This window comes from Muscardinus avellanarius, assembly GCF_963383645.1.
Source record: "Muscardinus avellanarius genome assembly, chromosome: 19".
NCBI lineage: Eukaryota > Metazoa > Chordata > Mammalia > Rodentia > Gliridae > Muscardinus > Muscardinus avellanarius.
The window spans coordinates 34698311-34840168 of NC_137805.1; the positions used below are offsets into that span (position 1 = coordinate 34698311).

The following is a 141858-nucleotide window of genomic DNA, read 5'->3' on the forward strand; positions in this document are numbered from 1 at the left end:
ACACACAGAAGTGGAACGAGCAACCCAGCAAGATTAGGCTCGGAACTGGGGCCTCCAGCATCCTTTCAGCCCAGCCCTCACTGCTGTGTGGCGCTTCGGTTGGACCCAGGGGCTTCTACCTCCAAGCTATACCCCCAGCCCTATTTTTTACATTAATTTTTAATTTTTAATTTTTTTTGCAGTACTAAGAATTGAACTTCCAAGCTACAGCCCCCAGCCCTATTTTTTATTTTTTATTTTGAAACAGGGTCTCACTAAGTGGCAGAGGGCCTCATTCAGTACTTGAGGCTGGCTACAAACCTGTGATCCTCCTGTCTCAGCCTCCCAAGTACTGGGATGACAAGAGTGTGCCACCACGCCTGACTTTATTATTTTTTTTAAAATTTTGAAACAAGGTCTCACTAAGTTGCTGAGGCTGGCTAAAACCTGTGATCATCCTATCTCAGATCCCCAAGTACTGGAATTATAGGCATGTGCCACCACACCTGGTTCTCATCAGTTTTAAAAAAATATTTATTTATTTATTTATTTATTTATTTATTTATTTATTTATTTTTATTGGTACACTCGGCTCGCTGTCCGCCGCTCCTCTCTGGAGCCTGGTGGGCTGTTGAGTGCGTTGGTCTGGTGCCGTCTGGTGAATTCGCCGCTGCCGCTGGCAGTAAGGCGCTGCTGCCGCGTCCTCGGGCGTGAGGCCAGTGTACCTCCTGTGTGGCTCTGAGCTCCGTTCCGAGTCCCCCTCCTCTCTGGAGCCTGGTGCTGCAAGGGAAGATCTCATCAGTTTTTTAACATGTGGAGAAACTGAGGATGAGACAGAGGGAGAGGGAAAGAGGGAGAAAGAGACAGAGGGAGAGAAGGAGGAAAAGAAGGGAGAGGGGGAGGGAAAGAGAAAGGGGGGATGGATAGAAAGGGGGAAGGAAGGAAAGGGGGAGAGAGAAAAGAATGGCTTCCCCAGGATATCACAACACATGCTTGTGGGTTTGCCTAAGTGTGTGTGTGTGTGTGTGTGTGTGTGTGTGTGTGTGTGTGTGTGTAGTGCTGGAGATTGAGCCCAGAGGCATTCTACCTTCAAACTATACCTCTAGCCCTATTTTATTTTCTTAATTTGGAAATAGGGTCTCGTCTCGCTAAGTTGCTGAGACTGGGTTCAAATCCATGATCCTTCGGTCTCAGTCCCTTCCTTCCTTCAGCTTCTTGACCCCCCAGCTCTCTCTTTCTTCTGGTCAGGGCGCCCTTACAGGTCAGGCTCAGACTCCAGGGCTGCCTGTGGGGTGAGGTAGTAGGAAAAGGCTCTGGATCCTGGAAAGAAGAGCGGGCCTTCTCCACCGGCCTGGGCCTCCCTTGGTTCAGGAGGGAAGTGTCGGCTTGGGGAAGGGCAAGTGGCTATTTGGGGTAAACTAGCCTAGGAGACGGGGCAGCGAAATAAGTTCCTGCCTGGAAGATGGTCCCAAGGGGGGGCTGTTCCAGCTTGAACTTAATCCACAGATGAAGTCACAGGTACCAAGAAGTTAGTGTGTGACCTGGCCCAAGTTACCCATTTCCGCCCTAGTTATTCACTAATGGACTCAAAAAACGTCCATACAATTATTTTATTCAAAGGGTACATGTTCATGGCAAAAAAAAAAAAAAAAGTCATCACATCCTAGAGGAGGCCATGAAACCAAAGATAGTGTCCCACCCAAAAGTTTTCAGTTTTACTTCCCTGCAGAAATTACCATTAATAGCTTCCTATGGCCGGGCGTGGTGGCGCACGCTTGTAATCCCCGCGCTTGGGAGGCAGAGACAGGAGGATCACGCAGGTTCAAAGCCAGCCGCGCTGGCTTGAGACCCTGCTTCCAAATAAAAAAAATATACAAAAATGGGTCTGGGAGTGTAGCCCAGAGGTAGAAGGGTTTCCAGAAACCCCAGTACCACCAAAACAATAAAAAATAAAAAATAAAAAAATAATAGCTTCATATGTATCACTTCTAAAATTTGTGTGCCTATCCAAAGATATGTATGTAAATATGTACATATACATCTTTGGGGGGACACAGATGGGATCATATTATACATACTGCTCCAATTGGTTTTTATTTAATTGTATGTCTAGGCTCTCAACACAGTTGGACCTACTTTGATGTTCTGAGAGGCTATAGACTCCCCTGCACAGCTGTATCACAGATGATCTGATGAGTCCTTAGCCGGTTTCCAACCTCTTTCTATTACAGACGATGTGATAAAAACATCCGCGTGCATAACTATCTTGGTGCATGTGTGTAAGTATCTCTGTAGAATGTAGAATTCCTGGAAGTGGAATTTGTTGCCTGTAACTGGTGGAACTGCTGAGTTAAATGGTTGGTAGATTTAAATATTTTGAAAGATACTAACAAATTAATCTCCAAAGTTTCCATCAATCGATATATACTCCCACCAACAATGTGTGACTGCATCTTTCTTTCCCCACTCCCTTCCCCTATACAGTTTTATTTTCAAGCAGTTTCTTTTTAAACTGATGGGTAGAAGACAGCAACTCATTTTTTTTTTTCTGTAGTTAAGATTCCATTAATGGTGAGAAATGCTGAATGATGGCTTGCGTCTTATAAATCAATTATATTTTTCTTTACACTGAATTTATAATTAATGTCTTTCCTCCATTTTCTGTGGTAGCAAGGGCCTTTTAATATTGTTTTATAAGAGCTTTTTGAGTATTAAAGAAACTCATCTGTTTTTCTTTTTTTTGTGTGTGTGTGGTACGGGAAATTGAACTCAGGGGCATTTCTACCTCCAAGCGACACTCCTAGCCCTATTTTTTTTTTTAAATATTCTTTATTTTTGAAACAGAGTCTCACTAAGTTGAGGAGGCCCTCACTAAGTAGCTGAGACTGGCCATGAACCTGCAATCCTTCTGTCTCGGCCTCCCAAGTACTGGAATACAATCGTGTACCACCACACCCGGCTGTAAATCATCTTTTTTAAGCATTAAAAAAAAAAAAAAACAACTTACTGTTGAGCTGGGTGTGGTGGTGCGCCCTTGTAATCCCAGCATTCGGGAGGCTGAGATTGGAGGATCGCGATTCGTGGTCAGCCTCAGCTACTTAGTGAGGTCGTCTGCAACTCAGTGAGACCCGGTTTCAAAATAAAGAATAAAAAAAATAGGGCAGGGGGTGTAGCTCGGAGGTCGAATGCCCCTGGGTTCCATCCCTAGACCCGAAAAAAAAATTAACTTACTGTAGCTTTATAATATTTCACTATCTGATGGGGTCATTACCTCTCATTATTCCTTTTTTTCCCCAACCCCACGTATTCCTGGAATGTTTATTTCCCTTATGAACTATAGCATCGGCTTGTCTAGTACCAAAGGTTCTCTTCTCAAATTTTTTATTATTATTTAAAAGCTCTTAGCTGGGTTCAGTGGTTCATGCCTATAATCCCAGTACTTGGAAGGCTGAGAATGGAGGACTGCAGGCCTGAGGTCAGCCTCAGCAACTTAGTGAGACCCAATTTAAAAATTAAAAATAAAAAGCACTGGGGCTATAGCTCAGAGGTAGAATGCCCTTGGATTTGATCTCCAGTCTCCCTCCCCCAAATTAACAACAACAACAACAACAACAATGTCTTTTGTCTCAATTCTCTTGTTCAGCCTTGAAACAAGCTTATTGTCTCAATGAGGAAACCAAGACCCATGGCCGGACTCCACACCTGCTTGAGACCTGGGCCTTTCCCTCCACTTTGTGTGATGAGTGCATGTGTATCAGTGTGCACTCGTGTGTGTGTGTGCGTGTGTGTGTTGGCTGAAGATGGCTGAGCAGAGCGACGGTCCTTGCACAGAGCTGCTGCGGCTGGAGTCTTGCTTCGGGGCAATCTAAATCAGGTTTGCAGTAAGGCCAGGCTTCATTCCTCTGTCTTCCTGTCTTCAAAGTCTCCCTCCCTCTGTCATTCTGCCTCTGCTTGTCTCTTTGTATTACAGTATCTCCCATCTCTAATCTCTTTTTCTACCCATAGCCGCCTCCTTTCCCTAGGCCTCTTACCCAAAGTCCCTGTTAATCAGAGCAGAAATTTCCCCCCTTACCTAGTTTTTCCCCCTCTTTTTGTATTAATGATAAGCCCCTTGCCAAATAGTGAGATATGGCTGGTGAGGAAGTGAAGGAAAGCGTGTCCTTGCCCTTGGCTTCCCATTGGCTGCTTTCCCAGCGGGACTTGAGCCTGATAATGACCGGTAGGAGGCAGCAGGAGGCAGTCGGCCGAGTCCTCCAGTGTTAGTGTCTCTGGCTTGGTCCCACTTTGCCTGACCCTCCAAATGACCCCAGTCAGGCTCTTGCCAATCTGGGGCTTGAGTGTCCCCTGGCCTGCTACACAACTGTGTTGAGCTCTTTGCAATTTTCTGAAGCTCTGATGTATCCAGAATCTTCATAAAGAGGTAGGACCAGAGTGTTCTACCTGTTTGATGGGGCCTGAGAGAACATAGGCTTTATCCAAGGTCGTGCAAGAAGGTGGGGGCACAGGCGCTAATAACCTCACCAGCTTCTGGCTCAGGGGATGTGTCAATGAAGAGTTGACAACTTGTTTAAATATGCTGACCACAGCGTTAATCGCCACATGAGCAGTGTTATAAATGCATTATGTGGGATACGTGCCCACCCCACGCCCCCAGGACTATCAGGTGCTACCTTAACCATCCCCATTTTATAGATGATAAGATGGAGACACTGAGAAATTTAATATTTAGTCTAATATTTAGCCTAACAGAAATAACCACCCAGCAACTACATGTCGGTGCAACTGAGTTGGGTGAAATAATAAATTAATGGCTAATATATTTGTCAGCGTCTTCATCACGGTGAGCAGAATACCTGGGAAGAACAAGTTAGCGGAGCAAAGATTTATTGGTCTTGCTGTTTCAGAGGTTCAGTCCACGGTTAGCTGGTTCCAAGGCAGAACCATCATGACAGCAGGATGTGGCCAAGGAGGGCTGTCAGCTCATGTCAGCTGGGAAGCGGGAGAGAAAGAAAGGGACCAGGAACAGGGAGAGTTCCCAAGTTCATGACCCCCGTGACCTACCTCCTTCCAGCCAGACCCTCCCTTTCACCCAGTAAATCCATTCACATTATTATTCCCTCATTGTATTTATTTGCTGATGAGGTCAGAGTCCTAACTCAATAATTTAACCCTAAGTGCTTCCTCCTCCTCCTCCTCCTCCTCCTCCTCCCCCTCCTCCTCCTCCTCCTCCTCCTCCTCCTCCTCCTCCTCCTCCTCCTCCTCTTCTTCTTCTTCTTCTTCTTCTTCTTCTTCTTCTTCTTCTTCTTCTTCTTCTTCTTCTTCTTGTTGTTCTTGTTCTTGTTCTTCTTCTTGTTGTTCTTGTTCTTGTTCTTGTTCTTCTTCTTCTTCTTCTTGTTCTTCTTGTTCCCCTCCTCCTCCTCCTCCTCCTCCTCCTCCTCCTCCTCCTCCTCCTCCTCCTCCTCCTCCTCCTCCTCCTCCTCCTCCTCCTCCTCCTCCTCCTCCTCCTTCTTCTTCTTCTTCTTCTTCTTCTTCTTCTTCTTCTTCTTCTTCTTCTTCTTTGGTGGTAGTAGGGATGGAACCCTTTCTACCCTTTCTACCCTTTCTACCTCTGGGCTACATTCCCAGACCTATTTTATATTTTTTAAAATTTGGAAACAGGGTCTCTTAAGCCAGCGAGGCTGGCTTTGAACCTGTGCGATCCTCCTGTCTCTGCCTACCAACTGCGGGGATTACAAACTTGCGCCACCACGCCCGGCAACCCTAAGCGCTTCTGAATACCAACACGAGTTTTTCTGGAGTATATTCCATACCCAAATCAGAACACGTTCTTAGGTATTTAGGGGATTTGAGTTTATAAAAGATCTTAATATCTATATTCCCATTAGCTCTAAATTATGTATTAGCCACTTGAAGGCAGATTAATCCAAGAAAATACAAGAGTCCCCTCTCACACAACGGGGCTAACACAGACAGGATCACACACGGCGGCATTCACAGGAAATCAACGATTCACCCACTTTGACCAGAATGCAAAGAAGGGCGGGCGCGATGCGCAGATACAGACAGCACAACCCAGTCACACTCACGCAGACACCGACACACACTCAGAGACAAGGCAGACACAAAGAGCGACGTGCTCGCAGTAGAAGACACAGCACACACACACTGGACCCAACACAGGCCGCCCTCTTCGGCCTCTGTCATCTGTCTGTCTGTCTTTTTCACACACCCAGTACCCACAAAGATCAAGATGCATGTTGCATATAAAACCATGCTGGACACACTCAACACAGGAACGTGCCCCTTGCAAGGACAAGCTCAGAGACAAGGTCGTTGCCACGCAGGCAAGGACACAGATATGCAGAGAATGTGTGCATCCAGAGTCGTGCACACATAGGTAGATACATGAGTAGAGAGGTCACACACACACACGTGCACACACACACACACACATGTGCACACACATGCACACACACGCCAGCAGGCAGAACACAGACAAGATCAGTCTCACTTACTGTAGGTGAAAGCCGCTTGCTCTCAGGGGCTTTCTGATTATGCAAATGCTCAGGGCATTTCCAGCAGCGTGTTGGCTTAGATAGAGGAGAGCTACTGGAAGAGGTGGGCTCCATGCACCTGAGCCGTCTTCTCTGGATGCTCAGACACTCAGCAGTACCTTTGTCCCTTGTCCCAGCCAGTCCGCCACCTGATCCTGCTCCAGTGATCCCTGAGACTCTCTTAGGCCCCGTCCCTTCAGCCTGGGCCTTGTCTCCCGCCCAAGCGGGAGTGTAGCCTTTCCTCTGGCCTCGGTACCCCAGTCCCCAACCTCCTGGACGACCCTTTCCTCAGCAATTTAGCAAGACACTCGGCAACCTAGCAAGAACCTGTTTCAAAATAAAGAGTTTTAGCCTGGCGTGGTGGCGCACGCTTGTAATCCCCACGCTTGGGAGGTAGAGACAGGAGGATCGCGCAAGTTCTAAGCCAGCCGCACGCACTGGCTTAGGAGACCCTGTTTCCAAATAAAAATGTAAAAATAGGTCTGGGAGTGTAGCCCGGAGGTAGAAGGGCTTCCAGGAACCCCAGTACCACAAAAAATAAAATAAAATAAAATAAAATAAAGAGTTTTAAAAAAGGACTGGGGTTATAGCTCAGAGGTAGAATGCCTCTGGCTTCAATCCCTACTACCAATAATAAAAAAGATACATTGCATGTGTTTTATGGCATTTATCCAGTTGCAATTAAATTGTTATAATGCAGTTACTAGATAATATTGTCATTAAATAATTATTAGCATAATTACTTGTTTAATGTTGTCAAATTATAAAGTCTATCAAGGCAGAGGCCATTGGACTTCATACTCGGGAGGGCTGGGCCTGTGGAGGAGCCATCCTGGATACCCGAGACGTTTTATTCATTCCTGCATTCTCAGAGTCAGGTACCAGCTGGCACACAGTGGGCACCTGGAACTTTCATTCAATGAATGTATCTGGTAAGTGTCTACTAGATGCTGGGTACTCAACAGTCAATTCATCTTCACAATGGCATTGCAGAGGGAGTGCTTATTATCTTTATTTTTTTACGAGACCCCTCTCTTAGTGTGTGTGTGTATGTGTGTGTGTGTGTGTGTGTGTGTGTGTGTATGCATGTGTGTGTGTGTGTGTGTAGTACTAGGATTGAACATAGGGGCATTCTACCTCCAAGCTATGCCCTCATCCCTTTAAGTTTTTTTGTTTTGAAACAGGGTCTCACTACATTGCTGAAAGCTGGGCGTGGTGGGGCATTCCTGTAATCCCAGTACTGGGGAGGCTGAGACAGGAGGATCCCAGGTTTGAGGTCAGCCTTAGCAACTTAGTGAGATTCTCTCAAGCTAGTGAGACCCTGTTTCAAAAATAAAACATAAAAAGGGATTGGGATGTAGCTTGAAGGTAGAACACCCGTAGGTTCAATACCAAAAACAAAACAAAAAAACAAAGCTCAAACTGGAAGCATCTGTCTGTTTTTCTGTCTCGTCCTTCTCCTGTATTTACACTCACTACTTTCCCAATTCACAATCTCAAGCTTCCTTCTCTACTGCAAACTTGCATTTGTTTTTGTTTTTTTTTGTTTACTTATTTTCATGCTGGAGATTGAACCAGAGGCATTCTACCTCTGAGCTATGCCCCCCTCCTTTTTATTTTGCTGTAATGGGAATGGAACCAAGGGGCATTCTACCTCTGAGCTACACCTCCAGCCCTATTTTTTGGTCTTTATCTTGAAACATGGTCTCACTGAGTTGTTGAGGGCCTCACTCTGTAGCTGAGGCTGTCCAAAAACTGCGATCCTCCTGTCTCAGCCTCCCAAACGCTGGGATTACAAGTGTGCGCCACCAAGGGACCCCCTGCCACTGCTGCCAGGTGAACAGGTGACCCGGAGTACAGGAGGAAGAGCACAGGCCCAGGTCAGGAGGCCCCTGTCCTGGCAACGGCTCTGCCCCAATGGGTCACATGGTTTTAGGCAGTCCCTTGTACTTTGGGGGGCTGGCTTCCCTCTCTTCCAGATGATGGAGTGGTGGCACTCTCTGGTCCTTTAGGAGTCATGGTTCCCATTTGCCATGGGTTTGGGCTTTGTTTTAAGAGCTCGACATTTATGGACTCAGTTGATGGTGGCATCCACACTGGGAGGCATTGTCCCGATGTTCTGTTGAAGAAACTGAGGCCCAGAGGGGTTAATTCACTTGCTCAAGGTCACTGTTCCATTGTGGCATAAAATATCATCCTCAAACTTAGGAGTGTAGCAGGTCAGCCGCTTGTTCTGTGGTCAAGAGTTCAGGAAGGAGCCGGGCGTGGTGGCCATGCTTGTAATCCCAGCATTCGGGAGGCTGAGACGAGAGGATCACAGTTCGCAGACAGCCTCAGCTACTTAGTGAGGCCCTTTGCAACTCAGTGAGACCCGGTTTCAAAATAAAGAATAAAAAATAGGGCTGGGGTGTAGCTCGGGGGTAGAATGCTCCTGGAGTCCATCCCCAGCACTTTAAAAAAAAGAGTTTTGGGAAGGGCTCAGCTGAGCTGCGCTGCCTGGAGTCTAGTCTCTCGTGCAGCTGCCAGCAGGTGTCAGCAGGGGCTGCTGCGAGGTTCGCCCAGGCTGGCACGCCTCCCAGTGTGGACCCGGGTGAGCCAGGAGGGCGCTGCGGGATGATTCTGACCTCGCACCACGCCTTGTGCCTCTCACATCCTCTGCTTCTCCTGGACATCTGTCAGTCACTGAGCTCAGGCCGGATCCAAGGGGAGGGGCATAGACCCCACCTTCATTGGGAGGATAGTCAAGGAATGTCCACATGTGTTTTAAGACCACCACAGTGGCCCATTTGAGAAAAGGCACATCTGGAATCAGAGTCTCCAAAGGCTGGCACGGGGCCTGTGTGCTTGGCACCACACCCAGATGAGTTTCAGCATTCAGGCCTGGGTGCTGGGCGTCTCATGGCTAGCTTCTCAGACATGCCTCTTGGGTTCTCGGGACCCTCTCCCTGGCTCCGGGACAACCTTCCGTGACCTCCCGGTCGCCTCGTCCCTCCTCCCACACGCTCTCCCTCTTCCCTGGTCTTAGGAGGCCAAGCAGAGCAGTGGAAAGGGCACAAGCTTGGGAATTAGGCCACCCATGCTCCAATCCATTCCCCGTTCCCTGTGACCCCGTGCGCGCCCAGTCCTCTTGGTTCTTCGCCTGTAAAATGGGGAGAGTGGTGCTGAAGACACCTCCTTCACAAGCCCATAGGCTCCTTTCCTCACCCAATTAAAAGTTTCTGGGCACCAACTTTATTTTTATTTTTTATTTTTGCGGTACTGGGAATGGAAACCAGGGACATTCTACCTCCGAGCTACATCCCAGCCCTATTTTTTATTCTTTATTTTGAAACAGGGTCGCACTGAGTTGCAAAGGGCCTCACTAAGTAGCTGAGGCTGTCTGCGAACCGCGATCCTCCGGTCTCAGCCTCCCGAATGCTGGGATTACAAGCATGCACCACCACGCCCAGCTTCCTATTTTGATTTATAAATTTTGAAATGGGGTCTCACTAAGTTGCAGAGGACCTCACTAAATTGCTGAGGCTGGCCGTGAACCTGAAATTCTCCTGTCTCAACCTCCCAAGTGCTGAGATTATTGGTGGTGTCTCGGCTGGCGTCTTGTATGTGGGGGGGTGGCATAATCCTAAGAACAATCCAGTGATCCTTGCCATATTAAAATCCCCTTCTGTTTGAGTGCTGTGGTAACTATGACTAGGAGAAGATAATGCTCCTGAGATTATGTTACATGATACGGCAAAGGAGATTATCCAGCTAGACCTAACCTAACCACACAACACTTTACAGGCAAGGCAAAATTTCAGGCTAGTGAGCAGATGGGTGTTAGAGGGACTCAAAGAATGAAAAGGGTTTGATATCCCGACTTGTGGCCTTGAAGACGGATGGGGCAGTGTGTAAGGGCCAGATAATCACTTCTAGGAGCTGAGACTGTCTCGTGGCAGATAGCCAGCAAGGAAACAGGGACCTCAGTTCTATAACCACAGGGAAGTAAGTCCTGCCAACAGTTCTGAGTGATTTTGGAAAGCAGATTCTTCTCCAGGGCCTGCAGTTAAGAGCCCGGCCTGGCCACTATCTTGTGAGAATTCAGGCACAGAACGCCGCTGAAGCCGCTCAGACTTCTGACCAGCGGAGCTGTGCGCTAACAAAGAGCTGCTGTTTTTTTTTTTTTTTTTAAAGCCATTTAGTTGGTTGTTCAGCAATAGAAAATGCATGCCTGTGTTACCTTACATAATCCTTAAAGCCATCCAAAACGGAGGCACCTGTTCCCATTGTACAAATGAGGAAATAGAGAGTTTCACCCTGGATCAGCCAGAAGGATGGTGCCACTGTTGGGACTGAAACGCTGGGCTGTCTCTTTGGGAGCATCTCAGTAGGCTGCTTTATAAAGAGGGGTGGGTGGGGAGGGGGCCGCCTGGAGCCTGGCTGGGGGCGGGAGCCTTGGGTCCCGGGACAGGCCGGGGTGTGTAGCGGGGGTTTCCTACAGTGATTGCTTCTTCTGTCTGTCCTGGGGCTCTGGTGTCTGGGCCTGAGGGTGTGAGGCTGAGGACTGTAGTCACTGGGGGTGTCTTCATGGGAAAGTGTGTGAGTGTAAGCTTGCGGCAGTGCGTCTCAGCTTCCTGTGAATCTGAAGGTGTCTGCCCATCAGTGTATCTGTCATGGGTGTGACTGAGCCTGTCTGGATGTGTCTTGGTGTGAATGTGTGTGTGCACACTGACGTGTGTCTGAGGTGTGTGTGTGTGTGTGTGTGTGTGTGTGTGTGTGTGTGTGTGAACGGTGCTAAGGTGGTCAGAGGAGGAGGAGCTCTAGGTGTGTGTGAGTTTGGGGCTGTGTGTTCATCCAAGCCTACGTCTGTGTGTATGAATCCTAGGGTATCTATCTGAGAGGCCATGTGTGGTACCAGAGTCTGTGTGCCTGGCTGAACTCGGTGGGCTTAGTGGGATCTGGGTGGGGGGGCGCCCCTGTACTGGAGCCCGAGTTCCAAGAAGTCCAGCCTGTCGCTCACAGTGTGTCCGCCGGTCCCTCTGTGCCTAAGTGTCCATTGCTGCACCTGCCCTTGGGGGCTCTGAGTGCGTCCATCCGTGGCTCTGTCTGCCCAGACTTCCGAGCCTCCTGCAGCTCCAACGCGCCTCTGCGGGTGCGCCAGTGACCCGGGTCGGGCCGGGCCGGCGCGCACACCTGCGCGGGCTGCCCCGCGCCCCGCCCCCTCCCCGGCCGCGCCGATTGGCTGCGCCGCGCTCGAGCCCGCCCCGCGCGGCCGGCGGGGGGCGCCGTGGCCAGAGCGCGCTGCGCCGCCGCCAGCATCAGCACCAGCGCCGGCATCCTCATCAGCACCGGCATCAGCATCAGCACCGGCGTCGCCGCCGCCCGCCGGGAGCCAGCCCCGCGCCCCGCGCCCCGCGCCCCTCGCCCGCCGCCGGCCCCGCGCCCCGGGCCGCCGCCACCACGCCGCGCGCAGTACTCCGCGTCAAGAATGGGGCGGCCAAGCTGCCCAAGCCGCCCGCCGCCGCCGCCGCCGCCGCGGCCGAGGCTCCGGGCGCCGGCGCGGGCATGGAGCGCTCGCAGAGCCGCCTCAGCCTGTCCGCCTCCTTCGAGGCGCTCGCCATCTACTTCCCGTGCATGAACTCCTTCGACGACGAGGACGCGGGTAAGCGACGCCGGGGGTGTCCAGAGCCCGAGCCCCTCCCGGGTGGGCGCCCTGCTCGGTGGGGGGGGGCGCCGTCTCCCCTCCAGCCCGGCCCCGCTCGCTCGGGGACGCGGCCCCAGGGTCGCCTTCCCCGCCCTCGGGTCCCCAGGGGCGCTAGGCGGGGCTCTCGTCTACTGCTCCCCCCCCCCCCCCGTCAGCTGCATCCCGCAGGTGGGCCCCTGGGTCGCCAGGACCCCGCTCTCCCTACTCACCTGCGTCTGCTGGACTGGGTGCCCCCTGGCTGCTCCTGGATCCGAACTGCTGCCGTCCGCGAGTCCCCAGTGTGCGCTCACGCTAGACCCAGGCCGGAGCTTTGGCCGCCTCACCCCCGGGGCTCCGACGCGCCCCCCGCCATCGGAGGTGGCGCACAGACCTTACCTCTCCATCTTTGTCTTGGCTGCACCCAGAGACTCCCTGCCCGAGACCCCCCCGCCCGACGCCCGAGGCCTAGAGCGCCCCCATTTGTCCCTCCTCTCCCCCACCCCTCCAGGCTGGGCTCGGGACCCCTGGTTGGTAGCCGCCTGGGGCAGATGCGGGGAATGGGGCAGGTGATGGCCTTTCCTTCTTTCTTCTGGCTCTTCCCGGAGGGAGGCGGAAAGCCGCTCCAATTCTACATTTACGTGCCCGCCAGTGTGTGCCTCTGACCTCAGATGCTCTTGTCCCTGGAGTGGCCCCTTCTGGTGGGCTGAACCCGGCCACCATCCTGCGGCTGGGACCTGCTGCTCCCAGGCCTGCGCGGGCAACCTTAGCCAGAGCCCGAGGGGCGGGGAGGTGCGCTGGGAAACCTGCTCTTTGGGGCCCGGACCAGGTAGAGGGAACCAGACAGCGCCCCCCCCCCAATATGGTTCTGGGGTGAGGAAGGTAATCCAACAACAGGTGGGGCGGCTAGAGGGCTTGGGCGGAGTCCCCAGACTGCCAGATGGAGTCAGAACTAGGTTCTAGTCTTCCTTCCTTCCTTACGTGCTTTGACCTTGGGCAAGATATGCCACTCCTGAGCCTCAGTTTCCTTGCCTGTGAAATGGGGACAGGAGTGCCTCAGACACAAGGCTCTGTAGGCTGTGATGCTGGAAAGTGCTTCTGGGAGCTGACTATTTGAATTCAACAATCAGGGAACAAAAAGGAGGAGAGCCGTGTTTGTGATGGGGAGGAGCACATATGTTTTGTCCACACTTTCAAGAATCGGATGAAAACGTGGACCTTCTTTCTAAAAAAAAAAATGCATATATGTGTATCATCTGCAAAATTTAGCCTACAGTTCTAGGGAGTCCAAGGGCCCAAGTTTTGGCGTCCTGCCTGCTAGGATCCTTGTCTGGTCAACTCTGCTAACTATGGATGGACTGGAGAGCTCGCCTGTGGGAGGGGGGAGGGGAAAAGGAAAGTTCTCCAGAATCCACAGGCTGGTGAGGAAGACCCCTGGTAGACTCGTCCTGCTGCTGACCAGAGGCAGGAGTGGGGTAAAGATGCTAACTGCAGAACCATTTTATGGACTTGCCAATTTGTAGAATTACTGAGGCCCAGCGGGTTAACTGCCCCCCCCCTTGAAGTAGCTGAGGGAGGCAGTAATATTCTTTGGGACAAGACAGATGAGGAGGACTGGGGTCCCCTTCCTGCAGTGGCTTCCACTGGAGCTAAATAGGACAGAAGAAAGAAGGCTGGCATGGGGGTCTCGAGCGAGTGAGCGGCTGTCAAGAGGGAGCCAGGTAAGAAGCGGCCCATTGCGCTGTCTCCCAGCCCCCTCCTGATGGCCAGATGCTCTCCTGGAGCTCGGCAGCCGCCTGGGTCTCAGTGGCCAGGGTGGGCAGGAGCCCAGTTTGCAGGAGCATCCGCAAAATCCGGTTTGGCTTTTTCCTAAAGCCATGCTTCACGCCATGGGTCAGACACCTGGGTCATTACTGCAGGCCGTTTGCTCCAGGTTTCACTCAAGTCAGCATATAACTTCATGTAAGATGAGTGACGTTTTTAAAGGTCTGCGTGATTTTTTTTTAAAGTAGAGTTCTTTGAATTCCTAAATGTCTTTACTTGGAAGAGACCTGGAAATCCTCTTGTGCAATCTTTCCTGGACCTCAAATGGATGAGTGTGCACGTATTTGTGTACATGTGAGTGCGTGCGTGTGAACCACCGAAGCCCTGGTGTGTGGTGTGTGTACACGTGTGTGTTTTTATAACCCAAGGTCATGCACCAGAGCAGACACAGCACTTAAGATGAAGATCCCTTTCCAGAAAACCAGGAACCCTCTTTCCGGAAGAGGATGTTTTTAGAAGGCCAGATCTCACTGTGTAGAAAATGGTTCCTAAGTGAGGAGGCTCCAGGGGAAGCTGGGAGCTGACAGTCTGGTGGGGGCCTTTTGACCCATTGCTGCTCAGCTTGAGGGCTGCCTTGAGTTTGGCAGGGGCGAGGGAGAAAGCCAACTTTCATCTCCAGAAGCATAATAGTGTCTAGCGGAAGTCAGAGGTAGGAGATGTTGTCTTGCCGCTTAATTTCTCTTGTCCTTCTCAAAGTCACTAATTTCCTCCTCAGAGAAGTCTTTTGGGGCCAGGTGTAGTGGTGTACACCTACCTGTAATCTCAGTACTTGGGAGGCTGAGACAGGAGGATCACGGGTTCAAGGCCAGCCTCAGCAACTTGGCGAGGCTCTCAGCAACTTAGTGAGATTCTGTTTCCAAATAAAAATAAAATAGGTTTGGAAGTGTAGCTTGGAGGTAGAACAGCCCAGGGTTCAATCTCCAATATAACACACACACACACACACACACACACACACACACGTTTTGGATTTATTCCTTTAGGACGACAACACCGTGCTTACAAACTAATTTTTAAAAGCAGTTGGAATCATCTCTCTCTCTCAGCTACTGGACAGAGGCTGCTTTGTCGGGAGGCTGTCAGCAACGGGCTCCACCTGCCTCTCCTCCTCTGCTGGCTGCCCTCCCTGGTCCCTGGGGGCTGCCTCCCAGGTGTGTCCCTGACGGGCCTCTGGCGCATCAGGAATGGCCCTCTTGTTGCTGCTTCTAATTCTGGTTGAATGTGTCTTCTCCATCCACCAGACTGAGCCGGAGCCATCTCCAGGCCTCGAGTGTCGCTTTTAGCTAGTTTCCTGAAGAATGGTATGAAAAGGAGACATTTTTTTTAAAGCTGTAAATGGGGCAGAGCACATTCTCTTTGTGGACTTGGGAGGACTGGACACTGAGGTGGACAAAAGAAGCTGTCCTTTCTTCCCACCCCTCTTTAGCCACCCTCTTGCCCAGGAGGCTGGTCACTGCAGGGTCCTAGAATTCCCACCTAGGGACCTATTCTGAATGCATTTCCTACAGTGTTGCCTTTGCCCCCTTTTCAGAGGATGCTGGGGCTTTAGCGACGCAGGTACTGGGGTCATTTTTTGTACCTATGGCTTGTTGGCTTTATAATTGGGGGGGTTGGGGGTAGAGAATATTTAGACATGAGACCCCTGTATGAGGAAGAAATAATAACAGGGACCCCTAGGATCAATGTTTTAAAACCATTGGGACAGGTGTCTTTCTAGGCACTTTAAACGTTATCTTAATTTGTTCATCATGGTACCTTTATAAAATTGAATGTCCTATTAACATCTCCATTTTCTGAGGAGAAAACCGAGGTCCAGACATAGTAATTTGTTCAAGGTCACTCAGCTAGGAAATGGGGAGATAGGATTTGAACTTGGGCAGTCTGACTCAAGCGTCTATGCGTTTACTCATCCTGTGGCTTGCTGGGCAGAGGGCTTAGAACTGTACCCGGCATGAGGTAGGTCTCAGTACACATTAGCTCTGATCTCTCTTATTACCAAGTGCGAGTTATTTCTGAGCATGACCGTAAAGAAGAATCTGTGGGTTTGGGCAGGGAAAAGACTGAGTCTCACAATGTTAGCTTTTATAATTTTACTAGGCAAATTTTATTCATTGTTACCGTTGTTGATGTAGGACTGGACCCTCCTTCTTTGAAACAGTTTAAATGTGGAGATTTGGGGGGACTTACATGCCAGCTAGAGGGTGGAAAAGATTCTGGCTGACTGTTTTCCTGCTCTTCCTGACCAGCGTGTTTGCATCACATCTACAGGCCTGACCCTGCCACTCTGACTTGGGGAGTCTCTGGGGAGCAGGGTGGATCCCATTTTTAGCAGCTGCCGGAGGGGGTTCTTGCACTGGGGTCTGGACTTGAGGAATAGTGTCCCTGAGCCTGACCAAGTGGTTTCGGCATCCAGTTCTCCCCCACCCGCCCAGGAGAAGGGCGGAGAAGTTGGAGCAGCCAGCTCTGATTTGCCCATAGCATGGATGCTTAGATCCAGCGCAGGGAGGAAGTTGCCATGGCAACACCAGCCGGCTACCGGTCCCTCTCTCAGCAGCACGGGCCACATCTCTGGGCTGGAAAGCCCTTCATGGTACCACCCTCTTCCGCTCAGACCAAATCCGATGGAGGGGGGCATGGTGGATGAGACAGAAAAACGCATACCGTGGCCTCCCTCCACCCTTGTATTTGGACAGAGGGGAAATGAAGGTGGTTGAGTGAGTTCTGGGTTGTAGAACACAGGTTCCCATATCCTGCCAGGCAGCTTGTGGCGGGGGAATTAGAGTTCCAGTTCCTGACCCCACCCCTGGTACATGAAGTGACCACATGGAGCAACCCCCTCTCCCCCCACCCCGGAGTTACACTGTTTGGCAGAGTTTTCCTTCCCAGACCCAGCACTAATTTTTGTCCTTGAAAACTGACCTGAGCTTTTTCTGGGAAGCAGAATGTTCTGCTGTCCCACCCCTTCCTCTGGAGATGATGGGAACCGGGAGAGTGCTCTGGCCCTAGAAGGGGCTGGGCTGGGTGGATGAGGGGAGGTCTTGGCATAGTCTTCCAGATCAGGGCACCTGAGGGCATGCGGTTGCTGCTTTGAGGCGCACTTCTAGGGCCGGTCACTTCCCACCCCCTTCACCCCCCCAGGCTGTAATCTCCTCTACATCTTGGGAGCTAAAGCATGGTAGAGAATCAAGCCAATTATTTTAATGGTTCAACTTGAAGGGCAGGGTAAGAGTGTGTGGACCACAACCACTTTATTTTAATCAAGTTACCCTGAAAGAAGTATCTGGGGAAAGCCAGGGACATGAGAAGTTACCCCTCCCTATTACACCAGCCCTTGGCTTGCGGTCTGCTCTGCTCTGAGATGTTGGGGCGCTTTCCTAAAATTTCCCGCCCCTGGGCGTGTCCCCTTCCCCATCCCCAGGCTCCCAGACTCCTGGCTTCAGCTGCCGGGGTTTGCCGTTGCCAGGGCCCCACCTGGTTGTTTTTGGTGGGAAGGAGGGGGGAAGGGTCCATCCTCCTCATTTCCCTTTGGGGATGAGGCTCTGCCTTCCTCTCCACCCACCCCCAGGCCCAGAGGCAGAGCCAGTTCCAACTGCTGCTGAGTGGGGGGCGGGCGAAGTGCGGAGGAGAGCCGGAAGAGCCGGGAGCGCTGCCCTCGGCTGCCCTTTTCTCCCGTCTCCCGGCCTTTTTTCAGCGGTCACAGCCATTGCTCCAGCCATCTGTCTGTTACAGGCTTTGGTGAGGTACTCAGAAGGGCGCAGTAGGGTGGGTGCCCCTACTACGGCCCCGCCCTCTGGGGTCCACATCCACCCCACTGTCTTTCTGTGGTAGGAAGATAACTGGCCTTGAATTCGACTCCTTGCCCACCCTGTGGCCTCAGTACGTCCCTTGACCTTCCCGAGCCCCATCTGGAAACAAGAAAGGGTTGCTACCTCGGTCCTGAGCATCTCAGGGTGGTAGAAATAAATGGACCGAGGGGCCCGCTCAGCCAAGCATCTCAGTGAAGCTACCGCGACCTGCAGGGGCAGCTATGGTTGCGGACGTGCCCATTTTACAGATGAGGAAAGTCGGGCAGCTGGAGCAGTCGAAGGAGATTCCACCCGAGTTATGTTCAACCGGAGACCGCCTTCTGCCGCTGGGCAGGCAGCGAGCTCCCAGGCGGCAAAGGGCTCTGAGAACTTCAGGGGCTGTCCTTGTGATATCATGACAGCAAGTGACGAGGGCCAGGGTTCCGGAGCCTGTTCGGGTCCCCATGTACCTCCCAGGGCCGGGCACCCTGCTACAGTTCCTTCTGGCCTGATGAAGTGCCTTCCTGGCCATCGCTTCCCCGACAATCGATCCCTGTCAGTGGGCCAGCGGCTGCTGCGGCTGCCTGGCCTCCTTGAAGAATCCAGTTGTCTGTCCTGGCCCTGGGGGCCCAGCCATCACCTGCCTCTCCAGGCCGATGTAGGCCAGTGCTGGATTATATTTAACGCTGTGCTATTTCCACTCACAGCTCCAGCGCGCCGTCCCCCCTCCCCTTTCTCCTTCCTCCCCCTCCCCCTCCCCTTCTGATTCACTCGGAAACTGACGAGGCTGATGTCAGCGCCTTATTCTTAGCCCCCGTAATTGTAACTGCATTTAGCAGCGCGCACTTCATTAACAGTTTCTGGGTGGGGGAGTAAGATGACAGTGTGGCTGAGCGGGGCCTCGGGTGGAGGTGGGAAGAGGGCAGCTGTGGCCGGGTCAGCTGCCTGCTTCGGACGGACCAGCTGGGTGGGTTCCAGGTCTGGCTTTCCAAGACTGGCAGTCCTGGAAGGACCCTTGGAGAGCAGCTGGCCCTTTCTCTCCGTCAGGCAAGGAGAGAGATGGATGCTCAGAAGCAGAGTGGCTCGCCAAGGTCACCTGGGAAGGACCCAGAGTTCCAGCCTCTTTTTTTCTTCTCTGGCATTTACTAATTCAACCAATATTTAATTAGCTGCTCAGTGCTTAACGACGTGCTAGGTGCTGGAGGTAGATCAGGGAACAGGTCGCACATGGTTTCTGCTCGTATGGAGTTATGTTCTGGGCTGAGGGACGCACGATAACCAGGAAATCAATTACAAAAATAATTCTGGAGCCAGGCATGGTGGCGTATGCCTGTCATCTCAGGACTTGGGAGGCTGAGATAGTAGGACCACAGGTTTAAAGGCAGCCTCAGCAAGTTAGCAAGGCCCTCAGCAACTTATCATAAAAAATAAAATGGGATGGGGGTGTAATGTGGAGATAGAATGCCCCTGGGATCAATCCCCAGCACCAAAAAAAAAAAAATTTTTTTTTTTTTGCTTTTGTGGTTATGTTAAGTAAAATTAAAATAAAATGGTGCCGGCGTTGGATAACACTAAAAAGTTAGCGAAGGCTTATTGAGTGATGTTTGAGTTGAAGCCTAAAGGGGAATTTGAGGGGCCAGAGTGTTCCAGGCAGAGAAACTGGCTATGCAAAGGCTCTGTGGTCAGTGGATTTGGGTTTTTAGGGAAAAGAAGGCAGGCCCCATGGTCAGAGGGGGTGGGTGAGGGGAAATGAGGTCAGAGTAGCACATGGGGGAGAGATTATTACAGCCTAGAATGTGCTGTGGAGTTGGGGCACATTTCTCCACCTATCTGCCCCCTCCTCTCCTCTCTCCTGACCCCTCTTGGCAGCTTCTTGGGCTGATGTAGCTGAGTACATCCCTAGGGGCTTCCATGGGGGACAGAAAGAACGTGGCTTTGGAGTCCTACACACCTGAACGGACATCCTGCCTCTGCCACCTCTGCTGTGTGACTGTGGGAAGTCGCTGCACCTCTCTGGGCTCCAATTTCTTCCTCTGTGAACTGAACGATAATAAAATAAATGTTTCAAGTCGGGTGTGGTGGCGTGCACTTGTAATCCCAGCATTTGGGAGGCAGAGACCGGAGGACAGCCTCGGCTACTTAGGGAGGCCCTTCACAACTCAGTGAGACCCTATTTCTAAAATTAAAAAAAAAAAAAGACTACAAAACAGGGCTGGGATATAGCTCAGAGGTACAATGCCCCTGGGTGCCATCTCCAGTACCGCAAAAATAAATAAATAAATAAATAAATAAATAAATAAATAAATAAATAAATAATTGTGGTTGTGATATAATGTATAATGTACAAATGCCCCTAGCCCCGAGCTGGACCTGCAGGATTAGGTGTCCTCCAGGGTGAGGACTAGGGGATAGGGGTTTAATGCCAGGCGTACAGTGGGGAGTGTCAGCCAGCTCTGGTTGCTGCAGGTGTCATAGTTGTGGGTCAGTTTGCATGCGGTGGAGCAGAGGTGGCCAGTCTTGAGGGAGCCCCAGAATCACCTAGAGGGTTTGTACACTGACAGCTGGACCCCACCCTAAGTGTTTCTCATTCAGTCTGGAATAGGCCTTAAGAACCTCATTTCTAACAATTCGTCAGGTTACGCTACACTGAGGGCTGCTGGTCCAGGGCCCCCACGTGGAGAACCACTGGGTTGGAGAGAAAGGCTGGAGAGAAATGGAGCATCTTTTTGTTTGTTTGTTTTTTGTTTTCGGGACTGGGGATGGAATCCAGGGGGCATTCAACCTCTGAGCGAAACCCTCAGCCCTGTTTTGTTTTGTTTGTGGTACTGGGGCTCCTGGAAACCCTTCTACCTCCAGGTAACACTCCCAGACCTATTTATATATATATATTTTTTATTTGGAAACAGAGTCTCTTAAGCCAGCGTGGCTGGCTCCAAACCTGCGCGATCCTCCTGTCTCCGCCTCCCAAGCGCGGGGATTACAAGCGTGCGCCACCACGCCCGGCTCAGCCCTGTTTTTTATTCCTTATTTTGAAACAAGGTCTCACTGATTTGCGAAGAGCTTCACTAAGTAGCTGAAGCTGGCTTTGAACCTGCGCAGCCCTCCTGTCTCAGCCTTCCAAATGCTGGGATTACAAGCGTGCGCCACCACGCCCAGCTTTGTAGCATCTTTTCAATGTACCTCATTGTGTCTTAGACCCTGGGTACCAAATTCGGACCTGATGTAGTCTTCAGGCCCTCCCGATTCTGTCATGGTCTCTGGTCCAGATGAGCCTCTGCTGCTGCCTGCCGCACACAGGGCTCACCGTGAGGACCCCGGGAGCCCTTTGGGAAGCCAACCGAACACTCGTAAATGAGTCGGCTCTGATCGGGTAGTGGGGCTGTTGGACTCCAGCAGCCTGCGGGCTCCTGAAGCAGGCTTTGGTCTTACGCCTCTTAACAAGACAGAACAGGGCGTGGACCCTTTCCTGCTTCAGGAAAGGTAGGCATGGCTGTGTATTTAAGCCCAGAGGTTCATTAGAGGACAAATCTCTACTAGGAAGACAGAACTGTGGATGTGAAAGGGGCATAGCACTGGAAAGTGCTAACGGGGTCCCCGGTCATTACCTAGGGCAGGCTGGGATTTGGAAGGGAATCGGACCTTGTGACCTGATGAATTTCTCACCCAGCCCAGTACCACTCAGGATCAGAAGGCGGAGGCACAGACATAGTTTCCAGGGGAGGTGTGACCTAAACTCCTAGGGAGTGCTTTCTGGGGGAGGGGGCCTGGGGTAAGAAGCATGAGCTTCAGGGGCCCGGGGGCCCAAAATTGTGTCTCTGCCACGTGCTGGCTCCCTGTTCTTACTACGTATGTAACTGATCTGGGCCTTAGCCGTGTCCTTTGCAAAATGCAGCGAGAGTTGTGAGATGCCATGGGGATCTGAGGCAGTGTGTGTGTGTGCAGCACACGGAAAGCAGCCCAGCCACGGAATCTGCTGCCATTCCTGTGGATGCAGACTTCCCGCAAAAGAGGCGGCGCGCCCTGGCCGGAGGAGGGGCAGGAGCATGGGGCACGCGCTGCCAGGGGCCGCGGCCCGGCCCTGGTCTGGATACGCGTGTTTCCTGTGCCCCAGGGGCGGCATTAGGGCCCGAGAGAGGAGGGTTCCTATCAGCCGCCGAGTCCCCGCGTCTCCTGTGACCACTTCTTGGCTTCTTGGGCCTCAGGATCCCTACACGCAGAGCAGGAGTCTAGTGGGCTTGGTTTAGGTCCAGCCAGTCTCCCAGGGGAGCAGCACCCTTGTCCAAGCCTCCTCGAGTCTCCTGCTTTGAATTTCTCCACTCCCTTCCCTTCGTCCAGTTTTTCATCCCTGAGAGTCCCTTCCTGCCAGAGTTTCTCTCTAGAGGATCGTGGGGGCGGGGCCGGGATCAGGGATGGAACCCAGGGGCATTCTACCTCTGAGCTACATCCCCCGCCCTTTTTAATTTTTTTGTTTGGAAACAGGGTCTCACTAGGTTGCTGCAAGTCTCACTGTGTTGCTGGCCTCCAACCTGAAATTCTCCTGTCTCAGCTTCCCAAATCCTGGGATTACAGGCAGCACCCCCCCAGTTTCTCTAGATAATCCGTGTTAGACTGGTCTTTGAATAAAATTAAAAACAAGTGTTTGGGGGATATGCAGAAACAACAACATTTTATTTTATTTTTATTTTTGCAGTACTGGGGATGGAACCCAGGGGCATTCCACCTCTGAGCTCTACCCCCAGCCCTATTTTTTATTCTTTATTTTGAAACAGGGTCTCATTGAGTTGCAAAGGGCCTCACTAAATAGCTGAGGCAGTCCACGAACCCGGATCCTCCCGTCTCAGCCTCCCAAATGCTGGGGTTAGAAGCGTGCGCCACCACGCCCAGCAGACAACGTTTTAAACGAATGAAAAATATCCAGTGAGAAGCATCCTGGGCGCCCCATCTTTGGATTCTCTTGTCCCTTTCCCAGTACAAGCGCTGACACCTACTCTGATGACCCCGATGCCACTGTTACTGACCGTAACATGTGTGTGGAAAGCCAGATGACCCAAAGGACAGCCCAGGAGCCTCCGCTCCACAGTCCCATCCCCACACGCCGCCTTCACGCTCCCCAAAGCTGCCAGTTCTTTCTTCTTGGTTTCCTCTTATCGGGTCTTACTAAGCACGTATGGTGGTCAACCCAGCCCTGTGCCAGGCACAGTGAGGGCTCCAGAGAAGTAGCCTGTCCCAGGCATGTGGCCTGGTGGAGGAGCAGTTCAAACGCTGCAGTCAGGAGCCTGGCTCTGAGTCCTGGCTCTGACAGTCATTTCCTGCGTGATGACGAACAAGTTTCTTAACCTCTCTGCGCCTGCTTCCTCGTGTGTAAAATGGGCTTATAACAGCCCCCTCCTGCCTCAAAGATGTCATGAAGCTTAAATAAATAAATATTTGCCAAGTGCTCTGTAGAGAACCTGGAGCGTACTAAAAGGATGTCGGAAGAGTTAACGCTTGTTATTTTCGAGCCTTTGGGCTGGAAGTCTTCTGGAGGTCATCTACTCTGACTGTCTTGGTAGGGGACCAGAGAGAGTGATGCAGATTTGCCCAAAGACTCACAGCGGGTCTGGCCTGGCCGGACTAGAAACAGCGCTGTCATCAACTCCTGATGAGAGCCTCACCTCTGGTACCTCAAGTGGCCACGACGGACTTCCCGAGGCTTCAGGCCCACACCCTGCGTCTCCAGCACTCGGTGTCCCTGGCAAATACCACCTGGAGTCACCCTAGAGTGGGTGGGGGGATGCGTCACTAATCAGAGCCTGTGATGGAAATTAATTAATTCTTCAGCTCAGGCCTTGAGAAGCGTCTTTCATCTGCCTGGACCAGGTGCCTCTCGGGTCTACACAGGTCTAAACCAAGCTGCCCCTGAGCCATCTGGCCTCAGGAAGCTGCCACTTCTCCCCAGCTTTTATTGGGAATGCCGCTGTGTTGTGGTGGAGGGACCGGTGAACTGGGCAGCCTGGCCCAGAGGGGGAATCAGGTATGTGCCTCTGGCAAGGAGGAGTTGAACACATAGATTGTTCTCTGGACTCTTGGCAGTCATTTCAAATGGATGAGAGAGAGCTCTTCCCTCCCTTTTCTTGTTGCCTTAACCTGAGCCATGAGTTTTGTGCAGTGATAGGCCGTGGAAGCTGGGCACGTTGGCACACACCTGTAATCCCAGCTACCCAGGAGGCGGAGGCAGGAAGATTACCTGTTCGAGGCCAGCCTGGGCCACTTAGCAAGACTCTGTCTCAAAATATAATAAAAAGGGCTGGGATGTGGTAGAGCACCCCTAGGTTCAATCCCACCATAACATATAGATAAAAAGAGGTTGGCTGTGGGAGTGCTCTCAGCTGAGGCTTGTGAGTGACAGGGACGTGGGATGGGACGAGGACAGCAGAAGCCACGCGCTTAGAGACATCCAGCCGCAGTCCAGCCGCAGCCCGCTCCCCGTGGTGCCCTAACAGCAGTGGCACCGCAGCAGTGGCTGGTGTCTGTGCCTGTGCGTCAGGGCGTCCACCGGGATGGGGGTGGGCGTAACTTGGGGCCAGGCAGCCCCCATCAGCTGAGGTTCAAAGACAAAGCAGCCCTGAGCTGACTCGCGGCAGCTGTGGCCTGCTCGGTGAGGGAGGGGATCTGGTTGGGCCCCAATTGGGTCCAGCCACCCCCTATCTGAGTCTCTGGCCGCAGAGTGGTGAGAGCAGGTGTGCCCAGCTCTGCTGAGCCATGGCCAGCCCTCACTGTGGGTGCCTTCTCCACTGTCCCACGAGATGGGCGCGATCATCGTAGGAGGCAGGATGGTGAGATCCAGTCTCCGGCTGGACACCTGTCTTGGCCAAGGTCATGTGGCTCGTGGGGCCGAGCTCCAGGTCCAGGCCCGAGTCCAGCGCTGGTCCTCCCAGCATTCCATGCTGCGTTCCGTGCTCTCTACGAGCACAGATGTGTACGGGGTGCTTTTTAGTGGACTTCTTTCCGATACCCCTTTGAAGGGTGTCTGTCCCGGCTTTTGCTTTGCTCCTGGCAGACATAAAGCTCTTTGTCTGACACAACATTTTCATCCGTTTGAACTTACTGATTCTCATGGAACATTATCCCTGTATCTGGAGAGGAGGGAGGAGCCCCGACAGGCTGCCTGCGGAGATGGCGCAGCTTACCGGGTAGCAGATGTGTCATGCAGTGAGCCCTGGATTTGTCATAATAAACTTGGATCTGAGGTCCCATTTCTGCCAGTCGGCCAGTCAGATGACTCAGGCCAAGTCACTCTCGTCCCTGGACCTTGATTTCCTCTTTGGACGAGCAAGCGCGTGGCTGTAGAGCGGCGGGCAGCCCGCGGGTGTCTTAACGGCACAGAGTGCATGAGAAACCTGGCCAGGCTCAGGTCAGGGACTGGCTGGGGGGAGTCCAGAGCCAGAGCTGGCCTCTGCCTTCAAGGAGGAGGCAGTCCATGTGCAGGGAACAGACCCAAATTAGGGCACGGTGACGCCTGCCCTGCTGTCCTTATTTGGGCTTCTACAGAGCTGACCCTGAAACAAGAATTCAGATGTTAGGTCTGACCACACAAAACTGTCGTTATACGCCACAGCACTTGAATAGCGATTTTACATTGCATTGAGTCCACAGAGGTGACTGACGAGCCCCCGGGAGCGGAGCGAGAGAGGGGATGGCGGGGAAGAGCTGGGGATCTGCGTGTTAACCAGGCTGGTGACCTCTTCGTGAGGACAGCTCAAGTGTAGGCTTGCTGGGGACTTCGGGAGGCTGTGGGGAGCAGATCGGCAAGCTCTGTGAAGGGCCAGACAGCGGATATTTCAGTCTCTGCAGCCATAAGGTCTCTGTTGCAACTGCTCCACCTCGCAGTCGTAGTGAGAAAGCAGATGATATGGAAATGCAAGGGCGAGGCTGTGTCTTAATAAAACTTTATTTTCAACCACCCGCAGCAAGAGGGATTTGGTGCCGGGGCTGTGGTTTGCAGACCCTGGGCAGGGCGGACACCTCGGCTGTCTCGCTGAGGATCGAGGCGGGGAGCTGGACTACTTATAGCACAGCTTTCCTCGGGCCTTGGTCGAGCGCTGCTGGGGTGGGATTGGAGGGTGGTTGTTACCGTCATTTACACCTTGCATGGGTAGCCTGCAAGCCAAGAAATGCAGGTGCTGGAAAGAGGAACCTGGGCCAGGATGGGGAAAGGGGGCAGGGAATGACAGCATTGCTCACTCCAGCTCAGGTGCATGGCTCCTTTGACCCCGGGAAGCGTGTGTGGATGAAGAGGGGGAAACGGGTTTTGGACACGGCTAGATTACTTAACCTCCTGTTTCCAGCCCCAGGCAAGCATTTGCTGCTTCCAGACAAGCACTGGATTTGCCATCCTTTTTTTTTTTTAATTTTAAATGGTATTAGGGGTTGAACCCAGGGTCATTCTACCTGTGAGCTATACCTTTATCCCTATTTTATTTTTTTATTTTTAAAATGGTCTCACTAAGTCGCCAAGCCTGGCTTTGAACCTGCCATCCTCCTGCTTCAGCCTCCCAAGTACTGAGATTAGAGGTGAGCACCGCCATGCCCAGCTGCTTCCCCGTACTTGATGGTCCTGTTTGAGTTTTCTACCTCCGTGCCTCTGCTTGGGCTTCTCCCTCCGCTGGGGTGCCCCACCCCTCTTCCGGGGTGCCAGGTCACCTCCTCCAGGAAGCACACCATCCTTCTCCTGGGTGGGGCTGGGCATTCCCATGATGCCTTGTGGTTCCAGCACTTGCTCTTTGGGGTTTCTGTCGCTTTTCTCTTTCTCTCGTCACACGCTGAGCTGCCCAGGGGAGGGGCTTCCTCCAGTGGCTGCTGACGGCCAGGCCCTGTTCTGGTGACCTGAGACAAGGGGGTTTGCAGCTCGGTGACGAAGGTTAGACATTAGACAACCCAAAGTAACAACTGTGATAAGTGCCATGCAGGACTGGGTGGGCTTAGGAGAGCCATGGTGGGAGAGCTGGCCTCTGGGGGTGCGGGCAACAAAGCTGGGACCCCAGGGAGAAGATGAGTGGGCCCGTGAAGGAGGAGAGGCGGGGCGGGGCAGGGCAGGCCGCATGATGCTGGGAGCGCAGCTTGGGAGTCCTTCCCAAAGTGGAGGTTGAATCAGAATTCTTTTTAAATTTTTTTTTATTTTTATTTTTAGTGCAGAGTATTGAACCCAGGCAGGGCTGTTCTACCTCTGAGCTACACCCCAGACCCCTCTTTTTGTGGTACTGGAGATTGAACCCAGGGACAGTCTTCCTCTAAATTATACCCCTAGCCCTATTTTATGTTTATTTATTTATCTTTTTTATGTGGTACTGGGGATGGAACCCAGGGGCCTTCTATCTCCAAGATACACCCCCAGCCCTATTTTTAATTCTTTATTTGAAACAGGGTCTCACTGAGTTACAGAGGGCCTCACTAAGTAGCTGAGGCAGGCCGCGAACCACGATCCTACTGTCTCAGCCTCCCAAATGCTGGGATTATAAGCTTGCACCACCACGCTTTGCTTTATTTTTTTATTTTAAAACAGTATCTTGCTAAGTTGCCTAGGGTCTCACTATAAGTTGTTGAGGCTGGCCGGGAACCTGCCATTCTCCTGTCTCAGTCTCCTGAGCACTGGGATTACAGGTGTGTGAACCACCACGTCTGGCTCCCTTTTTTTTAATTTTTAATTTTGAAACAGGGGTCACTATACGTTGCTGAAAATCTCACTACTTTCTGAGGCTGGCCTTGAACCTGTGGTCTCCTATGTCAGTCTTCCAAGTACTGGGATTATAGGTGTGTACCACTGTGTCGGACTTGACTCTAGGATTCTTGAAGTCCTTGCAGCTGTTTTCTCTCTCTCTCTCTCTCTCTCTCTCTCTCTCTCTCTCTCTCTCTCTCTCACACACACACACACACACACACACACACACACGGAAATACTAACTATAACTATAACTGCCTCTTTGTGATGGAATTCTGAGTTGCTTTTGGCTTCCTGGTTTGTGCTTTCCGTGTTTCTGCAGAGGACCTGTCATGGTAGAGATCCAGGGCCTCAGGATTAGACCACACTTCCCTGGAGGCTGTGTGCCCGTGACCGTGTGCGCCGGCACTCAGAGGTTTCTCTAGGTAAAAGAGACATCAAGGTAACTAACACCCTCTCCCGTTCCATCACACGCTGAGGCTTCACCGCGTCCACTCACTCCAGCCCCGCACTGCCCCGCAGTAGGCACGACCACAGGAGACCAAGACACAGAAGTGGAGGAGTTGCCCACAGCCACCCAGGCAAGGCTCCAATCTAGAGGTTGGCTCTGGAGTCTGAGCTCAGCCACTGGCCTCCGCTGCCATCCTCAGAGGGTAGGAGTGAGAGGACACTTTGGAGCCCTTAACCCAGTGCCGGGCATGTAGTCAGTGCTCAGTAAACAGCTCTTGTTAGCATCTGTGCAAAGGCTCTGAGGTAGGAAAGTGACACGGCCTTTTTTTTTTTTTTTCTTTTTCTTTTTTGGTACCAGGGATGGAACCCAGGGGCATTCTACCTCCAAGCTATACCCCAGCCCCCACCCCCCTTTTTTAATGCTTTACTTTGAAACAGGGTCTCACTGAGTTGCAAAGGGCCTCACTAAGTAGTAGCTGAGGCTGTCAATGAACCACGATCCTCCTGTCTCAGCCTCCCAAGTGCTGGGATTACAAGTGTGCGCCACCATGCCTGACCCGGCCTTTTGAAAGGAGAGCGTGATTGGTGAAGTACCGGGGCTGGATTTCTAGACCTTTAACGTGGGGTATCTTTCACTTGCACACAGGGACAGGTGGAGAACCCTATGGGGCTTTTAGCAGGGGAGCGGCAGGCTCAGATATGGGTTTGCAAATCCTTATAGAGTCCTCTCCGGCTGCAGGGGAAGAAGGTAGCTGAGACCCCCAGGGCAGCTCCCTTTGGGTATGTTGGCTCTTCCCGGACAGAGCTGACCATTCCCACCTGAGTCGGCCCCCAGCGTCCGCGCTGGATGCGTGGACCAGAGCACCAGACAGACACAGAAGTCAGGAGTGTGTCGCTGGTCTGGTCTGGCGAGCCTGGGAGGCTGGGAAGTGCCGGCTGGAAGGCAGGAACAAATTACTCTCCCGGAGATGAGGCCGGGCCAGTTCCTGCCGCGTTACATTATTAAATTTGTAATCTTCATTCTAATACTTTCCAGCAGTGAATAAGAACCAAATTTAAAATGCCGGCTTTACAATTCTGGAATGGAGCTCTTTGTCAAGAACTCGTGAAACCTATAATTTCTCTCCAGAGGTGAATGTCTAAGTCTCAAAAAAAAAATTAAAATAAAAAAATAAAGGGAAACTATTCTTTAGTTAAAGGTCGGGTTGAAGGGTTTGACCCCGACGGATGGTGCTAGCCCTAGACTGGGCTCAGGATGGCGCAGGCCTGCTGATGCCCAGGGCTGCCTCAGACATTCAAACTTCTAAGTTTGAACTAAGTTGCTAGTAAAGAAAGTAGAAACCTGAGGCCTGCCTCACCCTCAAACAGTGGCCAAATCTCTAGAAACTGGGCCACAGTTTCCGAAAGAATCAACTGTGCCAGGCTCTCGTCACCTGTTAGGTGAGCGGCAGAGCCGGCTGCAGGCAGGCTGCTGTGCCGCCTGGTACTCCCTCTCCACCTGGGCTCCCTCCCTGATGTGGGTCCCCAGCATCCCGGAGCTCCCCTCGGGCCCTCCTCTGGACAGCCTGCTCCCCCGGTGGATGAGGGTATGCCCACCTGGGCTCTTCCTGCTAGAGCGCGATCCAGAGATGGCGCCCCAGGCCTTCCTCACTCACATTGCCCTGAGCTGGCTTCTGGAGTCTACTCAGACCCCTTCCTTGGGTCCGTCCTCCTGCATGGTTTCCATCCGTCGCTGGTGTCCGGGCAGGGACCCTGAGGGTGCTGTTGGTGGAAGTGAGACCAGTCCATGTACGGAGTGGCCCACTTGGTCTGGGCGGGCGCTGCCCAAGAGCCGGCTCTGCCCTCACGCCACATTCAGCCCCGGGACTCTGAGGATTCTAAATTTGAACTTGTCCTGGCCTTCAAGGTCATTAGGAAGACATACTTCTCAGGATAGAAGGATAGACATATTTTATTTAAGAGCCCTGATTTATAACTTTTAAATATTTAGAGTAAGTTCAAGAGACTCATTTATACTTTTGCCTGGGGCCCACGCGTATTAAGGAAGGGCCTTTGCGTCATCCTTTGAACTGAGATCTGGACAGCCCAGGGATGGCCTTTCTTTCCCCTGCTGGCTTCCTGTCTTGGGTCCAGGTGTAGTGCATGGCTTAGATGTCACTTTTGGTACTGGGGATTGAACCCAGAGGCGTTCTACACCCTCAGCCCCAGCCCTTTTTATTTTGTTCTTTTGAGACTGGGTCTCACCAAGTTGCCGAGGGTCTTGCTACATGACTGAAGCTGTCTTCAAACCCGAGAGCCTCCTGTCTCAGCCTCCCAAGTACTAGGATCACAGGTGTGTTCCGCCATGCCCAGCCTTCGAAGTCACCTTTGTGTATGTGAGGGGAAGGCACTTCGCCCCCACCCTGAGCGGCTAAATTCAAGCACGTCACAGTCTCTAGGTGTGTTATCCTCTATACCAGCAGGACGCGCCCAGGCGGGGCCAGGGAAAGGTTGCACCCCAGACTCGGCACCTCTGTTCGGGGTACAGCTCGTCTGAGAGTTCACAGCCCCCCGACGGACCTGAGCTGGAGAGGAGCCATGGGCAGACAGGAAGGGAAAGCGCTGATGCCCTGAGGTCTCCAGCCGACTTCTAAGCGCCACGTGGACCAGTCGTCCTCGCTCTGTGGCGTTCCGCCCGTGCGCAGCGCCCCACGCACTGTGCCTGGATTATAAACCCTGAGCGGCCTGTGTATGAGGGGGAGACCGTTGTGCAGAGGAAGAAGCGGACTCAGAGAGGACAGGCTCAGGGACAGACAGGAGTAACTTCAAACCCAAACCTGCCTGGCACTTGCACCTGGAAGCCCACCCACTGCCCGCTGCCACTTTTGGGGGGAATTAAACTTTTTTGGGGGGGATTAAACCCATGGGCAGTCTACCTCGCAGCTATACCCCAAGCCCTGTTTTATTTTTTATTTTGAAGCAGGGTTTTGCTAGGTTGCTGAGGCTGACCTCAAACGTGGATTCTTTTCTCTCAGCCTCTCAGGTATTGGGATTACAAGCATGTGCCAACGAGTCTGGCTGCCATCCATCTTTTTTATATTTATTTATTTAGTTATTTTTGCGGGTCTGGGGATGGAACCCAGGGGCATTTGACCTCCAAGCTACACCCTCTGCTCTATTTTTTTATTCTTTCTTTTTTTTTTTTTTTTTGGTGGTACTGGGGTTCCTGGAAGCCCTTCTACCTCCAGGCTCCACTCCCAGACCTATTTTTACATTTTTATTTGGAAACAGGGTCTCCTAAGCCAGCGCACGCTGGCTTCGAACCTATACGATCCTCCTGTCTCTGCCTCCCAAGCGCGGGGATCACAAGCGTGCGCCACCACGCCCGGCCTTTTTTATTCTTTATTTTGAAACAGGGTCTCACTGAGTTGCAGAGGGCCTCACTAAGTAGCTGAGGCTGGCCATGATGCGATCCTCCGGTCTCAGCCTCCCGAATGCTGGGATTACAAGCGTGCGCCACCACGCCCATTATTCCCTATCATTTTTTTTTTTTTTTTTTTGGTGGTACTGGGGTTCCTGGAAGCCCTTCTACTTCCGGGATACACTCCCAGACCTATTTTTACATTTTTTTATTTGGAAAGAGGGTCTCCTAAGCCAGCGCTCACGGCTGGCTTCGAACCTGCGCGATCCTCCTGTCTCTGCCTCCCAAGCGCGGGGATTACAAGCGTGCGCCACCACGCCCGGTTTATTCCCTATCATAAGATAGGGATTATATAAAGAATTATCATAAAGATAATTCTTTATAGCCGGGCGTGGTGGCGCACGCTTGTAATCCCCGAGCTTGGGAGGCGGAGACAGGATGATCGCGCAGGTTCGAAGCCAGCCATGCTGGCTTAAGAGACCCTGTTTCTAAATAAAAAAAATATAAAAATAGGTCTGAAAGTGTAACCCAGAAGTAGAAGGGTTTCCAGGAACCCCAGTGCCACCACCAAAAAAAAAAAAAAAAAAAAAAGACTATTCTTTATGCAGTCAACAGTATTTCCCGGGCCCCACCCCAGTGTGCTGGGTCCCGAAGGTGTGGTGCTGTACAGGACCAGGACCTCCCTCGGCCTAGGAGCAAAGACAAGCAGGGCAGGGCACTGGGCGGCTCCACTGAGCTGGGATGTCAGGGACCACTAGGCCCATGAAAATCGGTTTAGCGGGCTGAAAGGTGCCCCAGACCACTGGAGGTTCTGTGGGGTCAAGAAGGAGCCTCCTGGGGGTCAAGGAGCTACCTGAGGAAGTGGGCACAGGAGGAAGTAGGGCAGGAAGGGTGGGTGGATTGGGAAAGGCCCCAGTGCCACTCAGGACCAGCCCCACTTTTTTGTGGTACTAGGTATTGAACCAAGGAACATTCTACCTCTGAGCTATGCCCTCAGCCTAGTGTGTGTGTGTGTGTGTGTGTGTGTGTGTGTGTGTGTGTAGGTGGAACCTAGGGGCTTTTCTACCTCTGGGCTATATTCCCAGACTTATTTTATACTTTATTTGGAAACAGGGTCTCACTAAGTAGCTGAGGCTGGCTTCGAACCTGTGCCAGCCTCCTCCCAAACGCAGAGATTACAAGCATGTGCCACCATGCCTGGCTTTTTTAAATTTTGAAACAGGGTCTCACTAAGTTGTGGAGGGCCTTGCTAAGTTGCTGAGGCTGGCCACGAACCTGCAGTCCTCCTGTACTGCAGGACTTGGACTCCCAAGTACTGGGATTACGGTGGTGCACCACCATACCTGGCTAACCAGCACCCCCCCCCTTTTTGCGGTATTGGGAGTGGGACCCAGAAGCATTCTACCTCCAAGTGACACCCCCAGTCCTATTTTTTAATCTTTATTTTGAAACAGAGTCTCACTGAGTTGCAAAGGGCCTCACTAAGCTGAGGCTGTTCGCCAACCCACATCCTCCTGTCTCAGCCTCCCAAATGATGGGATTACAAGCGTGCGCCACCACGCCCGGCTCAGCCCCTTCTTGAAGACCAGAGTTGTTCATCCCTTTTAGGCCTTTTGGGGCTTTGCCAGAGGGGCAGACTTACTGTCAGCCCCCACTGTGCTTTTCCAAGTCAGATAACTGATAGCTAGGGGAAGAGTAAGATGTTCACACCTGCCAGGGCAGGCTGCTGGGCTCAGCCCCTGAGCTGCGCCCACAACCAGCACAGGCGTCTTTATACCCTGGAGCAGCAGAGCTGCCCTTTAACTCAGTGATACTTTATCTCGTTTTTACCCCCTTTGGTACCTTTTTTTCAGGGGCAGTATGCTTCTGAACTACACCTCCACCCCTATTTTTTAAATTCTGAAACAGAGTCTCGTTAAGTTGCCAAGGCTGGCCTTGAACCTGCAATCCTTCCGTCTCTGCCTCCCAAGGACTGCGATCACAGGGCCATGCTGCCGCGCCCAGCTTCATTTTGACGTTTTAAAACAGCAAATGCTTTCACCATTTACAGACACCAGTGCCATTCCACCAGCTGGCCTGGCCGACGCCATGCTAGGATTTCACACGTGTTACCTTGCAGGGTCCTCAGGACAGACCTCTCAGAGAGGTCCTTGGGCTCCTGTCCCCAAGGCCACCCACCCAGCAAATGGCAGTGCTGGTTTCCTTGGGTCTCACAGTCTCGGCCTGTGCTTCCACCCCTGGTGGAAATTTGGGGGAAAATGCGGAGAAAGCACACCAAATAAAAACAACTCCAATTTTATCACCCACAAGTAGAATGTGTAACCACTGGGGCTGTTTCTCTCTAGGAGTGTGCGTGGTGTGGGGTGTGTGCGTGTGCACGCGCGTGGGAACACGTGTTTGAACCAAAGCGGGGTCACGGTGCGATGCTCTTTGGTAAACTGAAGCCACCATTTGAAAATCACCTTAAAAGGACCTTCACTGGCTGCTCTCCACAGGGACTCTGTGATTTCTAGGATCGCCCCACGTGACTTGTCTGTAGCGCACAGACTTGGCCAGGCAGGCCCAGGGACCGCGCCAGGCAGCTCAGCCTAGTCGCCGCCCTTCGCCCCGGCCCTGCCTCTCCACCCCTGCGCTTGTAAAACAAATAATAAATAAATAAAATTTAAAACCGACAGACCTCCCCAGGATTTTATTCGGTGCCTGGCCCCGCATTTCAATGCAGGAAGCAGAAGGCTTGTGAGCTATAAATAGCCCAAGCCTCTTCTGCACCGTGGCGGGGAGCGTTTGTAGGTTCTATCTCCTCCCAACCTGGTGACCTGGATTGCTTCCTTCCTGCAGTGGCTGCTTCCCTTGCTGCCTCCCAGGTCCATCCTTCATGGAGCAGAGCAGCTCCCTCTCCGCAAGAAATTACTGAGTACCTCCCCTGGGCCAGGCCCGGCGGGCTGGGATTCAGGTTGAATGAGAGGCACTGCCACACACACAGCCTGCCGCGGATGTGGACATAGCTGTCCACAGGCGGGAGTCTTCTCTGGTGTGGGAGTTCAAAGAGGGTCATCAGGGAAGGCTTCCTGGAAGAGGAAGCGAGCATAAAAGAGTCCAGGGAAGAGTCTAGTCTATGCTGTCGGGCTCAGCAGAGTGCCTGGCCACCGTCAGTAAACCTTCACCGTTCTTTGTGGTTACTGGGGATGGAACCCAGAGGCATTCGACCTCCAAGCTACATCCCTATACCTATTTTTTATTCTTTACTTTGAAACAAGGTCTCACCGAGTTGTAAAAGGCCTCACCAAGTAGCTGAGGCTGTCCGCGAACCACGATCCTCCTGTCTCAGCCTCTCAAATGCTGGGATTTACAAGCGTGCGCCACCACGCCCGCTCGCTGCCTGCGCTCTTCTTAAGCAGCCAGCCTGTTACTTGAGAGCGCGTCCTGGTTCCTTTAGTGGCTCCGAGGCCTCTGGAAACCAGCGGTCTCGGTGAGGAGGGCGCTCAGCCTTTTCCTAGTCCGTGACTCTCCACCCTCCCTGCACACGCTTTTCCGTCTGGACCCAGGATCCTGAGCGCAACCCAGACCACTTAATTAAGTCTCTGGTGACGCCCGGAAACCCATTTCTCCGCACGCTCCCCAGGTGACGGTGGTGTTCTGGGATTCAGTGCACTGACCCAGTCTCCTCGCCGAGGACCGTATTTCGGTCCGCTTCGGTCTCGCTGCTGGATGGGGCTGTTTTTCTTGGATATCTCTAGCGCCAGGGAAGGGGCCTCGCGGCCTCTTGGGGTGTCCCTCCCATCGACAGGCAGCTGGGCTGCAGAGTCCCTCCTGTGTGTCCATCAGCTTCTCTCTTAGCCCTCACAGAGATAATACTGACAGCATCATTTGCAGACACCCCAGTTGCCCACAGAAGTCCTTTATTAACTTGAGAGGCCCAAAATACCTAGATTTTAAATTCAGACAGACCTGGGTGCAAACATCTCCTCTTTCTTTTTTTCAGTTATACCCTATTAGCTGTGTCCTTAAGCCCGTGACTTAACCTCTATGTGACTCTGTGTTGCCGCGTGTTAAACAGGGATGGATGGCAATGGTACTTACCTCGTGGGTTGGGGCAGGACTAAGTGCATTCCCTGTGTCGAGCCTGGCGCAGTAGTGTGGCCACTTCACCCTAACTCAGGCTTGTTAAGATTATATAAGGGAGGCTGAGACAGGAGGATCGTGGTTCACAGCCAGCCTCAGCTAGTTAATGAGGCCCTTTGCAACTCAGTGAAACCCTGTTTCCAAATACAGAATAAAAAATAGGGCTGGGGGTGTAGCTCGGAGGTAGAAAGCCCCTGGGTTCCATCCCTAGTATGGGAAAAAATATATATGTATGTATTTATGTATTATATAAGACGTTTGCATGGTGAATTCAACACCCAAGTCACGTTTTGTTCTGTTTTGTTTTCTCACAGGGCCGCACTAGGTTGCTGAGAGCCTTGTCACAAACCTGCAATCCTCCTGTCTCAGCCTCCCAAGTACTGGGGTTACAGGCATGCGCCGCCAAGCTGGGCCTCAAGACATTTTTTCTAGAGCGCTTAATGTATGCCCAGTGCCACTCCAGATAACAAGTACATTCTGATAAAGTTCTAAGTGACCATTGTTATCAGTATTCTTAGTACTCTATACTCTTTACAGTGCCCGTGGGGTAGATAGTAAGCTTTTACTGAAAACAAGCCTGTAATCCTAATTTGGGAGGCAGGAAGGTTGCGGGTTCGAAGCCAGCCCCAGCATTTTAGGGAGGCTCTCAGAAACCTAGTGAGACCCTGTTTCCCAATTAAAAAAAATAGGGCTAGGGGTGCAGCTTGAAGGTAGAACGCTCCTGGGTTCAAGTCCTAGCACCACAAAAATAGAAACGAAGAAAGAAGGAAGGAAGGGAGGGAGGGAGATAAAGGTCTGAAGACCTAGATTTCTAAAGCCCACTAAGCTGACAAGACAGGAGGGGAATTTAGTCCGTGACTCCCACCGTTCACTCTTCTTTTCTCCCACATTCAGCCGACTTTTGGGACGGTCCGGATATGAAGGGAGGAGGGCAGGCAGGTGGAAGGGGCAGACAATTTCGCAGCATATACTGGCTCCCCCTTAGCCGCCATGGTTCCCTGAGTGCCCGGCAGCTTAGGGACAGCCATGTGGACCTTCCCCTCTCCGTCTCCCTCTCCGGTGTCACCAGAGCTATCTGGGCATGGTGCCTGTGGGCACAAAGGAGTCCTGAGGGGGGGCACGCCCGACCCAGTTGTTCAGCCAGCCCTCCTGGGGTCTGCACTTCAAGCCAAGTGGGCCTCGGGTCTGCCGTGGCAGCGGTAGAGGCAGCTGACACCTGGCTCACTGTCCGCAGCCCCATCCCACCCCAGGCAATGCCCGCGCCCGAGTCTAGGCCCCCCTGGAACTGCTGAGTCCGAGGATGTCTCCGGCCAGCTACTCAATGTCCCCCGCTCCCGGTCTCCTTCCCATCCAGGAAAAATGCGCAGAGGAGTTTTGGCCACTGTGCTCTCTCTCCCAGGGGCCCTGGCAGTACAGCCTTCTCTCTCCCCACTGGATTACAGGTCTCGTCCCTCAGACATCAGCAAGAAAATGAGAAACACGGAACAGCTAAAGAGGGGCGTGGTAGTCAGCCGTTCATGCGTGTGTGTCGGTGGAGAGGGGGAGTCTTAAGCCAGTGGCTCCCTTGTCTTTAATCCAGAACAAGATGCTGGTTTAAGCTGCCTTCCTAGGGAACGCTCCTCTGAGCTGGCTCTCGGGCATGACCTCGGCTTCCCAGTTCCTATCTTCTCTGTTTATCAGGGCCACTTCATTTATCAGGGGAATCTAATTTCTAGGAGCCCTGACAGTGGAAAAACCCAAGGTTGTGAGTCATGAGACCATGTTCCAGACCAGCGCTGTCCAGCAGAAACATCTGCAGTGATGGGGATGTTCTGTATCTTTATGGTCCCAAACTGTAGCCACCAGCACACACAGCAGTTTAGCCCTCGAAATGTGGTTAATGGGACTGAGGACCGAATTCTCTTCTTTTGTGTGTGGGGTGCTGGGGATTGAACCCAGAGGCATTCTACCTGTGAGCTATACACTCTTAGCCCTCTTTTTATTTTTTATATGGAAACAGGGTCTGGCTAAGTGGCTGAGGGCCTCACTGTCACAGCCACCCAAGTACTGGGATTACAGGTATGTGCCATCACGCCTGGCCTGGGGACCAAATTCTTTCTTTCTTTCTTTCTTTCTTTCTTTCTTTCTTTCTTTCTTTCTTTCTTTCTTTCTTTCATTCTTTCTTTCGGTGGTACTGGGGTTCCTGAAGCCCTTCTACCTCCGGGCTACACTCCCAGACCTATTTTACATTTTTTAAATTTGAAAACAGGGTCTCTTAAGCCAGCAAGGCTGGCTCCGAACCAGCTCGATCCTCCTGTCTCTGCCTCCCAAGCCCGGGGATTACAAGCCTGCACCACCACGCCCCGCCAAATTCTTAACTTTAAATGTCTAATGTAAGTAGTCACATGTGGCTAGTGGCCACTCCCTTGGGTAGCACAGCCGTAGACCCAGCTCTTCATGTGTTGATCTGTGTGAGAAAGCAAGTTTCTTCCCTCCCCAGGAAGTAAGGTGGCGTTAGGGAAAACAGAAGAGAGACCACCCAGAATAGAGACTGGGCTTGGGCTCAGCGAGATCTGCGGGAGATTTGAGCTCTGCCAAATTCTAGCTCCGTGACCTTGGACAAGCCACTCAATCTCTCTGTGTTGCTCATTTATAAAGGAGACACAGTAACAATCGCCTTTTAATCACAACAGGATTAAAAGGAGGTTTATTTTAGAAGCATTTTACCTCTGAGCCCCACCCCCAGCCCTATTTGTATTCTTTAGTTTGAAACAGGGTCTCACTAAGTTGCAGAGGGCCTCACTAAGCAGCTGAGGCTGGCTTAAGAACCTGCGATCCTTCTGTCTCAGCCTCCCAAGTACTGGGAGTACAAACATGTGCCTGGCTAAAAGAAGGTTTAAATGAGACAATTCTATGAGTGTCTCATCCCAACAGGTTGGTGTGTGTGAGTATGTGTGTGAGTGTGTGTATGTGTGTGTGAGTGTGAGTGTGTGTGTGTGTGAGTGTGTGTGTGTTTGGTACTGGGCATTGAACCCAGAGGCATTCTACCTCTGAGCTACACTCCCAGCCTTATTTTATTTTTTACTTTGAAACAGTTTTCTCACTAAGTTATGAAAGGGCCTCATAAGGTTGTGTGGCTGGCCACAAACTTGTGATCCTCCTACCTCAGCCTTCCAAGTACTGGGATTATAGGCGTATACCACCATGCCCAGCTCTAGTAGGTTCTTGACTAATCATGGAAGTAATTTCAGTTGCTACTATAGATGTCCGTGTTCCTAGCTGGGCATGGTGGTACATGCCTGTAATCTCAGTACTTTGGAGACTGAGTCAATAGGATTACAGGTTTGAAGTTTAAGCCGGGCGTGGTGGCGCATGCTTGTAATCCCCGCGCTTGGGAGGCAGAGACAGGAGGATCGCGCAGGTTCGAAGCCAGCCGCACGCGCCGACTTAGGAGACCCTGTTTCCAAATAAAATTGTAAAAGAAAGTAGGTCTGGGAGTGTAGCCCGGAGGTAGAAGTACCACCACCACCACCAAAAAAAAAAAAAAAAAAAAAAAAAAAAAAAAAAAAAAGGTTTGAAGGTTAGTAAGATTCTGTTTAAAAAAAATAGGGCTGAGGGTATAGCTCAGTGGTAAAACACCCCTAGGTTCAATCCCTAGCAAACACACACACACACACACACACACACACACACACACACACACACTCATGTTCCTCTCTTGCCTCTTTGGGAAACTCTGATGATTCTTGTTTTTGTTACAAACCTTCATAAGATGCCTGTCTTCGGGGCTGGAGCTCATAACCTTGAACTTCATGGAATTCTGTATGTGGTCTACCATTGAGCGCTCGTATTTTTTTCCCTGGGGAAAACCAGCTCTCGACAAACTTTCAGGGGAGTCCAAAAGCTTAAGGTCTCACGGAGCATGTAGAACACACTGGGTCTGATCAGGAAGGCAGTGGACTCCGGCCCCAGGCTGCCACTGTCCCTGTCCCAGCCCTGCTGACCTCCAGTCTCTCCCTCTGTGAGATGGGGACAATGTAGGGCCCATTTCTGGAGTCGTGGTGGGGACCAAATAGACGAGCCATGTTATTGTGTGGCCCGGCACCTGGCACAGGTGGATGCTGGCTGCCTGTATCATCATCATCGACGTCAACATCACTGCCACTTCATCCCCTGTGGACCTGGCCGGGCGCCGGGCTGTCTACCTCCCCTCCCCTCCCCCACCCGCATCTGGAACTTTGGCTCCAGCCACTTCCCAGCCTGCTTTGCTCCACGCCCTCTGGTCTCCTGTTGCTCATCAGACATACCAGGGCCTTTCTGTCCCCTCCCCCTGTGCTGGCCACACTCCCCCCAGATATCCCGAGGGTCCTTCCTTCACCTCCTCCGTGTATCGGAGAAACCGCGTACCGGCCGCCTCCCCGCCTCCCACGGCCTGGGTATTTGTCTCCTTTGATATTTGCTTACCTTTCCTGGGTTGGAGCTTCAAGACGGTCTGGTTGTCTTCATTTTCTTTCCCGTTCGCGTCCCAGAGCCTAGAACAGCGCTTGACATTATAGCAGGTGCTCAGAAATCATACTTGGTGAGCGAATGAGTCGCATTCGTCTGAGATAGGCTCCTGGGGCCCTCGGCCTCTGCAGGTGTCTGCTATGTAATATTTCCAACATGCAAATATCCCCCAGCCCCTCCTCTGTACTGCGATGGGCCTGAGGTTCTAGGGATAGAGAGGCGAATGCAGATGGCCCTGTCTGGAAGGCACGGGCGGGCCTGGGGTGAGCCCCGCATCGCTCTCCTTCAAGCACCCTGCGCTTGGAGCTGCGGGATTGTGCGGCCGTCCTGTCTGCCCTCCGTCTCCCACCCTAGACCGGCTCCGTGGACGAGGGCCCTTCTGCTCTGCTCAGTGCAAGTCCTCAGCACTGGGACAAGGGCCAGCACGTGTGTGTGGACCAGATGCACGAAGGAACTAATACAGGCCGTGGTGGGTAGGGACCGGTGGGGGGGCCTGCGATGTACCCACGGGAGGGCGTGTCCTGCGAGGGAGTCCGGCTGTAGGCGAGGGCCCCTCTCTCCCTCCGTAGCTTGCTTTTCCTCTAGGTTGGCCAGCCCTGAAGCGACTTGGGCGTGCTGGCAGGGTGGTGGCTTCCCACCCCTCGGGAGGCTGGGTGGCCCTTCTTTCTATATTTCAGCTTCTGTCCTTGAAGTTAAAAATAGCCTAGGATAGGAGTGCAAGGACGCGCTGTCCTTCTCTGCCACCTCTTCTCAAAGGGGGCTGCAGATTTGAGAACGCCGCAGCTTAAAGAATTAGCCCTTCCTGCCCCCTTGAGGACAAGCACAAACCTCTCTTTCCCCAGTCTGGCATGACTCTAAAAGAACTTAGGATGTCACTGCCGGCAGGCTCTCTGGGGTAGCCAGACTCTGCCTGGAAGCTCCAGGCCTGGGACCTTGGCAGACATCACCAATCAATCAAAGCATCCTTTCCTGGGACCATGGCAGGCACCACCAATCAATCATGACACCCTTTTCTGCCAAGTCCAGACACAGTCTAAGAATTCTTAACACGGGGTATTTCAGGCAACAGCTACCAGAGTTGGCAAGAAAGAGAGAGAAAGAGAAAGGGAGAGAGAGGGAGAAAGAGACCTACTTTATCACCCCAGTCAAGTCTATTCCTCTCATAGTGAGGACACTGAAACTCAGGGAGAGACAGAATCTTACCTGATGTCACACAGGAAGTCAGCAGTGGATCTGGGACCAGACCCGGGTTCCGAGTCCCTGCCGAGGCTATCCCCTCCCTGCCCTTCAGCGCCTCTTTCCCACCAGAACTAAGGCTCGCATGTGCGGAAGAGTGGCTGTGACCCGTGGGCTGCGCGCTCCTACATTTCCTGCAATGTGTTTTGCGTATGCACCTTATGCAGGTTGTTTCCTAAGGAGAGAGTGAATCGCTTTCATCAGCCCTCATGGGGCTCCTTGCATGACCAAGAAATCAGCGAAGAGAGGGGACCTCAGGCCAGCAGCCGTGGCCTCACCTAGGAGTTGTTGGAAGGGCAGTCTCTGCCCCGGAGTCAGAATCCGCATTTTAACAGGACCCCCGGGTGACCCCTTTGCACACTGATGTCTGAGAGGAACCGGCTGGAATTCACTCAGCCCTGGTTGTGCAGGGAGCACCTGCTGGCCGGCAGCCAGGCATCCTCCCCAGTCTATCTGTAGGCGTGGCCCGGCTGCTCTGGGCTCTGCCAAGGCCAGTCAAGGGGGGCCCTTGTGTACGCTGAAGATGAAAGGCAGGGCTTCCTCTCCCGGGAGGGGGAGACCCCAGCAGGCATCCAGCAGTATGAGGAGTCCGAGTGGCCACCAGTGAGCCGTGTCTGCGGAGCGGTTTGGAGAGGGGCTGGTCTTGGGGCGTGGATGAGCCCGGTGGGGTCAACAGGAACTGCTCTGCTCAGAGCCAGCGCTGCAGCACCAGAGGTGGGGGCGTGCGGCCATTGCTGCTGTTGATGGCTCTGGCTGGCTCTACTTGCTCTTAACTGGTCAAAAACTACTTACCCAGGGTCCGGCAGGCGCTGAGGGAAGCTGGCCAGGTATCAGTTGAGGAGGGGCCTGGCCTGGTGGGGTTGGAAGATATAACTTCCACCACCCCCAGCCCACCCTGTGCCCCACAACCCCGTTCCCATGTGCCCACATGTTTTCATCTATGGGTCTTTGTGGGGCGACGGGCTCAGGTGTGTTCTGAAGATGACGTGACCAGGGGCCAAGCTGCCGGGCTGGGGGCTGGTCCAGCCTGCCCAGTGGGCTTCTCTCAGGCCTCAGGCTCAGTGGGGCCCTCCCCTCTGTGCCCGCCCCCTCCCTCGCAGGAGGCTTTCCTGACCCCCTCTACAGGCTCCTTGACCCTTGGGGATCTGGGTAGAATAGGAACTAAAAGCCAGGCCTGGGACATGCCATGAGATGGGAATATGTAAATGTATGTATTATATGACATGTTATATAGACATACATACACACATATGCATCCATGTATTATATATTATATGGTATATGTAAGGTATGTTTGTAGAAACTTTATGGAGACATAATTCATATATCATGCACCTGTTTAAATTTTACAGTTCAGTGAGTTTTAATGTATTCTATTCTGAGCTGGGCAGCTATCATCACTATCAAGTAGAACATTTTTTTTTTTACCCAAAAAAACCATGAGCGGTCAGCTCCTATTCCCCTTCCTTCTCCCTCTGGCAACCACCAGTCTGCTTTCTATCTGTGTAGATTTGTCTGTGCTAGAGATTTTCTATAAAGAGAGATATAAAGTGCTTTTTAAAAATGAGTAGCTTCACTGGGCGTGGTGGCACACGCTTGTAATCCCCGCGCTTGGGAGGCGGAGACAGGAGGATCACGTGGTTCGAAGCCAGCCTCAGCTGGCTTACGAGACCCTGTTTCCAAATAAAATATAAAATAGGTCTGAGAGTATAGCCCAGAGGTAGAAGGCCCCTGGGTCCCATCTCCAGTACCACAGAGAGAGAGAGAGAGAGAGAGAGAGAGAGAGAGAGAGAGAGAGAGATTGAGAGAAAAGCTTTTTTCAGTTAGCATAATGTGGCCAAAGCTGGTCATATATGTACTACCGTGTATCATGATAGCATGATAGCATTCCTTTTTATGGCTGAATAATATTCCATTGTATGTGTATACCACAAGTTGTTTATTCCTTCACCCACGAACATCTGGGCGATTCCCACTTTTTTACTATTATGATTTTTAAATTTTGTGGTGCTAAGGATTTGTCCCAGGGACTTTCTACCTCTGAGCTACCCCCCAACCCTTTTTTATTTCCCATTTTGAAACAAGGTCTTGCAAGGTTGCTGAGTGTCCCACTAAGGCTGGTCTTGAACCTGCGGCCCTCCTGCCTCAGCCTCCCAAGCCCTTCCATGATCACTAATGCTGCTGCGCAGGTTTGTGTTCAGCTCTGATTTGTTCTGTGTCCTGCCTCATCACTTACTTGCTGTGGGATTTTTGGAAACTGCTTCAGTTCTGAGAGTTTCTGGGAACTGGAGGCACTACCCTCTCTTTCAAGTGTTGCTGATAATGGTGGCTGTACTTTATTGGCACCCTTCTCTTCTTGTGACAATCAATATACGTATGTCATGCCGTTGAATTCAGCCCTACAGGGGGCGTGAGGGAATTTATTTTACAGTTAGTGTGCTGTGTGCTATAGTGGGCTAGCCTTTCCCCATAACGTTGGGCCTTTTCACTTTAGGGATCTTATTTCTTTTTAAACATTTAAACGTAAACACTTTAAAGAAATATACATAAAGAAAAATGCAACAGCCAGAAGAGCTCTGTGTTCCCACCCTCCCTTTTACCCTCTGCCCTGAGACTAGCATGTCCAAAATGGTTCTCGGTCCTTCACCCTGGACCCCGAAGAATTCATGGAGCAGAGCCATGGCTAAGTCATAAAGGATGTTTAATATGAGCAACCCAGCGGGCGTGGTGGTGCCCGGCTGTAATCCCAGACTTGGGAGGCTGAGACAAGAGGATCGCATGTTTAAAGCCAGCCTCGGGAACTTAGTGAGGCCCTCAGCAACTTAGTAAGACCCTGTTTCCAAATAAAAATTAAATAGGGCTGGAGGTATAGCTCAGAGGTAGAATGCCCCCTGGGTTCAAGTCCCAGAACCACACAGACACCTATCCCCCAATATATGTGTATGTACACATGTATATATGTTTGTGTACATGTGTGTGCACGTGTGTAAGAGAGAGAAAGAGAGAGAGAGAGAGAGGGAGAGAGAGAGAGAGAGAGAGAGAGAGAGAGAGAGAGAGAGAGAGAGACTGCAAGGACTAAACCTTTGTTCTGGAAGCCAGTGAAATTTGGGGTCATTTGTTATTGCGGCATAACCTAGTAAGAGCTGACTAATACACTTAATCCTTGCAAAAGTAAATAATGGGTTCTGATATTATCATTCTGGTATTTCTAATTTACAAGGACACTAGACTCATAAAGGTTCAATAACTTTATTTAGTTTGCTCAGAAAGTGGCAGAGGGATGCTTTGAGTCCCCAACCCTGAAGCCCGTGCTCTTGAGAAGACGGAAGTACGTGGGCTGCATTTGGAGGACGATGAGTAATGCGGTGTAGATGGAGCACCTGGTTTGTGCATGATGTCAGGCTCGTAGTAGAGGTTTGGGACAGATCCTGGAAGTCTTGTGGCTGTGCATACTGTGAAGCTTCCGAGTGCCAGATGGGGACATACACTGTACCTTTTGCCCACACCCCAGCATCTTCCAGGGCCCGTTCAGCTCGTTCCAGTTGATAGTGGGAATGGCTTCCTGGGGGAGACAGCCATTTGTGGGGACCTCCATCCAATGGGGTTAGTTGTCCTCCTTTCAGTAATGGCTGAAGGCTTCTTGTCTGGAAAGTCTTCCCACTTTGGCGGGCTCAGAGTGAGCGACGTTCCCCTGGCCAGCTCTCCTAAGTGTAGCTTCCCCTCCACCCTAATGCATCTGGCCACATCTGGAGCTCTCTGGCCTTCAACTTGCTTTTTTGTTCTGTCTTTTGCCTGCACGCTACACATTCTGTTTGTCAACATAGCCTTCAGTTGTACCAGAAGGTAGAAATGGTATGTAACAATATGTCGAATTTAGCACTGAGACAATCTTACAACTCAGACCCTGCCTCTGCCTCTCCCTGCAGTGTGTATTAATCATCCTCCTCGTTCTCATAATATCCTGGGTGTATCTCCGCCCTCACACTACACCGCTTTGTAATTATAACACCGTGTCTTATCATTGCCCCTCCACTTGTCTGCCTCTTCCAAGTAGACTGAGAGTTCCAGCAAAGTTTGGGTTTGAACCACCTGGGTTAGAAGCCCCAGCGCAGGCTCCGGCACTGAATAGGCGACAGGAAAGAGTCTGCGGGGTGAATGACGATCACTTATCTCTTTGATCTCCCCTTCCCCTCTGCTGTCTGTAAGCTTCTTAAGGAGGAAAGACTGTTTTACTCAAGTCCCCCACACCAAGAAAAGCATGGCATGACAAATGAGCTCTGTACGTGTGTGTTTTGTTGGATAAGAGAAAGTAACATTTCCTTCCAGGGACACAGCCCTTCAGAGTTGCAGAGCACACTCATATGCATTACCTGGTTGATCGTCTCAAAATATCTCTCTCTCTCTCTCTCTCTCTCTCTCTCTCTCTCTCTCTCTCTCTGTAGTGCTCTTGAATCCCCCTCCTGCTCCCTCCACCGTTTCCCCTCATCCCCTTCCCGTGTTGCTATGATCTCAGCCTCTTCCCCCCTTGGACTCTCTTGAGAGCCTGGCAAGGTGGTGCACGCCTGTGTTCCCAGTGCTTGGGAGCCTGAGATGGGAGGGTCACAGGTTCAAGGACAGCCTCGGCAACTTAATAAGACCCTGTATCAAAATAAAAAAAAAATAGGGCTGGGGTTGGCTCAGAGGTAGAATGGCCCTGGATTCAGTCCCCAATGCTCCCTCCCCAATAAAAGTCCTCTTGGGAAAAGATAGGAGGCCTCTGCCCCTCACTACCCCCATCCAGAAATTACAGTCGGGTAGGCATTGAGTGAACATTGTGTTCCCGCGAGGCAGCTTTGCCACCTCAACAGACTTGTTAACCCTTCCTTGTCAGCATTCTCTTCTGAAAATGGAGACCATGCTTGTTTTCAGTAGAGGTTGCAAGAGCTGAATGCAGGGGCGCTTGTAATTACCTCTCATAAGCTCTGGTTCACATCAGAAGTCGAAGTTCCTGACTCTGTACAGAAGGGTGGTTCTTTGGGGGTGGAAATTCAGGCAAGAAGGAAACGTGGTTTAAAAACACGCAGAGAGGGATGCCTCTTTGTTCTGAAATCTCCCTCCCATGAACCTCACCTCCGCCCCAGCCAGGCCCAGGCGGGTGCACTGGGTCAGCACCGCGGACAGTTCCCATGGTGCCTGGTTGTTAGGCTACTACTGTACTTAATTTTTTCCCTTGTGTGATCACAGATGTGGAACATTTATAAAAACTTAAATATTGCTGCCAGGTGTGGTGGTGTATGCCTGTAATCCTAGTACTTGTGAGGCTGAGACAGGAGGATCGCAGGTTCTTGCCAGCCTCAGCAATTTAGGGAGGCCTCTGCAACTCAGCAAGACCCGATTTCAAAGTAAAAAATCAAATAGGGCTGGGGGTGCAGCTCAGAGGTTGAATGCCCCTGGGTTTGATCCTGTGTAACACACACACACACGCACGCACGCACGCACGCACGCACATGCACACGCACACACACACACCACAAAACTTAAATTGTGGAGGCAAGCCTTGAACTTTTGATCCTCTTGTCTTAATCTTCCAAGTACTGGTATTACAGGTATGCACCACCATGCCCAGCTATAAAATTTAAGTTGAACAACAAATATATCGCTCATGGTAACTTTGAAATAATTATATATTTTAGAGATGTAATGTTTTAAGAAAAATAAGATGTAAATTATTAGTGTTTAAAACATATGTGTGTGTGTGTGTGTGTGTGTGTGTGTGTGTGTATTTTTGTGGTACTGGGGTTCCTGGAAACCCTTCTACCTCCAGGCTACACTCCCAGACACCTATTTTTTATATTTTTATTTGGAAACAGGGTCTCTTAAGCCAGCCGAGGCTGACTTCAAACCTGCACGATCCTCCTGTCTTCGCCTCCCAAGCGCGGGGATGACAAGTGCGCACCACCATGCCCAGCTAAAACATATATATTTTATACATACTATGAAAATACTTATAAAGTACATATAAATTTTAGATGATGATTTCCAATCTTAACTTCTTTTAAAAAGGGTTCTTTTTTTGTTGTTGTTGTCATTTTGGAACCTGGGAATCGAACCCAGAGTGCCACACCTGCAAAGCAGGCACTTTGCCGCTGAGCTACATCCTGGCCCCTTTTTTATTTAGTGCACTTTTGTCCGTTTCATTGAACTATTCACAGAATTGATAATTTACTCGAGACTTAACGGGTTCGTGGCTTCCAAGAGGCCCTCTGTAGTAGGGCTCAGCTTTATTTTATGTCCCACCAAGAGAACTTAACCCTGACATACCCTCGATCATTATTCACACCTGAATTTTGACGAACATTTGAGAATGTTTGTCCTAGAATTGATGAGATGATAACTGTATTAGCGGCGATACTGTGAGCAGTCAGCCATTGATCCTTAAAGAGGTTAGTAGTGACGGCCAGCGTTTGTTGACTGCCCTCTGTGCTGCGGGTCTTTTTCTCTCCTTCCTCTTCTGTCCTGGGTGCTGCCTGCACTCTGCACATCCACTTAACAAGTGCTAGATTTGGAGAATGCAAATGGGATCTGGACAGACAATAAATCAACAGGTTTTTTTCTCTCTCCTTCTCTCCAAAGTAGTTTCAGTCCCGAGCCTTATTTTCTTATAACACTGCTTCCTGGTGAAAGGTAATGTGCTCTGTTACCCTTCCCAGTCCACAGCTTCGTGCTGTAGCTCTTCATTTTATCTTATACTGGGGATTGAGCCCAGGGGCATTCTAACTTTGAACTAAATCCCCACCCCAGTCCTTTTAATTAATTACTTAATTAACTTTTTAAATAGGATCTCAATAAGTTGCTGGTGCTAGCCTTGAACTTGTGATCCTTTTGTCTCAGCCTCCCAAGAACCTGGATTACAGGTGTATGCCACCATACCCTGCTGCCTTACAACCCTTTATTTATTAACTTATTTTTATGTGTGTACAACTCTTTTTATCATAATTTTATTTTTACTAACACGTGTTAATTTACATATCAATGCAGTTCAGTGTAATTGTTCCACACAAGCATTTGGCATGCTCTGATCAAATCCAGTCTCCTTTTATCTGCCTGCCTCCCTTCTTAACCTCTAATAATAACTATTTTACATGAAAAAGTATGGAATGCTTCATGAATTTGCATCGTTCTAATTTTAGTGTATGTGGTGCCAAAGTGAGCACTACCCCCCTTTATTTTTTTATTTTTTATTTTTTGGTGCTACTGGGGTTCCTGGAAGCCCTTCTACCACTGGGCTGCACTCCCAGACCTATTTTTACATTTTTATTTGGAAACAGGGTCTCCGAAGCCAGCGCGTGCGGCTGGCTTCGAACCTGCGTGATCCTCCTGTCTCCGCCTCCCAAGCGCGGGGATTACAAGCGTGCGCCACCACGCCCGGCGGCACTATCCCCCTTTAAAAAGCCCTCAAATACCTGTCCTGCGACCCAGCATTTTCACTCCTAGGTTTGTGCCCAGTAGAGCTGTGCACCAATGGTAATCAAGAGATATGTGCAAGAATTTTTTTTGTAAGAGCTCCATATGGAGACCCCTCAAATGCTCATCAACAATAGGATGGGTGAAGATTATTTTTTGATGTATTCACACGATGTACTCCCACAAAGCTGTGATAATGAATGAGCTGCAGAGAAGCGGTGGATGAACGTCACAGACACACGTGGAGTGAAAGCCCAGCACTCAGGAACATATACTGGATGATGGGCAACAAGACAGGCAACGTTATCCTTACAGGATAATGCTATTCTTGGAGAGGAAGATGCTCGAAGTGGGCAACAGGGCTCCTGGGCCATTGGTGAGGTTCTGATTCTTTATCTGGGGCTGATTTCATAGATGAGTGTACCGTGTCATATTCACCAAGCGGTGCACGTACAACCGTACGCGTATCATTGTACACTTTTCTCTGTGTGTGTGTATCATAATTCATCAAACGGTAGCTTTCAAAATATCTCTCTTCAGAAGAGAAATGCTGAGACTTTTGTGTGCAGGATGAAGGGTAAGAAAATTTTTTTTTGGGGGGGTAGCAGGTCACGTGTAATATTTGGAACTAGTCAATGTAAATAGAATGGAGAGCAGACTGGAGGAAGGGGAGGAGAGGAGAAACCCCAGGAGGCTGGGCCTGTAAATCAGACCAGGTCAGAAAGGCAGTGTGCTGGAGCCTTCGGAATTTATTCAACAAGCAATGGGACACCATTGGAGGTCTCTAATCAAAGAGATGATGTATTCAGGATAGGAAGCTCGTGAAGCCACAGGGGAGAGCTGGTAGAAAAGAACACTTTGGTGGTGGGGACACCAGTTAGTTTAGAAGAGGAAACAGAGAGAGAGAGAGAGAGAGAGAGAGAGAGAGAGAGAGAGAGAGAGAGAGAGGGAGAGAGAAAGAAGAAGGAGGAGGAGGAGGAGGAGGAGGAGGAGGAGGAGGAGGAGGAGAAGAGAGTGCGCGCTGAGGTAACTTGCCCAAGACTGCACAGCTCCAAAAGTGACTGGGGCCAGGTGTACAGCACAGGAAGTCGGGCTCCATGGTCCATGGCTTGGACCATTAGGCTCTTCTGCGTCTTGAAGATGCTCCAGAAATATAAGTAGATGGCTGTTGACTGAAAAAGAAGAGGGAGATTGGCATCCAGGAGAGCTCCATTCTTACACCAGGATAGTCACTGACACATCCTCTCTTGGGGTCTCATTTGCCCTCTACATAGTAAAGGTGTTGGTTTGGAGGATTCTTAAATTCCCCCCACATGGTATCTTCTCTTATTTTAAGGGGTGGCAGATTCTGATAGCTCTAGGGATAAGGAGGGGGGAGAAGAGGGCTCTCAAAAAAGTATCAGTGTCTATACTTTTCCCCCCCTAGCTTTGGAGGTATAGCCAGAGACCACCTCAGGACTCTGGAGGCCCAAGTGCCCGCAGATGTTTTCAGCCCTCAAATTTCTGTGGCATAGAATGCTGATGTCATTGGGAATAACTCAGCCAGTGAGGGGTTGACCATGGAGGAAGAAGAGGCAGCAGCCTTCGGGGTATTTATCTCAGAGGGACAAGAAAAGCAGTCATGATGGGAAGAGAAAGCAGTGTGCCAGGGGCTTTGGTGTTTCTCTCATCCTGAATTAAAATAAATGTGGAGGAACTTCACAGGCTGCTGTCTGGACCTGCAGTTGGCACTCACAGAGGCGGGATTAGACCTTAGGGCCAGGGTGAGATTCAGAGCCAGGGACCTGGAGCAAGTCATGTGACCTCTCAGCTTTGGGCTTGTTTCTCGGTCAGCACTTTCACCACTGTAGTCCAGAATAACTCCACAGCTTAGAGGAGAAAAGATTTATTTGCTCACAGTTCTGGAGATTTCAGAGTTTCAGTCGGGCGGGGTCTGTGGAGCCCAGGAGATGGTGGCAGGAACAGAAAGGAGAGAGCAAAACTCAGCTCTCATACCGTGGAGGCCAGGTGCAAGAGAGCAAGAGCATATTCCCTAAGGCCACACCTCCAGGGAGCCACCTCCTGTAGTCACCTAGGTTACCACCTAGGAAATCCATTATAACGGATGTATCTACCGACAAAATTACAACCCTTATGATTTGCTCACATCAACTCTGAACACAGTAATACATGACCTGTTCAGAGGACATTTTATGGCTAACCATAATAGGACTCCCGCTCTGGAAAACAAAGCTAGCAGAACTCGCCTTCAATAGAATGTCGAAGTGGGGAACGGCTGCGCTTTTCTCTCCTTCCTTCTCCTACACCACCAAATTGCTGGGACTACGAATGGGAAGAGAGCAGGGTCTGTCTGCACTCAGATCCGAATGTCAGACCTAGCACCGTCTTGTCTGGTACAACCCTGGACACATTGCTCAGCTGCTCTGAGCCTGCTTCTTTGTTGCAAAATTAAGACAACAGCACATGCCTCTCAGAGTTATGTCGAGGTTAAATTACGTATCTAATAGTGCTTGGTACAGGGAAAATGCTAAAGATAATGGTATCTGCACTCGTAACACATCATCATTGTGATTTTATTATCCTGTTCCCTGTGAACACTGGCTTTTGGGAGAAGGTACATTAAACACATTCATATTCTGGTATAAATAATGGAGTAAGATTTACTTGTTTGCTTTATGGGAGAATTTTGTGGTTTTCCTTGTCATGAAGCCAATTCGTTTCTAGCAGGGATGAGCAATGTGGCGCTGTCCTGGGTGCTGAATGGAGGTAGATGAGGGATGAGCTCACATGTGAGCACAGCTGGGCTACAGGACTGTGTCCCCACGCAGTGGACTAGCTACCCCAACAGAGGTGAAGTGGGTGCCCCTGGCACCCAAGGGGTCAGGGAGGTCATCATGGAAGAGATGGCATTTGAACTCCAGTAGAGTTCAATGGGATAGTTTAGTGGTTCATCAAAAAATGTGGCTTTGATGTCAGATAGACCAGAGTAATACGGCCCAGCTCTGCCATGAGTAGCTGTGTGTCCTTGGAAAAGTTAATTAACCTTTTTCCCCATGTGTGTACAGTACTGGGGATTGAACCCAGGAGTGCTCTGCTTCTGAGCTGCACCCTCTAGCCCTTTCTATTTTGAAACAGAGTCTTGCTAAGTTGCTAAGGCTGGCCTGGAGCCTGTAATCCTCCTGCCTCGGTCTCCCAAGTACTTGGGTTACAGCCATGCCCAGTGTACTCAGCCTTCTTGATTCTCCTTTTCTTCCTCTGTCGGGTGGGGGTAGGAGTAGTAACCGCCACATGGTTAATTGTGAGAATTAGCTAAGACGTCGCCGACACAAAACTCTTGGCATAGTCGGGGCTCATGAGAACATTATTATAATACCTGCTAACGTTGGCGCTCCCTGCAGACCTAAGAATATGGTGCTCTTGCCTCTGCTACATGAATAGGAAACTGATGGGATAGAGTGCCTGGTGAATCATAGGTGTGAGTTAAAGCTAAACCCCGGAGAATGGCTAGAATTTTGATAGTGAAGATGAGGAAGGAAGGAAGGGAAGGGAGAGAGAACCAGGAGGAGGGTATTTTTGAGGATGGATGTGGAGCACAAGGGACTAGCCAGGCCGGAGTATGGAGACCGTGAGCGGGGCGACCAGGGACAGGTGGCGAGGGAATCAGATAATGGAGAGTCTTGATGCCAGAGTGCATGATTGAACCTAATGAGTGGAGAGAAGCCAACCTCAGGTCTGTTTGTTTTTTGTTTTTGTTTTTGTGGTACTGGGATTGAACTCAGGGGTATTCTACCTCCAAGCTATGCCCCAGCCCTATATGATATTTTATTTGGACATGAGGTCTTGGTAAGTTGTTGAGAGTCTCACTAAGTTGCTGAGGCTATCCTCGAACCTGTGATCCTCCTGTCTCAGCCTCCCAAGTGCTGGGATTAGAGGTGTGTGCCACCATGCTCAGCTCATTCTAAGGTTTTGAATAAGATCATGGCATGACTGAAACTATGAATTACTTATGAATTTGTTTGAATGTACTTTCATTTATATTATAGATTTAATGCATTTAATTTATATTTGTATTATAGAATTAATACATTTAACTCTAAAAAAATCAAGTGACATAGAAGCATGCAAAAACATAAAACCTCCTTCCTAATGTGCCACTTGGTGTAGTTCACATTGGTTTAACTATTTGGTAGAATTGGCTCGAGCCGAACACAAGCTATCTCACTCTCTACTCTCGGGGAGATTTCTGAGAGACATGGGTGCGGATGTCCACCAAAAGATGCATGCTAAAACAAATATAGCAGAATTATTCCTCATAGTCCTACACTGGAGGGAAAAAATCAAAAGCCCATCCCTGGCAAAATGGATAAGTGAATTGTGGTGTAGCCAGACAATGGAATACAGTGTAGCAATAGGAAATACAACTACAAACTGCATTATGCAGGAATCTCAGACACTATGATGTCAAGCAGGAGAAACCAGGCCAAAGCCAAAAAAGGCCACACTCTTTATGTAACACTCAAAACCGGGCAAAGCAAATACCTGGCATGAGACATCGGTGTAGTGGCTGCCCACAGAGAAACAAGATGGGGACGGAAGATAGGGGGCAAGGGGCCCTGGAATCCTAGTGGTACCATTTCTGCACCTGGGTGCTGGTTACCCGCGAGCACACATGACTTGTAAAAATTCATCAAGCAGCCAGCACATGCCTATAATCCCAGTACTTGGGAGCCTGAGATAGGAGGATCACGGGTTCGAGGACAGCCTCAGCAATGCAGTGAGACTCTCAACAACCTAGTGAGACCCTGTTTCAAAAAACAAAAGCTAAATGGCTGGGGGTGTAGCTTGAAGATAGAATGCCCCTGAGTTCAATCCCCAGCGCACCACACACACACACACACACACACACACACACACACACATCAACCTGCACACTTGAGGTTTATGCACCCTTCTACTTAGAGCTTATACTTAAGTCAGAAAGTTACAGAAAATGTGGCCTGCACTTCCTCTATTAGCCTTTCTCCCCAGTTATCTTCCTTAGCAGTTCTGTTCAATTCCTCCCAGATTTTTCTGTGCATGTGCATAAATATAAAGATAAAGCTCTCTCTCTTGCTCTCTCCCTTTCTCTCTCTCTCTCTACACACACACACATGCGCGCGCGCACACACACACACACACGCACACGCACACGCACACGCACACACTCCGTGCTATCTATAGCTTTACCAAAATGGCATCAAGTTTTATATACTGCCCTGCAACCTGCTTTTTAACTTCCCAGTATGCCGAGGGAGTCATCGCAGTCTGGATGCAGACGAGCCTTTTCAGCAGCTACGCAGAATCTCATGGCGGTGCCGTGTGAGCTAGTGAACCAGCCCCGCATGGGTGGGCAGTTGATCCCGGCATTGCAGGGGTGTAAGCAGCGCTGCAGGGAACACCTCTGTGCACTTTCGTGACGTTTTCATGGGATGAGTTAACAAGAGTGGTCTGGAGTGGTCATTTAATCTCCTAGCCGCTGGTGTGTGGGTGGGTGAACTGGAAGCAGAGGGGCACAGTTATAGGAGGCTGTCAACATAGTTTAAGCTTGAGATAGTAGGGGTGCGGGGCTGCGCCAATGGGCAAGAGGGGAGAGGCGTAGGCTATGAGAGATGTTAATGGCAAAGACTTTGTAGGACCTGGCCTCTGGTGAGAGAGGAAACCTCCGCCGAGCTCCTGGACAGCTGAGTCTGGGTGGCTGGAAAGATGTACGATAAATCAGAGCGAGCCGGCTAGAGTCAGCAGGGCCTTGATGGGGCTGGTTGGGGCCCGTTGCTCATCCGGGCAGTGATGTCCAGAATGCAGGTGGAAGCGATGTTCTGGTCAGAGTTGAGGGTTGTGGGCTGGGCGCAGGGTCTGTTCACAGTGTGCTCCCAAGGCTGCGGATGAGGACGGAGTGAAACAACAAGGTGGGGGCTCTAAAGAGACAAGACTCAAGGATGGCATGGCGAGGGCCTAATGGTGAGGATGGGGAGAGGCGGGGGAACATGGGCAGCAGTCAGAGGCAGGAGGACACGCAGGAGAATGTGCTCTCAAGGATGTCCAAGAAGGGGGACTCAGAAGCGACCCTGGTTCAAAGGTTGAATGAAGCAAGCAGCAGCCCAGAGGTTCGTCCCCTCCCCGCTGGGCCCAGTGGCTGCAGTCCTTACATCTTGTACTTACTCTCCCAAGTTCTTAAACACACTTGTGACTGACCATGTGGTTATCTGTTTACGTCGGCCTCCCCAATGAACTGGAGGTCCACGGGGGCCAGAGCAGCCCCACTCTAGCTCCAGATTGTTTGGGTCCTGGGGATTGAACCCGGGGGCATTCTACCTCTTAGCTATACCCCAGCCCTTTTTATTTAAATTTTTTGTTTTGTTTTGAAACAGGGTTTCACTAGGTTTCTGAGAGTCTCATTCCTTGCTGAGGCTATCCTTGAACCTGCGACCCTTCTGTCTCAGCCTCTCAAGTACTAGGATTATAAGCATGTGACACTGGGCCTGGCTCTTGCTTAATCTTTTAGCCCAGCATCAGGCAAAATGTTCCAACTGGGTTAGTACCCTCAAGTTATTGCTATTTCCTGGCGGGACTTCAGCAATCCACATCCCTCCCTCCGCCTCCCTGCCTACTCAGAACAGGTTGGGAGAGGAGGGACTTCGGATCCTGCAGGAGAAAATGCAAGCTGTATGGCTTTGACTTTTGTGTGCAACAAATGAGTGGCTAACTCCCCAAAATGGCCATCCAAATTCATTTTTATACCAGGGTGGCCAGCCTCAAGGGCGGTCCCACTGTTGGTCCCAGTGTTTATGGAACTCAAACTCTAAGCTCTAACAATGGCATCTTGTGATTATGGTGCATGAGGTAACCTCTCTATACCCCCCTCACTGGAAAGCATACCCTCTTCTACGCTGCACTTTTTTCTTTTTGGAGGGAGGTACTGGGGTTTGAGCCCAGTGGTATTCTACCTCTGAGCTACACCATAGCCATTTTTTATTTTTGTTTTGAAACATGATCTCAATAGGTGGGTGCAAGTTTCGCTAAGTTCCTGAGGCTGGTCTTGAACCTGCGATCCTCCTGTCTCAGCTTGCCAGTGCTGGGATTACAGGTGTGAACCGGGTCCCTCACTGCATTTGACCTCTGCCTTCCACAGGGGATGGGGATTGGTTCCCTGGAGATGCTGGTACCCACCTGTGCAAAGAGTCCTGAGTTGTTTTTTTTTTTTTTTTTTTTTTTTTTTGGTGGTACTGGGGTTCCTGGAAGCCCTTCTACCTCCGGGCTACACTCCCAGACCTATTTTTACATTTTTATTTGGAAACAGGGTCTCCTAAGCCAGCGCGCATGGCTGGCTTCGAACCTGCGCGATCCTCCTGTCTCTGCCTCCCAAGCGCGAGGATCACAAGCGTGCGCCACCACGCCCGGCGAGTCCTGAGTTTTGACTCCTTGGGGTGCCACTCAGAGCAGACTGTGATGAGATGCGTGCAGGGGTGGGGTATGAAGGAGGCGTCCACAGAGGTCGGGGGAGCAGGACAGGAAAGGAGAGGAGGAGGCCTGGGTGCCAGGCAGGGCTCTGTCACTTTGCTGCCTGTTTAGTCTCACTGTTGCCCTGACCCAAGATGAAGTTCATTCTCCTCCTCCAGTTACTGTGTGTGTGTGTGTGTGTGTGTGTGTGTGTGTGTGTGTTGCTGGGGATTGAGCCCAGGGGCATTCTACCTCTCAGCTACAACCACAGCCCTATTTTAATTTTTGTTTGGGGACAGGGTTGGTCTCAGTAAGTTGCAGAGGGCCTCACTAAGTTGGCTGAGGCTGTCTATAAACCTGCCATCCTCCTGCCTCAGCCTCCCCAGTACTGGGATTATAGGTGTGTGCCATCATGCCCAGCCCATCAGCGTTTGTGTGTGTGTGTGTGTGTGTGTGTGTGTGTGTGTGTGTGTGTGTTTTACCATCGACGTAAGAGCTGGAGCTTGCTGAGCCGGTGGCGGGTCCCTGCAGCAGCCCATGGTGGAAGGTGGTGGTGGAAAGTTAACCTTGAGAAGGTGGAGACAGAGTGAAGGCAAGGGAGGAGGTCATGGTGAGGTGGGAGGAGGTGAGGAGGTCGAGGGTCAAGGGGCAGGTCGAAGGTCTCAGGCTCTGATCTTGGACTTGAGGAAGACCAGGACACACAGAAGGTGTCCTTTGGCCAGGCATCTGTTGGGGTGGGTAGGTTATGGGGTGCAGAGTTGTAAGCTTTGGGACAGTCACTTTGGGACCTGGGACCGAGTTAGCAAAAGATGACCACGGTGAGATGGCTAGCGGTTGGTGTGACTGGGTCCAGCCGGGGTCCCCAGGGCGGAAGGTGGCATATCTGGAAAGGCCTCAGCAAGACCCAGCAGTGAGGGCTTGTTTGGGGTCAGGTCTTTCTCTGCAGCAGCAGTGGCTACTGCTGTTTAGCACCTACTGTGTGCCCACACTGTGCAGAAGCCAGCCTCTACCCTGCTCTGCAGCTCAGGGGTGGCTGCTGTCTGGCCCTCATGGCCCCTGTCCTGGCCATTGGTGGGGGGGGTGGCAAAGCCAGGCTCCACTGTGCTGAGCCAGGCTGAATGAGGCTCGGACACTGGTTTAGGTGCCACAGGGACCAGAGGGAGCAGGGGCGCGAAGCCGCCTCAGCCTCTCCTTCAGCACCAGGGACAGCTCTTGCCACGCTGGCTCCTCCCTCTTCCAGGAGAGTGGAGTCAGCCCCTGTGGCTGGAGAGACAGCTGAGCTCTGCAGCCTGCCTGGGTGCCGGCTCTCAGGCAGGGCCCCGCCGGGGCACATGACGTCTCTCTGTGTGTGTGTCTGTGTGTGTGCGTGTGCTGGGGAGGGGGACGTCTCTGCTCCTACGGCTCTGCTCCTGAGTGTGCCTGTGTGTGATTCTGTGTACGTCTCTGTACCCGCTACACAGGGGAGCACGGAGCAGTCATGGGGTGGGGGGCAGCTGCAGATGCAAGTTGGGTAGAGGACCAAGGGGCCTGAGTGGACACAGGAGCTCACCCCTCCCCACGTGTCCAGGTGACAGCTGCGGAGTGGAGTCCGTGCGCTCTCTGGTGGGTGGCTGAGGCGTCTTAAGCATGTGCGTTAGTATGTGTGTTGGGCACGCACATGGACCCGTGTGGACCCATTCAGCCTATCTACCCATTCTATCCAGGTAGATAGAGACTCGCCGACACACAGATCTGGACACCCGGGCACGTGTTAGTTAGCACACGATGTCTGCGTGTCTCTTCCAGTGTGTGCGTGCATGTGCTGCGTGTTCTCCTGAGTGTGTGGGCATCTGTATAGCATGGACATGTGGGTAGGCGCTCTGGGAAATGCACAGCTTTGGTGTAGTTCTATGTGCGCACGTGTGCATGTGACTGTCACAGTTGGGGAGGACAGGATGCCATCACGACGCTGGGGGGGCAGGAGGAGGCCAGCGGGGGCATCCTGCCCTCCTGGTGGGAGGGGCTGGTGGGGCTCCAGTGGCTGCTTCCCCAGTGAGCCAGCTGGCCAGCACCCATGAGGCCCCGAGGGTGTGTGCCACCACGCCTGGCTCTGTTTTATTTTTGGTCTCACTAAGTTGCCAAGGCCGTCCTTAGGTCTGTAAGCCTCCTGTTTCAGCCTCCCGAGTGCTGGGGTCCCAGGGTGTGCCACCATGCCCGGCTGAGATGATGTTTGGTCACTGGATGGAGGGGAAGGCGTGCTTCTGATGGGGAAAGGCAGCAATAGGGGCCAGGTGCACAGACCCCCCCTCACGGTCCTCCCACTTTATAGTGTAGGAAATAGAGGTACAGAGAGGCCGAGTGATCTGCCCAAAGTCCAACAGAGGGGGAGAAGGGCACTCAGAATTTTAACCCAGGCTGTTTTGTTTCAGAGCCAGTGGTCTCAATGACTGGTCCTCAATTCAGAATAATTTTTGTAGCCGGGCGTGGTGGCGCACGCTTGTAATCCCCGCGCTTGGGAGGCAGAAACAGGAGGATCGCGCAGGTTCGAAGCCAGCCACGAGCGCTGGTTTAGGAGACCCTGTTTCCAAAATGAAAATGCAAAAAATAGGTCTGGGAGTGTAGCCCGGAGGTAGAAGGGCTTCCAGGAACCCCAGTACCACCAAAAAAAAAAAAAAAAAAAGAATGATTTTTGCCCCCTAAGGGCTATTTGGCAATGTGTGGGGACACTTCTGGTTGTCACATCTGAACTGGAATGTTACTAGCAGTCAGCAGGGAGAGGCTAGGGATACTGCTGGAAACCCCAAAGGGCACCGGACAGTGCCCGCGACAAGCCAGAGCTCTGTCCACGACGCCGGCCATGCTGCCCTTGAGCACGCCCGGCCTGAATCCACCCACAGTACTGGTAAAGAGAACCACTGAGCCGGGCGAGGTGGCGCTCACTTGTAATCCCAGCATTCGGGAGGCTGAAACTGGAGGATCGCGGTTCGCGGACAGCCTCAGCTACTACTTAGTGAGGCCCTTTGCAACTCAGTGAGACCCTGTTTCAAAATAAAGAATAAAAATTAGGGTTAGGGGTGTAGCTCAGAGGTAGAATGCACCTGGTTTCCCTCCTTATACCCCCCCCCAAAAAAAAGAGTATCATTGTAGTGGGTGCTCCATAAATAATAGCCAAGGAGGACACAATTTGGAGAAGGTTTTGGGGGAGAAGGCACATGTAAATGAACCCCAGTCAACACTCACGTGGTTCTGTGTGCTGGGTGGGTAGGAGGGGCAGGCTGCCCTGGGGAGCTGCGGGGGAGGCGGTGGTACAACAAGGGGAACGGGCTGGGTTTGGGGGCCGCTCAACACTAACCAGACGACTGCTCTCTCTGTCCCCCACCCCCATGTCTCTCCCCATCACGCTTGGCCTCTTTGCCCAGCAGCAGACAGCCGGAGGCTGAAGGGCGCCATCCAGAGGAGCACGGAGACGGGCCTGGCTGTGGAGATGCCCAGCCGGACCCTGCGCCAGGCCAGCCACGAGTCCATCGAGGACAGCATGAACAGCTACGGCTCGGAGGGCAAGTGAGTGTGGGCCTGGAGCTGTGGCTCGGTTCCCCAGCTCCACCGTGCTCCAGCCACGTGACCTTGGGGAGGTCACATCCCTGAGCCACAATCATCCGTAAAATGGGCGTGACCACACTAATCACGGAGGTGGGGGTGTTATGAGTACTAAACATTTATGATGCATGTAGTCCTGGGTTAGTATTTATAAAGGGCACTGTGTTTGGCTCATACATGCTATATATAAGGGTTGCTCAATAAAGAAGAGAGAAGCCAGGAGTGGTGGTACACACCCGTAATCCCAATGCTTGGGAGGCTGAGACAGGAGGATTGCAGATTCCAGGTCAACCTTGGCAACTTAGCAAGACCCTGTTTCAAAAATAAAAATAAGCTGGGTGTGGTGGCGCATGCTGGTAATCCCAGCATTAGGGAGGCTGAGACCAGAGGATCGTGGTTCTCGGACAGCCTCAGCTACTTAGTGAGGCCCTTTGCAACTTAGTGAGACCCTGTTTCAAAATAAAGAATAAAAAATAGGGCTGGGGGTGTAGGTCGGAGGTCGAATGCCCCTGGGTTCCATCCCCAGACCTGCAAAAATAAATAAATAAATAAATATAAATAAATAATAAAATAGGGCTGAGGATGTAGCTCAGAGGTAGAATTCTCCCGGGTTCAATCATCAGTACCACAGAGGAAAGAGGGAGAGAGAGAGTAGAGAAGGGTTTTATTATGATCATTATTGTTTCCTCTTCTTTAGTTTCTTAAACCCCAGTTGGATTTTAAAAATTTAAACTACAGTTTGATTGAGGGATCTCACGTATGTCAGATCATAAGACACCATGCTGCTGACACCTGGCCAGTGCTCCCCTTCCCGGGCTGTGCAGTCCCATCGCTGGAGACGTGTTGGAAATACAGATGAGAAGCCGGGCGTGGTGGCACACGCTTGTAACTCCAGCACTTGGGAGGCTGAGACAGGAGGATCCGGGTTCGCAACCAGCCTCAGTTACTTAGTGAGGCCCTCCAGAACTTAGTGAGACCCTGTTTCAAAATAAAGAATAAAAAATAGGGCTGAGGGTATGGCTTGGAGATAGAATGCCCCTGGGTTCCATCCCCAGTACCACACACACACACACACACACACACACACACACACACACACACACAAAGATTAAGGAAAAAAAAAAAGAAATGCAGATAAGAGAGCCCTGCTCCTGGGCCACTGTGAAGGGAGCCCAGGAACTCCAGTTTTTAAAAGATCCCTGGGAGAAGAGTCCCTCTAACCCAGGAGTTTATCTTTTTGGACCCTTAGTGGATTTGGAGAAAGCTTTAGGCCTGCTTTTCTCCTATAAACACAACACACTTGGAGCCGGGCGTGGTGGCGCACGCTTGTCATCCCCGCACTTGGGAGGCAGAGACAGGAGGATCACGCAGGTTCGAAGCCAGCCCCGCACACTGGCTTAGGAGACCCTGTTTCCAAATAAAAATGTAAAAATAGGTCTGGGAGTGTAGCCCGGAGGTAGAAGGGCTTCCAGGAACCCCAGTACCAAAAAAAAAAAAAAAAAAAAAACCATACACACTCATTTTCACACACACAATTGTACAAACATTCCAGATTCAGTAGAGGGTTTCCAGATTCCCCTAAAGCCCACCAATGGGTCCCTGGCAACGAAACTTAGAGCCAAAGTGACTTCCATATTGCACAGATGATCCAGGCACTCAGAGAGGCTCTGGGGCTGGCCCTGGGTCATACACTGCTAACCTAGGCCTGGAACCAGGAATCCTGAGTCCCAGCTGGGGCTCATTCCACAACAGTGCCTTGTTCCCTAGCTCTCTGCTGAGGCCGGCGGGGGCCTGGGTGTCGTGACCTCTCTGTGCACATGACAGGACTGAGGCTTGGGAAGGTTAAGGTCTGTGCTGTCCTGTACAGCTGTCACTAGATACACACGGCTATTTAAATGAGATCGATTATCCCGCTCCCCTGTCGCACCAGCCATATTTCACACCCTCAATCGCAGCATGTGGCTTGTGCCGACCTGGAATGTGGCCACCGCCAAGTGAGTTCTTCTGGGCAGCGTTTTCTGGGTGGCTCGTCCACGAGCAGACACCAGCCAGGGCCCGTGCAGCTCGTCCGCCACCTGCTGCTGTGCTTCCTCTCTGGCCCGCCTCTTGGCTGGGGGCTCTTGGGTGCTGAAGCCTCGCTCTCTCCTAAATGGGGCGTCTCGGCTGCCTGAATGGCCTTGTCTTGGCAGACATTGCCGTTCCGCCCACCTCTGAGAGAGGCTTTCCGGTGGGCAGGAAGAGGAAGATAGGCAAGAGGGAGAGGAGGAGGAGGGGGCAGGCAGCGTTTTCTTTAACCTGCGAAGCCTGGCAGGGCAGCTGTCTTGGAGGAAGGGGTCCTAGGCATCCGGGTCCTGCTGACCCACGGGAGGCTCAGGACCCAGTGGCGCCTCTGCCAGCCCCTCTTGGTGGCCTTGGGCATGTCTGTGAGTCCCTCTGTACCACCCTGTTGACCTCCCAGGTATTGGAGGACCGGGCCATGGGGAGGGCAGTGTGGTGCAGTGGGCAGGGCAGGTGGGTCCAAGCTGCTTTCCCATTTCACAAGACAGGAAGGATCGGGATCCACGTGACACCCTCGGGCAGCAGCATGGGAGGGTGTCCTAAGGAGGTGACCTCTGCTGCATGGCCTTGGGAGGGGGCTCCTGGAAACCTTCGCTTCAGTGTGCTGGAAGGAACCAAGGAGTCTAATTACAGTAGAAGCAAAGTCAGCAACCAGCCCACCCCGGCTTCTTGGCGGTATGCGGCTGCGGGAGGTATATTACCTCTCTGAGCCCAGTTTCTCCATCCCAAGAAAGGGGACAGACTGTTGTGAGGATCGTATGAGTTAATATAGGAAACCACTCAGACCAGTAACTGTCACGCGGCAAGCCCTGAAATTATCCAGTTGTTGTTGTTGCTATTGTTGTTTGGTACTGGGGATTAAACCTGGAGACTTTTACCTCTAAGCCACACCCACAGCCCTATTTTATTTTTTTATTTTGGAACAGGGCCTCACTAAGTTGCTGAGGTTGACCTTGAACCTGCAATCCTCCTGTCTCATCCCCACCAAGTACTGGGATTGAAAATGTCCACCACCATGCCCGGCTCTTCACGGTTATTATTTGTTATTAATGAAGACACTATTAGCTGGGTATGTTTCTGCTCAAGGTTAGTTGCACCCTAACAGGGACCCTGAGCCGCCCCAAATACAGGTGTACAGTGCCCGGCATGGAGTAAGTGGTGGGTAAATGTTGGCTGTTGAGATTATTAAAAGGTAGCCAGGCGTGGTGGCACACACTTGTAATCCCAGAATTTGGGAGACTGGGGCAGGAGGGTCATGGCTTGCAGACGGCCTCAGCTACTACTTAGTGAGGCCCTTTGCAACACAGTGAGACCCTGTTTCAAAATAAAAAATAAAAAATTGGGCTGGGGGCGTAGCTCAGAGGTTGAATGCCCCTGAGTTCCATCCCCACTACCACGCACACAAAAAAGATTATTAAAAGGTGTGGGGGAACCAGGTATGGTGGCACACACCTGCAACCCCAGGATTTGGGAGGCTGAGACAGGAAGGCACAGGTTTCAGACCAGCTTCAGCAACGTAGTGAGACTCTCAGTGACCCACAAGACCTGTTTTGAAACAAAAAATAAAACGAGGGCAGGGGGTTTAGCTTGGAGGTAGAATGCCCGTGAGTCCAATCCTCAGTAACACACACACACACACACACACACACACACACACACACACACACACACGGTTGGGAGTTGCCTTGAGCCCTACTCAGGAAGGATCCGGGGGCTGAGGATGGTGGGTCCCCAGTGGGGACAGTCTTGCCCTCCTGGGAGGGACTGAATTTTGGTGGAGGCCAGCCAGGCGCTCCTACCTCCCCATCACCTGCTCAAGGAAGGGACACAGGAGGGACAGGGTGACGCTGACCTGCAGCCCGCCTCCTCCTTGTTCTGCAGGTATTTAGGGCACTGATCGGACCCAGATGTCAGGCTTTGAAAGAGGATGGGGCGTGTGTGACTGTCCTCCCCTCTCCCCACCTCCTGGGCCTCTGCCAGCCCAGCGAGGCACACAGGGGCAGCTCCTTGAGCTGCCCACCAGGTGCTGCCAGGGCTGCCTGAGCTGGCCCAGTTCATGGGCACCTGTACCCTGCACATAGGTGCTTCCACATGGACTTCACTTCCGCAAATGTGACTGAGCACCCACAGTGTGCCAGGGGCTGGGCTGGCACTGCAGAGCCCCTGCCCTCCAGGAACTTCCTCTGCAGGGCACTGGCTAGCAGCTACAGTGTGGTCAGAAGTGCTGAGACCGGGTACAGAAAACTCAGGGGACGCGGTATTCCTAACCTGGTCTCAGGGACAGAGAAGGAATACAGGTGGGTTGGGCCGCTCTGTCGTGCGAATGCCTTGGGCGCCAGGCTACATAACAGCAGCGGACGCGGGCTTCTGCACTTGCAGTTCAAGGCGTGGTCCATGGTCCAGCAGCACCGGAGCCCCCGGGAGCCCCTTTAGAAACGTAGCGTCTCAGACAGGCATGGTGGCGCGCGCTTGTAATCCCAGTTTTAGGGAGGCTGAGACAAGAGGATTGAAGATTCACAGCCAGGCTCACAGCAGTTTAGTGAGACCCTGTTTCAAGATTTAAAAGATAATAAGCCGGGCGTGGTGGCGCACGCTTGTAATCCCCGCGCTTGGGAGGCAGAGACAGGAGGATCGCGCAGGTTCGAAGCCAGCCGCCCTGGCTTAGGAGACCCTGTTTCCAAAAATAAAATAGGTCTGGGAGTGTAGCCTGGAGATAGAAGGGCTTCCAGGAACCCCAGTACCACCAATAAATAAAAAATAAATAAATAAATAAATAATAAAATAGAGGTAGGGTGTAGCTCAGAGGTAGAATGCCCCTGGGTTCAATCCCCAGTACCATGCACATGCGCGCGCGCGCGCGCGCGCGCGCGCGCACACACACACACACACACAGAAGGAGGTGGAGGAAGAGGGAGTAGGAAGAAGGAGGAAGGAGGAGGAAGAAGGAAGGAGGAGGAAAAGAAAGAGGAGGAGGAGCCGGGCGTGGTGGCGCACGCTTGTAATCCCCGCGCTTGGGAGGCAGAGACAGGAGGATCGCGCAGGTTCGAAGACAGCCGCGCGCGCTGGCTTAGGAGACCCTGTTTCCAAATAAAAATGTAAAAATAGGTCTGGGAGTGTAGCCCGGAGGTAGAAGGGCTTCCAGGAACCCCAGTACCACCAAAAAAGAAAAAAAAAAGAAAGAGGAGGAGGAAGAGGAGGGGAAATGCAGACTCATGCTCCAGCCCAGACCCACTGAACCATAGTCGACACCTCACGAGATCCCAAGGTCGATGGCGTCAGTGCCGTTGGGAACAGGTGTGGGGAACTGGCACTGCGCCAAGTGCTTTGCACACATCGACCCCTTTGACCTCCCAGCAGCCTGATGGAGCAGGGATGCTCACAGCCCCATTTTACAGATGCGGACGTGGAGGAGGGAGCCTTGCCCAGGGTCACACAGCAAGCAAGGTGCAGAGCTGGGGTTCAGATCCAGGCATCTGCCCTTAACAGTTATCCTCAGCTCTTTCTCTCATTTAATGATTGTCTCTACGAGGTTTCTGGAGGCAGCTGCAGCCGGAAGGTGGGGGGTTGATGACATCATCAGGTGCCCAGACTCCTTCTACCTCTCCCCTCTGCGGGTCTGGGCTTGTGAGGCCAGTTGTGGCTTATCCCCTGGGACTGGGGAAGGGCTTTCTCTTCCAAATCCTTTCTTCCTTATCAAAAGTTGGGGTTCTGAGCTGGGCATAGTGGTGCCCGCCTGGAATCCCAGTACTTGGGTGGCAGAGATAGGAAGACTGCAGTTTATTTTATTTTATTTTATTTTATTTTATTTTATTTTATTTTGGTGCTACTGGGAATGGAACCCTTCTCTGGGCTACACTCCCAGACCTATTTTATATTTTTATTTGGAAACAGGGTCTCTTAAGCCAGCAAGGCTGGCTTCGAACCTGCGTGATCCTCCTGTCTCTGCCTCCCAAGTGCGGGGATTACAAGCGTGTGCCACCACGCCTGGCATTGGAGGACTGCAGTTTAAAGTCAGCCTCGGCAACTTAGCAGCTTCTTATCAACCTACCAAATAAAATAGGGTTAGGGGTGGTACTTAGAGGTAGAATGCCCCTGAGTTCAATCCCCAGTACCACCAAAAAAAAAAAAAAAAAAAGTTAGCTTCTTCCAGGCACAGTGGCACCTGCCTATAATCCCAGCTTACCCAGGAGGCTGAGGCAGGAGAATTGCAACTTCAAGGACAGGCTGGACAACTTAAACCCTGTCTCAGAACAAAAACTAAACTCCACTCTCTGAGTGCACAGAACCCCCACCTCCCAGCCGCCCAAACGGGACACTCAGGGCTTCTCCTGACGGCTCTCCTCTGTCTTGTGCTCTGTGTCACTCCACAGTTGACTCACCCATTTTATTCTTAATTATTTCTTGAGTCCATGTTTCTCCCCATTTCCCCTCATGAGTGGCCCCAGCTGAGGCCACCCATCACTCTTGCAGGTCTTCTTTTGTCTGATTCCATAGTCTATAGCCCAGCGCTTGCTTTCTCTGACTTCCCCAAGCCTCTCCCAGTCCCAACCCACCACCCTGAACCTTCTACATCTCCTTGTCTCACCTCAGGCTTTTGCATCAATGGCTCCCTCTCTCTGGCTTGCCCTTTTCTGCCCCTGCTCCCTCTTCACCCTCTGACTCAGTCCTCCTCCAGATCTCAGCTAAGAACTGGCTCAGAAACATCAGCCTCCATGCCAAGTCCAGCTAATTGATTGTGGGTCCCTGGAGTGTGGTGTTGAGAAGGATTCTGGACTCAAATCCAGGTCTGGCAGGTGCTGAATTTGATTAGCAGTGTCTGCCCTGGGCGTGTGCTGAAGTTGATTAGCAATGTCTGCCCTGGGCATGGGCAGGAGAAGTGGGATGGCACAGGTCTACCATTTCTCTGGCTGCATCAGCAGCTTCCACGGCCCCCTGGGCCTCCCTCACCACGGTCCCTCCCACCCTGTACCGTAATTGTCACCTGTGTGTGTGTCTGTCCTACTAGACACAGAGTTCAGTGCCTGCCCACCTGGCCCACGGCTGATGCTCTACAGATTTGGACAATTGGATATGTACAAGCAGAAGCACATACGTTCTGCTCCTTCCCACCCTCCCCCGGTGGCTGTCATCACACAGAATCCAGGCCTTAGCGTCCTTCTGCCAACTCGGAAGCTCTAGGCGCTCTGCCCACTGCTGTCCTGAGGTGTCTGGGTCAGCAGCAGCCAGGGCTCTGGGTGTCTGGGTCACTGTGCCCGCAGCCTAAGAAAGCCGTATGTGACCCAGTGGCAGGGCCCCAGCACCCGGGCCCTGGGCGGCAGGCCCGCCAAGGCTGTTTCCCTGATCACCAGAGGCAGTGGGCGGTCAGAGCTCCTCCCCTCCCCTGCTCCTACTGTTTAGCAGAGTCATTGCGCCTCAAGGACAGAGGAGGACTGACGTGGTCGAGGGCCAGGAGGTGGGGGTGTTTGCTGAGCACTTGACGGTGTCAGACTCTGCCCTTAGCGGCTGATCTCCCTCGCCACTGACAGCAGCACCGAGGATTAGCCTATGAATTGTTCCTGTTTTACTGAAAAGGAAACGGAGGTCCAGAAAGCGTGTGTCCCCATGCCTCGCGAGTGCTGGGGACGGGATGCACATCCGGGCCTGCCTGGGCCCAGACCTGCAACTGCGGGTCTCTGTGCAACAAGGCCAGAGCCCTCCGGATCCCGGAGACACTAAAGTCAGCCTTACAAGTCTGAGGGTTCCGAGGCACCCACGTTCCTAGATTCAACCAGCCGCTCGTGGAAAATACTTGGGGGAGAAACGTGTCTGCGCCGAACACGTATACACTATTTTTGTCTTGTTATTGTTGCCTAAATAGTATAGTTAAACAACTATTTGCATAGAATTACATTGATCAGGTATGATAAGTAATCCAGAGCTCATTTAAAGTACGCAGGAGGATGTGCGTGGGTTGTATGCAAATTTTATACAATTTTTATAAGGGACTTAGGCCTCCGGTGGGTTTGGTATCTGTGGGAAATCCTGGATCCAATATCCTAGGGATACCAAGGGTCAGCCGTGGTGTATTGTAGTGGTTAAGGAGGTGAACTCTGTGCTGGGCGTGGTAGCGCACGCCCTGTAATTCCAGTACTTGGGAGGCTGAGACAGGAGGAGCACAGATTCAAGGTCAATCTCAACAATTTAGTGAGGCCCTTTGCAGCTTAATGATAACCTGTTTCAGAATAGAAAATAAAAAAGGTCAGCCGGGCCTGGTGGCGCACGCTGGTAATCCCCGCGCTTGGGAGGCTGAGACAGGAGGATCGCGCAGGTTCGAAGCCAGCCTCAGCTACTTAGTGAGGCTCTCAGCAACTCAGTGAGACCCTGTATCCAAATAAAATATAAAATAGGGCTGGGAGTATAGCCTGGAGGTAGAAAGCCACTGGGTTCTACCCCCAATAACTACCACCAAAAAAAAGTTAAAAAAAAAAAAAAGGAAAGAGAAAAGGTCTGGAGGTGTAGCTTGGAGGTAAAAAGCCCAAGTTCAATCCCCAGTGCAGAGGGAGGAAGGAAGGGAGGAAGGCAGGCAGGCAGGCAGGCAGGCAGACCCTGGAGCTAGACCCCTGGGGTTCAAATCCCAGGTCTACTACCAAGTATGAGTACCTAGCTGTTGTAGAATTGTTGAGAGGATTATAGGAGTTAACATGAATGGCTTAATACTATCATTGCTTGACTCCTGACAAGTTTTTGATAAATAAAAAATAAGTCCCTAGCTTCCTGCCCAGGAGCCCCACTGTCCTCGGGGTGGGGGGGCAGGTCTGGAAGTGTCTCAATGCTTGGAAAGGCAGCGTCAGGACTGTGCGACGCGGCGTATCCTGGCCTACGGTCACTTCTGCTGACAGTGCTTGTGGTGAAAAGCAGAATTTTGTCCCAGCACGATTGAAGTATTTCTCATTTGCTCAGTCAGGTGCCGTTTCATCCAGGAAAAACATTAGGTAAAAACAGAAAACTGCCCCGGCCCCGGCAGGCACCAGACCCCTCCGCTCAGCGCCCTCCGCTGGGCTGTGCTGGGCCGCCCTGGCGGTGCGTTTCCGGCGGGTGCTGACAGCCTAGCTCGCTGCTTCACAATAACGCACAGTCTGCAACTTCTGGCCTCTGAGATAAAGCTGTGTATGGCACGGCTCTGCCATTTCTGTGGCTGGATCAGTAGCTTCAGGTAGAGCGCTGTATTCACTCGTTTTTTTTTACATTTCCTAACCGTTTAATATGTATAAAGCCGCTGCCACGTTTGCAAGGCTCCTGTCTTTTCTTTTATGATTTAACGTGACACTGACCCCATTTCCTCTGTAAGCCGTGCTCTGCAGGATTTTGTCGTACACAGTGAATTTTAGGACCGTGTCTTTTACGTTACAGCAGTGCATGCTGGGTACGGCGCGGCTGTGTGGAGGTGGTTGGCTGGATGGACTTGGGGAGGCAGGTGGTGAGTAAGTGGGCGGGAAGCATGTGAATCCCCAGAACCTTCAGAACCCCTAGCCTGTGATCACCACGGACTGCGTGGCCTCTGCATTCCCGACGCCGCTGCTGAGACAGGGGATTGACCTGGGACAGAGAACCGGGTCAAAAGCCGGAAAAACCAGTTGCTTCTTTATATTTACTCATTTATTTATTTTTGTGGTACTGGGGATGGAACCCAGGGGCATTTTACCTCCGAGCTACACCCCCAGCCCTATTTTTTATTTTTTTATTTTCAAACAGGGTCTCACTGAATTGCAAAGGGCCTAAGTAGCTGAGGCTGTCCGTGAACCACGATCCTCCCATCTCAGCCTCCTGAATGCTGGGATGACAAGCGTGCGCCACCACGCCCAGCCAGTTGCTTCTTTAACCAGTGAGGTCACAGAAAATCCTGGGGCCCAGCCAAGCTCACGGGTTAATAAGGAAAGACAAATGGGCTTTAGCTCCACAAACAAAACTAACAGGATTTGAAATGCAGGAAATCTCATTTCATCATTAAACACAAAGTACAAGGCCGGGGTGACGTGGGGATAATCCTGTTTAAGAGCTCTCCCTCTGCCCGCCTGGCACCGTCCCCAGAAGGAACCAAGGTCACACAACACCCACACCCCAGCGCCCCCAGGTGGCCCGGACTTGGACCCGGGCATAGGGCTGCCACATACCTAACAGGTCTATAGACAGAAATGGCATGAAGAGGGAGAGGTGTCCCGAGCCGGCCAGCTGAGACCAGCAGGCAGGCCATCCCCTGCCTCGGCCCATTCAGCAGGTTCACGGTGTCTGACTCTGCCCAGCAGTTCACCATGGAAGCTACTCTTTGTTCTGCTTTATGCCTGAGGACGCTGTAGCCCCGAGAGGTTAGAAACTGCCCCAGATTGCACAGCCCTGGGACCCAGGATGTGTGTGATGGCCAAGTCCAGTCTTCATCACGATCCTTCATTCTTCCAGTTTGAGACCAGCTGTGGGCTTTGGCCGTGAGCATCTATTGAGCTCCTGTTGCATACAAGGACTGTATGGTCTAAAGCGTAGGTGGCCTTTCATAACTCAGCAAGCTCTTCCGCACACCTTGGCTAAACGGGTCTCATTAGCAGAGAGTTGGGAAACACTGACAGCTGGCACAGCTCGGGCACCAGCCACCTGAGTGACTGCGCACTGCCCGTGATCACAGCCACAACACCGACTTGGGTGCAGCGGCACGGCAAGAACCAGGTCTGATGTTGTAGCCTTTGCCTTTTCCCCTAGTCCTGGGGACACCCCAGGGTGGAGGGGGCCTCAGGCCAGCGGGGACCCGCTATACTGCATTCCTTCCTGCAGCCCATGGAGGATGGGCACGCTCAGTCAGGGTTTCCAGGGCATCAGCCTGGCTCCTTGGCAGCCGGCGAGGCACCCTGGGATGGGAAATCAGGCAGCCGCCCAGATATTAGAAACAATTACGGCTAATTACCAGGCCTGCCAGTTCCCCATTGTCTGCTCGCACCCCACCAGGAACCGAGGAGCAGCGATGAGGTTGGAGGAAACTTTTAATTTCGGGCTGCGAAAGGCCTGGGGGCTGGGCTCCTGGGTGCCTTGGAACACGCCAGGCCCCGCCATCGCCCCAGCTTTGGGAGTCTATACCCTCCTTAGGAAATGAAGCCTGGGCCCCCTCAGGGCTGGGCCCCCTAAGGGAGGGGTGGAGGGATCCAGGAGCTTGGGGGAAAGGCCAGTCCCAGCTGTGACAGTGTAGTGTTGGCCTTGGTGCTATTAATTCAGGATCTTTGCTTTTGCAAGAATAATGAAGCCGGGAGTGGTGGCGCACGCTTGTAATCCCAGCATTTGGGAGGCTGAGACCTGGAGGATCGCGGTTCGCGGACAGCCTCAGCTACTTAGTGAGGCCCTCTGCAACTCAATGAGACCCGGTTTCAAAATAAAGAATAAAAAAAACAGGGCAGGGGGTGTAGCTCAGAGGTCGAATGCCCTGGGTTCCATCCCCAGACCTGCAAAAAAAAAAAAAAAAAAAAAAAAGAATAATGAATACACATTTCAATCCCCAGACATTTAAGAGACTTTATTTTTTCCCATCCTTTTTTTTTTCTCTTTTTGTGGTTCTGGGGATTGAACCCAGAGGTATTCTACCTCCAAACTACATCTCTAGTTCTTTTTTGTTCTGAAACAAGGTCTTACTAGATTGCTGTGAGTCTAAGTTGCTGAGGCTGGTCTCAGCCTGCAATCTTCCTGTCTCAGGCTCCCATGTACTGGGATTATAGGCATGTGTCACCACACCTGGTTCCATATTTCTTTATTTAAAAAAATCCTGTTGTTGCCAGGCGTGGTGGTGCACGCTTGTAATCCCCGTGTTTGGGAGGCGGAGACAGGAGGATTGTGCAGGTTCGAAGCCAGCCACGCTGGTTTAAGAGATCCTGTTTCCAAATAAAAAAGTATAAAAATAGGCCTGGAAGTGTAGCCTGGAAGTAGAAGGGTTTCCAGGAACCCCAGTACCACCAAAAAAAAAAAAAAAAAAAAAAAGTCCTGCTGTAAAATTGTTAAGGTATTAGCTGCAGAAGCCCAGCTGCCTGGATTCCAAAACTGCTTTGCTCCTGCCTCAGTTTGACTTCTTCCAGAAGCCAACCCAGACTCAAAGTGTCAAGAGGAGGCCTGGTGCAGTGACATGCACTTACAATCCTAGCTACTTGGGAGGCTGAGGCAGGAGGATGGCAAGTATGAGGCCAACCTGGGCATCTTAGTGAGGCCCCGTCTCAAAATTTAAAAAAAAATGTTTTTAAAGGGCTGGGGATGTAGCTCATTTGAAGAGCGCCCCTGGGTTGCATCCCGAGTACTGCACACACACACACACACGCACACGCACACACACGCGCACACACACACACGCACGCGCGCACACGCACGCGCACGCGCATCCACACACGCATGCGCACACACACACACAATTTAATAGAAGTCGGTTATTTGGGAGGTGATTCCTGGAATCAGCAGTGTGTGGGAGCAGAGAGGAAGGATCCAGGAAGGGAGGGGGCTGGTCCAGGATGGTTAGCAGGCCTGTGAGCACTAGGGCAGCCGGCGTGCAGGGAGACCCTGGCTAGGGAGCCATGCTGGACACGGGACCCGAGCTGCAGAGCTCCGCAGCTGGTCGCTGGCTGGGGGCCGCTTCTGGAGTTAGGCCTCAGGCTCTTGCGGCCTGCCCGGCGCTCTCAGGACTGGCTGATTGTGCCAGAGCCAGCAGCCGCAGCGCAGAGCCTCAGAGCGAGCGACGGAGGGCAGGCCGCACATCTCTCCAGCCAGTCTGTGAAATGGGCCCAAGAATAATAACAGGGTCGGGGCTGTAAGGCTGAGATGGAGCATGTGTAGGCCCTGGGGTTGTTGGGAGGCGCAGAAAGCAGTGTGAGTTTGCTGCTGTGAATCTCGGTAGCAGTTTTCCTGGTGTTTGCTGGAAACTTGGTCTCACTTGACTTAAGGTTTTCCTGGGGGTCATATTTATGTCCTGAGAAACTTTATGTAGAATCTATGTAAGTTGCTAAAATACAAAAGACCACCAGGCCTTGGTGTCCGTGAGTTCATCTGTAGACTCAACCAACCGCAGATCAGAAACGTTTGAAAAGAAAACTCCAGAAAGTTCTGAAAAGCAGAGCGCGAACTTGCCGTCTGCCAAGCCGAAGTCACATGGACGGAGTGCTGCGTCGGCGTGCCCTGCTCCCAACTCATCACAGACCTCCAAAACGCGCAAAATGATCGTAACAATAACTGCTGCTGTTGCTGTTACCAACCTAAAGAGAATGGAGTGACCTGCTTCAGGCAGGGCCTGATCCGGGAGCTCACACACCACCACCAATATAATGACTTCCGATTTGGGCGCCAGAGGATCAGAGTAGCTGCCCAAGCCAGGTGTGGTGGTGCACTCGCCTATGATCCCAGTATTTGGGAGGCTGAGACAGGAGGATTGCAGGTTCGAGGCCAGCTCTAGCAACCTAGCGATTCTCAGCAACCTAGTAAATTCTGTTTTGAAATAAAAACAAATAGTGGGAGTGTAGCTTGAAGGTAGACCCCCTTGGATTCAGTCCCCAGCAACACACACACACACACACACACACACACAGAAAGATAGCTGCCAGAGAGAGCTTCCCAGGCTCTACAGTTCATACAAAGCTTCCAGGCCAGATTCTTGTTGGCTGGATTGGGCCCAGGCCTGCCTCTGAGCCAATCACTGTCCACGGAGAAGGAACACCCTGCCTGATTGGCCAGGCTCAGCCGCAGCACCAGCCACTGGGGCAGGAGCTGCTCCTCCCGCTGCAGTGACTGGCCTTGGAGAGGGCACTGCCCAAAGGAAATGCCAGGTCTTGTAGGAGGGAAGGGGAAGTGGGCAGACACGCAGCTGTAGGGACAGCACATCCTAGGGTCCAAAGCCGCTGTCCGGGTCATCTCAGGCTCTCCTATGCAAAGCGGTCATCTGGAGCTCGTGTTTAACTGCACATTCTGGCTCAGTAGCAGGGGGCAGGATTGGCACTGGGTGTGATGTGGTTAATTCGCTCTGGGCGAGGCTGATGCTGCTGGCCCCTGGATCACGCTGGGAGCATCAAGGCCTTGAAGAACATGAGCCAGGCCCTGGGCGAACCATCTCCCACGAGTTTTACAGCCATCCCAGCAGCATAAGCGTAAGGCTCAGCAGGGGAAGTCGGGCAGTAGGCGTGGAGGAAGGTCGCCAAGGAGTGAGGAACCTTCTGGAGCTGCCTGCCCGAGCCTTCAGAGTTCTGTCGGCCCCGGGGAATGTTTGGATCAGCTTATCTTTTCTTCTTGCAGCCTTAACTACGGGGGAGTTTGTCTGGCATCGGACGCCCAGTTCAGTGATTTCCTGGGCAGCATGGGGCCAGCGCAGTTCGTGGGCCGCCAGACCCTGGCCACCACGCCCATGGGTAAGTGCCCCGTGACCTGCTCCAGGCGGGTGGTCAGGAGGACCTCCAGAAGCTCTATGTCTCTCTTTCCTCTCTGGTCCCGTGACTGTGTGCCCTGAGCCCCTAGCCTGGAGCCGGGTCCACACCGCAGAGGTCAGCAGAACCTGAGCCTGGCTGTGGGATTTGGCTCTGGTCTTACTCGGGCTGGAGCGAGCAGGGGAAAGAGCTTCCATCCCTGTGCAGAAGAGCAGCCGGGTCCTTGCTTGGCCTTGAAAGCCATTTCCCAGTCTCACCTTGTGGGGCCTCTTGCAGGGGACGTGGAGATCGGCCTGCAAGAGCGGAATGGCCAGCTGGAAGTGGACATCATCCAGGCGCGGGGACTGACCGCCAAGCCAGGCTCTAAGACCCTGCCAGGTGCGAGGGCTGCCCTTCCGCCGGCAAGGCAGGGGTACAGGCTGGGAGGACATTCTGAAGGGAACTGGAGTCCAGGAGAGAAAGAATCAGCTCAACTCTGGGGGACCCTCCAGCCCAACTCCAGTGGCTGACTTGGGACCGGTGGTTACAGTGTCTGGGGACCCAGCTGAGATTGTCTGTTGACCTGGTCACACTGACTGAGCTCCTGGAAGGCAGGGACAGCTTTCCTGTTTATCTCTATACCCCAGTGACTAGCAGGGCACTTGGATACAGTCGGCGCTCAGCAAGCGTTTGTTGAGTGATCAGATGAGGCCCTGCCCGAGTGGCCACACTGGCCACTCACCCCACCCCTCCTACCCCCGGGTGTCCTCCTGAGGCCCCATGGGGGACTTGCTCCTCTCCTGCGCTCTTTGCCCCTATTGGGGGGGCCTGCCTAGAACCCTGCCCACTGGCCTTTGTCCCCACAGCGGCCTACATCAAGGCCTACCTGCTGGAGAATGGCGTCTGCATCGCCAAGAAGAAGACCAAAGTCGCCCGCAAGTCGCTGGACCCGCTGTACAACCAGGTGCTGCTGTTTCCTGAGAGTCCCCAGGGCAAAGTCCTGCAGGTGAGGGCCCCGGGGTGCGTGTGAGCACATGCATGTGTGCATGCATGTGAGTTACCATCGTGGGCGTGGCGTGTTCCTGGAGGTCTCTCCTGGAGGAAAGCAAGGGCTGTGTCTGATCTGCACTCCGTGCCTACCTGCCACCGTGAGCAAACTCCCTCTGCGCCACGCCCTTTCACCTCTAAAGCGGGTACAGGGCAGCACCGACTGCTAACAGGGCGGCAGCAGCGAGCTGGGCACCTGTGCCAGAGGCGTGCCCACGAGTTTGGCTGGAGAAATGCTCTGTATCTAGATGCCACTATAATCACAAAGAAGCCGTGGAGCTAGGGGCTGGGCCTGGGCGCGGTGGTACGGCCTGAGGTCCGCAGAGGCCCCTGGTGGCCTCCTTGATCTGGAACTGAAGAGCTGCCCATCTCAGCCACAGGGCCCCGTGCCCGCTCACTCGGTGCCGCCCGGGCACCCTGCCTGCGCCTCAGTTCTTGCATCCAGCCCGGGCAGGCAGAGCAACCCAGGGCAGGGCCAGGGCGTTCCATGTTGCCAAGACAGTAGGATTTGGGCCAAACTGGAAAGCCCAGGTCCTGTCAGGGGCAGTTCTTCAACCTGCTGAAAGTGGATTCAACCTGTGAGTTGGAAAGTCAGTTTTAGTAGGCTGCAACAAACGCTTTTAAAAAAATGGAACGGGGTAGGAAAGAAAGCCTTAACAAGAAGTTCTTGTTAAGATGGATGGTATTCAGTGGGCATTTGCTTCAACTGTGTAGCCCACGTGCACGCTGTGGGTGGGGGCCAATGCTTCCCTGTTGTATATCGCTATCAAAAATGTCTAGAAACTGCCGGGCATGATGGTGCACGCTTGTAATCCCAGCACCTGGGAGGCTGGGAGATGAGAATCACACAGGTTCGAAGCCAGCCTCAGCTACTTAGTGAGGCTCTCAGGAACTTAGTGAGGTCTTGTTTCCAATAAAGTATAAAATAGGTCTGGGAGTATAGCCTGGAGGTAGAAGGCCTCTGGATTTCATCTCCAGTATCACACACACACACACACACACACACACACACACACGTCTAGAAACCAGGCATGGGGGTGCATACCTGTGATCCCAGTACGTGGGAGGCTGAGACAGGAAGATTGCAAGTGTGAGGTCAGCCTCAGTAACTTAGCAAGGTCCTCAACAACTTAGACCTATTTCAAAATGAAAAAAATAAAATAAATCTAAGAGTGTAGTTCAGAGGTAGAACGCCCCTGGGTTCAATCCCCAATACCTCCCCGAGACACACACAAGTCTGAGAACCCATGCTGGCCTGGAGGTATTCAGATACCATTTAAGCAGCCTGAAACACCATCTTGGGACCACACCAGGCCCACGAAGCAAAGGTGTGTGCACTCTGTCCCCAGCCCGTGTCCTATCTGGGATGTGGCGAGGACGGGGAACTTGAGATGGGGTGCTTCTGCTCGCTTAGATGCCCCAACAGGACAGACTTGGCATGAGTGACATCTCTGGTGTTTCTGTGTCCAAATTCCCTCCTCTCACAAGGACACCAGCCATTAACTCAATCATCTTTTAATATCCATCTATCCAAGGACAGTCACATTGTGAGGAACTGGAGTGTAAATCCCAACATATAAACATGGGATTTTAACATATAACATATAACATATAACATATAACATGGGATATAAACATATAAACTATGGGGGACATGGTTCAGCCCACACCAGTGAAAACGAATCTGACTGAGGGCTGTGTCAGGCCACCAGCCGCCTTCGTGGAGGGGAACAGGGCTAGAAGCAGAGGCACGGGTCAGCTACAGAGACCGTCCATCTGGCCGTTCCAGGAGGACACTGGCCAAGACATGGGTTTGCACTGCAGAAGAAGATGAGTTAGAAGGAGAAAGGCAGCCAGGCTGTCCGCTGGACCGCCGCTTTGTGAGACGGTTTCACTGAGAAGTTTCTGAGGATCTGGAGGCGGCAGAACCGTGGGGAAGCCCGCAGAGGACCTAGGATGTAGGGTCGGCCTCCAAGGCCTGGGTCCGAAGCCGAGGCATGTGTGGGTGGAGTAGAGAGGGGCAGGACCTGAGGCAAGAAGCCAGTGGATTCTGCCAGCAATAAGCTTAAAGACCCAAGAGCCAGGAAAATACGGTCAGGCTTGAGCAAGTGTGTGTGTGTGTGTGTATGTGTGGGGAGTATTCTGGGGTATTAAACCCAGGGTATTCTACCTCTGAGCTATTTAGTGTTATTTTATTTTTCATTTTGAAACAGGGTCTCACTAAGTTGCTAAGGGCCTCACTAAGTTGCTGAGGCTGGCCATGAACCTGTGATCCTCCCGTCTCGGCCTCCCAAGTACTGAGATTACAGGTGTGCGCCACCACCACGCCCAGCTAGACTGGAGCAATTTTCAGGAGGCAGAACCCTTGGAACTTGGGTGAACTGGCCTAGGAGACCCCAGGTTCTGCGTCTGGGCCTGCCAGTGGTATCCGCAGCCTTGAGACCCCACATCTCTTGCCCCACAGGTGATCGTGTGGGGGAACTACGGGCGGATGGAGCGGAAGCAGTTCATGGGCGTGGCCCGCGTGCTGCTGGAGGAGCTGGACTTGACTACCCTGGCCGTGGGCTGGTACAAGCTCTTCCCCACCTCTTCCATGGTGGACCCAGCCACAGGTCCCCTGCTCCGGCAGGCCTCCCAGTTGTCCCTGGAGAGCACCGTGGGGCCCTGCGGCGAGCGGTCTTAGTGCCAGGGATGGGGAGGGGCTCCCCGAGACGGCCTGGAAATCGCTCGGCCCTGACCTGGGACCCCAGGCCCAGGGGCACATTGAACAGAGGAGGACGGGGTTCTCCCCCACAGCGGGGAAGCAGAATGGGGAGACCTGCCCCCCTCGGGCCCCTCCTCACCCCTCCTTTGCCTCCCACCCCCGAGACCTCCCCTCTCCCAGTGGGTTGGCTGCACTCTTGACCCGGCCGGCCTTGACCTGGTGGCCGCGGCCACGGAGAAGGACTGAGGCAGCAGAGCGAACCATTCACCAACCCAGACGCTGTCCCGCCCGGCCCCCTTTGCCTCCTCGGAAGCTCGCTGCCCAGAATCGAGTCTAGAGCCGGCCATCTCCATGGTGCCAATACCAGCAAGTGTCTTTCCTGCGGCACCGGGTTCAGGCAGCTACACACCTGCCCCAGAGCCGCCGGGGCAGCGTTGCAAGGATCCGGAGCCAGCTCCCGGGGGCCCGCAGCCCCTGCTTGAAGAGGAGCTCGGGCCTCCCTCTGCCTGCCCGTGGAAGGAGCTTTGCCGCAGCCTGTCTGAGTCCATCTGTTCATCCTGCCTGCCCCTCTAGGAATTGGGGGACGGCAGGGACCGAGGGGAAGAGGGCGCCTGGGGTGAACCCCAGGGTGCTTTGCTCTGCAGGAGTGTAGCAAGCTAGCCCGGGAACTGTTGGTAAACTGGGAAGAACATTGTCACCGGCATTTTTGTGGAAGGGCCGTGGGACCCTGAGTTTCCAGAACCCCGCGCCCAGGGAGTGCACTGTCTCTGCCTTTGGGGGGTACAGGATTGGAGGGGGCTGGAGAAAACGGAGATTGGGATGGGTGGTGCCAAGGTAAGGGTTTCCCAAATAGGAGAACCCCTCTTTGTGGGTTGAGATCAGAGGTCATTTTGTCGACTCCTCTGCCTCCAGGCGAGAGGTCTGGGGAGGCATTAGAGCCCCCCCTATTTTAGTCTTTTTAAGTAAATCATTCTGTACTAACCCCCTGCCCCGGCCTCAGTCACCTTGGCCCAAGGGAAGATGTGGATAGGGAGGAGCGAGCCCCGGAGGCTGAGGCTCACGGAGGCCAGGAATCGCCTTCCCTGCCAACCTCTCTGGGGCCTGCAGGGCCCTTTTGCATGCGAGAGAGGATGCAGGCTGGCCCCTTTTTCTAGAAGCACATTTTTGCCCCTCCCCAGGAGGCACCCAGCAGCCTGCCCCTCCTCCTCACCTAGTCCCTGCTGTGTAGGGTTTAGTCCAGGTTAGCTGGGTAGAGTTAGTGTGCACGCCTGGGGCCTGTTCTTAGCTCAAACACGCGTAGTCTTTTCAGAGTCCCAGGCCGGGGTGGAGAGGAGACCCCAGGACATCCCTCGTTGGCCTGGGCTAGGAGGCCGGCCCCTCCGCCTCCTCCCCTTCCTTCCTCTCTGCTGTAGGGTCGTAGCAGGAACTGCCCACTATACTCAACGTTCTGACTTAGTATCCTTGGTACCGATCTCCTTTCTGAGACACTCCTGAGCGTTGCTGGCCCAACAGAGAGGGCCCGGCCTCGGTTAGACGGTGTCATTTCCCACTGAGGACCACCAGGCTCTTGGTCCTACCCCACCCTCCCCTCACCTGGCTAAGCCCTGGGTGTCCTTGACAGTCTGGTCGGGTGCTGCACCGGGAGGGATGCAGGGATGCTCCTCTTATCTCGGAGGCCCTCAGAACTTGTCGGGGTCCCAGTGCTGGGGCAGGAGGGAGCAGGGCTCCGACGGGCTCCTGTCTGAGGCCCACAACCAACCCCTTCCCCATCACTTTTTAACCAGTGTGATTTCTCTGCTGTTTGTTTATTATTCGCCATTTGAAATATTTTGAGCCAGGAGAAGGGGGCGCCCTCTCTCTCCAACAGACACTGCTCTATTTGTGTAGGGGGCCACTCTTTAAAGATGGGAAAGAGCCTGGCTGTCCCGACCAGAGCGAGAGGGGGCTCAGGGCTGATTTGCCCAGCCTTTAGAGAGCTTTTAGAGAGAGAAAGAGAGAGGGAGAGTCAGAGAAGGCGCTCCGAAGCAATAACAACCCTCTGGGGGTGGCCGGCGAGGCCCCCTCATGACTTTCTTGTTTGTTCTGTGAAAACTTGCTCTCCTCCTGGAGGGAGATGGGGGCTGGCGCCCTGTTTCTTATCACCCTTCTGAGCACCTGTCCCCCTTTGAGGGGGCTGTGACCATTGGGTGTGGGATCCACTGTCCGAATTCATCGGGGGCGGGGTCCGGGGAGGGGAGTGACCATCCCCATCATTATCTCTGGGGAGCTTTCAAGGCCAGCCTGTTCTCCCGCCCTCTGGTCCTTTGCCATCCAACTCCACCATTTTGGAGAAGAGCAGAGAGGGAGGAGCTGGCCTTTCTGGGACTGGGGTCTCTGGGGAGGGACAGTTTTTGTTTTTCAGCCCCTGGGCAGAAGTCCCAGGCAAGGTGGCCATGGAGAGGTGCCATCTCCACCTTCCTTCTCCGGGATGCCTTTCCATACTAAGAGAAAGGGCTTGGGGATCTTTAGTCCATTTCCATAGGAAGGTCCGCCCTGAGGTCACCTGGGCTCCGGTGGCACCCCCAGCCTGGGCAGAGCAAGGGGGCTGCCACTGGCCATGGTCCCTCTCCCCTCTCTAAAGTCCCCGAGTAGTCCCCCCAAATATGGGCAGGACAGCTGTAGCCCCTCTGACAGTTGGGAGCAGGCCCAGAAGCAGGAGGCGGCTTGCGCTAGCTCCCTGGGCAGTGAGCAGTGGGACAGGAGGAGGGCTCCATTGCGCTTCTTTCCTGCATGGGGAGGCCACTGCTCAGGGCAGGTCTACCAGGCACAGTGTTTCTGCCCCCCAAGCCCTGCACTACACAGCCTAGGTTGGCTCCATCTGCGGGGCCAGTATCTTTTCTGGGCTGGAGTTGGGGACTCAGACCTCCCGGGGTCTGTCCAGCTGGCCGAAGGCCTGCAGGATTTGGGTGGGCCTAGGTGCGGGTGCGATGGGGGTGAGGGCTGTCCAGGAGTGGGACCTCTCCAGAACCAGCTAGAGGGAGAGTTAGAGGCTCCAGCTCCTGGCTGGGGCGCATGGCTGTCATCTAGGGGAAAACTCATTAGCCCTGAAGAGGCTATGAGACGCACCTTCCTGCAGCCTTCTGCACACTTAGATTTCCTGTGCTCCCCCCAGCCCAGGGTTACCCTTCTGCCCTCACAGAGCCCCGGGCAGCAGGCAGAGGGAGGCCCACATTGTCACCCCATTTTCAAGAAGAGGAAGCAGAGGTCCGGGGAGAGGAAGATGCTCGCCGAGCACTCGGCTTTCCAGCGGGTCTGAGCTTGCTCTTCTGCACCTGGAGTGCAGCGGGTAGTTTTGGGGGTGGTTTTGCCCTTATCAAGCAGATTCGCCACCTGACTGCTTAAGCCAGGAGCTCTGGGTGCGCTGCAGTGCTCAGAAACCACGCTGAGCCCGCCCCGCCAGAGGCACACCTGCTGCATCAGGCAAGGTCACCTGTGTTTATTTATTGAGCAGCAGTGATGTGCCAGGCCCAAGGGACCAGCCCCTTCCCATCCACCTGTAACGCCTCCCTGGCCCTCCGGGAGGGCCGTGTCTTTAGAGCAGCACGTTAGTGAACGGGAAGTATTGGCCTCCACGTGCTCACCTGGCAAGCCCCCAGGGCTGGGCTGATGCTGCCCATTTCACCCAGAGCAGCTGCAGGGCAGAGAGGAGGCCAGATGCGGGGCACTGATGTCACCCCCAAGCTCCTTTCCTCTACATTGCCCCCTGCAGGGGGTGGTGGGTCGGCAGGACCCTGGTCCTCGGGCTGGGGCTTCTCCATCCACCCACCTTGCCCTCCTGCCCTCTCTGGGAGCAGGGGCCCCGGGGGAGGGAGGGTTTCCGGCCCGGATTGGAGTGGGTCACGTTGTATTGTGTTCATAACCATGTAGCTCATGTTAAAATTAAAGTTTTTGGCTTTTCTAGTTGGGCTTGCGTTTGCTGTGTGTTGAGACTGCTCTATCTGGGAAGATAAAGGCTGTTGGTGTTTGAAGGGGCTGAGTGCTGTGGGATGCCAGCAAGCCCCACCAGGGACTTCTCAATACCTTTCTGGAGCAGGGGCCTGCCCCAGAAAACCCTGCCAGAGGTGCACAGGAGGGAGCTGGTTCCGCCCGAACCCAGTCATCTTACTGATGGAAATGGCCCCGGGAAAGGAGATTCCCAAGGTGCCTCTGGTGGTGACCGGCAGGACCCAGAATAACGTTCATCCCGCAGCACCGGGCTGCCCCTAGGGATAGGGAGGCAGTCAGCATGGCCTCCCTCATCCAGCAGTGGGGCTGGCCAGGGACAAAGTGTCTACAAGTCCACTCTCCGTGCTAGGCAAGAGAGTGGGAGGTCTTTGCAGACACTGGCCCTTCAGTCCGGGCCCTGCTGATAGGATTCCAGCATGGAAGCTTGTACGTTTCCCCTGCAGCGCACAAAACTACCTTTTCACAGCAGAAACATAACCACCTGTCTCCGCTCTGAGGGGCCTGCTGGTGGCCAAAGCTGGGAGCCGGCCGCCTCTCCTGGGGGCCGATGCAGCCACGCCTTCCCGCAGCAATTTGGACTAGGGGCTAGGGGGTGACTGAGGAGTCTGGCTTGTGTTTCTGTGGCCACATTAACTACGCGGGGTGGGAGGGAAGCCACAGAAGGTTAGGTGCCACTAAGCCTCGAGGGCCTGCCTCTCTCCAAGGCTTGGGGCTGGAGCCCCTCTTGGCGAAGCCAGCCGCTCCCATCCCATTTTTCGGGCCTGGCCGGGCCAGGAGGTCAGATGGACTTCCGCCGAGCCCGAGGACGGTCCTCCCTGGCCCCGCGCACGGCCTCGGGGCTCCAGGGGGGCGAGAAGCCCGGGTTGTCGCGGGCGCCCATCTCCAGCTGTTGGAGGCGGCGGGAGGAGACGCAGGTGGAGCCGCGGCTCTCGGGCGCCCCCCGGCGGATGAGGCCGGCGCCGGCGGCCAGGAAGCGCAGGACCACCAGGTTGAGGAAGGCGCCGATGACCGTGAGCCCCAGCAGGATGTAGAGGAAGCTGAAGGCCACGTAGGGCGGCTTCTTCTGCAGCGCCTCGTCGCTCTGCAGCGCCACGAAGTCGCCGAAGCCGATGGTGGTGAGGGTGATGAAGCAGTAGTAGTAGGCGTGGAAGAAGGTCCAGCCCTCGCAGTGCGCGAAGGCGGCGGCCCCCAGCGCCAGGGTGGCGGCGCACGCCAGCAGCCCGGCGGCCACCATGTTCTCGGTGGACACGCGCGGCCGCCGCAGGCCCAGGCAGCGCTTGGCCGCCAGCAGGAGGCGCCGCACCAGCGCGTTCAGCCGCTCGCCCAGGCTCTGGAAGGTGACCAGGGTCAGCGGGATGCCCAGCAGCGCGTAGAACATGCAGAAGACCTTGCCCGAGTCCGTGCCCGGCGCCGCGTGGCCGTACCCTGTGCGGGGAGAGCGGGGCAGCGGTGAGCACCCCGCCCAGCGCACCAGGCCGGCGCCCCCATCCCAGAGCCGCTGCGCAGCCCGGCCTCGAGCCTGGCGCGGAGTGGACATCATTCAGAGGGCCCTCCGGCGGAGCTATTGCTCAGAAGATGGAGCTCGCCATCCGCCTGTACACCCTAAGGACTGGACCACCAGAAACGGTCCCCAGACTACAGGACAGGGGTCCTCCTCGCCTACCTGCTTCCTGCCCCTCCCTCTTGAAAACCCACTATTTAAAAAAAAAAAAAAAAAAAAGAGTCCAGCCGGGCGTGGTGGCGCACGCTTGTAATCCCCGCGCTTGGGAGGCTGAGATAGGAGGATCGCGCAGGTTCGAAGCCAGCCTCAGCTACTTAGTGAGGCTCTCAGCAACTTGGCGAGACCCTGTTTCCAAATAAAATATAAAATGGGTCTGGGAGTATAGCCCGGAGGTAGAAAGCCTCTGGGTTCCACCTCCAGTACCACCAAAAAAAAAAAAAAAAAAAAAGAGTCCATCACCTCCGAGGTGCCCGTCTCACTTTTGAGATAGCCCACAATCTCCTTTGGATGTGTATATTTTCTTCCCCTTTTTGTGCAGGTACTGAGGATTGAGCTCAGGGCATTCTACCTCTGAGCTATACCTTCAGCCTCCGGCCCCCATCTCCTTTCTTATTATTATTATTTTGTTTTGTTTTGTTTTGAAACCAGGTCTTTCTAGGCTGCTGGAAGTCTCACTATATTGCTAAGGCTGTCCTCAAACCCACGATCCTCTTGTCTCAGCCTCCCAAGTACTGGGCTTATACAGCCGCACACCACCACACCCAGCTTGAATGTCTATTTCTTACTTTCCTAAATAAATCTCTGTCTGTCTCTGACCAACGTGTGCTGAAATTCTTTCCCATCACGTAAGCCCAAGGACCATGCCGATTCTGAGTTGAAAAACCAACCCTCCCCCCTTGGACATCTTTTTTTTTTTTTTTTTAACTGCGCCAGACTGTAAACAACCGGAATGCCCCTCGACTGAGAAATGGACGATCAACCATTGATCGCTGATCATGGAATGGATGAACAACGATGCTTCTTTTCGGCAGGGGAAGCTACTGTTACTTGCGGGAACAAAAGATGGAGCCGAAATGTATCACACTGCATGAAAGAAGTGGTACCCAAAGTCTGCCTGCTGCCTGGTTCCATGACAACGCCATTCTGGAGCCGGCACAGTTATAGGGACAGAGAAGAGATGTGTCGTTGGAGGGGTGAAACGCAAAAAAAGGATCTTGGTTGTTTACAAGTGTCCATCAGTGGGGGCTGGTTAAATACTCCCAGCGCCATCCAAAGCACAGAATCCCACAGAGTAGTGGTTCTCAACTCAACCCAGAGTACTTGTGCCCCCGAGGGACATTTGGCACCACCTAGGGACATTTTTCATTGTCACACCTGGGTGGGGGTAGGGACGGGGTGGCTGTGTGTTATTGGCATCTGGACAGTTAGGGGCCAGGGATAATCTTTCAGCACACAGGATAGTCCCCCACAACGCAGAATTATCTAGGCCAATATGTCAGTAGTTCTGAGGGTGAGAAGCCCTACTATACAGCCAAGAAAAAGACGGCACAGCTCTGTAGGGACTGATAGGAAAGCAAGACCAAAAATGTATTCAGTGAAAAAGGCAAGAGACAAAATTGTGTGTATAATATATCTATGGGATGTGTGTGTTTTGTTTAAAAGGGACCTACAGGCAGAGGATATATAGAGAATATACAAGAGACTGGTAACTGTATTCGATCCAGAGAGAAGACTTTCTGGGTTAAGGGACAGGGCAGGAAGGAGACTTCCTCCCCATTCTACACTCTTTGGTACTGTGAAGTATGCGCTTTGGGCATCTGTGACACTTGAAGTGTCAATACAACATATATGTGTAAAGACCTGCACCTCCCCAGGGCTGCAGCACGCCCGCCATTACCTCTCTCTGTCACTGGGGGGCGGGGGGCAGAAATATGGCAGCCACTTCCCTGTGCCCCTAGTGCCCTGCACAGAGACGCAGACTATAGGATCAGTGGAAGTTTATGGGCTCAGTCCAACCTGAGGGGGTCTAGGGCCAGACGCGGGGGCCGCTTTAGCATTAAAGAGCTGTTTCCTGGGGGCTCTTTCAGGGTTTAGACACAGAGCTAAATGAAAAACAGTAACAACCGACTAAGGAATCTCCAAGGATTGTCTCATTTAGCCTTGCTAGTGAGACAACATTGTTATCCTCGTTTTATAGATGAGGAACCAGGCTCAAAGGCTGCCCCCAAAGTCCTAGGCCCTGAGCTTTATTAACTCCTACCCTCCAGGGCTTCTCACGGCCTCTTCTACCCAGCACAGCCCTAGCTCCTGGGCCCTGATGCCTGGCTTCCAGCAAGGATCACTTAAGCAGAAGAATCACAGAGCAGTCGGTAGCGCCCTCAAGTGGCCAGAAAAGGCAAAACTCCTGTTTTCATTGATTCTGTCTCCCCGGGCTCGGGACTCATGTCAAGCATAGCCTGGAGAGGAAGCCAAAACCCATCTGGAGGCCTCCGAAGGAGCAGGGGCCCTGGTTGGCAAATAGCACATTACTAGCACTTAATGATTGTAGGTCACAATGTACACGTGACCTCGCTTAAACCTGCCATCCCAGTGAGGCGGGAACGTTGCATTTTGCCTTTGATGAAGCCAGGGCCCAGGAGCAGTGGTGAGGCGCACAGAACACTACATAATTACAGTGGCTGGGCTTTCAATTCAACTTAGCTAAAGGCTAAGCTCTCCTTTACTTGCAAGAGCATTAGGGAGACACTTTCTCCAAGGCCCAGGTTTATAGGCTGCTGGCCCAAGCCCAAGGAGAAGCCCGGGCAGCCCCAGCTGGAGCGGGCACCCAGCTTGGAGCCCTGCAAAGCCCGCTTCTCTCCTTTGGGGCTTCCCCGGGCTTAGGCTCCGCAGGTAGCACCCCCACGGTAGTCATGGCAACAGCTGGCCCTCCAGATGCCGCAGAGGAACTGCTCTGGGTCACCAAGGGTGATTGATGTCCAAAGCTGATGGCAACCAGCCTATTCCTTTAACACATATTTATTGTATATTATGCGCTAGACACTGATCTTTCATCAGCGACTAAGACAGACGAGGTCTGTGTTCTCCAGAATAATCATCATTATTTAAATATTTAAGACGTATTTTTTTTGGTGTGCTGATTTCTATGTGTCAGACTCTGCGATAAAACTTTCTGCATCTATTATCTCCTTGGTAATAATCTCCCCATCACTCTGAGATGGAGGCAAACAGATTAATACTCCTATTTTACAGAGGAGTTAAATAACTAACTTAAGTCACACAGCTGGCCTGATACTACAAGGACCACCTCCATCCAGCCCCTCGGTCCTCCAGCATCGTTTCATCCACGCTAGCTAGCCCCCGGGGCGTTTTCTGAGCACTGAGAGCCGGCCTCTGTGCAAACACTTACTGATGCCTCCGGGTTCTGCCCTGGTGGGCTGAGAGCCCCAGTCGGCAGGGGGAGGCCGGAGAGAGAGGCTCCGAGAGCCCCGAGGACCCTTCCGAAGTCGGATGGAAACCCGGAGGCGGGGGAGGGGGCCCGGGAGGGGCGGCGGTGCGCGGCTCACCGATGGTCGTGATGACCGTGATGGCGAAGTAGAAGGAGCCCGCGAACCTCCACTGGCGGCCGGCGCGGTGCGGCTCCGCCTGCCTGGCCAGGCGCTCCAGCTCGCGGTAGTCCTCGGTGGAGAAGCCAAACTTCCTCCGGAACTCAACGCGCTTCTGCGCCAGCAGCCGCCGCCGGCCGCTCTCCGCCTCCGACTCGAGCGCGTCGAAGACCGCGGCGCCCACCAGCAGGTAGGACAGGATGCACAGCAGGAGCGCCGCCGTGCGCACGCTGGCCCTCCGCATGGCGCCCGGCCCGCAGCTCCGCGCCCGCTCCCCGAGCGCCGGCCGGGCGGGGCCTGGCCTCCGCCGCTCCCGCCCCTCCCGCGCCGCCCCACCTGCGCCCGGCCCCGGTCTGCACCACCCACCCGCCCTGTGGCCCTGGACGGCTCGTCCACGCCTGCCTTCCAGGTGCAATCGCCTGGCAGATAATTGCCAGGCGCCAGAGGATGCAGACAAGATTCCTAGGAAGCAGGAATCTTTTTGTATAACAAAGTATCCAAAATATAATAATATAATTCCTGCTAGGAAGCAGGAATCTTTTTGTATAACAAAGTATCCAAAAGATAATTGGGGGAGGTGAGCGCCCCCTGGGATGGGAAAGTCGCCTCTCGTGGCCGCTATGACCTGGGAGAGAGAATCCCGGCAGCCAGTGCAAGTGTCTGCTTCAAAGCAGAAGGGAGCTGGCTGGCTGGCTGGCCTGGCAGCCAAACCCAAAGAATGTGGGTGCCGAGAGGGCCGGGGACAGAAGGGAGACAGGGAGGTGACTTCACATGGGTGTTACTTGGGTTTATTCTTCAGCACAATTGAAAGCTACGGAAAGGCTGCAAGAGAAACGCACACACAACACAATGGTCTGATTCACGTTTTATAAAGCGTGTCAGCTGCCAAGTGGAAGAGGGGTGATGGCGGAGAGTGGAGGCGACCTAGGAGGAGGCCCGAATGCACACCAAGAGGGCCTGGCGTATGGGCCCAGCGGAGGAGATGGAGAGAGGTGGATGGATACAGGGTGCGCTGTGGGGGGAGGTGGAGTCAGCCACACCGACTGAGCGCGGCCGGGTCTCCCTGGAACCTTAGGGTGTCCGTGAGACCAAGCTGTAGACAACAGAGCCTGGGCAGAAATGACAGGCCACTCCCAGGCCTGGCTCCAGAGCTCACCCATCTGATTCCCCACCTGCGGGCTGGGAAAGAGCCCTTAGGAGACATCACAGGACCACCTACCAACAGAAGCACCTGTTTCAATCTTGTGGTAAGGCCCTGAAACTTGGCGGTCAGTCTGTTCCCACCGCGAGTGTGATCCTGATACTTGGAGTGTCGGGACTTGCTGGTTGAGTTACATAGACGGCAGGAGGGGACTTGGAGTAGCTCCTCATCTTGGCCCAAGCAGCTGTACTGGGAGCCTTCCCTTCCCTTGACCCTCTTCAATGGAAGAGGAGCCCATTCCAGTCCCCCAGCACCAACGTGATACCTTTTGCAGAATCCTGATGAGCCTGCCTGGGGACTCCCTGCAGAGCACTGGGCAGCCCCCTGCAGCAGTTGGGGGCTCCCAGGCTTCCCAGGTCTCTGCTATAGCCTGAGCATGCATCGCCCATTCCCAGGACACTCCAGCCCCTTGCCCTGCAACCATAGGCCTTGCTTGCCCTGGCCACCCCGAGCTTTCAGCTCCTTGCAGAAACCCTCACGTGGCTTAAAGGTTTAAAACAGTCCTCTCCCTACCCCACAATGACAGCCACCATTACTGCATCCTGCCAGGGCAGAAGCACCTCCCGTGCGTCAGTGCCTTGGATCAGCTCAACCTCCTGTACCTCCTTGGTGGGTACAGTGGGCAAAGAAACACATTCCTGCTCAGAGCCTCCAGAAAGGAACGCGGTCCAGCCCACACCCCATCATAGCCCGAGGAGACTCCCGAACCATCCCATAAAACTGGAAGAGAATCCCTGTGGTGAGCCACCGTGTCTGTGGCTGCAGGTGCCAGCAGCAACAGGGAGCTAACAGGGTGGTTGTGAAATGAAGGGGCCCAAGGATGCGGCGTTCTGAGAACAGCAGTGGCCCCGGGACCTGTCTAGAAGGCTGGCCTCTCACACCTGGCTAGTGAGGGCCTGCCGGGTAGAGGGGGCCTGGGCTCTTTCTTCTCTGAGAGGCAGGGCGGCAGCTCAGTGGCCCAGCGGCAGGGTGCGGGCACGGCAGCTCAGTGGCCCAGCGGCAGGGTGTTGGCACGGCTGCCTGACCTCATTTTTAGTAACAGCATCAGCAAGTTTGGTGTTCTGATTCTTCTCAGAGGGGAAGAAGCCTGGGTTGGAGGCCGGGGAGTGGGAGGGACACACCAAGGACCTTCGGCTCAAGAGGGGCCTGGGAAGAGCTGTGGGGACCGTAGGGCTGGGGGCACGGCTTGGGCTTCGGGGAAGGCAGGACCCAGGGAGTGGTTAGTGAGTACAGCTGAGTCCATAAAGCCTGGGCTCCAGCTCCAGCTTTTCCAATTTTCTTTTCTTTTCTTTCTTTCCTTTCTTCCTCCCTCCCTCCTTCCTTTCTTTCTTCTTTCCTTCTTCTTTCTTTCTTTCTTTCTTTCTTTCTTTCTTTCTTTCTTTCTCTAGGGATTGAACCAGAGGCATTCTACTTCTGAGCCATACTCCCATTCCTTTTTATTTTTTATTTGGAAACAGTCTCACTAGGTTGCGGAGGCTCTTGCTAAGTGTCTGAGTCCAGCCTCGAACCTACGATCCCCCTGTCTCACCCCCCCCCCCCAAGTACTGGCATTACAGGTGTGTGTCGCGGTGCCTGGTTTCAGCTCCTCCAGTTTCTAGCTGGGTGTCTGCAAACAGAACTCTGCAGCTTCTCCGTGTTTCCCTTTCCCGTATCAGAAATGCAGCGATGCTAATGCTTTCCCTGCTGCCGGTGATAAAAGCAACCAGGGGCCACTTTCCAGGAGCCCCGAGCTGGTGGCTGTTTTTTCTCTTTTCACAACTATGCCTCGCAGAAGCCCAGAATTCTGTTTCTCAGGCTGGGGCTTTAGTTCGGTGGTCGAACGCACACATGCAAAAGTATCCTGGTGTTTTTTTTTTTTTTTTTTTTTTTTTGTGGTACTGGGGTTCCTGGAAACCCTTCTACCTCCAGGCTACACTCCCAGACCTATTTTATATTTTTATTTGGAAACAGGGTCACTTAAGCCAGCGTGCTGGCTTCGAACTTGCGCGATCCTCCTGTCTCCACCTCCCAAGCATGGGGATTACAAGCCTGCGCCACCACGCCCGGCAAGAATCCTGTTTCAAGGCTGAAGTTCCGAGCTGTCTGAGCTGGGCTGCTCTGCAGACACTACTGTGGAATCTCCCTGTACAGTCCAGCGGTGCAGGGAAGACTTGGACTTGCTGAGTGCTCACAGGCAGGCCACGGGGGAGACAGGACTTGAACTCGGAGCTCTCTGGTTCTCGAAGCCCTTGTCCTGCAGCCTCCCTCGGCCCTGTGGACCTCGCTCTCCTCCTTCCTGGAATGGTCGACGGAGCCCTGGCTGGCCACGCGCCCCTGCACCACAGGACCCCGTGACTCGCAGCTGAGGGGTGCTTTGCAAGCCGCGCCCGCGGGAGCGGGTATCATTGGGGCCACGGGGAGCTGTCTGCCCTGCCAGGCAGGTGATTCTGCCCTGCACTTGGCATTTTGGGCTCAGCAACTCTATTTTAAGCCAGAGGAGGCTAGAGTTGGTGTCTGTGTGTTTCTCAGCTTGGAAAAACGTCAGCTGAGCAGTCACCAAAAACAGCAACACCCTGAGGCACCCCGTCAGCTCCCCCTCGCCTCTTCCCCTCCTTCCTCCTTTGGGGACCTGGGGGGGACCCAGTGATTTTCCTCTGCCCTGTCCTGCCGGCGTCACACCCAGGACCCTCGACGGCACCTTGGAGTCACTTCTCCTGAGCTCCCAGGTTGTCCGTTTTGAGAGGGGGAAGGTAATCCCGGTCTCCAACTCTGCCGGGAACCCCTCAGACCCTTCCATACCTCATCAGTTTACATCTGTCTTGGTGCTTTGAGCACCAGGCCCGTGAGCCAGGCACGGCAGAGGGAGAAACAAACTGAGGCCCAGAATGAGAAGGGTAGGGCCGTGGTCAGGAAGGACGTGGCTTTGTAAGGGAGCCAGACCTCAGATCCATCTTGGGTAAGTGACTTCGCCTCCCTCAGCCTCGGTTTCCCCATCTGTGACTCGGGGGCTGGGAATATGCGCCTGCCAGGATTCCGTGAGGACCGAACGGAAATGTGCGACTTGCACAGCACAGAGTCGAACCGGCAAATGTCGGCTCCCCCTACCCCAGGAAGGTCCGCTTCTCCCTTTGCCATGCACCTTACTCTGAGGGCCAGCTGGGATCTTAAGAGATGGATTTTTTTTTATGGTTAGAATACACTTCAGTAATTTTCCAGAAGACCAAAGGCCTCGGCCATTTCTTTTGATAAGATCTCTGTCTTGTTTCCCTCTGAGAAGAATAGATTATTCTAATCTCCGGGGATGTCGGGGACTAGCTACTTAGAAACTGCACTTGTGCCCTTTCTGCGGCCTGCTCATCACAAAGGGCTCTGGGCTGCAAGGAATGAGAAGCTGCTTCTTGCTAATTAACGAATGTCGTTGGTCCGATTTTGAAGTCTCCCAGAATGTTCTAGAAACTGGAAGGCAAACCATATGATTTGGGGGATCCAGAGAGAGGGAGCCTTGACAATTCCCGGGGACACGTCATATCCAGGGTGGAGGGCGCCATGTTCTTAGGAGGATGAGGCTGCTTTTAGGGAGACAGATGACAACTTCTTGACAGTCCTAGGGCTGGAGTCCTAGAGTGTGTTCGTGAACATTTATTTAGAGCCATTGAAAGATTTTTTTTTTTTCGTCAGCCTCTGAGGGATTGATATCTTTGGGTTAATGGAGTATTAAAACCGCTACAAGACTGGGCGTGGTGGGGCACACCTGTAATCCCAGTACTTGGGAAGCTAAGACAGGCTGAACCTGACCACAGGTTTGAGTCCAACCTCAGCAACTTAGCAAAGTCCTCTGCCACTTAATAAGACTCTGTTTCAAAATAAAAAGGGCTGCGGGGGGGTATATCTCAGAGGTAGAACAGCCCTGGATTCAATCCCCAAAGACACACACACACACACACAAAAAAAAAAAAAAAAAAAAAAAAAACCTTTACTAGCAATTAATAAATTACTACTTTACTAATAGTTACTAATTTTTAAATCTAAGTGCTAGAGTATGGGACTGATTAAACCCTTCTCTCTACTTTCCCGTGCATTTGAACATTTTCACAATAAAACTATTTTTTAAAATCTTTTTGACTTCACATAAAGAGGAGAGATTGCAGTGGAATGGTGGAGGGGGGTTGTGGGAGGGAAAAGAGGGAAAAGGAGGTTTGAGGAAGAGGACAGGTCAAAGAAGGTTCAGTCCATACAGACCCTTGGTTTCACTACCTGTGTCTGGGGAAGGAGAGGAGTGGGGTGGAGCCCGGAGGGAAACACACCAGGTGCGGGGTGCGTGATGTTGCTATCACTCTGAGGTGAGACTGGGTTCAGGGCTTTGCACGTTTGTCCCCCCAATGTAAACAACACCCTGAATCTGTCTTCTAATTTCTGGTTTGGGCATACTTAGAGTGTAGCAAAGAAGAGCACAGAATCCCTCTAGGTTCTTTTTTTTGGGGGGGTACACCGTAGTTATACATCTTAACAGGGTACAAGATGGTGGAGGCATACATGCACACATCACTCAATTAGCCCTTCCCCAATTCCCACCCCATTCCTTCCCCCTACCCTCTTCTCATGTTTGGCTTAGTGATTCTTATGGGTCCCCCCCCCCAGGCCTTTTGGGCTTAGTGATTCTTGTGGGTCCCCCCCCCAGGCCTTTTGGGCTTAGTGATTCTTGTGGGTCCCCCCCCCAGGCCTTTTGGGCTTAGTGATTCTTGTGGGTCCCCCCCCCAGGCCTTTTGTAGTTGTTTCTCTCACACCTAATTTAACAGTATTTCTTCGAGCCACTGCTCTTTATTGAGTTTTCCTAAAAACAAACCTCTGCCTTTTGCACTCATATTTCACCGGCTTATGGGATATCTAATTCAATTACCTCCTTACAATAACAAGTGTGGCTGGTGCAAACTGGTTTGGGAACAAATCCAGCAGTCTTTGCGAGCCCGCGCTCTGTGGCAGAGAGCCAGAGGGGACAAGGGAGCCAGAGAGTGGCCTGCTGGCCGGGAGCCGTCCGGAGGCCTGCGGCAGGCGTGGTGCATTTAGACAGAAAGAGAGTGCTGGTTAGCCCCAGAAGCCGAGAGCGTTATCGTCCCGCTAACTCCAGAAAAAGACTCCAGAGCGTAGCGTTGTCTCCAGGAGACCCCTGCCCGGCCAGACGCTGTATTTCCCAGCGTCTCTCAGACGTACATGTGACCATGGCACCTGCCGGCACAATAGAACGGGGGTGCGACTCGAGCATCACGTCCAGGAGGGCCCTTTAGGAAGCAGGTGAGCTTCTCCAACCCTGTCTGCAGAGCATCCTGAGCCCCAGGGAATGGCGGGACCACACATGTAAGTCACCCGCATCATCACACAAAGGAACACCCGGCTTGCTTGTTATAACAGCTAGCACTATCCTATTTCATACACTTACCATATAGGGCTGTCGTGAGGAGTAAATTAGATGACACATTAGATTAGATGACAGTCTCTCTCTCTCTCTCTCTCTCTCTCTCTCTCTCTCTCTCTCTCTCTCTCTGTTTTGGTTCTGGGGATTGAACCTTAGGGGCATTCTATTTCTGAGATACACCCCCCAGCCCTTTTTTATTTTATTTTATTTGAAACAGGGTCTTTCTGGGTTGGTGAGGGTCTTGCTAGGTTGCTGAGTCTGGCCTCAAACCTGCAATTCTCCTGTCTCAGCCTCCCTAGTACTGGGATTACACTATAATCACCCTCATTTTATAGAAGGATGAATTTCACAGCCCCACAAATTAGGGAAAACATAATCTCATAGTAAAGGAGAGTCTTTCAGGTGAAATCCATTTAACCTGATGAGATCTCACACTGTTGCCCTTATATTCTAGTACTGGTAAAAGCACTAGCCACTGGCCACTGTTTGGCAAATCCAGGTCTAAACTACCATGAAGTTTATACGCATTCAGAGCTATTGTCCCCTTTAATCCTCATCACTATCCCCACAAGACTGGAACTGCCTTAATCCATTCTCACAGCTGTAACAAAAAATACCTTAGAGGGAGGGATTCATAACCAACAGAAACGCACTGCTCGCAGTTCCAAAGGCTGAGAAGTCCACAGCCAGATCGAGTCACCCATGGATTTAGTGCCTGGTGAGGACTGATTGTCGTGACTGGCACCGTCTATGTGTCTTTAGGTGACAGAAAGGCAAAAAACCACAAGCCCCTTTCACGAGGGCACTAATCTCATTCATGAGGGCCCCCAAATCACCTCCCAGAGCCCCATTTCTTGATATCACCGTCTTGGGGGTCATGTTCCAGCATATGAGTTGGGGGTGAGTCACACACATGCGGACCAGAGCAGAGGTCACAGTCAACATTTTCTTTCTGAGGATATTGCAGCTCAGAGAGGTAGATGTCTTGCTCAGGGTCACACAGCTGGGACTTAGGGCTAACCTTAGAGTCTTCATGATCCTAGAGAAAATAGTCTTTTCCCCTGGGTTGGATATATATCGGAGGACCTGTTCTATGTGGTCACCCAGGGACCCAGGTCCCTTCTTACTCCATCATACTCTAAAGCTGAGATTCTTGGGAACATCAGACCCTCAAGATTCTTGTGGCTAGAAATAAAGGATTCACATACTTGAAAGGGAATATAATTCTATGTCACTATTTCCACTCTCTCTGGCATTTAGCATTTCCCTCGATTATGAATGCAGATAGCAAAATAGTATTAGCAGTACCTGTTGCCAACAGAGATGACAGACATTTTCATGTCACGTTGAAGTTGTCGCAAATATCTCAAAGTACTGTTTATACTCTCAGCACACCGAAGTCATGGTAATGAGACTAGGTTGGGATAAGGGAGTTGGGGGATCTTTGCATTCTGCCAGAGCTGCCCCTCAAAGAGATCCCCGCCTTTGTTATGAGAGTAGCTAGGATGGGCTGGGCTGGTAGGATGCACGCTTTGTACCACTAAATACAGGAGCAACACGTATGGATGCTGATGGACGTGGTCTAGAGGACAGGGAGAAGCAGAGCTCCAGGTGACAGGAGGCGGAGGCCGGGCACTGGGGGCGGGGGAGGCTAGACCCTGTAGAAATGGGACTGAGGCTCATGAGGAATAATCGGAGTCAACCTGGTGACGAGGTGACATGAGGGGACGGCCCCAGGAAAGGCCTGGAGTGGGAAGCCGGCCCACACGGGAAACCCCAGCCATCCAGAGTGGCTGGGGCACAGAAGAATCTGGAAGGCACCTGTGAGTCCTTGTGGAATCTGGGCCCAACCTGGAGGGCAGCTCTGAGCTCTGGAGGGATCTAAGCGGAGTGACGTAGCCATGATTGTGCTCCAGAAAGATCCTCCTGGCTGTGCAGTGTGGCTGATGCCAGGAGCAGCTGAATATGTGCAGAGGGACAGACAGAGGTACTGGCTCGGACAGGCGTCTGTTTAAAAAATACTGTCAGGAAAGGAGGCCGCTGCATCCAGGAAATAATAGGAAAGAATTCTAGACCCACCTCTATCGCAGCCTCGCTCCGAGGCCATGGGCAAGTCCCTTCTTTGTCCAGATGTGGGCTGCACATCTGGAAACAGGAGCGCGCCAGCCGGCAGCCTCTTGGCCGACCATGCACGCTACTGCCACCAGGGGGCAGCAGCACACTTCTGTTTTCCTCTTTGAAAAAAGGTGGGAGGTTTGTTAAAACACAGGATCCTAAGGTCCACTCACAGAGGTGCTGTAGGAACCGGAGGGGGTAAAAGATGTTTGCATGTATTTCTAACAAGTTCCCAGGCCCCGCTGATGAAGCCTTGCCTGGGGGACCACACTGAGAACTACTAGGTTTGGGGAGAGGGGAGCCAGACGTGGGCAGTCGTGGCCACTGAGAAATCCTGTGAGCAGGCAGTTTCCCCAGTTTTTCAACTACATGTATCCTTTTTTTTTTTTTTTTTTTTTTTTTTTTTGGTGTGGGTACTGGGGATGGAACCCTTCTACCTCCAGGCTACACTCCCAGACCTATTTTATATATATTTCTTGGAAACAGGGTCTCTTAAACCAGTGAGGCTGACTTCGAACCTGGAAGATCCTCCTGTCTCCGCCTCCCAAGTGCAGGGATTACAAGCGTGCGCCACCACGCCCGGGGATACATGTATCCTTTTTTAAGAGCCATTAGATCCCTTTTTGAAAAGGAAGCTGAGCCGGGCGCTTGTAATCCCAGCATTCAGGAGGCTGAGGCAGGAGGATCACGGTTCACGGACAGCCTCAGCTACTACTTGGGCCATTTACAACTCAGTGAGACCCTGTTTTGAAATAAAGAATAAAAAAATAGGGCTGGGGGTGTCTCTTGGAGGTAGAAGGCCCCTGGGTTTCATCCCCAGTACCCCCCCCAAAAAAAAGAGAGAAAGAAAGAAAAAAAGAAAGGGAAGCTGGATGTGTTCTATTATACATTGACCAATTATAATTGTACACACTGGCAGGGTACAAAAAGAGGTTATCAAATTTGCATCCAAGCCGGGCGTGGTGGCGCACGCTTGTAATCCCAGCATTCGGGAGGCTGAGACCGGAGGATCACGTTTCGCGGACAGCCTCAGCTACTTAGTGAGGCCCTCCACAACTCAGTGAGACCCGGTTTCAAAATAAAAAATAAAAAACAGGGCAGGAGGTGTAGCTCGGAGGTCGAATGCCCCTGGGTTCCATCCCCAAACCCGGAAAAAAAATTTTTTTGCATCCAATATGGAAAGATTAAAACAATCTAATTACACGTGGGGTGCCTCAAATACCTATCATGTTTCGTGGGGAGCATTTGAAATCCACTGTCTTAGCAACTCTGAGATGTGCATAGGCTGCCTAGGCCAGCACACCCTTGTCATCCCAGTACTTGCGAGGCTGAGACAGGAAGATCGCACGTTCGAGGCCAGCGTCAGCAACTCCGAGAATCTCTCAGCAACCAAGTCAGACCCTGTTTCAAAATAAAAGATGAAATTGAGCTGGGGGTGTAGTTCAAAAGTAGAATGCCCTGAGTTCAATCCCCAATACCAAAAAAAGAGGAAGAAAGAGGGATACATTTTTATTAACTGTAGTTACCTTGCTGTGCTGAGCCCCCAAAACTTCTCTTAATTTAACTTTGTATCTTATACCAATATCTCCCTGTTCCCCCCAACCCCGCAGCCCCTGATCACTCCCCTCTACTCTCTGCTTTTATGCCATATATAAGTGAGATCATCAACTATTTGTCTTTCTGTGCCTGGCTTATTTCACTTAACATAGTATCTTTTCGGGTTCACCCATGTTGCTGAAAACGACAATTTCCTTCACTTGAGAGGCTGAATAGTATCCTGTTGTGAATCTGCACCATATTTTCTCTATCTTTTCATCCATCAAAGACACCTAGGCTGGTTCTTTATCTAAGCTATTGCGAATACTGCTGCAGGGGGTGTGGGAGTAGAGCTGGCTCTTCAACGCACGCACTTCCAATCCTCTGCATGTATACCCGCAGGAGGGCTGCTGGATCTTAGTGTGCTTCCATTTTTAGTCTTGGGAGGAATTTCCATACCAGTTTCTGTAATGGCTATGCTAATTTACATTCCACCAACAGGGTACAAGGGTTCCCTCTTTCCCGCATTCTCGCCCACACTTGCTAACTTTTTTTTTTCTTCTTTTTGGTGGTACTGGGGATGGAACCCTTCTACCTCTGGGCTACACTCCCAGCCCTATTTTTTATATTTTTATTTGGAAACAGGGTCTCTTAAGCCAACGTGGCTGGATTCAAACCTGCTCAATCCTCCTGTCTCTGCCTCCCAAGCGCGGGGATATCAAGTGTGCCATGCCTGCCTACTTGCTAACTTTTGTCTTTCCGGCACTAGCCTTTTTTTTTTTTTTTTTTTTGGTGGTGGTACTGGGGTTCCTGGAAGCCCTTCTACCTCCGGGCTACACTCCCATACCTATTTTATACATTTTTATTTAGAAACAGGGTCTCTTAAGCCAGCGCGGCTGGCTTTGAACCTGCGTGATCCGTGATCCTCCCGTCTCCACCTCCCAAGTGCGGGGATCACAAGCGTGCGCCATGATGCCCGGCAATGGCACTAGCCAACCATTCTGACGGGTGTGAGGTGCCTCCCACTCACATGTCCCTAACAATCCATGATGTTGAGCACCTTCTCGTATTCTCATTGGCTGTCTGCCTGTCTTCTTTTGAGAAATGTCTCCAGCTCCTCTGCCCACTTCTGAGTCGGGCTGTTTGTTTTCTTGCAACTGAGTTGCTGGAGTTCCTTATATGGTTTAGAGAGTAGCCCTTAGACAGTAACCCACTGAACGACGTGTGTCTTGAAAATTTGTTCTCCAAGGCAGGACAGATTACTTTGGTATGGTAGTGACTGGACTGGGTTTTGCACAGGGCACTGTGATTAGTCTTGGGACCCATCAATGAACAAAGTCCCAGCATGTGACAGACGAAATGCTATCACGTGTTAACAGGTGCTGTGTCCAACTGTAAGGTGCGAGGGCGGACGGACGCAGGGAGCAGGAAACGGGGGCTGTGTTCAACGGCGGCCCCTGGGGCCTCTTCCAGCCGGGCTGACCACCTGCTCCCTGCCGCGCAGCAACCTCGGATCCCACTGCTTAGACAGGAGCTCTTGGCCCCTGTCCACACCTGGCCCGTTTGGATGTCCAACGGCCACCAGCCACACTGCCCTGGACACTATTCCTCCTTGAAATCAGAACATCTGGGACACCCCCTCCTATCTGCCACCATAAAGGGCTCGGCTCTTCCTGATTCCTGCCCTCGGCCCCACGATTCTCCTCGGCCCCCAGCGGCGAGCCCAGGGATGTGTTTGTCATCTCCTTTCCCTGGTCCTCACATCCATCCTCCGATCCGCGCCTCACAAGCTTGCATCAGGCCCGGATGGTTCTGCACCTGTTCATCCTTTTCCAGACCCACAGAGAGTGGCCCAGGCCCGCCTGCCCTCCCCGGAACGGCGGCAGGAGATGCATCTCCTGAGGCCAAAAGCTAAGGAAGAGCAGGGTGTCTGGAGCAGGGCTTCTTGGGTTTGAATTCCAGTCCCGCCCACTTTCAGTGGTGTAAACTTCAGCCAGTTCCTTAATTTCTCCAACCCCAGTGTCCCCGTCTGCAAAATGCGCACAGACAGACTTATTTCACAGGATTATTGTCAAGTGAGTCATTACATAGAAGATGTTTAGATGTGCTCAGGAATGTGGTTTGAACTCAATATTCGTTCTTATTTTTTTATTATTATTTCTGCAACCCATATGTATGGAGCGCCTATAATATGTAGATAATTCCATTATACTAGGGGATAACCTGACCCTGCAGAGAGAGTATAAACCCTAACTCAGCAACTGCTCTTCGGGGTCAATAGCCAGTTGGAATGTTTACAAATAACTGGCAGAAGACACGTGCCCCACCCGTCATAATAGCTGCAAACTGGAAACTATCTGCAAGCCCACAGAGAGTAGACCGAATGCACAAATCGAGGTGTAGCCACTCAGTGGAATATTGCACGGCCTCGAAGAAGAGTGAGCCACTGCCCCTTGTAACAACATGTATGAAGCAAACAAGGTGTTAAAGTGAAAAGCACCGGGCGCGGGACAGAACATACCGTGTTGTGTCATTTACGTGAAAGTCAGAGAGAGGCACGAGAATCTCTGCTGTTGGAGTCAGGGTGGGGCCATCCTGGGAGGGGATGGGGCGTCCCAGGAGGGGCTGGGAGGCCGATGGAAGAGCAGGCTCCTGCACTGCACTGGGGGGTCCTGTTCATGGAAACCAGACAAACTGAGCGCATATGGTTTATATACTTTGGGGGAAGTGGGTACTGGGGATCAAACCCAGGGGCATCCTACACCTCCAAGCTATGCCCCAAGTCCTATTTAATTTTTAAATTTTATTTTATTATTTATTTATTTATTTATTTATTTATTTATTTATTTTGCAGGTCTGGGGATGGGACTCAGGGGCATTCGACCTCTGAGCTACACCCCCAGCCCTATTTTTTATTCTTGATTTTGAAACAGGGTCTCACTGAGTTGCAAAGGGCCTCACTAAGTAGCTGAGGCTGTCCGTGAACCGCCATCCTCACGTCTCAGCCTCCCAAATGCTGGGGTTACAAGCGTGCACTGTCATGCCCGGCTATTTTTTTTTTTGAAAGAGGGTCTTGCCAAATTGTTGGAGGTGGCCTCAAACCTGAGATCCGACTGTCTCAGCCTTGCAGGTACTAGGATGACAGGCCTGTGCCATCATGCACCACTGGTCTCTATGCCTTCTATACTTGTTTAAAAGTTTTAAGAGGTGGCCCCGGGGTGGCTGCTATATCACATTTATGCCAGTAGGTGGCAGAGCGAAGAGAGACTGTCTCAGCTCTGACCTGTGAACATTTGTGATTAAATCATTAGTAACCTGACAGATGATGGAAAAAAAATTAAGAAAAGGGGAGAAGCCGGGCGTGGTGGCGCACGCTTGTAATCCCAGCGCTTGGAAGGCTGAAACAGGAGGATCGCACAGATTCGAAGCCAGCCTCAGCTACTTAGTGAGACCCTGTTTCCAAATAATATATAAAAGAATAGGTCTGGGAGTATAGCTCAGAGGTAGAAAAGCCCCTGGGTTCCAGCCTCAGTACCACACAAAAAGGGGGGGGGGGAGGAGCTGAGTGTGGTGGCGCACGCTTGTAATCCCAGCTTTCCGGAGACTGAGACAGGAGGATCATGGTTCGTGACCAGCGTCAGCTACTTAGTGAGGCCCTTTCCAACTCAGTGAGACCCTGTTTTAAAATAAAGAATAAAAATAGAGCTAGGGGGTGTATCTTGAAAGTAGAATGCCCTGGATTCCATCCCCAGTACGGCAAAAATAAATAAATAAATATCGAGATTTCTAACTTCCTGGTTGGATCCTGATGGAAACACCATTTTGGGTTTTATTTATTTATTTTATTTCGCACTGGGGATTGAATCCAGGGGCATTCTACCTCTGAGCTACATTTTTTTTTTAACAGAGTCTTGCCAAGTTGCTGCTGATTTCATTAAGTGGCTTCAAACCTGCGCGATCCTCCTGTCTCAGCCTCCCAAGCGCTGGGATTACAGGCATGGGCCACCACACCTAGTTTTCACCACTGTTACTCTGAAACAAAACAGGTTGACCATGGAGAAGGTTGTAACATTTAAATGTTTGAGTGTTTTTTAAACACTAAAAAAAATGAGATGCCAAGCAGAATTTCCTCCTGGCCTCAGTTATCCCTAGAAGGAATCCTTCCAGGAGCTGCTTTTCTGTGTTGGGGGCGCTGGCCTGTGTACACGTAGTGAGCGCTCATACAAGGTCTGTTCTTAACTTTTTACAAAGCGGGTTTCGTGGCTCTTCCTGGCTTTTTTTCAGGACGGTGTGATTTGGCTTGGTGATGCCCACAAAGAATTCAGCCGCTGGTTCCTCCCTGGATGGGGAGGGCGGTCTCACTCGGCACAAGCCCCGCCCATAAGTCCAGGCGCAGCCTCGTATTCAGGGGCGATTTTTACAAAACTCTAGCAAAGGAAGAAGAGAAGGTGCAGTGTGTGAGCGCCTTCTCCAGCCCCCGGGAAGGCGGCCAGGCCAGGCCAGCACCTACCAGCCTGATGATGAAGGAAGTGGTCGTCCCAGCCCACGCGAGGGGGAGTCACACCAAGCTCGCGGTGCCCATGTTTATGTGTGATAAGGCTGCGGGCAGCCGAGGAATGGGCCAGAAGAACCTGGAAGCTTTGGCCAGCCTCCCCGGCTGCGAGTTAGAGAAAGGGGACTAGTCAAGCATCCTTCGCCCCCGTTGTATCTTAGGGTCCAGGTGGACCAGGCAGCTTGCTTGCAAGGATTCTTGTCCTCCTGGTCCTGGACGGTGGACCCGCGTTGGACTCTTGCCTGCAGCCAGGGCACGCATGCGCACCCCATCTGTCGTCCGCCCCCTGCCGGGGATGGTGGGCGCCGCGTCTCCATCCCCAGCTACTCTAGAAGGCAGTGTTTGGTGGGCCGCGGCCCCTGGCGGGCGGGCAGGGTCCCGGCAGGCACAGGCGACGCTGGGTCTCCAGGCGGCAGAAGCGGTTCTGGTTGGACACGCGGGTGGCCAGGCCCAGCCCGCAACTGGTGGAGCAGGGACCCCAGGCTGTGCTCCAATCCGGGCAGGGGACATCGGGGGACACCGGAGCCACGAGGCGGGAAAGCTGGGGTCCTGGGTGGTGGGGAGAGAAGTAGAGTCAGCACTGCGTGAGGTCGGGCGGAGCCTGGCAGTGGCCTCCACCACCCTGGGCAAGTTAAGGGAGCTCTTTGGACCTCAGTTTCTCCTGGTGTACATTTCCTAACAGTTGATGGTTGGGATCAGTAAAACAATGGAGTCGCCGGGCGTGGTGGCGCACACCCAGGAGGCTGAGACAAGAGGATCGGGGGTTCACAGCCAGCACCCGTAATTTAGTGAGGCTGCCGGGAACTTAGCGAGATCCTGTTTCCAAGTAAAAACATAAAATAGGGCTGGGCGTGCAGCTTGAGGGTAAATTACCTCTGGGTTCAATCCTCAGCACCACCAAAAAAAAAAAAAAAAAAAAGATGTGAAGCACTTAGCACGGTGCCTGGTACTTGCAGCCACCCCACAGATACTGGTTACTAGGCAACCAGGATGTTTCCGCAATAAACGGTGAGCTGCTTTTTTGCCTATCCGATCCTCTGATAAATGGCGCCTTGCAGGCCAGAGGCGCCACCGATGTGAGGTATACGGTGACCACCTGGTGACAGGACGATAAAGATGCCAAGGTTTTTCTGCTGGAGCGCGAGGTGGGCTCACCACCATCCAGCTTCTCTTCCTCTTACATCTCTCTCACTCCCACTCCATGATGCCCTCCTGCCTCCTGAAGTGTCCCCAGGCCCAGACATCTCAAGCGCCCACTGGATCCCCATGCCCCAGGAGGCCGTGACCTCGGGCATCCTTTGACCACCAGGTCCTGCCTTTGGCCTGGGCAGCCCGCACTCACCTTGGGCTTGGAGGGGCTGGGGGGCCAGGGCCCCTGCCTGGTCACACACCCACTCAGGACAGCACTTGCCGGGGACCTCCACCCTCCTGGGATGGGGGCAGTCCCAGCTGGGCAGCCGGACGTCCTCACTGCACAGAGGCAGGCAGGTGAAGCCGCCGTCCTCGCAGCGGCAGAGGATCCTGCAGTGGGGCTGGAAGGTCTCCCCGTCCCGGTACAGGCGGCCGTTCACCTCACAGCTCCCATCGTCCTCTTCCACTGCAGAGGAAGGAGAAGCCCCGTCAGCCAGCGCTGCCCAGGATCCTGCAGAGCGGCCGGGACTGCTGGGGAGGCAGTGCCCTTGCAGTGTCTGCCCAGGGCTGTAGCCCAGTAGCATGCACCCCGCACCCCAGCCTGCACGCCCACAGAAGACAGCGGGGTGTTCTGCAGACCTACTGTGTGTTTTGCTGTGGACCTACTGTGTGTTTTGGTAGGGTACGGTGGAGGACTGGTCTGATTTGGGTCCCATCCAGCCTGCACCCCTGCAGCAAGACAGTGGGGTGTTCTGCAAACCTGCGGTGTGTTTTTGCTGTAGACCTACTGTGTGTTTTGGCAGAGCATGCTGGAGAACTGGCCTGATTTGGGTTCCATCTTACTTAGCTGTGGACTGACCGATTTCACCTGTTGCCTCCGTTTCCCCATCTACAAAGTGGTGGTATATAATTGCACTTCGCAAGGCGGTTTAGGCTAAATGAAATTATATATGTAATGAATCCGGCAAAAAGGAGACCTTCGCTGGTTCCTGGCTACTCAGTTATTAGCATTAGTATCATGGTGATCAATTAATAATATGTTTGTGTTGGGGGTTGAACCTAGGGGCATTCTACCTCCAAGCCACACACCCCCCAGCTCTTTTTATGTTTTGTTTTTGAAACAGGATCTCACAAAGTTGCTGAGGGTCTGGCTAAACCACTGTGGCTGGCCTCGAACCTTTGATTATCCTGTCTCAGCCACACAAGTACTGGGATTCCAAGCGTGCATCACCATACCTGGTTTCGATTAATAATATTCAGCTATTATATACACACTGGGACTTTCTGCATTAATTGCATTTCAGGGCTTAACTTGCTGGCTGTGGGACTGTAGTTAACTTTTCTGAGTATCTTGGACACTAACAAGGATAAAAAACAGTAACCTGTTGCGGACAGCCTCAGCTACTGAGTGAGGCTCTTTGAAACTCTGGTGAGACCCTGTTTCAAAATAAAGAATAAAAAAATAGAGCTTGGGGTGTCGCTTGGAAATAGAATGCCCCTGGGTTCCATCCCCAGTACCACACACACACACAAAAAAACCCAGTAATCTGTACCTTCAGGTTGCATGGGACGTTGTGTGCACCAACGGCACACACACACACACACACACACACACACACACACACACAGTAGGTCTGCAGGAACACACAGTAGGTCTGCAGGAACATTCCCAAATGAAGCCCTAGAGATATGTGCATTATTTCCCCACATCCTCCCCTGGGCGCTCCTCCTGGCATTCCCCAAAGCCATCTCAGAGATCTCAGAGCCTGGTTAGGACACAAGCTCAGGACAAGCCCTTCAAAACACAGGAGGCTCATAAAGTATCCCAGCTCCTTACAACTCCAGAGATATTTACTGTGCCCTCATGCATGCCAATCGCAGTGCTCCTAGATCACAAGATACAGTTTTGCCACAGAGGGCCCAAGGGCCTCATGGGCCAATGGCAGACGAACATAAGTCACCCTGTCCCAGACAGAACAAAGTAGGAGCCCTGCAGAGATGCTGTGAGCTGCTCAGAACAGAGGGGCAAGGGTGGGGTGGGGAGGCGCTGGGAGGCTTCCTGGGCCCCTGAGCGGGTCTGGGGAAAGGATTTATTGGCAAACAGGGCCTCCCAGGTCTTGGGAGAAGAGCCTCAAATTAAGCCGCCCACAGAGGGGTCTGGGAGCCACACACACTCAGGTTCAATCCTGCACTCCCCGAATGCTGGCTGTGGACCCGGGCCAAGTCACTTCACCTCTCTGCGCCTTGGTGCCTGCTCCCAGGCCACTGGAGGATTAAGTGAGGATTCCGAACCTAAAGTGTTTCACCCCAGGCCTGGTGCGTAGCAGATTTCTGATCAATGGAAACCCGTCCTGCTTATCCTTCCGTGGCAGACATTACCGTGGCCTGGCCCGTGTGCTTCTAGTTCCTGGAAACACAGAGGCAGCTACCCCTTAACCCCCACCCTGGCCTGACTCCAGCTGCCACAGCCCCAGGAACTCTGGGTCGCTGGGATGATGACCTGGTAAACAGAGTTTGTTTAGGAAAATCAGCTGGAAGGTGATAATTTTAGCAAGGTTTCTTGGCACTTGCCAGGGGCCATCAGCTTGGAGCTGAGAAGCGATGGCGGGGGCAACTGGGTGTGTGTTTTGTGTGTATGTTCCCAGGTATCACGAGTCACCTCCAAATTTAGCACTCTTGGAATTCCCCTGCCCAGCCACACATAAAAACAGCTGCTGAAGCTCTGTCTTGCTCCCAGGGCTACTCCAATGTCCCCGGTTCTGCGGGAACCTCCCCCCAGGTGATGCCTCCCGGGAGCCCCACAACCTGACCTAAGTGCAGGTCAGTCGTGCCATGAGGGGCTTTCCGTGCCCTCCCTCCTTCTGGGAGTCTGCTTCAGGGTCAGGAACAGCAGGGAGTTTTGTTTATTTGTTTTGTGGTACCCAGGGATGGAATGCAGGGACATTCTACCTCTGAGCTACACCCCAGCCCTATTTTTTATTCATTTATTTATTTATTTATTTATTTATTTATTTATTTATTTATTTTGTGGTACTGGGGTTCCTGGAAGCCCTTCTACCTCCGGGCTACACTCCCAGACCTATTTTTCACATTTTTTATTTGGAAACAGGGTCCCTTAAGCCAGCGCGGCTGGCTTCAAACCTGTGCAATCCTCCTGTCTCCGTCTCCCAAGCCCAGGGATTACAGGCGTGCGCCACCACGCCCGGCTATTCTTTTTTTTGTTTTTTTGTTGTTTTTTTAAAACAGGATCTCACTGAATTGCAAAGGACCTCACTAAGTAGTTGAGGCTGTCTGAGAACCATGATCCTCTTGTCTCAATCTCCCCAAAGCGGGGATTACAAGCATGCGCCACCATGCCCGGCTAACAGGGAGGTTTATTTTTAAAACCTTAAGTCACTTGTAAACCGTTTGATGGAGGCAGGTGACAACCTCTCTGAGCCCTCATTCTCTCATCTGCAAAATAGGAATAATAATAAATAATAAGACCTATCTCAAAGTGAAGGATAAAATAAAAATAATAATAAAACCTATCTCAAGGTGAAGTATAAAATAAAATCATGCCCAGTAAGGCTCTGACTCACCCATGGGGACCACTAGTCTCTACCTTGGGTTCAGAACATTGACCATAGCCGGGTGTGGTAGCGCACGCTTGTAATCCCAGTGCTTGGAGGCAGAGACAGGAGGATCACAGGTTCGAAGCCAGCCTCAACAACTTAGCAAGACCCTAAGCAACTTTCAAAATTCTGTTTGAAAATAATAAATAAAATAGGGCTTGGGGGCTGGGCGTGGTGGCGCACGCTTGTAATCCCCGCACTTGGGAGGCGGAGACAGGAGGATCGCTCAGGTTCGAAGCCAGCCTCACTGGCTTAAGAGACCCTGTTTCCAAATAAAAATAATATAAAAATAGGTCTGGGAGTGTAGCCTGGTGGTAGAAGAGTTTCCAGGAACCCCAGTACCACCAAAAAAAAAAAAAAATAGGTTTGGGGGTGTAGCTTGGAGGTAGAATGTCCCTGAGTTTAATCTCCAGTTCCCCACAAAAAATAACAATAAAACATTGACCATGCATGAACACCCACACAGGCTAGGAGGTTGCGGGAAGGACCAGAGACCAAGTAAGTCCTGAATGAGGAAGGACTGAAATAGCTGCTTCGCAGAGTTATTGACAGTAGCAACCCATGTAGTAGTCACGCGCTGAGCAAAAGAGCCTGGCGCCAGCTCTCAGGGCAACCCGATTAACCCCTCTGCACCTCTTTTTTTTGCCATTCATAAAACAGGAGCGACATTAGTACCTACCTCCTATGACTGCTGGGAGATGAAATGAGTTGATATTTGTGAAGCCCTCTGTGCCTGGCACGTGGTGAGGATTTTGCAAGAGTTCAATAATTTTTTTTTTATTTTTATTTTTTGGTACTGGGGATGGAAGCCACCTTCCCCCTTGGCTTCTCCCTGTGTATCATGGAGAATCTGAATCCTAGTTGTGGAAGCTGAGTGCTGCTTGGCTCAGTTTTTATTAAGACACGTTTTCATTCGTAACTCCCCTTTCCCAGTCCTCTACTCTTCCTATGGAATAAAGCGTTTAACGAGGACTTAGGCCTGGCGACCACCCATCTCTGCGTTTTATTGTCGCTCTTGTGGTTTTCAACAAGATGGAGTCGCTGAGCCCTCCCCCACCCTCTTTCTCGTTCTTATTTTTATAAAAGTGTGACATGCACTTAGATGAGAGACCTAAATTGTTCTGCAAGGCTTATTACTCTTAAAAATCTCTTGGCACACCTCTTTCTATTTCTCCCAAGCCGTGGCATCGGGGAGCCTGTGTCCCCTGAGGACATTTGGCCCTGACAGAAGACAGACTGTCACTCGGGAGGGGAGGGAGAGCGGCTACTGGCAAGACATGGGTGGAGTTCAGGGAAGGTGCTAAATGTCCTGCCATGCACAGGACCGCCCCCTGCAAGGAAGAATGGTCCAGCCAAGAACCGCATCGCAGCAAGGTTTCAAAACCCTGCGCTGGTGAGGCAGAGGATGCCAAGGTCCCGGAGAGAGGCCACGAGTGCTGTGTGCACCAGGTCGCCCGCCGGGAGCGGCACACGGAGGACTCAACCGTGGCCAAGGCCCCCACCCCAGGAGGGACACAGTGGCGTGTGGCTTAGACCTTCTTGAAAAGATCCCAGGCTGTGTAGTATGAGGCATGTTGGCTAACATGCCTGGGCCTCTGTCCACGTTTCTAAGATGGGTCTGAAGGTACTTCCTGTCGTGGGTTCCTATGAGTGGCTGTGCAGTCAGAGCTTAGCACTGACCCGCTGTATGCCCCAGAATAAGAAACTGTGCTCTGAGTTCCCCCAGTATTACTGAGGGTGCTCAGAGGAGACGAGGACTTCTGGTTTGAAGAATTGGGGAGAGTTTCTCTGGAAATGTTTGGGGGCTATGATCTGCACAGCTAAAGACAGACAAGAAGCCAAGCAAAGGCCAAAGGGGAGAAGCAGGGATCCAGGGAGCCGTGGGTCAGCAGGCCGGGCTGGGCTGGACGCTGCACCTGCAGTGAGGGTCAGAAGGGGCTGGCCTTTGGCATGACCCCACGGCCTTGACACCCCTCTCCCCACACACATGCCCTCCTTCAGTCCCGCAAACCTGCTTACAGAGGCACACGGCCCCCAGGCCACCAGGGCCCGCCCCATGCTGGCAGACCAAGTCCTGGCTGGGGTCGCAGACATGGAGTCGGTCGCAGGGCTCCCCCAGTCGCCGCGCACACACCAGGCAGCAGCCACAGCCGTCCAGCACCAGCGGCACCCCCAACGGGCATCGGGGCGGTGACCAGGGGCAGGCACACGGTGTCGGGCACAGCTGGGCACACACCTGAAGAGACAGAGACCTCGCTCAGCCATGGGCTTCCAAGGTGGGCAGGGAGACCCTCGCAATTGGCCACCTCCCTTCCAGGCCGGGGTGGGGGCCCACACAGTGGTCTCAGAGTCACACAGCCCTGGTCTCGTGCCCCAGAAGTCTGGTGGCACTCCCTAGAGGCTGCGCCGCACTGTGGCCACGGGCAAGGACCCTGGAACCGGCTTTCAGTCCTAGCGCTGACCCCTCCCGAGTGGCCTTGGGGAAGTTACTTAAGCTCTCTGAGCCTGGCTTTGCTTGCCTGTTTAATGAGGCCCCTTGTATGTAACTCGGGTTTATTTTGAGGGGAGCATGATTGAGCAAGTCACACCCTCAGCACGGGGCCTGACAGGCCCTTAGCTCCCCCATCACCGTGGTCACCGCAGTGAGCGCAGAGGCCCTGCCCTTCCGAGCAACAGGAGGGCAGAACCAAAGTCTGGGGGTGGGGGACAGCTCCCCGGGACATTTTCCAGCCGGTGGATACTTCTCTTGAGGGCTGATTAAATCAGACAGTATCATGAATGGTTTTGGTCGTTGGAACAATCCAAATATGTTTCCCAACCCGAATCCACATTAAATCAGCCAGGAAATGTCATAAAACAATAAAACAGACCCCCAGGTCCTCTCTGTACTTTTTTTTTTTTTGGTGGTGGTGCTGGGGGTGGAACTCAGAGGCTTTCTACCTCTGGGCTATACTCACAGACATATATATATATATATATATATATATATATATATATATATATTTTTTTTTTTTAATTTGGAAACAGGGTCTCACTAAGTTGCTGAGAGCCTCACTAAGTAGCTAAGGCTGGCTTCAAATCTGCGCGATCCTCCTGTCTCAGCCTCCCAAGTGCAGGGATTACAAGCGTGCGCCACCACCCCCAGCTGTACTTCTTTTTTTTTTTTTTTTTTAATTAAACCCAGGGGCACTCTACCTTTGAGCTATACTCCCAGCCCTGTGTTACTTTGTATTTTGAAACAGAATGTCGCTCATTTGTTCAAAGCCTCATTAATTTGCCAAGGCTGGCCTGGAACCTGCGATCTTCCTATGTCAACCTCTCAAATACTGGGATTACAGGTCCCATCTATGGGGGACCAATCCTTATCAGCCGCACACATGAGTGTGTGTGTGTGTGTGTGTGTGTGTGTGTGTGTGTGTGTTACTGGTATTTAACCCAGAGACATTCTACCCCCGAGCTACACCCCCAGCCCTTTTTATTTATTTTTATTTTGAGACAGAGTCTCATCTGTGTTGCTGAGGGTATCACTGAATGGCTGAGGGTGGCTTAGAACCTGAGATCCCCCTCTCTCGGCCCCTCAAGTATTCGGATTACTGATGTGTGCACTATGCCCGGCCTTAGCAATTTTAAGAGGAACTTGAGGGCTTTATCTAGGGGAGAAAAGACTTGTGGTTTGGGAAGAGGAAACTAATGACATCACAGCTCCCGTGTGGCCCAGCGCGGGCCACGGCTCCCCAGTCCTGCAAGCCTGCTTTCAGTTGCCTGCAGTTCCCACCCCGGCCACCAGGGGCCACCCCACACTGGCTGACCAGCCTCAAGCTGGTGGTGACAGAGGCCACCAGCAGGTCCCTTTCTAAGACAGCACTCTCTGCAGAATTTCAGATTCTAGAGCAGGGACCCTCCAGGTGTGTTCTGGCCCAGCGGCGCAGCATCCCTGGGGACCTTGCTGGAAATGTGGCATCTCAGGCCCTCCTTTGTCATCTGAACCTGCACTTTAGCAAACCCAGAGGTGATGCTTCTAGATCAACCTGAGAAGAAGAGAAACAGGCTGGAATTCGGGTCCTCTTCCAAACTAGCGCCCAGCTCCCTTGATCGTGGGCCGTGGGGGCACTGACCAGAACTGGATCTCGGGTCCCTCCCACCTGAAAACAGGGCACCTGGGGCCCCTCTGAGGGCTCCCTCCACCCCGCAGGCTGGGCTGGCTTCTGGTTCTGCGGGTCCTGATTCCCAGGAGAACCTATGAACGCCACAGACGACTAGAGCTAGCAGCGGCCACCTGCCGTACCGCGTGCACCTGCTTTAATGTGTCTGACATGGGGGACCATCAGCTCAACTGATTTCTATTTTTATTTTTTCTTGTGCTGAGTATTAAGTCCAGGTGCATTCTACTTCTGAGCTATACCTCTAGCCCTTTTTATTTATTTATATATTTATTTATTTATTGTTTGGAAAGAGAGTCTCACTAGGTTGCTACGAGTCTCGCTAAGTTGCTGAGGCTGTCCTCGAACCTGCCATCCTCCTGTCTCAGCCTCCCAAGTACTGGGATTATAGGTGAGCGCCACCCACCCGGCCACATGTTTACTTTAAAAAACGAGGACACAAGTGGCCGGGCGTGGTGGCGCACACTTGTAATCCCCGCACTTGGGAGGCGGAGACAGGAGGATCGCGCAGGTTCGAAGCCGGCCGCGCGCGCTGGCTTAGGAGACCCTGTTTCCAAATAAAAAAGTATAAAAATAGGTCTGGGAGTGTAGTCCGGAGGTAGAAGGGTTTCCAGGAACCCCAGTACCACCAAAAAATAAATAAGTAAATAAAAATAAAAATAAAAATGAGAACACAGACGGTCAAAGCAGTGTGGTAAACGGCCGAGAAGAGGAGGAAACAGCATCAGAGAAGCCAGGTTCACGGGACACCAAGACCCGAGCTCTTCATTCCTACACCAACTTCTTATCTTTTGGGGATTCTGATACCAGCTTTGCTTCTGCCTCAGTTTGCCCGTTTTTAAACAAAGACAATGACAAAACATGTAGGAGCACTAGACATGGAGTCCTCTGGACCTGAGTTGTGTCTCTGTGCCTGGGGGTGCTGCCCCGGCACTCTGTGACCTGGCGGTGGGGCTCAGTCTCCTCTGCAGGTGAGGGAGGCCGCCTCGCTCTGATGCTGATGGGCATTAGAAGAGGTCACTGCCGCTCCTGGTCACCAGGACTGCGTTTGTTTCCAGTCTCCCTGTCCCCAGCCCTGAGCCCGGGGCCCACGGTCCGCTGGAACGCTTGGCACTCCCTCCCCGAGGATGCTGTGGCTTCACACATTGGCCAAGACCAAGTCTCTACATCCTGCGCGGGATGCTGAGCCGCTTCCAGGGACCAGGAAAGAATGGTTCTGTGGGTCTTGCTCCAGTGCTGGGTCCGGGATGGCTCTACACTGACCTTTTACAATCTCAGGTCTTTCTGGTTTTGTTTTGGGTTTTTTTTCTTGTTTGTTTTGTGTTTTTTTTTGTGTTTTTTTTTTGTTTTTGCAGTACTGGGGATGGAACCCAGAGGCATTCTACCTCCGAGCTACACCTCAGACCTAATTCTTTTTTTTTAATTCTTTATTTTGAAACAGGGTCTCACTGAGTTGCAAAGGGCCTCGCTGAGTAGCTGAGGCTGACCACGAACCACGATCTTCCTGTCTCAGCCTCCCGAATGCTGGGATTACAAGCGTGCGCCATCACGCCCGGCTCACTCCCAGGGTTTTCTCCTTCTCACAACCCCAGGTTCCCCGCTCCACCTGCCCTAGGATCATGGCGGCTCATCCCCTTAGGGAGAATGGCAATGCGGCTCAGTGCTGGCAAGACCGCTGGGGGTCCAGGAGCAAGGTCCTGCCCGTGCCCCCCAAAGGAGCATGATGACCCGTGAGCTCTTGGCTTGTGGGGAACCCACCTCCGTGGCTCAGGGGCTCAGCATTCGCTAGAAACCCACCTCAGCACCCGTGGCCTTGGCCCGGTCAGGCTACGAAGGCACAGACCTGAGTCCCCCAGCACACACCCACGTTTACTCAGGCTCCACCGCGCCCCTCTGCTATGGCTATGGGGTTTCTTTGCTCTGTGGCTTCAGGCAAGTTGCTTTCCTTCTCTGAGCCTCACTTGGCTAAAACGGGGGGTTCTAGTTGCCTATGGGATTGTTGCCCATGACAGGCAAGGTGGATGTTCCGAAAGCCCTTTGAAAAATGCCCCACGCAGCACTGAGGGAGAAGACCATCATGGCCCCACAGAGGGCCTCTGTGCCCCTCGGGCCAGGGTCGGCAGGTCACTCGCTGCCCAAAGGTCAACAGTGCAGAGTCCGCGCAGCAGGGACTTTGCAACCAGTGGATACCACCGTCCATCCCGGTCCAGGCTCAGTCGGGCCAAGCCGTCCTGTCTTGCCTTTCCTCTTTTATATGCAGATAGTGGCCCCTGCTTTGGAGAGGCGTGGGGCTGGTGCGTAACACTCACTAAGGTTCCTTTTGAACTCATCACAGTCTGGGGCCCGTGCTCAGCACCTCAGAGAGGTCGTCACGAGCCATCTCCACGAAGGCCCCACGCACATCACGCACCACCAACGAGGGGAAGCTGAGCTCAGACAGGACAGGAGGCTTGCCCGGGTCACACAGCAGACCTAGCCCGGGGGGCAGCCGGGCTTGGGCACAGAGACCAGGCCGTGTTCAACACGGGACCCTGCAGGGGTTCTGCGGGCTGGGGGGTCCCGGCTGCGGCCCACCCCACCCCACCCCGTGCACTGCGCGGCCCGGTCCCCTTACCTTTGCCAGGAAGCAGAGGAGAAAGAAGCAGGCCAGGAGCGGTGTCATGTCACCGTGGGCCCTGCAGAGCCAGCTTGGATCCTGGGAGGCAGGACAGGTGAGTCTCCATGTTCAGGCAGCTGTGAGGTCACACACACACACACACACACACACACACACACACACACACACACTGGCCTCATTCTTTGCTCCTCTCCCCATGACCCCAGCCACAAACAACCCGTTTACCTGGGAGCGAAACTGTAGAGGCCACCAAGGGGCACCTGCGTGTGTGTGTGTGTGTGTGTGTGTGTGTGTGTGTGTGTGTGAGAGAGAGAGAGAGAGAGAGAGAGACAGAGACAGCCCGTGCCACCACCAAGAGCCTAAGACAGGCTGGCAGGGCCTCCCCAGCTCCTCCCAGCAATAGAAAGCTTTGGCTAAGGCCACTGCCCTGGAGCCCCTGCCCCACCCCAGGGGGCTGGAGATACCGGAAGCGTCCAGCAAACACCCACTTTGCAAATCTGACCCAAGCTCTCCTAAGCCCTGTGGCCGGGACTCTGGGCAGCCCCAGCCCAGCCCGCGGTTTCTGGCAGCGAGGTTGGCAGCCGCTCAGAGGTGGGTGTGACCCAGAGCACCACTTCCCTGGGCGGCCTGTCTGCTCTTGGCAGCTGGGCCTCCCTGGCCTGCTTCCCCGGTTCTAGAAGGTGGCCCACGGTGGACAAGCCCCGGCAGGCTGGACCCACGATGGACCAGCACTTGCTGGCCGCCGCAGTGTGATCTGGTCAGAGCAAATCCATGTCGTTTTTATTCCATCCACTGGAGCCTCCTGTGCAGGGGCTGGGACGCAGCACAGATCGAGGGCCAAGGCCCAGAGGGGGAGACCACGGTGGCAAAATTGATGGGATGCCTGGGATATTGAGGCAGGCCCCTTGCTCAGACCAAGGGAGAGGGACCGCTTTCTGCAGGAGGTGCCATTTCAGAGAGCCAAGACAGGAGAGAGTTGGGGAAGGCAGGATGTACCCATGGCCAGAGCGGAATGGGGCAGAGCACTGCGGCCTGGCCCGTTCTGGGAGTCGAGGTGCCTGGTAGGACTGGATCTTCCCGTGCAATGGCTGATGGGAAGGCGTGGAGAGTAAAATACACAGAGCTTCACGACACTGTGGGATTGTCCACAGCCACTGCGGGTGGGGCATAAAGACAAGAGCTTGGCCAGTAGAAATTGGCCAAGATAATAATCAAGATGAGGTCCAGGAGCAGCTGGGGACTGTTACGGTTCCTGTCGCCTCTGTCAGCGGCCCAGACTGCAACGCGATGGGGCTGGACGTTGGAGGCTCCTGAGTGGGCAGCCAGCGAGGAGAAAGAGTTTCCGCTACAGCAGCAAGACTGGGATCTCTCCCCTTGGGAGAGGCTCCCTCCTGGTTGGAGTCCAGGGGAAAGAGGCCAGGCAGGGACACAGGTGGAGGGGCCTGGGACTTGATCGTGGACGGCAAGAGGGAGGGGTGAGAAGTCCGGAGACTTGGAGGGAAAGGGAGAACAAAGTGAGGATTTGGGGGCATTTACTTATGTATTGTATTTGGCACTGGGGATGGGATACAAGGGCATTTTACTTCTGAGCTACATCCTTAGCCTTTTTTTTTTTTTTTTTTTTAATTTTGAAACGGGAGCTCCCTAAGTTGCTGAGGCTGGCCTCAAACCTGCAGTCCTCCTGTTTCAGCCTCCCAAGTCATCCCAGTCTCACTGGGATTACAGATGTGTGCATTCATGTCGGATTATGCTGAGGCTGCACATAACCCCCTAAATCTCAGTGGCTTCACCCAACAGTTTACTCCTTGCTGGTGACTGGTGCAGTGTGGGTCAGTAGGGCCGCTGTATCTTGGAGCACCTCCTCCCCTCTAAAGGGTGGAGTCTGAGTACCAACAGCAGCAGTACTACCTGGGTGCTGGTTTGGAATACAGAGTCTCAGACCCCAGGACCCTGCATTTAATAAAACCCCAGGAGATGTACAGGCATAGTACTTTGTGAATCCCTGTTCTAGACCAGTGGCCTCCAAGGTCACCTTGACAGGGAAAGAGAGGGGTGGAGAAATGACATCACCACTTCCTCTCACAATTCATTGGTCAGAAGTAGTCACATGGCTTCAACTTAGCTGCAAGGGAGGCTGGGAGATGCCATCTTTCTGTGTGTGCCCCTGAGGGAAACTATAGCGGAGGACATAGCATATTGTTTGCTACGGGTGCCTTGGGATCTGAGACACATGTTCTTGCTTCTCTGGACCTTGGTTTCCCCATTTATAAATAAAGAGAAACAGTCGGCCCATAGGTTTCTGTCAGGGCCAGGCCAGTGCTTAGCCTAACCCTGTAGGATGTAAGAAATGTCCCTGGAATGGACAATTTCATGAAACAGATACATCCGGGTCAGGGCCCAGCATTTGGAACCAGAGAAAAAAAATATATAATGATTGAGACAGCGCAGCGAGCTCTGGCCACTTGCAGCCGCCGGCACATTCCTGCTCGCACGTTTATCCCGTCCATGCCATGCCGGGTCCCGCATGCGGTGCTGAGGAGGTGGGAGTGGAGATCACATGTTACAGTCAGTAGTGAGGACAGACGATCTGGAAGCAGGCCCCGACCTGGGCAGGGCTGAGAGTGAGGGGAGCTGGGCTCTGTGACTGGGCATCCAGTGTGGAAGAAGACAGCTGTACTGTGGGAAGGCTGACAGGCCGATGAAAACCCCAACTCTGCCCGGTGTGGTGGCACATATCTCTAATCCCAGTATTTGGGAGGCTGAGACAGGAGGATCACAGATTCGAGACCAGCCTCAGCAATTTAGCAAGACCTCAGCAGGTTAGTGAAACCCTGCTTCAAAATTAAAAATAAAAAAGGCTGGAGGTGGAGCCTCAGAGGTACGGTGCTCCTGGGTTCCACCCCAGGACCACCAAAACAAAAACACAACTCTTCTGTGGCTGTGTGTAAATTCTCTCACTCTCTGGGCCTCGGTTTCCTCTTTTGGAGACTGGGTTTGTGGCAGAGCCTGGCCACTGCCCGCTCCAACATCCTTTGCCTGTCTCCGAAGCCCCCGGTCCCTGATTTTATTTAGGGTATTGATGTCCTCGGCGTTGCAGCGAGGCGTGGCCGTGTGGCTAGGATCCAGCCGTGAGACAGAGGAAAAGTGTGGGGTGCAAATTCTAGGAAGGTTCTTCAGAAGGAAAGGCTTCCCTTTCGTCTGGCCACCACCACGCCTCTCTTCCCCCTCCTCTAGGCAGTAATGCCGCGTGATGGTGAAGTTTGGCAGCCATCTTGGGCCATGAGGCTCCCTTGAAGATGGCCCTCACGAGCAGACGAGGGCAAAGGAGAAATAAAGAAGGAGGCTGAGTCCCTCGTGACACCCAGAGCATGCGCGCCTGGACTCTCCCCGTAGATCTCATTCACATTCACGTGATGAAAAACATGTGTGTGTGTGCATGCACACTTTTATCTATGCACACACACACACACATATACATGCTCCGTAAGCCAACATCGACTTGAGTTTTTCAGGTTATCGCAGATGCAAAAGTGGGACCGCTCTGCAGGGTCGATCATGTATCTGGGAAATGTTCTGGATTCTCCTCTCATTTGATTCACGGTTGTCAGTTGATCTGGTTCGCTTTTCAAGGTAGATCGATGGTCACACCATCTACGACAGCTTCTCTCTTCTGTCCCAGTAACGACAGCTCTCACGCGCACCGGCCCTCCGGCGCTGGACAGCAGCGGGACTCGGTACCTACCTGCCTGTTTCTGATCTTCCCAGACATGGAAGTTTTCCCCACCAGGCATATTTTTTGTAGGTTTTTGATATTAAACTTTGTATCAGATTAAGGAAATTATTTTATGCTCCTAGTTTGCTGAGGATCTTTTGAGAGCCGTGACGGTGTAAGGGACTTCTCAGAAGCCTCTTCTGAAGCCGGGCGTGGCGGCGCACGCTTGTCATCCCCGCTTGGGAGGCTGAGACGGGAGGATCGCGCAGGTTCGAAGCCGGCCTCTCTGGCTTAAGAGAGCCTGTTTCCAAATAAAAATATAAAAAATGGGTGTCTGGGAGTGTAGCCTGGAGGTAGAAGGGCTTCCAGAAACCCCAGTACGACCAAAAAAATAAAAAATAAAAGAGAGAGAGAGAGAGAGAGAGAGAGAGAGAGAGAGAGAAGAGAAGAGAAGAGAGAGAGAGAGAGAGAGAGTAGCCTGGAGGTAGAAGGGCTTCCAGAAACCCCAGTACCACACACACACACACACACAAAGCCTTTTCTGAGACAGAAAGATCACAGGTTCAAGGCTACCCTTAGCAGCTTACCAAAGCCTTTAGATACATTAGTGAGGCCTTGTTTCAAAATAAAAAATAAGGCTTGGAGTGTGGCTCAGAGGTAGAATGCCCCTGAGTTCAATCCCCAATACCACCACCACCACAAAAAGCCAGGTTTGGGGGCGTACGCCTCTAATCCCAGTACTTGGAAGCCTGAGACAGAAGGATCACAACAGGTCTGAGGCCAGCCTCAGCAACTGGGTGAGCCCCTCACAGTATGGCAAGATCCTGTGTCAGAAAAAAATAAAATAGGGCTGTACCTCAGAGGTAGACTACTCCTGAGTTCAATCCCCTGGCACTCCCAGAGAAAGCTTTCCTACGTACGGACTGTGACTCCTGAGCTGGCTTCACTTTGATCTAGAAGGCTGTGAATTCCACCAGCTGATTTCCTATGTTGATGTTTTCTGCCATAAATCCTTCCTGATAGTGATGTAACTGTTATTTTAACACCCTGAGTTCAGTCAACAAGTAAGTGTGTGTGTGTGTGTGTGTGTGTGTGTGTGTGTGTGTGCTACACACCCAGGCCTATTTTATTTTTTCATTTGGAAACAGGGTCTCGCTAAATTGCCGAGAGTGGCCCTGAGTCGCTGAGGCCACAGACCTGTGATTCTCCTGCGTCCGTCTCCCAAAGTTCTAGGATTATAGGAACGAGCCGCCGTTCCCTGCTCAGTCAGCAAACATGTCATTGTTTCTTTGTCTGTGTTTACAAGGGAAATGGGACTATAATTTTCCTTTATGGTATTGCCTTATCTGGTTTTATAATCCAGATTATACTTGTAAAATAAGCTAGGTTGGCGACTTCTCCTTTTTCCCTTCTCCCCTTCCTCCCTCTTCTTCAAAACGTATATAAAATAGGAATTAACTGTCTCCTAGTTCGGCACAGCTGACTCATGAGAGCCCCTGGGGCTGACGTTTGGGAGACGGGGAGCTCCATTTCAGTTTCTATAATATGATCGAATAACTTGGATTCTCTGTTCTTGGGGCCATCTTTGGCATCGTATAGCTTTCTAGGAACTTTCCTATTTTCCCGTACTTTGTTTTCTTTGTTTCTTTCTTTCTTTCTTTCTTTCTTTCTTTCTTTCTTTCTTTCTTTCTTTCTCTCTTTCCTTTCTTTCTCTCTTTCTCTCTCTCTTTCTCTTTTCTTCTTTCTTTCTTTCTTTCCTTCTTTCTTTCTTTCTTATGTGTTTGTATGGTGCTGGGAATTGCACCCAGGGCACTGTACCTCGACCAGCACCCCCAACCCCATTTTATTATTTTTATTTCGAAACAGGGCCTCAGAAAGTTGCTGAGGCTGGCCTTGAACCTATGATCCTCCTGTCTCAGCCTCCCAAGTACTGAGATTCCAGATGTGTACCCCCACACCTGGCTTTCCTTCAGCTTTCAAATCACTAAGTGTATACACAGTAGCTGGTTCACAATAGCTTTTTTTTTTTTTAACCTGATACTGGAATTGAACCCAGGGCCTCGTGAAGCTAGAAAACACTCTACCACTGTGTCCCCAGCCCTTTTTTGTGTTAATTATTCTTTCTTTATTTTGAAACAGAGATTCTCTAAGTTGCTGAGGCTGGCCTTGAATCTGTGATCCTCCTGTCTCAGCCTCCCAACTACTGAGATTACAGGTGTGTGCTACCACACTGGGCTTCCCTTCTTAAAATTTACTTTGAGACAGGGTCTTGCTAAGTTGGCCAAGGCTGGCTTGATTTTGATATCCTGTTGCCTTAGCCTTTGAAGTAGCTCACAATGACTTTCTTTTTCTTTCTCTTTATTTTCTTTTCTTTTTTTTTTTCCCTCTGAACTACACTCCCAGCCCTATTTTGTATTCTTTATTTTAAACAGGGTATCACTGAGTTGCAAAGTGCCTAAGTAGCTGAGGCTGGCTGAGAACCCTGATCCTCCTGTCTCAGCCTCCCAAATGCTGGGATTATAAGTGTGTGCCACCATGCCCGGCTATAATAGCTTTTACATTATTTTAAATCTCTACATCAAATTTTTTTTTTTTTGGTGGTACTGGGGTTCCTGGAAACCCTTTTACCTCCGGGCTACACTCCCAGGCCTATTTTTATACTTTTTTATTTGGAAACAGGGTCTCTTAAGCCAGCGCAGCTGGCTTCGAAACTGTGTGATCCTCCTGTCTCTGCCTCCCAAGCGTGGGGATTACAAGCGTGCGCCACCACGCCCCGCTCTACATCAATTTTCGTTTGTGATACTAGAGATTGAACCTAGGGGCATTCTACCTCCAGGCTACAACTCAGGCCCTACTTTATTTTTTATTTTGAAACAGGGTCTAATTAAGTTGCTGAAATCCTCACGAAGTTGAAGAGGCCATCCTCTAACCTGTAATCCTCCTGTCTCAGCCTTATTGAGTACTGCGATTACAAAACATGCCCCACCGTGCCCGGCTTCCTGAAGCTCCTCTGTTGCACACAGCGGAACCTAATTTTGGCCCTTATGACTCTACACCCACTTGTTCAATGTCTTCAGCGAGGTCACATACATCATAGAAGGCCCAAAGAAGGAGCCCAGCTAAAGGCACATCCCAGGGCCATTTGGAGGAGCCAGAAAGCTGAGCCCCAGAGCCCCGGGTCCCCCCACACCACCGCCACAGTGACCTCAGGCAACTCCCCTGCCTCTCTAGCCCCAGCCCCCAGCTGTGGCATCACGGGTCGCCCTTCCAGCCTCTGGGGACTCTTGAGTCACGTGTGGTCAGCAAAACCAAGGCCCATGTGGACATCTGGCCGGCTGGGGAGGGAGTTAATGGTTCCCGGTCCCTGTGTGTGTTGGGGGGAGTCAGGGGATGGCGGGATGTACTCATGTGAGTCAGAGAAGGGGCTGAGTCACCGTGGAGTCATGGCGGGGGCTCAGGGTCCCCAAGTGTGGAGCGGGAGCCCATTCCCTGCTGTGGCTGCCGCTGAGCTCCATCACAGGATGTAGACCTTTTGCTCTGAAGTCAAAAACCTCACACAAAATTCCTGCAATTTGTGTGTGTGTGTGTGTGTGTGTGTGTGTGTGTGTGTTACTGGGAATGGAACCTAGGGGCTTTCTACCTCTGAGCTACACCTCCAGCCCTTTTTCTTTCTATTTTGAAACAGGGTCTCACTAAGTTGCTGAGGCTATCTCTCATTCAGTTGCTGGGGCTGGCCTGGAACCTGTGACCATCCTGTCTTAGCTCCCCAAGGGACAGGCGTGCACCTCTGCACCTGGTGTAAACGGAGGGTTGGAAGCAGGCACGCCTGGGCAGGGTGCAGCGGGGATGAGCCCCATGTACGGCGCAGAGTCCTCGCCGCCCTTCCCCTTGCAGAGAGCAGCCGGGGACCGGCCCCGCGCGCAGAACTATTACCAGGCTGTCATCGCTCCTAGAAATAAATCGTTGTAAGTTGGATGTCTCTTCCTCCATTCTGGCTTCCCCCCCCCCCCCGAGAGAAAAATTTCGAACAGAAAACCCAAATAGGAAAATAAGAGGTTTATTTATTTAGGGAAGTGGGGGCACAGTGTGGGAGAAGCCTGTGATAAAGGGGTCACATTCCAGACAAAGAGTCTGGAAAGGGCTGCTTCCCCAGGCTGGAAAACAGCACAGAACCAAGGGGTACATTCCAGAAAAGGGCCTGGAGGAGTCTTCTGCCTGGTGAGCTTCATTCAGTCTGGGGACCCCCCCCCCCAGCCCCATGCATATGCATTTGGGAAGTTACCCCTCCTTTGAGCCAAACCGCAATGCTCTGTTTCCGCCATATAGGAAACTTTCCCACAAGGAGCTAAGTGAACCCACAGGGGGCTGTGCATGCAGTTACAATTTAGCCTCTTGATATCCTTGCAGTTCTCTCTCTGTTCTACCTCCAAGCTACAATCCCTGTCCTATTTATTTATTTATTTATTTATTTATTTATTTATTACAGTTTTCTAGGAATGGAACCCAGGGGCATTCTGTCTCTGAGCTACACCCCCAGCCCTATTTTCCATTCTTTTTTTTTTTTTTCCAGTATTGGGGATGGAACCCAGAGGCATTGTACCTTTGAGCTATACCCCCAGTCCTATTTTTTGTCTATTTATTTATTTATTTATTTATTTATTTATTGTGAGTCTGGGGATGGAACCCAGAGGCATTTGACCTCTGAGCTACGCCCCCTGCCCAATATTTTATTCTTTATTTTGAAACAGGGTCTCACTGAGTTGCGGAGGGCCTCACTAAGTAGCTGAGGCTGTCCGCGAACCACAATCCTCCGGTCTCAGCCTCCCAAATGCTGGGATTGCAAGCGTGCACCACCAAGCCCAGCTGTCTTTTTATTTTTTGAAACAGGGTCTCACTGAAATTGTGAGGGGCCTCGCTAAGTAGCTGAGGCTGTCCACAAACTATGATCCTCCTGTCTTAGCCTCCCAAATGTTGGAATTACAGTTATTTAATTATTTTATTTTATTTTTTTACTTTGAAATGGGTCTCACTAAGTTGCTGAGGCTGGTTTTGAACCTGTGTCCCTCCTCTCTCAGCCTCCCGAGAACTGAGATTACAGGTGTGCGCCATCGCGCCCAGCGACTGCAGTTCTCTAACCACAGCTGGGCAGGAGACCTGTGCTTCCATTCACCAGGGCCTGCTTAACTCTGGTCCTCGGGCTCGTCCCAGCCCTGCCCACCTGCTCCCGTCTATTCTGCCACCTCACAGAACCCACAGGGACTGTGCCCGCAGGCTTAGCTTAGTCGGCACCCCCCGGGTGTCTCTGGAGGGCTGCGATTGCCCGAGCCAAGGGAGCCACTTGGCACTGGACACAGAGCCTCCCAGAGGGGAAGGGAGTGGACAGGAAGTCCCCAGTGCCCCATCCTACCAGCCCCCACGCAAGCACTTCATTACTGGAAGCCGAGCCTGGCAGAGGGGGTGGAAGTGGCCGTGTCTGAGGAGACCACACAGGGCCAGCCAAACCTCGGCCCCTCTGGGCTAGTGGCCTGCGCCCGCGCAGGGCTGGCTCGCTGGGATGTTTACGGAAACGCTGGCCCTGAGGTTGTCCCGGCTGCTGGCCTGGGATCCCCAGGCAACCCCAGCCTCAAAGTACCAAGCTCAGCAGGACCGTCGGAGGTGGCGGCTAGGGCCTCGCTTACCCCACTGCCTGGTGGGCAGGTGGGCAGTCGAGACAAACCAGCCATGGCTCCTGCAACAGCTGCCTGAGCTGGGACATGGCCCTCTCTGATCATCCCTGAGGAAATGGCATCCTCCATCGCAGGAGACGTGGGCAGCGAGAAGATTCTGGAGGCAGAGAATCTGGTTCAAATTCTCACCATGCCCCCCCTGGCTGTATAAGTCTGGGTAGGCATTTTTATTTTTATTTGTTTTTGTTTTTGTTTTTGTTTTGCAGTACCCGGGATAAAAAACAGGAGCATTCTACCTCTGAGCCACACCCCAGCCCTATTTTTTGTTCTTTTTTTTTTTTTTTTTGGTGGTACTGGGGGTGGAACCCAGAGGCTTTCTACCTCCAGGCTATACTCCCAGACCTATTTTATATTTTATTTGGAAACAGGGTCTCACTGAGTTGCTGAAAGCCTCACTAAGTAGCTGAGGCTGGCTTCGAACCTGTGCGATCCTCCTGTCTCAGCCTCCCAAGTGTGGAGATTACAAGCGTGCGCCACCACGCCCGGCTTTTTGTTCTTTATTATGAAACAGAGTCTCACTAAGTTTTGGAGGGCCCCGCCAAGTAGCTGAGGCTGGTCAAGAACCTGCGATCCTCCTGTCCCAGCCTCCCAAGTACTGGGATTACAAGCGTGCGCCACCGCGCCCGGCCGGGCATTTATTTAAATGTCCTGTGCCTCTGCTTTCCCATCTGTGAAACGGGAACAATGACAATGGTACGTGTTTCACAGGGGGTGTTGAGACAGGAGGATCACAAGTTCGAAGCCAGCCTCAGCAACTTAGCAAGACTCTCTGCAGTTTAGTGAGACCCTGCTTCCAAATGAAAAATAAAATAGGGCTGGGGGTGTAGCTCAGAGGTAGATGCCCCTGGGTTCGATTCCCAGCACCGCAAAAATAAATCAAGCGCTTAGAACAGTTCCTGTCTCGTGCCAAGTGTCGGGAATCTCTTCAACTCAAACTTTCTCTCTGAGCATCCACAGCCAGAATGAAGAGCTGAGGTTTTGAAGAGAAATCGAGTTCAGACCCTGCCCCAGGGAGCTCCAAAGCTTAAAGCCACGGATGGCAGTGGGGGTGGGCAGGTACCATGCCTAATTACAGTCACAGTAGCAGCTGGCGAGGGTCCCCTCCACCTTCTCCAGTCTCTGTCCGGGGGACCGGGGCCCCACTGCATGAGCCTGGCCCCGGGAGGTATTCTGCAGCCGGCTGTTGAATGAGCAGAAAACCTATTGCTTTGGCCCCAGCCCAGAGCTTTCCTCAGCCCCCTGTGGAGGAGCTGGTGTGGTGCTGGACCGAGAAAGCAAACCAAGACTCAGAGAGGCCAGGCCATGTCTCACAGGTGGCAAATCTCATAGCCGAGACCGGCCTGCATCTGAGCCCAAAGCCTGCCTTTTTTTTTTTTAATGGTACTGGGAATGTAACTCAGGGACTTTCTACCTCAGGGCTATACTCCCAGGCCTGTTTTATATTTTGTTTGGAAACAGGGTCTCACTAAGTTGCTGAGAGCCTCACTCAGTAGCTGAGGCTGGCTTCCAACCTGTGCGATCCTCCTTTCTCAGCCTCCCAAGTGCTGGGATTACAGGCATGCACCACCACGCCCGGCTCAAAGCCAGCCTTCTTAACCTCTAGGCCCTGTTAGGTCAGAGGGTTCTGGGGGCCCAGAGGTTTCACAACCACAGCTACGTGGGCCTCGCAAGCACGACTGCGCCACATTAACGCAGGGCAGGCTGACCCAGTCTAAGGAGCAGTTACCAAAAACAAGAAAACATTCACAAGGGGGAACATCCTGACCCTGACCACCAAGGCCTGCCCCGCCACCTGTGAGCAGCCGAGTCCGAATGTGCCTGGAACCAGACGTGGCCTCCCTCGCTCTCTCTGATGGAAAGGTCTTCTTGCTTCCCTCTGGCGCTACTGCTCTGTGAGAGACAGCCCGGCAGCTAATCTCGCCTGCAATTCTAAGACCAAAGCGGAGCCATGACAGGCTTCATCCATACAGCAAACACGCTAAGCCTGTTTCAGATTCCCGGGAATACAACTAACAGTCAAGCGCCAGTTTTGGCACCTGGGTCAGGATGAAAAACTCCCAACCAACCCCGGGAGGCACGAACCAAATGGGAGGCACCTGTATCCTGTCCTTGCTTGTGATAACAGCAGCAAAGATTCCTTTTGGTCGAAAGATAATTCCTTTGTAAATCACAGCCCGAGTGGCTGAAATGTATAAAACTGCCTTGAAACAAAGACTCAGGGTCCTTGTCTAGACTCCACTGCAGTGGAGGGACTTGGACCCTAGCTCCAGCTAGTTCCCCAATAAACCCCTGTCTGGTTTTTTGCATTATTGTGTGTGGTGGTGGTCTCTCTCCCCCTGGGGTCCTGGACTCTGAGTATATCACAATACAATTTCCCTAATTGAACAGGCCTCCGGGTCTCTTGTCTCTTGGGTTGTGACAATCACCTTGCCAGCCCCCCCCCCACGCCACCTCCTGGAGGCTGACAGTATCACACTGCACAGCCATCCCTGGCACCGGAGTTCCCAGGGCTTTCCATCCCACATGAAAACATCCAGAAGGATCTCAGGGGAGGGAGAATATTCCAGACAGTGGGCTGCTTATGGGGAAGCCAAGAGGCTGGGCGGCCCCTGATCTGCTCCAGCAGCCCGAGGGCCTGTGTGTGGAGGCGCAGGGCTGCCGGGCAGGCTGAGCTGTATGAATGGTAGGAGCCAGGGGCAGCAGGCTGAAGGATGTCTGCAAACAGCCTCAAATGCTAAGAAAACGTTTTTAGATTATCCTAAGGAGTGAGAGGCCCTGGTGAGTCCCAAGAAGGGCGGCCATGTGGCCAGATGTTCAACCACTCAGGTGGCCAGGATTGAAGAGGAATTACAGAGAGAGGAGTAGTGGGATTCAGGAATAAACCTGTTTTGTTTTGGCCTCATTACCGGTGATGAACTTTCTGCCCCAAATCAAAACTTACCTGCCCCATGCTCCACTTCATTCAAAACAATGTGTGTGCACCAGGCTTAGAGCCCATCGGGCCCAGAAATATGGCTCCTTCAATGACTTCCTTCTGGCCACTGTGACTGCCAGCCATGGAGGAGGCACCGAAGGTGGCAGGGCCGGGGCCGGGTGTCCACAAAGCCTGAGCCGCCAATGCTCCACCCTGAGATGCGGCAGGTCAGAGGTCACATCCTGGACCTGCACGTGCTGGGCTGGACCCCGGCCAGGTAGCCTGGAGGTCTGCACACCCCAGTCTCCACAGAGGGCAGGGGGCCCTTGGAGGCTGGCTGACTGTGAGCGTCTGCTCAGTAAATAGGAGCTCCGGGTCGTTACTATCATTGTAGCTGGAAGGCAGGACCCTCCTTCTGCTCTGGGAAGGACTTGGAGGTGCCTGCGGGGCCCCAGAGATGCCAGAGGGCATCTGGTCCCTTCTGTCCTCAGCTGCCCGGGACCTGACTTAGCTCAGGGAGGTCAGTTTCCCCTGATGGGCCTTCGGGGCCCCGCCTGGAGCCATCTGCACCCCAGAGGGCAAAAGCTAGTGACGGGTGGGGGGAGCAGTGGGCTCCATCTCATGGGTTCAAGGATTGGACCATTTTGGTTCTCTTCCCAGCTCCGGCCCTTCCTTCCTTTCTTTCTTTCTCTCTTTCTCTCTTCTTTCTTTCTTTCTTTCTTTCTTTCTTTCTTTCTTCTCTTTGCAGTATTGGGGATGGAAGCCAGGGGCATTCTACCTCTGAGCTACATCCCCATCCCTATTTTTTATTCTTTTACTTTTGAAACAGGGTCTCACTAAGTTGCGGAGGGCCTCACTAAGTAGCTGAAGCTGTCCTCAAACCACCATCCTCCTGTCTCAGCCTCCCAAATGCTGGGATGACAAGTGTGCGCCACCATGCCTGGCTGACTCTGCCCCTTTCTAATAGTGCATTTTTTGATAAGTTATTTAATTGTTCAGTAACTCCATTTCCTCTTTTGCAAAGTGGGCATGACCATAGTTGATACTTTGCAGGGTCATCATAAATATTAGACGAACTAAGCCGGGCATGGTGGCACACGCCTGTAATCCCAGTACTTGGGAGGCTGCGACAGGAGGATCACAGGTTCGAGGACAGTCTCTGCAAGGAGTGAGACTCACCAACCTAGTGAGACCCTGTTTCAAAATAAAAAGGGCTGGGGGTGTAGCTCAGAGGTAGAATGTCCCTGGGTCCAATCCCCAGTCACACACACACACACACACACACACACACACACACACACACACACACATTAGATGAGTTCTAACTTAATCCGATGCCTGGCACATGACTAGTGTAAAATTGTATGAGCGTATGTGTCCCCCAGTCGCATAGAGACACGCCGAGATCTATAATCAGTCTTACGGATGTCTTTATTCGTGGGAGATCAGCCTCCAGCCCCCGCGTGGCCGCGGGGGCCGGTGGCGGGGGAGAGCGTGCGTCCCTCCCTCTCGGGCTCCTCTCTGAACTCTGCACTGAACTCTCTTCTTCCGGACCGGGAGGCCTGGTCCCCTCCGGAATTGCAGAGCTCCACCTCCTAGCTTCCGGCCCTGCCCCCTGTGGGCCAGGGGGGGCGACTCACACCTTACATTCTGACCTCTTTGACTAAGGGGTGCAGAAGGGCTTTGACTAAGGGGTGCAGAAGGACGGAGTTTTTGCTCATCTAGCGGCTTCAAGCTGAGACGGGGCGCCGTCAGTCAGGGGCCCCAGGTCGGGAGAAGTCGGAATCTGGGCCGCTGGAAGGGAGCAGGTGGCTGTGGTTGTAGCGAGAGTTGGAGGTTACCCTGGAGAGCTCGGTGACTGGTTTGCTTTGAGGAGACTAAGAGGCAAGGTGCTATTAAAGAAAAAGAAAATTGTGAGAGCAGAACCCAGGCTGGACAGAAGCCCTTTTAGACGCAAGGCAGTCACTAGATCTACTAACTTAAATAGCAACATTTTCCTGAGGAGAACGTCTACCGCCCCTTTAGCAGTTTTTCATTAGACCAGAGTTATTAATAGCAGCAACTCCCAAAGCAGACCCCACACCACTCTTTTTCAGCATTGAGTGAGTATGGATTTGTCTGGTCAAACACCTGTTACTGCATTAGGAGCATCAGTTACCCATTTTAGAAGTTTAATACTTAGGCAATTTGGCATCTGAGGAGGGAGAGCACCATAGTATGTAAACAAGTGGACCTGCTAAAATATAAACATAAAAGAGAGTTATGTAGAGAGAAACAAAGTTTAGTGGGTCCCAACACCGTGCAAGAGAATTTGTCCCTGCCGTCATCACCCTGAACCAAGATTTGAGAAGGAGACTAAGGCCTGAAAGATCAAGCAGGCCACCAAAGAGGAAACTGGCTTATCCTGTACCTGCAGTTACCCTGGGCCAGCAAGGAAGATGGAGGAAGGAGGACGAGGGATTCCAGGAGCTGTCAGTCCTTGGTCAGACCAAATAGGGCCAGCGGCGGGTCCTTGTCCAGAAGGGTAGACCCCCTGTAGTGAGGTACCTGAGGTCCACCGCTTTTTAAAGGACACTCGCCTTTCCAATGGCCATATACTCCACACCTGAAACAGGCTCCTGGAGGTGGTTGTCTTTACTGTTGTCCTCTCCTGGGTGGCACTTGCCACCCGGAGGGCTGGCCTTCCTCCTCCGGCCTCAGGGCTGCAATCAGGGCCTGGGACTGTAAGTCCGCCATCTGACGAAGATGGAGAGTACGCTCCGCTTCGGCCTGTTCCTCTCTGGAGTTAAAGACTTTAAATGCCATGTTCATCAAATCTCGAACAGGAGTCTGTGGGCCATCCTCAGCTTTTTTTAGCTTTTTTCTTATATCAGGAGCTGCTTGCCCAATGAAATGGGTGGCCAATATGATCGAGCCTGCCTCAGAGGATGGATCTAGACGGGTATAGCGTGTAAGGGCCTCTTGTAACCGGTTGAGAAAAACTGCTGGGTTTTCGTTTGGACCCTGGGTGATTTCCCTGAGCTTATCATAATTAACCGCCTTATGGGAAGCATCTAGCATACCATCAAGAAGACATTGTATCATGTAATTTCTCATTTCTATTCCCTCCTTTACATTATAATTCCAGTGGGGGTCCTCAGATGGAACTGCAGCTGCACCGATAGGAAGCCCTGGATCTGTTAAATGAGTCTGGTCAGCTCTCTCTCTGGCTGCCTTCAGGATCCGATCACGTTCGTCTGGATTTAGAGAAGAGGTTAGAATGACATGCAAATCCCGCCACGTTAAGTCATATGCCTGCACAATATGTTGGAATTCCTTGATAAAACCCAAAGGATTGGTAGAAAAGGATCCCAGTCTCTTTTCCAGTTCAGTGAGGTCAGGAAGGGAAAAAGGAACATGGACCCGGACCATCCCTTCAGCCCCAGCCACTTCGCGAAGTGGGGCCAGGAGAGAGGAAGATGGGGCTTGTAACCCAGCTGGGTCAGACCCCGGCTGTGGGTCCGCAGAATAGCAGGCCTGTGACCCAGAAGGGCCACCAAGTGGCGCCTGTGAGTTGCCACATGGTGTCCAAGATGGCGGCTGTGGCTGACGGGATACTCCAGCCAGCATGCCCTGGGCAGCACTAGAGCCGGTAGAGGGAGAAAACAGAAAATGCAGCCGCCAGAAGGGCTGTACATACTCGAGGTTACACCATTTTGTTTACCACGTGCAAAATTCACTGAGAGCCATCAGCGTCCTAGGGTCTAGCGTGTCCATGGCAGGCCATCGATTATCATTGGCTAAATCATATGTCGGCCAGACCTTAGTGCAAAGAGATACGAGGTTTTGAGGAGACAGTTCTCCAGAGAATCCCAGAGCCTGCAGATTAGATAATACACGGCCCAGCGGGGATTGAGAATCAATCTCAATCTTAGATGGCTGACTTCCCCCCATGAGTTGTAAGTGGGTGAGATCAAAGGCAGGAAACTCCAGCGTCCCAGGGCCCTGCCTAGTTCGGTACAGAGTAGGAGTGCCAGAGAGAAGACGTCTCTTTTCTCTTTTACACACCTCGCAATCGTCCTGGACGATCGGAGAACTGGAGGATACCGGTATACCGGGTTTAATAGCAGTCAGTCAGTCAGTCAGAATCCTCCGAGTTAGGCAGAACCCACTTATTCCCTTAAGGGGAAGCTTACCGCTGAGAGAGGCTGCTGTGGAGATCTGGCCTGAAGATGGCTGCGAAAAGTTTTTTTTAAAAATGGCCGCCGACTCCTAGGATTGGTTAGGAGTGGAAAGTGGGAGGGGTTAAAGATGGCGAGGCCTCCAGCGAGGCCATGAGGTGGGAGGGGTTAAAGAAAGATGGCGGATCACCAGTGATTACACGTGGGTCAAAGATGGCGGGCCAAAGCTTGCGAACTCCCCCCCCCACAGTGATACCCTGTGGGTGCTTACTGGAATGGCCGGGCCCAGGCAGCAGGGGTGGGCGGGCATAGGGTGAAAGGCGCCAGGGCGCGAGTCTGGGTGGAGGTATGTGCAGGAGCACGGGAGGTCAGCAGAGAGCGGGCGCAGGGGCCTGCGCCATGTGGCAGGCAGGGGCGAGCGGGTCTAAGCAAGCCAGGCGCAGAGAAGGCATGTGCGGCACAGGCTGGACTTGGCGGGCCGGGGCAGAGTGGCGGCGCAAAGCAGCACAGTCTGGCGCGGCTTGTCCAGGTGGCGGGGCGCGGTGCGGTGCCTTTAGGCAGCGGCGGCGGGTCTAAGCAACGCCAGGCGCAGAGAAAGCCAAGGCGCACCAAGTGGCACAGTCCGGCAGGGTCCGCGGACGCTGCGCGGGCGGGTGGCTGGCGGCCTGGGGCCGCGGGCGTGCTCACGCGGCGCAGCTCGGACCGGGGCGCAGCCGGGGCGTGGCTCGGGCCAGCCGCACAGCCCATCCAGGCCGCGAGCGGCTCAGGGCCAGGGCGGGACGGTAGAGGCCCGCCCAGGTGTGGTCTTGTGCCGGCACCACCGGCACGCGGCATGGCGGGTCCGGCCAGGACACGGCTCGGGCCGGGCGGGGCGCAGCTCGGGCCACTGCGGTGCAGCCCATACAAGCGGCGGGTGGCGGGTGGCTCGGCTCGACGCGGCTCGAGCCAGGCGGGGCGCGTCTCGGGCTGCCACGGTGCAGCCCATTCCAGCAGAAGCGGCTCAAGCCAAGCGTGCCGCGGGCGGGCGGGCGCAGCGGCCCATCCCAGAAGAGGTGGCGCCGCGTATCTTCCTTCAGCTTTTTGTAGAAGTCCGCAGATCCAAGCCAGGTCCCATAAGTCCGGTACGGGTTTATCGGCCAATGGAGGGTCCAGCAGCGCTGGCCGGGCTCTGTGGGGCTGCGGGTCCTTGGGACTCGGTGGATTAAGGTCCAATTCGACACGGGTCGGCACCAAAATGTAAGATTGTATGAGCGTGTGTGTCCCCTAGTCGCATAGAGACACGCCGAGATCTATAATCGGTCTTACGGATATCTTTATTCGTGGGAGATCGGCCTCCAGCCCCCGCGTGGCCGCGGGGGCCGGTGGCGGGGGAGAGCGTGCGTCCCTTCCTCTCGGGCTCCTCTCTGAACTCTGCACTCTCTTCTTCCGGACCCAGGAGGCCTGGTTCCCTCCCGGAATCGCAGAGCTCCACCTCCTAGCTTCCGGCCCTGCCCCCTGTGGGCCAGGGGGGGGGCGACTCACACCTTACAACTAGCACTGCGTAAATATCAGCAGTCACGGTTCTTCACCAACATAGAGAAGGGACCCAGAATGTGGAAGGGAATTGTAAGCAGGCACAATCAGAACACATTAAAGGTGACGAAACAAAAAGGGTCTCATCATCCGGCTGGGCGCGGTGGCACCTGTCTTTAATCTCAGTACTTGGGAGGCTGAGAAAGGAGGATTGCCTGTTCAAGACCAGCCTCAGCAACTTAATGGGGCCTTGTTTCCAAATTAATAAAATAGGGCCGGGGTGTGGCTCTGAGGTAGAATGCCTTTGAGTTCGACCCCCCCCCCAACAATATACCAGTGGAGGAAGAGATAGATGGAAGCCATTAAGGGAGCCCCAAGCAGGAGCAGGGCTGCTAAATGGACCCACCTCCTGCAGAAGGCAATGCGTGAGATGCCTGGGGCAGGTGTCACTCAGCGGAGGGAGCATTCTACCTCTGAGCTACACCCTTAGCCCTATTTTTTCTTTATTTTGAAACAGGGTCTCACTGAGTTGCGGAGGGCCTAAGTAGTAGCTGAGGCTGGCCTCGAACCGCGATCCTCCTGTCTCAGCCTCCGGAATGCTGGGATTACAAGCGTGTGCCATCACGCCCGGCTCTTTTCTTAATTCTTTCCATGCATAAACTATCTCACGCCTTGCCCATGACAACTGTGGAAGGCAGGGCCCAGACCAAGTCAGGCAGCAAGGGGTTCAGTGCAAATGTAGGGAGCTGCTCACTCTCAGGTTCCTGCAACAGCAGGCCTGGCACTGGAGAGCAAGCGCCTCCTGAAGTGTTGTCACCTGCAGCCGGCGCGGTGGCCCACGCTTGTAATCCCGGCATTCGGGAGGCTGAGACAGGAGGATCCAGGTTCAAGGACAGCCCCAGCTACTTAGTGAGGCCCTTTGCAATTCAGTGAGGCCCTGTTTCAAAATAAAATATAGGGCTGGGGGTGTGGCTCAGGGGTAGAATACCCCTGGGTTCTATCCCAGTAGCACACACACACACACACACACACACACACACACACACACACAAAGTTATTACCTCAACTGAGGGTGGAGCTCGGTGGTGGAGCGTTTGCCTAGCCCACCTGAGACCACTAAGGACACTATTCCTAGCATCATGAGTGTGCACACACACGTGCACACACATACACACACGTGTGTCCAGGGCACAATTGCCCCCCCCCCGTCCCAGCCCTGCTTCAAAGTTGCTTTGATAAATATTCCCACATAATACATGTGAACATTGAGGCTTCCCCAGGGTGTTGGCCCCACAGCTGGGAGGAAGAGACAGATCCCCGCCTCCTCCCCTCTCCTCTCCTCTCCTCTCTTCTCTTCTCTTCTCTTCTCTTCTCTTCTCTTCTCTTCTCTTCTCCTTTCCTGTCCTTTCCTTTTCTTCCTCTTTGTCTGTCTTTCTTTCATGGTACCAGGAATTGAATCTAGGGGCATTCTACTTCTGATCTACACCCCCAACTTGATTGATTGATTGATTGATTGATTGATGTTGGAGATCGAACCCAGAGGCATTCTACCTCCAAGCTCCACCCCAGCCCAATTTTATTATTTGGAAATGGTCTCAGTATGTTCCTGAGAGCCTCGCTAAATTGCTGAGGCTGGATCTCAACCCGCGATCCTCCTGTCTCGGCTTCCCAGGTACTGGGATTGCAAGTGAATGCCACCACACCTGGATCATCCTTTTTTTTTTTTTTTTTAATAGACTCTCCCTAAGTGATGGAGGCTGTCCTCGAACCTGCAACCCTCCTGATTCTGCCTCCCAAATACTTGGATTACTGGTGTGCACCAACGCACTCGGCTGGCCCCAACTCTCCTTGATGTTGAAGCCTGCAGCTTTTCTTAGCCTGAGGAGCGGCCTCCCAGCCTGGAGATGGAAGATCCCAGTCTAACTCTGCAGCCCAACAACCAGAGCATTGCCTAGAACCACCGTCCTCTAGCTGCCCCGGTGGCTGGGAGCGCTGGCTTCCAGGGTGGAGGCCTGAAAATTCCTCACCACATTCCTGGGGGGTTAAGTCTGGGGACCCAGGCTTCTGCCATCAGCCATCACGTTCCCCAGAAGGAATCTCTATTCAAAACAAACCCCAAAAGGTCACTTGTCTGGGAGTATTCTGTCTCCACCCCAGAGCCCAGGCTTTATGAGACTCAGGTTCCCAAAGGGGTCACCCAACCTGGCCAGCCTCGCGACCCCCCTCCTCCTTCTCGGAGTCTCCACTGCAGATGGCGTCTAGACAGGACAGGTGGACGAGGATGCAGGATGTCCAAGCTCTGCGCTCCACCCGCCTGAGCTCAATTCCCCTCCATCACCCCCTAGCGGGCTTCCCTCCCGTGCCTCAGTTTCCTCTTCTGTAAAAGGCAGATACCAATAACAGCTACTGCAGAGGGTCGCGGAGGCGGTTCAGTGAGACCTATTCACTCAACAACTATGTATTGAAGGTCTCCCAACTTCCCGGCAGTGAGTCATACAACGGGGAGTAAAACAGACAAGACTCCCTACCTGCCAGCTTTTAAAAAGGAAATATTGTGACGAAATGTGATTTACTTTAGAAAATGCTGGCTCTGAAAATATGGAGCAAATACAGCAAAATGTTAATCGTTGTTAAATTTAGGTTGTGGACAAATGGCAAATGGGTGTTCAATGTATGTTTTCTGTGCGTGTCAAAATTTTTATAAATAAAAGGAAATGAAAGAGGAGAGAGAGAGAAAGAGAAAAGATAAAAAATCTCTGCCCTTTGAAACTTTGAAACTTATAATCAAGTGAGGGAAAGAGGCAACCAATACATCTTTTTTTTTCTTTTTTTTTTCTTTTTTGGTACTGGGGATGAACCCAGAGGCTACGCCCCAGCCCTTTTGCCGTTTTTTTTTTTTTTTTTAAACCAAAGTCTTCCTAGGTTGCTGAGAATCTTGCTAAGTTGCTAAGCCTGGCCTTGAACCTAGCTTTATTTATTTATTTATTTATTCATTCATTCATTTTTTTATTTTTATCTTTTTGGAGTAGTGGGGATTAAACCCAGGAGCATTCTACCTCTGAGCCATATCCCAGCCCTTTCTTATTTTTTATTATGAAACAGGATCTCACTAAGTTGCAGAGAGTTGAGGCTGACTATGATCCTGCAGTCCTCCTGCCTCAGTCTCCCAAGTACCGGGATTACTTACAAGCATGCTCCACTACACCCAGCTTAGGTAGAACACTACTGTCACCCGAATGCTAATAATGGAGAAACCGGGGTGAAGCTAAAATACGTGTTAAACCCAAGACTTTGCACCCGGCCAGTGCTCTTGACGCCCTGGCTATGATGCTTGTTACCAAGGGGAAGGGCCCAAGTGGGGCTCCGCCACACCTGCTTCCAGCCTGTATCTCCCAGCCAGGTCCGGCTCTCTCATCCCCCGCCCCACTCCAGCCAGCACCTCCCCTTGGCAGTTTGTTCCAAGTATCAGTTGTCCTGCCTGGACACCCTGGGTTTGAATTCTGACTCTCTCTCTCTCTCTCTTTCTCTCTCTCTCTTTCTCTCTCTCTTTCTCTCTCTCTCCCTCTCTCTCTCTCTCTCTCTCTGTCTCTCTCTCTCCCCCTCCCCCTCCTTCACCTTCTTCTTCTTTCTTCCTTTGTGGTACTGGGGATTGAATCCAGGGACATTCTACCACTGTGCTATACCTCCAGCCCTTTTTTATTTTATATTTGTTTCAAAACAGGACCTCACTAGGTTGCTGAGGCTGGCCTTGAACCTGTGATCCTCCTATCTCAGTCTCTCAAGTACTGGGACTACAGGTGTATGCCACCACACCCTGCCCCTTCTCTCATTCTGTGACCCTGAAAATGTCATTGAGTTAAGGATTGGGGGCTTTGAAGTAGGAGAGCACAGGTTTCTTCCTCAGAGGAGGGGTGGAGGAAGTGCTCGATGCCTGGGCCCAGGAAGGGCTGTTAATAGTCAAGATTATCACTACGACCAGCATCCCCAGATAACCAAGCTCTTAGGAAGTGTGCGACAGCTGGGAGTGGACAGCCCTTCGGCCAGTCCCCAGGACACACAGAGAGGAAGTCCACTCTTCCCTGGGGCCATTAGGGTCCCCAGTCACGACCTTGTCCCTTTTGGAGTTTGTGTGACCCTGTATGTATGACGTGGCAAAAGTTTTAAGGAAGCTGTCTTGAAGGAGGAGAAAGGGTTTTGGGTCAGAGTACTCTCTGTTTTGGGGTGTTTTTTGTAGCTATTGTTTTTTAGGTAATGATTTTATTAACTTTTTACACACATGGCTCTGGTGACACAGGTCTCGAAATTAAGACTGTAGAAACAGGTAAAACTGATTTTGTGAAAGATAAATTTTGGGGTAATATGTCTGAGCCCTCAGACGCCCTCTGTCTTATTCTAAGCTATAATAAAATTGGCTAGAGAAGAAAAAGGGGGTTCTAACACATTAGCAGATGTATCACAACAACAAGAAATACTTTAGGAAAGCCCAAAAGAGAACTTAGTCATACAAAGAGCTTAAGCAGTTAGAAGAAGGAGGCTGAGGAAAAAAGGCCCATGTCTCCCACCGTTATGACTAAGGTGTTCATTAACAAATGTCCAAAGCAATTAAAAGAGGTGTTTACTTACTGAAAAAGGAGGCCCACAAAGAGCTCTGGTTACATTGGACTTGGTTTTTTACAGTGTTGAAAAATAGAGATATTTGAGATATACATAATAAAAAGGAGCTTGTTACAATATATAAAAAATATATTTTAAAAATCTTAAGATAACTTCTAGTTATAGCTTTAACCTATAACTAGCTGCTGTGCCACAAGTCTAACAGCTGGTCAACATGTGTTGCCAAACTGAAACATGTTGCCAAACTGAAACATGAAAATCTTAGCCAGACTGTACGTAAAAATCATTAATCTAAAAACAATAACTAGTATGTAAGCCAAAGTTATCCAATGATGGAATCAATTTTTTTTATACTGTATATATTTTTTGTCCTCTACCTTACAGATTACGCTCAGATACAACATCCTTGAGTTGTCTGTGTCTGTCAATCAGCCAAATCCTTGCCCACCTTCCAAGACCCCTGTCCCAACGGTCCCAGTGCTCGGGCCGAGCTGGTCCGTCACATCCCCTGGTTCTCCCTGCTCCAAATTGCCATCCCGGAGCTCATTTCTGACACCCTCTTCTTGGTACTGGGGCCATGTGGGAGGCAGGGAGGTCCAGGGCGAGGAGTCTGAGGTTTGGAGTCCAGTCCCTCTGGCTGTGCAGCTCTGGACAAGAGCCTCACCCTCTCTGGGCCTCTTTAACCATCCCATGAAGCAGTGGGACTGGAGACTCTACCCTAAGGACCTAAACTATTCAGACATTTCCTGGGTCCTTCCTCACGACAGCCAGCGGCCCAGAAGAGAGGACGAGGCCCCACCAAGGGCGCAGGGTCACGGCTCCGTGTGGAATCCGGGCCCTCGGTGCCCAGAACAGCCCCTCCTGGTGCCTGGATTCCTCTGCGAGTGACTCAGCCCCTGGAAGCGCTGCCGTCTTCTGCTAAGAACAACCCCGGAGCCTCGTGCCTCTGCCTTGGAGGCTCACCCGCTCCCGCCTGTCATCTGGTCCTCGGCACCAGGCGAGGCGGCGGTCAGATGAAGAATCTGGAGGGAACTGACCAGGAAGCAGCCTGCCAACGCTGCAGCCCGTGGCCAAGCCCAGATGCCTGGTCTCTGGCTTCTTGGCCAGTGCCTTTCCCCCAAACCCAGAACGTTGTTAGAAAATCCGCCCCTGATCTTTGTTACACCCACGTTCACAGGAGCACTATTCACAATAGTCAAAATGTGGAGGGCATTCAAGGGTCCGGTGGCCCACCGATGGACCAGCAGAATGTGGCCTAGCCATACATCGGAAAGTTATTCTGCCTTAAAGGGGGGGGGGATGCCGGGCGTGGTGGCGCACGCTTGTAATCCCCGCGCTTGGGAGGCAGAGACAGGAGGATCGTGCAGGTTCGAAGCCAGCCGCGCACGCTGGCTTAGGAGACCCTGTTTCCAAATAAAAATGTAAAAATAGGTCTGGGAGTGTAGCCCGGAGGTAGAAGGGCTTCCAGGAACCCCAGTACCACAAAAAAAAAAGGAGGGGGGGGTTTTGACTCATGTCACAGCACAGATCAACCTTGAGACGATGCCCAGCAAAACTGATCAGTCACAAAATGACAGATACTGAGCGATTCCACGTATCCGAGGCGTCTGTACAGTGGTCCCTGGGGAAGGAGAGTGGTTTTGCCAGGGGAGGATCAGCGAGGACTCACTGACTCATGGGCAGCTTCCGTTTTGTAACATGAAAGCAGTTCTGTGAGTGGAGGGTGGTGATCACAGCAGAATAACATGGATGTACTCAACGCCTCTGAGTACATTGCAGGTCTGGGGATGGGACTCAGGGCCATCTGACCTCCAAGCTACACCCCCTGCCCTATTTTTTATTCTTTATTTTAAAACAGGGTCTCACTGAGTTGCAGAAGGCCTAAGTAGCTGAGGCTATCCGTGAACTGCAATCCTCCGGTCTCAGCCTCCCGAATGCTGGGATGACAAGCGCGCGCCACGCCCGGCTTGAACCGTACATTTTAAAGTGTTAAGTGGGGGGCGGAGGTGGTGGTGTATGCCTATCAGTTCTTGGGAGGCTAAGACGGGAGGATCTCAGGTTCGAGGCCAGCCTTAGCAACTTAACAAGATTCTCGGCAAGGTAGTGAAACCCTGTTTCAAAATAAAAAGGGCTGAGGGTGTAGCTTGGAGGTAGAATGTCCCTGGGTTCGATTCCCAGTAGAAATAAATAAATAGATAAGTAAATAAATAAATAAATACTAAGTCGGGCTGGAGGTGTAGCTCTGTGATAGAATACAGTCTATCTTCCTCAAGGCCCTGGCCCTGGGGCCCTTCCCAACACCACAGCAGGAAGAGGAGGAGGAGAAAGGTTAAGATGGTAAATTTTATGATACATGTATTTTGCCAAATTTTTCCTAAGAAAATTTCCTCCAGGATTCCTAAGAGGATGATGGAATTTTGTTTTTTTGATACCGGGTATTAAACCCAGAAGCATTCTACCGCTGAAGTATAACTCAGCCCAGTTTTATTTTTATTTTGAAACAAGATCTCCCTAAATTGCTGAGGCTGATCTCCTGTTTCAACCTCCCATGTATTGGGATTACGAACTTGTGCCACCATGCCCGGCTAAGTCTTAACTTTTTGTGTGTGTGTGGTACTGGGGAATGACCCAGGGGTGTTCTACCTCCAAGCTACACCACCAGCCCTATTTTTTTATTCTTTTAGTTTGAACCAAAGTCTCAATAAGTTGTGGACGGCTTCACTAGGTAGCCAAGGTGGTCCATGAACCTGCAATCCTCCTGTCTCAGCCTCTCAACTACTGGAGTTACATCTGTGTGCCACCATGCCCGATAGGTCTTAATTTGTGTGTGTGTGTGTGTGTGTGTGTGTGTGTGTGTGTGTGTGTGTGGTACCAGGGATGGAACCCAGGGGCATTTTACCTCCAAGTTATACCCCTAGCCCTATTTATTTATTTATTTGTTTGTTTGTTTGTTTGTTTTTTATTTTTGCGGTACCGGGGATAGAACTCAGGGCTACACCCCCATCCCTATTTTCTAGTCTTTTTTTTTTTTTTCAAACAGGGTCTCACTGAGTTGCAGAGGGCCTCGCTAAGTAGCTGAGGCTGTCCACGAACCACGATCCTCCTGTCTCAGCCTCCCGAATGCTGAGATTACAAGCATGCGCTACACAGCCGGCTAAGTCTTAACATTTTTAAGGACGTGTTTGGCAGGATTTGTATCCGTTGGGATAGGCTAGGTCACGGTGCTGCGATAATCAAGCCCCAAATCTGAGCGCAGAGTCAGACTAGTAACCACTGCACCGCACTGCCCCTCACACTGACCCGTGTATCCCTGCAACATTCTTCCTTGCCGTCCCAAATTTCACCAAACCTGCACCCAAAGACAGGATTAGGCATTGGAATCAGACATGCTTACCTTGGCTGGGGAATGGGTGCAGCTGGGAAATAGGGACAGTAACAGAACATCCCTGGAGAGGGAAGTCAGTGGGGAGCATTTGGCATGGGTGAGGGCACCTGGCCAGGATGGCTATATTTAAGTCTCCCACGGGCAGGAATGGGCCGGACTCCGGGCTCCTGGCAACCAGGCTCTGGCCTCGAACACCGGGCGAAATCCTCCGGAGCCAGGCTTGTGTCGGGGCTGGGGAATGGGTGGGGTGGGGGCCAGGGGCAGAGACCGTCCTCTCGCGCCCGCACTCCTTGTCTCCACATAATCTGTTTTCAATCTCTCCATCTTTTCCTTCTTTTCTCAGCCCCGTCCTGCCAAGGCACAGGCACGCGGGCATGCGTCAGTCCCCAGCCCGCCAACACGAGCCCCTGGGAATTCCTGCTTTGCATCATGGGGGACTGGCCCCGGCCGGCTCCACCACACCTTCCCGCTGTGCCCCTCCCACAGGCCCCGCCTCCCCGCCCAGCCCGATCCCGCCCCCGTCCCCCAGGGCCGGGGCTGGGGACCCCCTCCCGCCGCCTCCATGACGCCCGTCCCTCCTCTGCTAAGGGTCTGGGAGCCTCGTGCAATTGCTTAATGGTGTTGAGAGCTGAGCCGGCGCCCTCCAGGTCTCTGCAGAGACCGGAGACTTTCCCCAGTGGATAATATTTTCATCAGCACCGCATCGATGTGCAATGATTACTACCACCATCCATTTGGACAAGCATGTGGAGGAGAAAGCCAAACCTAAACTATGTATATACATGCACTGTGTGTGTGTGTGCACGCGTGTGTGTGCGTGTGTGTACACAAGATCCTGTATAGGAGCCGGGCGTGGTGGCGCACGCTTGTAATCCCAGCATTCGGGAGGCCGAGACAGGAGGATCGTGGTTCTCAGACCACCTCAGCTACTTAGTGAGGTCCTCTACAACTTAGACCCTGTTTCAAAATAAAGAATAAAAAATAGGGCTGGGGGTGTAGCTCAGAGGTAGAATGCCCCTGAGTTCCACCCCCAGTACTGCAAAAAAAAAAAAAAAAAAAATCCTGTACAAGTATACACACACACACACACACACACACGTACACTATACATATGTATACATAGTAAACACAGTGTATGTTACTATATATATGTGTATATATGTGTATATATATATATATATGTGTGTGTGTGTGTGTGTGTATATACACATAACAAGATCCAGTACATGTCTTACAATAAGGTCTCATCTGAACTGCGACCAGAGCAGTTCAAAGGCTGGAGGGCCAGATGTGGCCAGCGGCTGCGGCTCTCAGTGGGTCTCAGTCCAGTGTGCTGGGCACAGCGGTGAGATGCATGTGTGCCTTTCATTGTGACCGGTGTCTCCACGGTTAGTGCCGTCTGTGGCAGTACACCAAGTGCTAATCCCATCAGCGGTGCACGGTTGCTTTTCCACGCCCTCGCCTGTGGGCTTTGCCAAGGGTCAGCCCCGTGGTGTCTCTAACACGGCTTCCTCTCCTGAGGTGTGGAGAGGGGCCTCCTTTCCTGGAAATCAGTCACCTCACCTCGTGTGGGGGCTTTTACGCTGCTCTGCATCCCGCCCTTTGCTTCCCAGGCCACACCTGGGCCTGGGATTAAGTGGTGGTGTTGTGCGCGGGGGCAGGCGGTTCAGAATCAGGGCCGAAGTGGGTCTGTGGCCAGTAAAGTGGAGTGGAGTGCTGGGCCCAGGCTCATCTCTGAGGTCACACCGCCCCCTGCTGGCCAAGATGACTGCCTCCTCTCCGGGGCAGGGCAGCCACACTTCTCTTCCCCGTGCAGCTGGGCTAAGCTACTTCCCCTGTCTGGGCTCTCCACTTCCTCCCCTGGGAGAGGGAAATAACTATTTCTCCCAAGCGCAGGGTTGTTGGACCCGAAGGTGCTTAACAGGGAGGCCGTGGCAGCTGAATTCCTGGCTTTCAAGGGCTTAGAAGAGGGAGAGGACGGCGGGTGTTCAGAGGAGGCCGCTGCTGCAGCGGGGGCCTCAGGCTCCTCGGTTTCCCCTTCTGTGGAATGGCCTCTCGCTTTCCATCAAGGACTCAGACACGCCAGTGCAGGGGCCTCTCACACCCGTGTGGCCCCAGGCCTGAGCCTGGCAGGGCCCCAGCCTGTCCCCCACACCATACTGGGCTCTCTACAGTGTTAAGGAAATCCACACTCACCCACACGGGCTCCCCCTGCCCAGGAGCCCACAGGCACCCTGGGAGGAACCTTATTTGACAGTCATGCACCTTCTCCAAGGGGCAGCCCCATGACCACACCACCAAGTCTCTGGTGGTGCCGGGGAGTTTTATCTGAGACGGTTTAACGACCCTGCCATCTTCTCCCACATTCAACTCTGCCTCAACTGACAGTTACACTCACATCCTTTCTTTGCTCTAAAACCTTTCATGGCTCCCCATTGCTGGCCAAATAAATCCCGATTCCTAGCCCTGGCAATTGAAACCGCCCACGGCCCCCAAGTCCCAGCTGTTTGTGGAAGGGACCCCGGGACCACAGCCGACACACCTCTAAGGCCCTGCTC

At 52.6% G+C, this 141858-nt stretch overlaps 2 protein-coding genes across 4 annotated transcripts; one reads left to right on the forward strand and one right to left on the reverse strand.

Moving 5' to 3' along the window:
* Positions 1–12077: 12077 nt before the first annotated feature.
* On the forward strand, positions 12078–77854 carry RIMS4 (regulating synaptic membrane exocytosis 4; the record flags this gene model as incomplete). Of its 3 annotated transcripts, none has more annotated exons than XM_080716558.1 (6): positions 12078–12174; positions 59509–59650; positions 74018–74130; positions 74422–74523; positions 74991–75130; positions 77636–77854. In XM_080716558.1, the coding sequence occupies 6 exons, from the start codon at positions 12078–12080 to the stop codon at positions 77852–77854; spliced, it is 813 nt and encodes a 270-aa protein (XP_080572684.1). The 3 variants fall into 3 exon arrangements, with proteins under 3 accessions (XP_080572684.1, XP_080572685.1, XP_080572686.1); XM_080716559.1 differs by having other exon boundaries at positions 59512–59650; XM_080716560.1 differs by having other exon boundaries at positions 59515–59650.
* Positions 77855–82637: 4783 nt separating this feature from the next.
* Positions 82638–87206, reverse strand: KCNK15 (potassium two pore domain channel subfamily K member 15; the record flags this gene model as incomplete). Its single annotated transcript, XM_080716556.1, has 2 exons — positions 82638–83284; positions 86924–87206. The coding sequence occupies 2 exons, from the start codon at positions 87204–87206 to the stop codon at positions 82638–82640; spliced, it is 930 nt and encodes a 309-aa protein (XP_080572682.1).
* Positions 87207–141858: the final 54652 nt, after the last annotated feature.